General features: G+C 36.3%; 7 protein-coding genes, 1 long non-coding RNA gene and 1 pseudogene across 14 annotated transcripts; 4 read left to right on the forward strand and 5 right to left on the reverse strand.

The window, feature by feature from the left end:
- Positions 1-3,225: 3,225 nt before the first annotated feature.
- On the reverse strand, positions 3,226-5,824 carry LOC130724677 (putative pentatricopeptide repeat-containing protein At1g03510). Its single transcript, XM_057575956.1, has one exon. It carries the CDS (start codon positions 4,621-4,623, stop codon positions 3,841-3,843), a length of 783 nt encoding a protein of 260 aa, XP_057431939.1. The 5' UTR covers positions 4,624-5,824; the 3' UTR covers positions 3,226-3,840.
- A 1,045-nt stretch (positions 5,825-6,869) lies between these two features.
- LOC130724676 (uncharacterized) lies at positions 6,870-9,395 on the reverse strand. The gene is made up of 3 exons (XM_057575955.1): positions 9,202-9,395; positions 7,379-7,486; positions 6,870-7,260 (listed from the first exon to the last, which is right to left on the reverse strand). Exons 1-3 carry the CDS (start codon positions 9,262-9,264, stop codon positions 7,039-7,041), a joined length of 393 nt encoding a protein of 130 aa, XP_057431938.1. The 5' UTR covers positions 9,265-9,395; the 3' UTR covers positions 6,870-7,038.
- Positions 9,396-16,257: 6,862 nt separating this feature from the next.
- On the reverse strand, positions 16,258-24,408 carry LOC130722280 (uncharacterized). Of its 5 annotated transcripts, none has more exons than XR_009013854.1 (7): positions 23,904-24,408; positions 22,635-23,570; positions 22,377-22,422; positions 21,833-21,898; positions 20,108-20,185; positions 17,522-17,645; positions 16,258-16,767 (listed from the first exon to the last, which is right to left on the reverse strand). It is a non-coding gene; the product is annotated as an uncharacterized LOC130722280 (long non-coding RNA). The 5 variants fall into 5 exon arrangements; XR_009013852.1 differs by lacking the exon at positions 20,108-20,185 and having other exon boundaries at positions 21,715-21,898; positions 23,904-23,967; positions 24,126-24,407; XR_009013851.1 differs by lacking the exon at positions 20,108-20,185 and having other exon boundaries at positions 21,715-21,898; positions 22,635-22,766; positions 23,471-23,570; positions 23,904-24,402.
- Positions 24,409-25,468: 1,060 nt separating this feature from the next.
- LOC130722278 (callose synthase 2-like) lies at positions 25,469-42,162 on the forward strand (annotated as a pseudogene).
- LOC130725518 (callose synthase 1-like) lies at positions 42,041-42,853 on the forward strand. The gene is made up of 5 exons (XM_057576737.1): positions 42,041-42,183; positions 42,276-42,399; positions 42,482-42,579; positions 42,659-42,788; positions 42,839-42,853. The coding sequence occupies exons 1-5, from the start codon at positions 42,041-42,043 to the stop codon at positions 42,851-42,853; spliced, it is 510 nt and encodes a 169-aa protein (XP_057432720.1).
- Positions 42,659-57,361, forward strand: LOC130722279 (protein EMSY-LIKE 3-like). 2 transcript variants are annotated; one of them, XM_057572965.1, is made up of 10 exons: positions 42,659-42,788; positions 48,265-48,416; positions 52,920-53,128; positions 53,222-53,331; positions 53,451-53,700; positions 54,106-54,327; positions 54,419-54,487; positions 56,427-56,669; positions 56,760-56,828; positions 56,933-57,361. In XM_057572965.1, exons 2-10 carry the CDS (start codon positions 48,311-48,313, stop codon positions 57,050-57,052), a joined length of 1,398 nt encoding a protein of 465 aa, XP_057428948.1. In that variant the 5' UTR covers positions 42,659-42,788; positions 48,265-48,310; the 3' UTR covers positions 57,053-57,361. The 2 variants fall into 2 exon arrangements, with proteins under 2 accessions (XP_057428948.1, XP_057428949.1); XM_057572966.1 differs by lacking the exon at positions 48,265-48,416 and having other exon boundaries at positions 42,662-42,788.
- Positions 57,362-64,629: 7,268 nt separating this feature from the next.
- Positions 64,630-71,833, forward strand: LOC130723288 (lysine-specific demethylase JMJ18-like). Of its 2 annotated transcripts, XM_057574278.1 has the most exons (12): positions 64,630-64,937; positions 65,187-65,276; positions 66,094-66,165; positions 66,451-66,528; positions 66,629-67,141; positions 67,236-67,457; positions 67,852-68,013; positions 68,709-69,068; positions 69,223-70,246; positions 70,346-70,449; positions 70,609-70,806; positions 71,079-71,833. In XM_057574278.1, exons 2-12 carry the CDS (start codon positions 65,235-65,237, stop codon positions 71,424-71,426), a joined length of 3,123 nt encoding a protein of 1,040 aa, XP_057430261.1. In that variant the 5' UTR covers positions 64,630-64,937; positions 65,187-65,234; the 3' UTR covers positions 71,427-71,833. The 2 variants fall into 2 exon arrangements, with proteins under 2 accessions (XP_057430261.1, XP_057430262.1); XM_057574279.1 differs by lacking the exon at positions 64,630-64,937 and having other exon boundaries at positions 64,986-65,276.
- Positions 71,834-73,158: 1,325 nt separating this feature from the next.
- On the reverse strand, positions 73,159-74,894 carry LOC130724120 (FAS1 domain-containing protein SELMODRAFT_448915-like). The gene has a single exon (XM_057575291.1). The coding sequence runs from the start codon at positions 74,053-74,055 to the stop codon at positions 73,399-73,401; it is 657 nt and encodes a 218-aa protein (XP_057431274.1). The 5' UTR covers positions 74,056-74,894; the 3' UTR covers positions 73,159-73,398.
- A 169-nt stretch (positions 74,895-75,063) lies between these two features.
- LOC130723347 (gamma-soluble NSF attachment protein) lies at positions 75,064-81,139 on the reverse strand. The gene is made up of 9 exons (XM_057574352.1): positions 80,976-81,139; positions 80,335-80,402; positions 80,129-80,213; positions 79,837-79,995; positions 78,968-79,105; positions 77,222-77,300; positions 76,144-76,223; positions 75,721-75,850; positions 75,064-75,385 (listed from the first exon to the last, which is right to left on the reverse strand). Exons 1-9 carry the CDS (start codon positions 81,020-81,022, stop codon positions 75,284-75,286), a joined length of 888 nt encoding a protein of 295 aa, XP_057430335.1. The 5' UTR covers positions 81,023-81,139; the 3' UTR covers positions 75,064-75,283.
- Between the last annotated feature and the right edge of the window lie 38,692 nt (positions 81,140-119,831).

Consider the following 119,831-nt stretch of genomic DNA (forward strand, 5'->3'; position numbering starts at 1 on the left):
CTATGTGATAAGGGATTTGACACCTATGTAATTGCTTCCCTACGTATTCTACCTCTATTATTCTTCATTTCCCATATGTCGGATGACTAATCTTGTGTCACTGCACATGCCTATGACTGAATTGATGTTTGTGAGTAGCATAATTGACATTCCTACTTTTAGGTGCAAACAATGTTTTGGCATCGAGTGCATCATTTTGAAATTGATTTTGTAAATTTGAATATGTGCTATCGACAACGTTTTTAAGTAACCCACTTGTAGGCTTAAATTCTTGTCTATGTTGAACTATATTTGTCTTCTCTACTAATTGTTTGTATATTCCCATCACCAATTTTCAAAATCCATTTGTTAAATTCATGTTCCAATTAATGAATTAACTTGAGAAGAGGATGAAGAGTCACTAACTTATGCTTTTGGATAGCATAGTGCTTTGGCTGGATGCTTATAACCAACAATGTCCTTTCGTGACCGATCTACAACATCAAATGCTAATTTTGTTGTCATTGAGACTTCATCTCAAATAATCAATTTTGTTTGAATTATAAATTGAGCAATTTGAGTATTTTGCTTGATTGAGCATGTATAATAAAACTAATTGTAATTGAAATATACTATGAGTTATTCTACCATTCATGCATATTGATATCCAATGTTTGTTGAACCAGTATGGTCTTTAAAACAATAGAGGTACCGGTTTGAGGTTTAATCTACTGGTGGTAGTTAAACAATATTTTTAATTTTTTTTGCATAGTATTAAAAATTATTTATAACAAATTTCATATTTATAAATTTTAAAAATAAAAAAATGCATTATGATGATAAAACTTTGATTCATTATTTCATTTGACGTTATTTTTTTTAAATTCATATAAAAGAATTAAAGAAATGAAATAGAAGTTTTATAGCAATATTATGCAAAATGAAAAATTCATTTAACCATCACGTAAAAAATATTGGTCCACCAAATGCTTATTTACCCAAGTTAGTGAAAAAAAGGAAAAAAAACATAGGACCATAATTAAACCCTAAAACACTCATACTAAATGCAAACTCAAAATACCTTGTGCAGCCAGCCACCAAGCAACATGTTCCTTACAACACCTTCCTTCTCTCTTTCGCAGCTTCTTCTTTTTTGAGCAGCTACCAGAAAATATGAGCACCCTTCTCCTACCTCGCGATCATTCAAGCTATGAGCAGAGGATGGATACCGATTAAATCGTATAGAAGAATTTATTTTCTATACTAATTAATTAATAGCAGGGTATTTAATTCTTCTAGGTGTTTCCAATAGTTATCAAAATTTGTCTTACTATTGTTATTAAGATAAAGTTCAAGAGCATTTTATAATTATTTTCTACATTAACATGAAACAATATTAAAGTTGATATTAAACAACATACATAATAATTTAAGATATTTAAAATAATTTCTAAACTACATATTTACAAATTGCATTTAACCATTGACTAATTTCATGTTTTCCAATATTAAAGATATTACTTTATATAAATTTTTATCTTTTATTTTTCTCTCAACTTTTGATCAATAATTGAAAAATAATAAAATTGATATTTTAACTACTTCTTAAATTTTATATTTTAGTTATATTCATAAGAAGATTTAAATTTTTTATATAAATTAAAATTAAAATAACATTAATAATTACCTAATTAATCTTGTCACTAATTAAACTCAAGTCCATTATATATATATATATATATATAATATTCTTAACTTATTAACATGAAACTTAACTTTAATATACGTTAAAAAAAATTAATACTTAGCGTATTAGTTATAAGTAAAAAATAGTAATAAGTTTTATTTATTATTTTTTAAAAAATCCTCATGGAATTGATTGGAGCTTGCTTGTTGTACGTGGTCTGCCTTGCTTAAAGTATTGTCTTTGGTAGCTTTAGGCTTTAGATATTTGTCGTAGTCTCTCATTTGGTTTGCTTTTGCTTTTCCTAGTCTTTGTTTCTAGATTATGAACTGACAACAAATCGTAAGATAATCATGATTCTATAAACTATGATTACTTTTTACTAATTGATAAAAAGTAATCATAATTTATAAAACGATCGTTATCTTACAATTATGAACTAACAAAATTGACTCATACATAACTCTCACTAGATTTTGTGAAGGAGTAAGTTAGCACTTAACATATTTTGTTTTAGACCAAAAACTTCAACTTTTTTTTCATAAAAATAGTGTAAATTATGAGTGCTTTTGTAATTTTATTTTTAAATTTAGGTTTTTCTCTCTCCTCATTTATCATATTTGGGTCATAGCTTTTCTGATTCCCCGTTTGGAAACACAGCTTAATTAAGCGCTTATGGTCATAAGCACTTATAACATAAGCACTTATACATAAGCTATTTTAAAAATTTTATTGAAATAAATAAAAAATAAGCAATATATAAGCATAAGCTATTTTTCATAAGCTATCCTGAGTAGCTTATGAAAATAAGCCCAAAACAGCTTATGGTAGGCCATAAGCTGTTTGCATAAGCTCTCCCAAACACTGGCATAAAAGCTTATGCTATCAGATAAGCTCAAATAAGCTCTTCCAAACGGGACCAGGTATATGGAATAACTTAGGGCTTGTTTGTTTCCTGTTTTCAAAACAGTTTTCAGTTTTTTAAAACTGAAAACTTGTTTGGTATGACCTGTTTTTGAAAACAATTCCCATTTTCAGTTTTTAAAACTAAAAACTCAAAACAGCTAAAAGATGTTTCAGTTTCAGTTTTTAGTTTTCAGATATCAGTTTTCTAAATATTCGAAAACATGTCATTCAACCTGTTTTCTTCTTCTGAAAACTGTTTATAAAAATTGTTTCTGAAAATTGTTTTAAAAACTGAAAAACAAAATTGCAACCAAACAGGCCCTTACTATCTTTGATATGCAAATTGCGATCTCAATCTTCATTCAAAACCTTATGAATAAGCACATATGCAATAGTCTATTTTTAATTTATTTTAATAAGTTTCTCACAGCAGCTTATGAATAAGCGCTTATGCATTAAGCCACTAACCGCTTAATTTATTTTAATAAGTTTCTCACAGCAGCTTATGAATAAGCGCTTATGCATTAAGCCATTAACCGTTTAATTAAGTTGTTTACTCAAACACACCCTTAGTTTATAATTTTATCTACATTAAGTTTGTTAGAAATTTGCTTGAGCATGGTGATCTGGCATAAAGAACAAGGTAAGAAAAGAGATTAAATAATTGCCCAACCAATATCTTCAACCATAAAATCAGCTTATAACGAATTTACAAGATCACGATCTAGTATCTGTGGATCATCAGCGCGGAGTTGAACTCTCACTCATTGCAAGAATGGGGGACCATGTTCTCGCGAGGCCTCTTGTATAGGGGGTGTTAATCTCCATCTTCAAACAACAAAGTCATGTCAGGCTCTCAGAAAGGTTTTCAAATTGCAGTCTGAAATCACAAGTGCTGTCACAACTTTCTGATTTTAGAGGTATATGGAATTAACTAATAGCTTTTATATGCAAATTGAGCTCCCAGTCTCCATTCAAAACCTTGGAGCCAAAATCAGAGGATTCATGTCCATAAAAGCACCTTGACAACAAGTGTTGGAGCCTATTCATACCCTGCCTATGTGAACTTCATCCTTCCTGTTTCCAAGAACATTATTTTTGGTATGCTAACATGAGGTGAATGGTATCGTTAGCTCCACAATGAAATGCCAAAGAATCATTTCTACAGAATCACTTCTAAGTGAAAGCTTATCTCGTAGCTTTTCAGTCACAGCTTCTGAGAAAATGCACCTTAGACCCTGAAGTTAGTAAATCCAAACGCCCATTACACTTCATGACTCTGAATACACAACCCAGCTACTACCAGTTGTTGACTTCACTCCCCGCTCTCTCATTTCCCTCCTCAATCTCTCTGCCTCCTCCTGTCTCCCAACACTAGCATACATCTTTGCCAACAGAACATAATTTGCAGCATTCTCAGGCTCAACCTCGGCCAAAGCTTTCCCTGCAATCTCAGCCAATCCCAACTCCCCAAAATTCCTACAAGCCCCAAGAAGCGCGCCCCACGCCTTGGCGGTCACTTTCACCGGCATCCCTCTTATCACCTCGTACGCCTCATGCAACCTCCCAGCCCTACTCAACACATCCACCAAGCACGAGTAATGATCGCTACTCGCCTCCACACCATAATCCCTCTGCATTCTCGTAAAATAACACAATGCATCATCCGCAAACCCGGCATGGCTGCAAGCCTTCAACACCCCGAGGAAAGTGATCCCATCAGGCTTCACTCCCGCCATTTCCATTTCCTTGAACGTCTCCAACGCGGCTTTAGCCTCCCCGTGAAGCGCATACGCAGATATCAGACTACTCCACGCAACCACATCCTTATCCATATCCCTCATTTTCGAAAACACGTTACACGAATTCACAAGGCAACCACATCTTCCATAAGCCTCAATTAGTCCACTACCCAATTGGGGATGCGGGTCGATATCATTCCTTATTCCATACCCATGAATCTCCTTAATCAAATTCAGCGCCGCGACGTTAACACAAGCAGGGAGCAAAGCAAGCAGCGTTATCAAACGCGGCCTGAGTTCTAGCTCAAGCATCTTCCGGTACTAAGCAATGGCTTTAAACGACCCGTCGTTCTGGGCTGCCAACGCGGCTATGATTGGGTTGAATGTGGACTCGTTCGGCGGGACGTCCATGAGGTGGAAGAGCTCTAACGCAGTTGGGAGGTTATCAGGGGAGTGGGCATAAAGCGAGATCATGGCGTTCCAGACGACGTCATTTCGGTGGGGAATTTCATCAAACAGGTGGCGTGCGGAGGTGAGGGAGAGACAATGGCCGTAGAGGTTGATGAGAGCGGAGGCAATGAAGGGGTTGGAGAGGAAGGAGGATTTGGCGGCGTGGGCGTGGATGGCGGCGCCGAGGAGGGGGCGGCGGAGGGCGGTGCATGATTTGAGGACGAGGGAGAAGACGTGAGGGTCGAGGGGGAGAGTGAGGGTGGAATGTATGTGGTGGAAGACGGTGAGGGCTTGGTCGTGACGGGATTGGTTGACGTGGGAGGTTATGAGCTTTGTGAAATAAAGCAACCGTGAATGGGTTGCTGAAGGGAATTGAGTTTGGTGCCCCACCCCTTAGGCTTTGCACCCCACTTTATTAAATACGGAATTTAAAGTTCCGTATCAATACGGAAAATAAAATTCCGTATCTGTTTTAGTATATAATGAGTGGTTGAAAATGTGACACGCATGCTTAAATACAGTACGGAATTTTAAGTTCCGTATTCAATAGGGAGAATACGGAATTTTAAATTCCGTATTTGATAAAGTGGGGTGCCAAGCCCCATAGGTGGGGTGCCAAACCCAACTCCCGTTGCTGAATAGTATGAAGATGAAGCCATGCAAATTACAATACAATACAAACGTTTGCTTCTGTTTTGTTTTCTTCACTCACTACTTGTGTTAGAAATTGGAGTGAGTAGCTCTATGGTGAAGTGACCCTGTGGAGTGGCCTTGTTGACTTGAAGTCCCTTTTCCATGTGTTTGACTGTTGTGATTGGGACACAACAATTCTAGCTTCTTAAAGGAAGCTAAAAAAAATTAGGTTTTTGAGCTGATTTTTTAACTGGTGGTTAATGTCTTTCACAATAACACATGTTTAGTTTAGCAAAGAAGATAGAAGATGATTAGAGAGAAAGATTAATGTTGTTTGGTAAAAAAAGGGAGTGAGAATGAGGTGGAAAAGAAAGTGAATTGTGCATGAATCAAAACTCTACCAAAATTTATCGGATTTACAACCCCATCATAAAACTTTCTTCAACACTGCTTTGGCGTACCATGATCAAATACCCTTCCATCAAAAAAATAAAAGAAGAAAGAGGAGAGAAATCAGAGATATAATATGTGATGTGATAAGAAAATAAGAGAAATATAGGAAGAGAAAGTTAGTGAAAATGAAATGAAAAAAATAAGAGTGTGAATGAATCGAAACACTACTGAAAAAGAATGAAAATAAACTTGAAAATTAGTGTCAAGCGAAATAGTGAAATACCCCTTCAGCTTGAGAATCACTTTTATGATAGATAATACAAAATACATTTTCACGTCAAGATTGCTATGAAAACTAAGTGTAAGGATTATGCTTGATACTTTTTAGTATATTATGGCTTTGGTCATGTAAACGTCCATCATAACACATTGGGGGCGTTTGTTACAAGTTATCAAAAATCATGCCCGGGTAAGTGGATTCCCAGAGATATTATGATATGAATGTTATTCCCGAGCATCTTTTAAAAAAGTGTTTGGTTGATAAATTCAATTCCCAGGTATGTTTTTAAAATTTATTTAATTAAAATATTTAAAAATATAAAATTTGAAGTAAAAATAAAAGTTAGTCCCATGGAAATACAAGATACCCATCCTTGAACATGGGAATGAAGTTGGGAGAAAATCAATATAAATTGCATGCCTGGGAATCCACAATACCTGAGAATATTTTTTCTGAAACTTGTACCAAACATGGGAATGTAACATTCCCAACCTAACTTACCCGGGAATCTTTAAAGATCCCTTCTACGAAACGCCCCCATTAACTTGAATATGTGGTGCGAGCCAAAGCAGCATCAATAGACGTACTTGGTAAATCAAAACCTCCTAAGAATGCCAACTCCAACAAATAAAAACAAAAACAAAAACTTTTCTCACTAAGGGTTCAGCTAGATGAATCAAAAGAGACCATAATATCTTATAATGAATCAACTCAAAAAAGATAAACAAAACAAAACAAAACTAAACTAAAAAACAAAAACAAAAACGAAAAAGGTCTTCTGCTAAGTTTGAATGCCTCAAAATTTCAAAGAACGGTCTTTCCACTATCATCTTTTGCTATTAACAATATTACCAATCTCTTATTTAATGGAAATACAAAGAAACACTTTCTAGATGTATGTCAGTTTATTATAAAAACATATATAAAACCCTATAAATATATCCTTTATTTAATGACTCGAAAACAGGTAACTATTTAGAGGGTTCCCCATCTGTTTCGGTGGTGGTGTCTCCAGTAGAGGCTGCAAATTTACGTCTTTCCTCAGAGGTAGCAGTGATGACCGGCATCCACAAATCAGCAGTACCACTCAAGAGTGACTGCACCTGTGGATCTGAAGCCATGGTTGTCGATATCATCTCATCCACATCATCCAATTTTGCTGATAATCTATCCAGTTCCTTGGCTATTTCCAACTATTTAGACAACAAATTTAAGGGGGGAAAAAAAGGAGAGAATGTTAATTTGATTTCATTTCAACATGGGAAATGCAGAGAAATGGTCATCAATTAATGGCTAAAAAGTGAAAAATACCTCATTAAGCTGCTTGGTTGACTGTTGAGGAACTTTTGTAACCTCTAATCCAAGGGTTTCAATTTTAGAACGCAGTTCAACTTCTTCTTGATTTGTCAATGCTTCAACCTATACAGTTTACCAACAGACATGCACATAAGCAGTGGCCAGTAAGAGATAATGCAGTGGAAGTTAAACTACCGGTAGAATCCAGTGCAAGCATATGTAACATTCTTGGATACTTTATAAATTAGAATGCCTAAAATCACACTGATCAAGGGAAGAAAAGTAGTCTAATCTTTTTTTCTGTTTAAAATGGAGGACAGTGGACACAAGTTAATTAAATGAAAGCAGGCAATTTAGGATCATAGTGAAATGAAACGAAGATCATAGAATGCTAGGTAGGTATTCTCCACCAGAAAACACTGATCTCGCTCTAGCTTTGGCCTATAACGCAGAACTCATTTCATTATACTGTAAATGATTATGTACAATTCAGAGTACAGATTATAAATGGAGAAGTCCACAACTACGTAGTTTCAACAAAGAGCTTTAGATTTTTTCCCCCTTTTGGTACAGGAGACACGTGGGAACAAGGCTGATATCGATTTCAGTTGGAAGAGATTTTGTTTTTGACAGAAGACAATGTTATTGTTGGATCCACTGTGACTAACCCCACCAGAAAGGAAAGAAAAGGTTTTGGTTGTTGTTGCACCATATCCTCATTTATGCTCATTCATCTCCAAACTTTTCAAACCAGAGGTGACGATATTAATCAATACCTCAATCCAAACACTTACTGTCTTTGTAAGATTAGTAAGAATGCAAGATGAATATTTGAACAATCAATGGCGAATTGCTTTTGGTGACATTTTGAAAGGTGGCAAAACCTTTCACGTGTATTGATTGAGTTTAGAGCTAAGTTGCATGAAGATGCGATCAAAGAAGAATACAAATTCATGATTAGATAGCTTAAACTCACATGACACATGTTGAAGGTTTGAACGTCTTTCAACATGTCACCAAGAGACAATTAGCCACAATCTTTATAAATATTCATATCACATTCTCACTACATGAATCCAACAAATTCAAATCACAGCATCCTGAACAACATGATATATTGGTCTTACCTCCTAACTAAATTTAAAAAAAAAAATTAAGCACAAGGAAAAGCTAAAGAAGCATAAGTTCTTGATTAGTTTTAACTCTATAACCATTATGTCCCATGATCTTTAACCAACAGATAAAGAAGAGTTGCCTACCCTCAGTACATGTATTTTCCATTCCCAGCAGAAATAACAAATCCCCTTCCGTCACTCTAGAAGTAGCAGAAAGCAATTACAGAAAAACATCCACGTGATACAATACCGCAACACGTATGTTTTTCTATATTTGCTTAGTGCTATTTCAAGTGACAGATGTGAATTTGTTGTTTCTCATCTGGAATGAAAAGTATAGGTACTGAGGAGTAAGTATATGTGTTATCGATCGCCACATAAGGGTTATAGAGCCCAAAACAATCATCAACTTATATGCTTCTTTGACCATTGTGCTTAAAAAAGATTTAGGAGATAAGATCAATATATCCTGTTGTTCAGGCTGTGATCTGAACTAGTAGAATAAATTCATACAGTAAGAATGTGCCAAATGCAATTCACTAGGCAATTCATGCAATTCACAAATCTAGGTCTAATAATTATACAGATGGAAATAAGAAATTAGATGCTCAAATCATCAAATTCCACAAAGAAAAGTGGAAACACTAAATTCAGAACAGAATAAGCAAATAAATGATGAATCAGAACACGAAGCGTAAAATTGATGAACGGAGTGAAACGAACCTCGTGGAGGAGACTTGAGAGAAGGTGGAAAAGCTGTGCATCTGGTTTCCCTTCCTCTGCCATGGGATTTCTCTGTCTGTCTGTGCAACCGGTTTGATCACTCCAACTTCCTGTAAGGCTTCCTTCTGGGACGACTCACGAGTTCTGAGTGCTATAAGTTTTAGGTGTGTTTGGAAGTTTAGTAGGCAAGTTTTAGGGATCCGGTCAAATTTTAACTATTATTAGTGTGTCCGGATAAATGTTAGAAGTCACCCAAAAGTCCTTCAATTTTTAATATCATGAAAGTAGAAATAAAAATGGTTATGTTGGGTCAAAAGAATAATTATATCTTCACACCTCAAAAATGAGGTGTGGAGAGGGGAGGAAGAGAGAAATATGAAGAAAAGAGAAAGAAAGTAAAGATGTAATATGTGATTTGATTGATAGAGAAAAGAGAAATAATATAAAATTGAGGTGGAAAATGAGTGAAGATATGTGTATATATCATAACTTTAGTCAAAACTCAAAAGCTATTTTAAATTAGTTTTTTAATTTTTTTAATTAAACAAGCAATATATGATAGGCTTAAATATACACTTTTGTCATATGACCCTCCCTTAGCTCACATTCTCTTTGTTTTTCTTTTTTGAAAAGCCAAGTGCACTCAGATTCACATGGTATCTACGCTTTTGGTGTTCTCTAAGCCTAACTCAAGTGGTAAGAGTTAGGGACATACGAGTTGGGTGGGATGAAGGGTGAATGATGAATGTCTAGGGTTCGAACTCTAAGGAGAACTAATTTACTAACATTACTAACAACTAACATATGCCTATAAAAAAAGGATGAAATCCGCTGAGAGCAGAGATTTAAGCGCTTAAATTTGGTCTTCAAATGCTTTTGAGTCTAAATTTAAGGCAGATTATTTGTGAAGCAAATTGTTTAGAGATTGTTGAATTCTTAAAGGATGATCATTTTCAATTTCATGAATTGGCTAGAGAGTTCGTTGATCTTCAACGCCTCTTATCTTGTGATTGGGAGGTGCATCTTCATAATATTCATAGAGATGCTAAAGAACTTGTTGACTACTTAGCTGGTATGGGAGCCCGCCTTCAGTTAATGTTTACACAAAGCTCAAAGATCCTCTAGATAGGCTGGAGTTAATGTTCTATAGAGATGTTTAAGGCCTTTCGTTTGGTTGTTTTAGCTTTCCTGCTCACAAAAAAAACACTTTTGACAAAACCCCTCCTTCGAGCAGGTAGGGAAACCTTGATTGAATTTGTGGCTCAAGCAATTTCGACTTAAACTATATGTTGCTTTTCTTTGTCGGCTGACTTAAGTAATCACATTGAGAGTATGATCAATAAGTTTTGGTAGGGAAGGAAGCAAGGGAAGTGAAGATCCACTAGGTTAATTGGAATGCAATAGCTGCCCTAAGAAGCAGTGGTGGAGCCAACAGTTTAATCTCATAAGGGTTAAGACCGAAAATAGAAGTGTTGCAGCATGAAAATTTTCAAACATAATTCAAAATGATTAAAAAGTTTGACGGCTAGTTTGGAATAATTTGGTATGATTTCTCAAAATATTAAATATAATAATACACAAGTCAAATATATTTCAATTCTAAATATGATATATATTGTTTAAAATTATATTTTTTTGCTTGGGCTTGTTATTTTGTTGACCAGTGGAAGAGAAACCTTTTGGTTTGGTTAGGATAACACATAAAAAGGAGAGATTAGACAGAAAAATGTGGTTGAAATGAAGTTGCTGAATCAGATCGTAGAATCCTTGCCATTGCTCACAAATTCCTCACTAGTGTCTCTCTCTTTCTCTTTGTATCCTGTCATTCATCCTCAAGAAAGATCAATCTTTAATATAATATCACCATGAAGCTAACCCGTTCTAATGTTTCCAAGCAGAACAAACCCACAAAGTTGAAATCGTTTTTTTTTTTTCAACGTGCAAAGTCTAGTTAGGATACACCGTCACAACTCCTTCTTGCTTCAATCACGGCTACACTAGTGAATACAGTGTCTCCAACTGCAAATTTAGCGCCAAAGATAAGAAGAAATGGTTATGGTTTTTAAATAATACAACAAATCATTTTTCCCAAAGATTTACAAAATCTTGGGGGTAACTAAGGCCCATGAAGGTAAGACCATCATTAAATTTGATTGTAAGGTTGTCGTTTGGAAGACATGTTCTAATCATCACACGTTCAGCATGTCAAATATGCACAAGGTTGATCAAAATATGTTGTTTTTCTCTAAATAATATTTCATACGATAAGCTTGATGTTGGAAGATGTTCTTCTTCTAGATAAACAACAGGTTGAACTGGATGGTTGATCTTCATTGCGATTCCTTCTTCAACATTCATTCTGATACTTTTTCTGATTACTTCTAAAGATTTTCCTTATCTTATAATTCAACCTTGATCATCAGGGCAATTCTTCTTCAACTTCTTTGGATTATTATTGAAAGCTTTGAATTCCGAAGAGTTCTTTTTGTTGGGAAACAACACAGCTGAAGAAGTAAAATAAACCAGAAGCGCAATCAACAACACAAGAATATGACGTGGAAACTCCAAAACCGGATAAAAAACCACGGCCGTTGTCAAAACCGACAACCATAGAATAAACACTATGTGAAAATTGTTACAACACATAGACTTCACTCTCAACCACCCCATGACCCCAGTACACCCACACTCTACAAAATAAATATTTGAACTACATCTCACAATACTCTAAAACAAAAGCATAAGAGAAAAAGAAAACACAAATATAAACTTAAAGTGTTTTCAGGTGCTACATCTTTCGTGTTTTGGTGTGTTGAAACAAGGAGCCTAAGATCCCTATATATAGTCTTGGACCTTCCCACCCCTCACTAATCTAAGCAATGTGGGACTTCTCCAGGATGCATAACTTGATCTTTTTTCTCCTTCATTAGCAATGTGGGACTTACATTGCAATCAACCCCAACAATTTTCCCGCAAGCTCTTGGTGGGAATATCTCTTTAGTAGATGAATACTCAATGTCCTACTCAGTTGATCTATGACTTCAACATTATATGTATTTGACATTCTTTGGAGACATACCAACTTGGTCATGATCTTTATGCTTGAATCATCTTCCTTTTGATTGTCGTGGTTGCTCATAAATATGTTCAACATAAGATTGCCTTGATATAGGTTGAGGCAATCTAAAACAAGACATCTTCTTCTAAACTTGATCCTTTAACATAAGAGTTCATGTGATCTTCAGGAATATGCAACTCTTTATCATGAGGATCTCAAGTCAACTTATCAAGGTGAAATTATATTTGATCAGTTTAGAATACACTTGCTTGACTTAACCATCTTCAACACGAGACATATGATCTTGACGTTGAGGTGCAGTGTGCGTCCTTAGTTAGTTTCTTCTTTCATTGGTTGCTTGCATTAGAAACATCTCTTATGTGCAACAACAACTCCTTCTTCTTAATGACTATTTTATCTTTAGGTTGGCGTAGTCGTTACATAACTTCTCTCAACAGATTGATTGATAATAGGAAGCTTGGATCCATGATCTTGATTGCTTCGTTATGTTATTTTTCAACTCTAATCCGCCTAAAGTCTTCTTCAACTTGTTCTAAACTAAGCTTCTTCTGAAAGTTCTCTCAATGAATCTTCATATTAGCATGGGCAACTTTCTTTGGTGGGAGCGAGTTCTAGACTTCAGGATGAATCTTTGTAGTTGAAGTCTACGACTAGGTTTGTCCAACAACTTGAAAGCTAAGTGGAGATTGTTCATCATTAAGCATATGCACATAATTGGATTTTAGCATTTACTTCTTTAGAGCCTTTTTGTTGAATTATATCTTCCATTTGATTTCTAACTCTGAAGGTCTTCATTAAGATTCTTTCAACATGACCTTGTAGATTTCCTTCATTAAGCGGCCTGTCTGGATCCAAGAATAGTCTAGAACCTCAGATGTGGCATGGAAAAAAACACTTTATCAGCAAGGGCAATTGATCCCCACTGTCCAGCAAGGCGATGCAAAAGATGTGTACTTCTATAGTCCAACGACCCCCACATCATGTGCTAAGTCCATCAAGGAATGTTATCGCTATACGACGGTTGTAGACATGCGACATGCTACTATAAATAAGGCTTGACACTATTCTCGAGGTACACTTAATTTACCCTAAGGTCACCCTGCCCAAATTAATCATCATTGGGATGTCAGATTGCCTTGGAAATTATTCCCCATGTACCACAAACTCTACGACGGAGGACAAGATATGACCATTAACTCAATGTGAGAGAGGACAACGAGTGGACCACCCAACTCTACGACGGTGTTAAGCTGAGACGACATCAACACTAGCCTTTCATTGTTTGGGCCAGTATCTTTGATATCAATCCAAACTCCAAACCGTATATGGCAGAGCCAACATGATTTAAGAAAAAGATATAAAAGTAAAAAAGATTTAATGAAGTTAAAAAGGTATAAATATATGATTAAATAAGAAAACAATAATTTTGGGGTTGCAAAAAATAAATCTCAAAATTGAACTGAAAATAATTAATTTGATTCAAATTTAATGCTATTATGTTACTTGCTGCAATTTGGGGACTCTGGCGATAGAGGAATGAGATGGTCTTGGAGGAGAAGACATGGATTGTCGAGTACATTGGTGAGTGGATCAGACAAGAGGCGCGTGACTATACTGCTTGGCTTGGAAAGCAAGGACTGTGTGAGAGGACAATGCTTGATCCTGTGCGGTGGAAGCTTCCCCTAGATGGTTATATTTTGCTGATGGTGGATGGGGCGTTTAAAAGTGTGTAGAGCTACCTGTATGAGGATGGGAAGGGTGTTGCGTGACTCTTCTAGTTCGTGGTTAGGTGGGTTCTTTGCTGTTGCTAGTGGCGGGGATCCTTTTTTTTGCGGAGCTACAGGCTCTAAGGATTGGGCTTCCACTGCTCTGGGATATGGGGTACAAGAGGGTGCGCAGTGTGGTTCTGATTGTTTGGAGTTAGTTAAACCCCTTTAGAAGGATGTGTTCAGGTTTCATGTGTATGCTCCTGCCCTTATGGATCTACATCTTCTTCTCTCGCAAGACTGGGATGTGCGTATCACCATATGGGTCTGGAGGCCAATGGTCCTGCGGATTGCTTGCAGACATGGGTGACAGTTTGCAATTATGTGTTACCTTTCTGGACTCTCCTCCGGATAATGTGTTGCTCTTATTGGCTTGAGTTGTCTTAGCGTTGTAGTGTCGTTGTTATTTTTCCAATGCAAAAAAAAAATGTATATATATAGTAACTAAATAAATACAAATCAATTAAAATTGATTTAGTTTTACTTGTTGGATTGATCCTAAGTCCTAACCCATGATCTCCTACCCGGCACCATATGTGGTGAAACATAAAATAATAGCCATTGAATATGTCTTGTGCTGGGGATCCATGCCTGAATTAATTTGCTAGAACTTTTGTTAGTTTCGACAATATATAGTGCAAAAATAATGGCGAAGTCAAAGTCTTATTTGTCAGCTTGGCGTTATTAATATTATAAGCATTATAGAACGACTACAAATGACCTTGCATGTGGCCAACACAAATTTATACACAGCCCATAATATTATCAATCTTGGCCTTTGGGTTAATTTTGGGCTCGACTTGGATATAAACTGATTTTTGTTGGTGGCGGTGTCGGGTTCAGAGTGGGTGGTGGAAGTGAAGTCTTCAACACCGGAAGATGGTGGTGGAGGAGGTAAAGCTGCTAGGGATTATGTTTAGGTAACGGAGATGAAGGGGAAGAGAAGATATCATGTATGATTCAGGTGAGTTTTTTTTTAAAAAATAATTAAAAAATTAAATAAAATTAATTTGAGTAACATATATTTTATTAAAAAATATTAACATGACACTTATGTGTAATGTAGCCAACAATTTCTGTTAACAATCACATAAAACTCTGACGAATGGACTAAATTTTTACAAATTAAAATTCAAAAATAAATCTTTTAAATATTAGAGAGTCAAGTTACATAATTACAATACATAAAAGATCGAATGCAATTAAACCTTTTTTTTTGAAATGAATTAAACCTATTAATTTACTACACCAACATTCTTCGGTCACCAGACAAACATTACATCAAAGTTTATAATAATATCTTTGTCTTCTTTCTTTACCATTTAACATATCCGATATGCAGATTGTCATGATTTAACTTCTGATGCAAGTATGTTATTCCATGACCACTTATATTTAAAAGGAGCAAGTATGTTGGGAAAAAGTTTCATTCACCCTCCATTTTGTATCATTTTTTTTCTTAAATGAAGTCTTTACCTTTAAATAAAAAATTTGAACTAAATTTTATGGAAAGTTTATTTTTCCAAATAATTTAATATTAAGTCACTTACTTTTTTTTATAAGCATTTGAGTTCATTATTACTAATTAGAATCAATTAATATAAATTTCATACAAATTAAAATTCAAAAATAAATCTTTTAAATATTAGAGAGTCAAATTACATAATTACAATACATAAAAGATCGAATGCAATTAAACCTTTTTTTTTTAAATGAATTAAGCCTATTAATTTACTACACCAACATTCTTCAGTCACCAGATAAACATTACATCAAAGTTTATAATAATATCTTGGTCTTCTTTTTTGAACGTATCTTGGTCTTCTTTCTTTACCATTTAACCTTCTTTCTTTACCATTTAAAAAAAACATTCTTTTTTTTTTAAAAAAAAAACCCTTCTTTCTTTACCATTTAACATATATGGTATGCACATGTCAAGATTTAACTTCTGATGCAAGTATGTTATTCCATGACCACTTATATTTAAAAGGAGCAAGTATGTTGGGAAAAAGTTTCATTCACCCTCCATTTTGTATCATTTTTTTTCTTAAATGAAGTCTTTACCTTTAAATAAAAACTAGGATTAAGACTCGTGCGATGCACGGGCCCTTAATATGTAATTTTATCTGGTTTTATAACTACTTGAATTTTATATGAGGAACCGACTAAGTATACATTGTTAAATGTCTAAAATAAAGAGCTATACCAGAATAAGAATAATGCCAAAAATGATATTAAAATATGCATCAAATAGAAATAGATGCAAAAACATAAGGGGTGTGATAACTGAACGTTTAAAGAACTGCAGCTGATCTGTCAGATGAAAGTGTTTGGCTCTGTAAAATTGATACCATCCAACGACAATCATGCATTGACATACCCTCTTGCAATCCCAAATCAAATGTCATTCTTGTGTAAGGCCATTTGTTAAGATAATGTCAATTGAAGGAGGCCGGTGAGATAGATGTTCACTCACAACGGAGATAGATGTTTTAGAACTTGTTCTACTTCTACACTCGGGTAGCTATTCTAAATATTTTTCAACAGACTATAGGAAACCCAGAAATTCAAAGGTGACTTATCAAAAGACAATACATAGACCAAACCATCAAGTCAAGATAGACCAATCATCAAGTTTAAATTCAAACACTTAATATTATGGCAGAGATGCATCATATGCATCATACCGGGAGGCACTTGTGGACCTTTGAAGCCTCATACCTGAAGGGAAAAATAAACAAACAATCTCAGAAATGGGAAACAAAAGCTCTATTAATTAAATTCAATTATTTGCTCTTAAAACTCATTATATGTACCCAAAAAAATATAAACTTCTTGTTCTGGCATAAGGTAGTTGTTATTCAGGATGTAAATGACTAAAGTAACATGAAAATCTTTGTCACTTGTGAGAGATGACATGATCATCTTATTGCTATACGACATACCAGAATACCTGAGACCAACACATAATAAACAAACATATGGCAGAAACATATTGATTCCATAATTCAATGGAGAAGTGAGTGAATGAAATTAGAACCACCCCTTACCCCTTCAAAAGTCAACCAATAAGTGACATCTCATCAGTTTAGGTATTTTAAACTATCTGTATTAAGAAATTACTTCAGTAAGTCATTTAATTACTGCAATAGTGAAGGCATTCCCACTTAACCTGCTTAAAGCAATGCAATGTTTATCTAAAAAGGTTCTGTACTGGTTGGACTTTAGTGGAATTTGCATTATAGTATCTGCACTAAATAGAAACTGTTTCTTATGAGCAAATAAGGAGAAAACATGAGTTGAAGTGTTTTTGACTTAAAACACAAAAGAAACTAATAGATACCAACACAATAAATAGAGAAAAAGAAAAACCTGGAACAATCAATAAAGAACAACTGATATCTTTATTTTGCATAACACAAATGCATATTGAAAGTAATGAAAAAATGAAAAGATAAAGGAAATAAAGAATTACCCTTGCAGTGCTCTAATTTTCTGTAGGCTCTCTCTGATGGAGTAGGGATTGTTCTTTCACCTTTCATAGCTTCTTTAATCTTATAAGTTGATTGGATATGGAAGCTTCATTCGTATTTAGTTCACTGTCAGAAAATTTACTAATAGTCAGCATTATAAATGGAACAATTTATAATAAAAGCAACAGAATGACACCAGCATTAAACATATTGGATAGTATTAGATGACATATAGACATGCCTACATGAAAGCACATTCAAAAGAATAAGAGTGTAACACCCCGATTTCGGTGGCGTCACTTTAGTAACTAAAATAAACTTAATGCGGAAAAAAAACGTGAATATATTTTTTTTTTAATAACTAAGACAAGACTGAATTAAATAAAACCCAAATGCGAAAAGTAATAAAACTAATATACAATATATAAACAGCCCCCGCTGTAAGTAGCAACCTCGTCACGAGTAACCTCCAGTGACGGAAAGAAAACTGTAACGCCCGTAGGCAATATGTACAAACCAAATAAAAAGGTGAAGTGTCCGCAACACCATCCCTCAAAACTGAGAATAAGTCAGCCCAGATGGCCTAAAACAAGACCTCCTAAGTCCAACCAACTCTCTGTGATTCCCGTAAAGAAACCACACAAAAAGCTATAGGTGGGAAACTACCATGTTCCCAAAGGAACAAATGATGTTCAGAGCTAGGACTCTACTCCTACACTAATCTCATCTCGAGGAGCTCACACTAACACTCAATCCTACATGCTAGCATGATCGTCGTCCGAATTCGAAATCCAGAACGACCTAGTCTACATACACCATCCGTCCTCCTCTCGCAACCGCGATACGCTCCAGTTCCCGCATCTCAACCCTAGTTCCTCCCGAAGGATGAACCATCATGAATCAGCCCGCCAAAGACATCTGACAAAGGGCGTTTGTTCGCCAAAGCACACACAGAAGACGCGAGGGTCAACTCCAAAGAATTATATAAATAATACCACCAATAGATACCATTAAAAGATTAGCCACTTAGGCTTATAACTAGGGATAACATCCTAGGGTTGCATTATTCCACAAAGAATATAACGACAGTAAAACACAGTTAACATGCCTCAAGTAGAACTAACAAGTATCAACACACTCATCAACTAAGTCAGTATGCATGTCGCATGAAATGATATGCAGGTTAACCCAGTCAACCAATATGCAATCCGGAACGTGATGGACATCAAACAGATCAGCCCTAACACCAGCCACGGTGGGACCATTTCGGCCCGCGTGCCTCTTACACCACAAGGTAGTCAGATCAACTACTAAGAGTCACCTAACAGCGCTCTTACGCGGAAATCCGGGTCTTATGACCATTTTGGAATCCACCGAGGTCCGGTAATCACGCCGTGTATTAACCTCCTATGTGTGCATGAATGCAATGTGATTAGCCAAACAACGTCTCCGACCTCACTCGACACGTCGCCACGTGTTCTAGGTAAATTAATGTCTCTAAAAGCTTACCCTAAGGTAAAAGTCGATTCTGCGACAAAATACAATAATCATAAAATGAGTGCAACCACTCACGATAACTCTTCGAGTCATCAATGCTCTCACGAAGTCTCACGCTTCAGTGGAGTCTCACACATTCACAAAGTCTCACGCTTCAGTGAAGTTTTATGCTTTCACAAGGTCTCACGCCTCAGTGAATTTACACACTTGCACGAAGTCTCACGCTTCAGTGAAGTTTCATGCTCATCACAAGGTCTCACGCCTCAGTGAAGCTCCATGCTGTTCACGAGGTCTCACGCCTCAGTGAAGATCCATGCTTTCCACAAGGTCTCACGCCTCAGTGGAGTATCCCGCATTCACAAGGTCTCACGCCTCAGTGAAGCTTCTCGGCTCATCCCTTAGATGGCTAAACCAACTGCTCCCAGAGCACAGGAGTATCAACATACTCACAACTTCTTAACATTCTCATCACTTGGGATCCGACGACACTTCTCGCTTTCCACAACTAAGATTTGCATCCAAAGCTTCCTTTCGAGGTTAACGCCATTACTTAAAGATTTAGAGGTTGTTTAATGTCTTATGAGTTTTCTTTTCAAAATAATATCCTTTTAGTCTTATCGCAAATCCTATAAGTTCTCGAGATCTCCAAATCCCCAAATGACTCCAGAGAATGTCTCGATCCATAAACATCATAACAAGGCCCGAATCTCATTCGTCCTATCAAGCTTCCTCCAAAACTCTCAAAATAAAATCGGCATGACCTGCCCGCTATCCTCACCATTCAGAATCTCAGATTCCAGTGCAAAGCATATTTAAATCATCACAATCAACAACATGTCATATATCAATAAATCTCATTATAAACACTTAGCACTTAGCATATAAAGCATGCACCACACATCCTAGATTACCCACATAGCACATAGCATGTAAGTCAATCTCAAAAACATTCAGTAGATGAATCATCTACATTGTCAGCCGAAGCCTCAGAAAACATTTTCCAATCACACACATTCCAGTGCATAAACAGTAAACAATGTCGAAAACATCGACCCTAAGCATTAACTAGAGATTCAGTGAGAAGCCCTCACCTGCAGATTCTCCAGGACGATCTCCTAACACTTGTTCACAATCAAAGGCTTGCTCCTCTGGGAATTCCTCAAAATCACCTTTAGAGCAAAACCACAGAAATACTATCAGAATCTATCGGAAATTCAGCAAACAATAGACACTAGGGTTACTCGAAGTAGTACATACTCCGAGGTACGATAATCTAGCGCGAAAGGACAAGTTTTCGAAAAAGGAATTTTCCTCCTCCTCCCCTATAGGGCTCGGCCACTTTTCACAATTATGGGGCTCGATTTTTCTTCGATCAAACTTGGTTCCTATGCTATCATTAGCCGTAACTAAGGGTATTCTGAACTCGGAAAAAATTATCGGATCAAAAACTATCGCAGGGGTATTTTGGTCATGATTTTTAACTTAGGATTTTCAAAACTGAAATCCCAAAAATAAAATTTGACAGGGACGTCACCAACGACGTTTATGACAACTAATCCTACTAGCACTAAGCTAAGGCGATAGTTTTCAGCCTAAAGGTTGAAGCTTTACTTCAAAAACTCCAAAAATGGGTATTTTAGGCTCAAATTGATTCCGGCGGAATTCCGGCGACATAACGGAAAATCTAACCCGGCAGAAGTGATCTTGGACGCATAAGGAAGAGGTTTAGAATCAGAAATGAAATTTTCAGGATAGTTTTGCAAAAACCCATAAACTATCAGCTCAGAAAACTCTACAGAAAAGCTATGGAAAAAGCGATCGGAGGTAAGGATTAGCGACTATACCTCGAAGCCTTGAAGTAGCAACTGATTGATCGACGATCAAGCAAACGATGAAGAAAAACTCTTCTTCCTTCTTCCTTGTTCTTGGCCGCGGTTTTGGGAGAGAAAATGGAGGAAAATTTGTGTTTTTCTTCCTTTCTTTGCTATATATAAAGGTTGGAAATTCGCGGGAAAATGAAAGTTTCGCGAATCTGATTTTTCCGGCGTCGTTCTCCATGAATTAATAGATATGTTTTGGCAAAAGAATTCCAAAACTATAAAGATGTCTCCTTGTATTTTTGGCAACTAAAGCATAGTCGGTATAAAACTATTTTACCCGATAAGTTGCTTTTTGCATCGAATGTCGGAATAGAAAACTTCCTTCTGAAGAAAGATTGAAATCATCAAGAGAAATGGGTGTACGCGTGTAGAATATTCATTTGAAGCTCTGAATAGATAAAATCCCCATAGTCGGGTGATTCTAGGGTTTTGAAATACCAGGGATTCGGTTTCGGCAAACTTCCGATGATTGGAATCGGACGTTCGTAGATCCTAGAGTTTCGCCTCGAAACGATTGAAATATATGGAAAAAGAGAAGTTCTAACATTTCTCTGAAGATTTTTGGAATTAACTTCCATCGTGCCTAAAAGTGAAAATTAGCTATATACTAGGGTTTCTGACCTAGGTTAAGCGTATAACGATCGTGCTATAACTTTTATCGATCATAATGCAATCCTTGAACTTTTCCTGAACTTTCTCCTTCATAAATATATTTCATTTAATGAACTTTTGTTCAGGTTTCCCTTCACATTACATCAACCCTAATCGTGAATAAGAAATTTATTCACTTAGCATAAGCTTAAAAACTTGGGCCTTACAAAGAGTGATGAAGCAAAAAACATATCTCAACGCATTCTCAGTTAATAAGGCAGTAGGTTTGCAATAGTTAGAAGTATGAATCTTCAGTTGCTTTAAATAGCTTGATGAGAGGAGTACCCCAATGACAGTTCCCTCATAATTCAGAACAGATGGAATATTGGCATCTTCAGAATCAGTATATATCTGGAATTAAATGAATCAAGATTCAGAGTTTAATAACATAAAAAGGTCACAACTCACAAGTAATCAAATTGCAAGTATACCAAAGGAGCATGAGCAGGCATTGCACTAAACTATTTAAGCTCTTCAAGTTCTCAGAAACAGTAATAATTATTCAAACTATATTTTTTCACACACTTATCAGGTATGAAAAAAACTGAATTTCATTAACTTATTTGAAAAACTTCTAGGATCATGAAAAAAAAAAAGTCATAGCACAGATAAAGAACACATATGCTTCAGCTTATGAAGTGAAAAAGTTATAGAAAGTTTCATTTCAGTAATTACAATATGAAAATAAATAACAGAAACAGACCAAAATCTTCAGAATCAACATGAAGGGCTCAACCTCAAGTTCATACAACAATGTGTTAATCATCCACTAAAAGAGTGACAATGTGTTAAAGCATTTTTCTAGACCCAAGTTGAGTTAGACTTATACCCCAATGCTCTCTTCCCAAGCATTTGAATCACCCACTTGATCATCACTGCATTAACATACCAAAATACAAATAGCAAATTAAGGTAATATGGTACTTTTTATCTCTTTGAAAGAGAGAAAAGAAGAATGGGATAGAGCACTGGATGAAGAACCAAGGAGAAACTCAAAACATGAGAAAGCAAAACTGCTAATGGAACTGAATGAAGAACCCAAGGATGAGAAACCACACAGTCAAAGGGGCAATTTATAAGCACATACCTGCATAAGGATGAAGATACCAGAAAAAGCAAATAACCATAGGGAATCGAGCAAGATCTTGAAGCTTATCAAACAACTGGAAAGCACCTTCAGTAGCTGGAATTTTTTTAATCTAGTAGTAGATCAAACAGCCTGTAAAGCAGATGTTAAAGCTTGCGTTCCAGTTTAGGGTATAGCTCCTAGAGCACCCAAACCAGATTGATGGTTAGGATGGAGCTTCTCCGTGCAGCTTTACCCCAGAAAATGGATATGAAAAGGATGATTCGTAAATGAAACTCGTGCTTGTACATGGGTTAGAATATTCATATTTATTCAACATTCAAGCACTAACTACATGGAGATACATACTATAAATAATAAGTACAGAAGTTCCCAGTCCCAATCAAGATATCCCATATATTTTGATTAACTTGTAACTAAGGGATACTCAGAAGAAAGGTACAGCAATTTTCAGTCCCTATAAATCAAAAAATTGCTACACTTTAAACTACTAATACAAGGAATGATGTCAAGCTAATGCATCAAAGTTCAATACATAGATAATTGAAATAAACTAATAAATTTGTGATTGGTATACAGAAAATAAACAGGTTCAAACATTAGACGAAGAAAGGGGTGACTATAACATATTAAAACAAAGGACTAAGATCAGATGATGGACAAAAGGACAGCAATATAAAAGAAGTACACAAACAGAAGTTACTGGAGATTCAATTCAGAATTTTGTGCAAGAAAAGATAACACCGGATTGAAGTAAAAGGATGAAAACAGGGCACCTAAACAAATCATCACAGTAATAGACCAATTGAATAAATCACAGCAAGGAGATATCATACCAGCTTGCAATTGAAATTTGGAATAAGAATATCTACAACGAAATTCTAGAGTTAGAACAATCCAGAAGCTGTGGACACAGAGGTTTAGGGTTCTTGTTTCCTGCAAACGCGAAGAAGAGAAACGGTGAAGCCATAAAAGGAATATAAAGTGGGGTAAAATTAAAATAATTTAAAGCCATAAGTAACAACAACCAACAATTATCTAGACGAAAGAGGAGATAAGCAAAGAAAAATTGCTCTGTGCAAGAACACCAAAATGAACACAAGCTAGCACTGAACAAATCAACAAATTAACCCTCAATAGATCAACAAAACTGGTTGAAAGAAACACTATAACCAAAAACAGATACAGAGATGAAAGAACAGAAGCAAGCACACGAAAAGAAAATAAACTTGGTGGATGGTGAATTTATAGGAGAAAATTATTGCTTACAGGATAGTAGGAGTCTGCCTTCAAAATAAGTTGAATTGAACTTAAAATTGGAGTCCGAATCCATCTGTAAAGCAAACTAAACAGCTGTTAATGGCAGCATGAGGGAAGATGACAAGAGCCTTGGGGAGTATCAACCAACGCAATTGCTGATTGCATATACAGACCAAACCCTTTCTTCACGAATCCTTGCTAGCATCTGTCGGAAAAAACGTCACAATCTACCTGGCCAGAGAAGGAATCCATAGGCCAGCAATCGAGGAGAATATGCAATTGTGGAGGAAGAAAGCCAAAGCCAGCGGCGGCGTGATGACGGAAGTATTGCCAATGTGTAAGCACAAAACCTTTGATGATGCCAAGGAAACGACGTCACACCTATGCCATCTGTAGGAAACCATGATGCCAGTGACGCAACAATCTGAGCGAAGCTATGAGAGTAGGATGAGGAAAATGAACAGCAGCAGTGGGAACTGGGAAGCAATAGCAAAGCCAAAAGGACGACGTCAAGCTCAGGCTGATGATATGTGAGGGTTTGGGCCAAATATTGATTCAGGTCCAAGCCCAATCTATGTAAAAGTAAAGATTAGTTACTCCAAAAAAAAATTGTCCCATGAACAGTAACCGGGATTTTGTAATTAAGGGTAGAAGATTTTGAACTAAATTTTATGGAAAGTTTATTTTTCCAAATAATTTAATATTAAGTCACTTACTTTTTTTATAAGCATTTGAGTTCATTATTAATTAGAATCAATTAATATAAATTTCTTATAACTTAAAAATAATTTTGTAAATACTAACCTAAAAAGCTAAAATACAATAAAGTTTAGAAGGGAGGACAAATATACTAAGAAAAGCTGCTGCTGCTGAAAAAAAAAATGAAAAAGTAAGAAAACAAAAAAATAGAATCCTTGTTGCATATTTGTAGAAGATAAGAGAGCCAACCAAAAAGGACATAAATCCGACGCAATCTTGACGGCTATGAGTGATCACCGTCCTAAATAAGATTAAATTCAGAAAATTTGACAATGATTCTGATAAATAATCTATGCTTTCAATAGGAAAGTGATCAAGTGGGTAAATATTTCTCAATGAACAACTACAACCACTATCAATCTTGTCGTCTTCATAAAATCATAACATGATAAACTTGAAAAAGACCTTCCTTAATATGCAATTCATTACCTTGCAATTTGCAACTCATTATTTTATTTTTATTTTTCTATCATCGACAATTCTATTCGAGTTGAGAATATCCACCGATGATGAAACTAACTCTTCCAATAGTGATTTTTTCATTCACAAAACTCAATCTGTGACATTGCTTAAGGGAAATTAAGAATGTACCGCTTGAACCAACCAGTTATTAGTTGTAACTGATTTTTTGTTTCCTTTTTAAATCCAAAAAATTGAGATAAGTATCAAAGTATCCTTTCTCCTACTTTCTCTGCCCTTTATATCCACAGTTCTCTTTCTTTTTCTAAAATGTTTCTTTACTGACTAGAAACCACACAGAACCTCATGTTCATGACGTGGCCTTCTCTAATTGGTGCAACTTTACCCGCTAAAAGGGCATTGACTTGAAACAACGCATCTCAGTTTACTTACACTGCTCTCTCTCTTCACTGCTTTGCAACACAACACTCACCATCCATCAGCTATTGCTCTTCCATTTCACTCTCTCTCTGTCTCTCACACTTTCTAATACCCATGTGAGTTTCTTTCTTCGATTTGTACTTCGTTTCTCTTTCTATCTTGTTTCAATTTTTTATCCTTCACTGAGCTTTATCTTTTCCCCCTTTTTTTTAACCTATTATTAATAATTGAGTGGTAAACTTGATCTTCCATATGCTTAGATGCCCATCACTTGATTCATGTAAAAATTGAATCTTTTTACTTTTTTGCATGATGGGTTGGTCTCAGGTTGAGGGAAACTGAAGAAATTTTATTGCTTGATTGGTTTTTCTTTCAGATTTGGAACAGAGTTTCATCCATTGGCCATAGCTTTCTGATTGAGCTGCATAACCAAGTTTGATTTCTGTTTCTTTTGGTTCATGGTAATGGAAATAGATTGATATAACAAAAGTTGTGGAAGGTCAGTTTTCAGATTTGCTTTAATTTTTCCTATGGTTGTTATCTTTTTTCTTTTTTTTCTGAATTTATTTGCTTTTTGATGCTTCAATTTGATATAGATTGATAAATAGAGGTGGCAAGATGTCTTATAGAAGGGGGTCTGATCAGCCGCCGCGGAGGCAGATACTGCGGACACAGACTGCTGGGCATTTAGGATCAGACCCGGTCTTGGACAGTGAAGTGGTGCCTTCCTCACTAGTTGAGATAGCTCCCATTCTCCGTGTTGCTAATGAAGTTGAAGCTAGCAATAAAAGAGTTGCTTATCTATGTAAGTAACTATTGTGTGTGTATAAAAGGTGTATGTTTTTTGACAAGTTTTTATCATTTTTGGTCAAATCACAGTTGGATATATTCTTGTTCATTATCAATAATATCCCTTCTAATCTGGTTTTTGATTGAGCTCAATGGCGTAGTGTGATCCATATAGCCGACCTCACTGAGTGGGATAAGACTTTGTTGTTGTTGTTGTTGTTGTTGTTGTTGTTGTTGTTGTTGTACTGTTGGATATATTTTTGTTCCTTTAGGATGCACAGAAGCTAAAAAATTCCGATATTGTTTAGAAGCTTATGCTTTTAGAAGAGATGACAAGGCGTTGCTATTAATCATTGAGAAAGCAAAACATGTGGTTTTAAGCTCTCATTGATCAAATGACTAGATTTCTGGTCTTTTTGGAAATATTGCTGAGGAGTTGTATTGAAAAATGGTCTTGCACATTTATGTCATTGAAAAATGGTCTTACTAGGTGGGAAGTTTTTGGAATGTTGTCGTAAACCAATCTTTGCATGAATGCTTAATTTTTTTCCTATAGGTGCTCAATAGTTATGAGTGCATTATGCTTTTCTTAATTCGCTAATAAATTTATTCCTTTTATAAATGTTAATGATTGGTAGTTTCTGGTTCTTTAAAACTCACACATGAAATTAAACTATTTGCTATGTGAGCATCATTGTTCCTTTAATTGGCTAAATCTTCAGTTAACTGCTCTTTATAGACCCCATAAATTTTCGATTCTACGAAATCTTTGTATGTTAACTTCATTTCTATCCGAAACCACCTTGTTGCAATTCATTCTTTTTGATATGTTACTTAGTTACTCCTTTTCTTTTTATCCTATTTAAAAATTAAATTAGTCTCACAGTATGAATTATGAAACGGCAATGAAATGCTTTCTGACCTTTGATGTGTATATTATGTCTAATGCACCTTTCTTTTCTATCACTAGGTCGGTTTTATGCCTTTGAAAAAGCTCACAGACTAGATCCAACATCTAGTGGGCGTGGTGTACGTCAATTCAAAACTGCTCTTCTTCAACGTCTAGAAAGGGTAAACATTGTTGTTTGTTAGGAATTTCTGCAGTTATTTCTTTCACTTGGATCATTCCCATCCTTGACTGAAAGTTAGTCAATTAAGAGCATTGAAAAGGCTTCCTCACTGGTCTCTAATTTGAATATATTAATGAACCAGCAAAGACCAAAGAACAAATGCTTTCCATGTTATTGTAGCAAGCACTGGAAAGTCTCTCTTTGGAAAGTTTTAAGACATTGATGTCCTTTTCCATTATTTTCAGGAAAATGACACAACATTGGAGGGAAGAGCAAAGAGTGATGCTCGTGAAATGCAGAGTTTTTATCGGCACTACTACCAAAAGTATATTGAAGCGCTAAGCAGTGCTGCTGATAAGGATCGGTGAGTTTACACTCGAAGTCAATCTGTACTTTGGTTGACTTGATTATAGCGCTCTTATATTTCACATTTATCTTTGAATTCTCTTAATTTTTGTTAATATAACTTCTTCCTTTTATAAAAAAAATGAAAAAATTCTGACAATTAACTTCATATGTTCCCCAGTGCCCAGCTCACAAAAGCATATCAAACTGCTGCTGTTTTATTTGAGGTTTTGAAGGCAGTCAATCAAACAGAGGCTGTTGACTTAACTGCAGAGGTAAAATTACTGTCATGCTTCTTCAGACACTGAATGAAGATTATAATTATATAAACTCTTCCTTCTTTACTGTTATTTTGATTATTATGTTCTGTTTTGATATTCTATTGTAGATTGAAGCTCATACCAAGGTTGAGGAAAAAAAGCAATTATATGCCCCTTATAATATTTTGCCCCTCGATCCTGAGAGTGGGAAAGAGGCTATTATGAGATATCCTGAGGTTGGTTCTCTTTTACTATGTCTTGATCCCTTTCATTTAAGTTAATGTTTAATTTTTCAGGTTCCAAGTAGCACCATGAAGTAGAACTAGGAAACTCCTTTTTAAGCAAAGGAAAGCAGAAAAAGACTAACTAAAAATGCTCTAGAATTACTGAAGCCGAAACTGAGTTTCTAAAAACATCAAGTGTTTTAGGAGGTTATGTATTTCTTGTATTGCTCACTGTTATGGTTCTGATCACTCAGAGTTGGTTGCTAAAGTAATTATTTTTTGTTGTAATATCGTGATAATATTATGAGATATTTTTTTTCTTTCCTTTTTCATGTGATTTGTTGAATTGTAATTAGGAGATTCGTATTGTTTTTATTCTTTGCAATAATTTCCTTAATTAGGAGCGCCTTAGTCCGTATAATGTAACCACCTATAGTAGTTTGTGATATAAAATTACATTTAGTCTCCTTTCAACTTAGTATCAGAGCCTATAATAAATCTACTTATTGAGTCACCCATAAATGGGTCACGCGCAGATATTCAGTTCTGCAAACACGCTCCAGATGTCCAGCAGTAGGCGTGAGGGGTGTGTGTGTTAATTCTGCCAGCATCCTGCATTTATTTACAGCTGTAATTCTGTAATTCTATCATTATTGTAGAGCTGTAATTATGTAATTCTGTAACCAGAGATATGACTAAATAAGTCCTTTTAAATGGGAGGGTAATCCCTACCTCTGAGCTAGCTTTTGGGGTAGTTAGGTGTAGTCCGATCTCTTATATTTTTCTTAAGGTGTATATATGTAAAGAAAAGAATTGAAGATAATAGTTATACATTTTATTTTAGTTGAATAATTCTGCAACTGCTATTTCTTAGGATGGAAAGTTTAGGGCAGTTATTTGTGTATGTATATTAACGTTTTTGATGAAGAAACTTTTATGCTGAATTTATCACAAAAGTTCTTGAGTACTGTCGCGAACCACTGATCCTAAAAGTTTAAGCTGTTGGATGAAGACACATGAATGTTTTATATTATAAGTATAACTCTGACACGCCCCTCATGCAAGAGCCCATTGGGTGAAGCATGGTCAGTGCACCGGACCGCCATCCTTGTGCTGAAATTTAACTTTTTATAAAATGTCAGGGGAAACAAGGATCGAACTTTAGAACACTTGGTCATAGAGACTTTGATACCGTGTCATGAACCAGCTATCCCAAAAGATTAAGCTGTTGAGTGGACAGTTGAATGGTTTAAAATTATATTTTCAACAAGCACTTTTACTCCTGGAGATCATTGGCTTCTCCCTAACGAGTCCAAATTTCATTGCGAAAATAAGACAGAAAGAAGTTAGAAATATTGTGAACTACAACTACATTTTTTTGTTCAACACCCTATAACTATATCTAATATAAAGTAATGCATGGTTAAAAGTTCACTCATTTTACAAATCCAGCACCAACTTATCTGTACCACTTGGCTGATGAATAACTTTTGTTAGAATGGCTTTCAGAGTGTTGACTAAATTTCTTGTATTCATTTATTCTTTTACAGATTCAATCTGCTGCCTCTGCACTCCGTACAACCAGGGGTTTGCCTTGGCCAAAGGATCATGGTAACCAAGTAAATGAAGACATTCTAGATTGGCTTCAGCTGATGTTTGGTTTCCAGGTAACAACTGAATTGATATGTGACCATAAGTTGGTTTTTGTACGTCACTCTAAGATTGTCTTACTCGTACTCATCTGCAGAAGGGCAACGTGGAAAATCAAAGGGAGCACTTGATTCTTTTGCTTGCAAATGTACATATACGACAAGTTCCGAAACTTGATCAGCAACCCAAGGTTTGTGTTTATCCAATGCATAGCTTGGACCTTTATTTTCTGATTTAGACAGACTGAATTTCTTGTTTCTTACATCCTGCATTTTCGCTATTTAGTTGGATGATCGTGCTTTAAATGAAGTGATGAAGAAACTCTTTAGAAACTACAAAAAGTGGTGCAAGTATTTGGGTCGCAAAAGTAGCCTTTGGTGAGACTTTTATCTCTTTATATTCTTAATTTCTTATTACTTCAAATCAAATGATGGTTTATTAAGTATCAAGTTGAAAATTATGGTCTTATATGTACCTTGGTGAGATGTGGCTAGAAGTCAACCCGCATTTGAGCCAAACTAATCTTGGCTCAGCTAAATGCCTAAATGAGCTGAGTGGCCGATATGAGTGCAAGCTTAATTCTGTATCTTGTAGTCAGGTTGTATACATGTGTATATGCAAAATTTGCATTAAGTTCTGGATGCATGCTAGTATTTTAAATTTGCATTTGTTATAATTGTAAAATTTTACCTATATAAGCCAGTGAAACTGAGATTAGCTTGACTCTAGCTTTATGTACAGTCTCACATTTATTCTGTTTTTTGTCACTTAAATTAGCTTACTTTTGAGGTCAAGCAGATTGTATTTTTTTTTCTTCATGATTTCAATTCCTTGATGTACTCATCCATAACAGAAAGTTTGTTTGTATTTCATGATCCTGGAATATTATTCGTACAATGATGCATATAGCTGTGGTTTCAGTTACAAGAGTAATTGCCACTCGAACTGACTCTATCAGATCTAAGAGGTCTGAACTAACTCTAACTGCATTGGCTCTATAGCTAGGACTGGGATACTATGCTTACATGAGTATACTCTTACGACATGCAAGATCCATATACTTTTTTTTTTATAAGCGCAAGATCTACATACTAATAATAAGTGCTACATTAGGATTTTGTAATATACTATTTAAAGTAATTTTTTTTAAATTGTTAGGTTGCCTACTATTCAGCAGGAAATGCAACAACGCAAACTATTGTACATGGGCTTATATCTTCTTATATGGGGAGAAGCTGCAAATTTGAGATTTATGCCAGAATGCCTCTGTTATATCTACCATCATGTAAGTTTTATTTAAAATGGAATATGTTGTAGTATTACTCAATATCCTTTATTTGTACAGTTCTTTTTTTCTTTTATTTGTACAGCTATATTTCCCTCTTTTCTCTTATTGGGACATGGTGAGACTTAAGAGTTATTATTATTCATCACTCTTATTTGTACAACTTCTTTTTATTAGGACCGAGTTGTTGTTCTACTATAGAAAAGTCGCAGTAAGGATTAATATATATACATTTTGTTGATCCCAATTGCCCGGTGAACCTCTCTTTCATTTGGTGTTATTATTACTGTTCCCATGTTGCTGTTTTCCTCTCCATCTCTGGGCACTATGAAGCCCTAGTGGACCTCTTTTTTTGGCACCATTATTGTTCCTGTGTTGCTATTTTATTTTACTTTCTGTGGTTGGGACCAACCCTTGAATTTATTAACACGTTAGTAGCCAACATGAAGACCCATACAGACTCTCTCAGTAAGCCTTTTGACATTAGTTCTCTGTCCATGACTGGTATGAAGTGAACTTTAATTTGCAATTCTTAACTGCTTCTAGAACTGCTCTGAGGGACTCTTGGGTGATCTGTTCCTATTAATGACATGACATGACTTTTAGTCTTAACATCTTTTTTCTTATAAACCCAAGAATACTGTAGTTGTAGCCCATGACGCTTATACATCTATTACTGGATGTGGAAATCTTCAGATTCAACCTTTCCTTCACTTAAAGAATATGATGTATATTCCTAAACTTTCAAATAACCTCATTTCCTTTCCTATACTTACAAAAGAGTTAAATTGTGCAGTAACTTTCTTTCCTTCCCATATTGTCCTTTGGATCCTTCCATGGGGAGAATAATTGGAAATGGTAAGGAACACGGAAAGTTGTTTATCGCTTGGCAAAGGGTTGCGAAGGTTATCTTTGTCAGAAGATGCAAAGTTCCTACCACCATTCGAACTCAAAATCTCCTGCTCAAATTTGGCTTGAACGCAAACTTCTTGGTTCTCCTCCAATTTTTATGTTAAAGTCCATCTTTCCATCTATTTTCATTTGTCCCGTGGAGTCTTTGTAATGTAGTGTTTTTGAGTTTCAAAACATCGTCGTGCATCCTTTTCTCCTAGTTTTAATAAAACGTTGAACATGTTGAGAAAGGGGAAGAACGTATGAGTGAATTTGCCTGTTTGAAATACAAATTGGATAATGTTATATATAATAGGTGTCATAAATACATGGATCATTAGTTCCAACTTTTAATGTAGTGTTTATTGTCCGGTGTAAAATCCTACTTTTCTGATGTTATTTGATTTGAATGTGAAAGTAGTTGCTTCCAGAACCTAAGAATTGTTTTATCGTTGATCTACCTAGATGGCATTTGAGTTGTATGGGATGTTAGCTGGGAATGTCAGTCCATTGACGGGTGAACCTGTAAAGCCTGCCTATGGTGGTGAAACTGAGGCTTTTCTGATGAAAGTAGTAAAACCAATATATGATACAATAGCAAAGGTGCGTTTCTGGTTTTTATGAGCTGATAATTGCTTGAGTTTACTTTATACATTTGAAAGGTTTTATGTGTTCTATTGTATTTTTTGGTATGTAGGAAGCTAAGAGGAGTAAATCAGGAAAAGCAAAGCACTCTCAGTGGAGAAACTATGATGATTTGAATGAATATTTTTGGTATTTTGTTTCTTCTTGATCTGATCTTTTTTCCTTTATAACAATTCTATCGTTGAAGTTATTGTCAATCTTAAATTGTAGGTCAGTTGATTGTTTCCGGCTAGGTTGGCCTATGCGTATGGACTCCGGGTTCTTTTCTGTACCTCTGCCTCATGAGCAACGTTCAGGTGACAAAGATGAGGTATAATATATTTCATGGCTTACTTGCTGTCTTCTTAAGTAACAAATTGTGGAACAAAAAAATAAACGAAAACAGATAGAAATAAAGATAATATCTTATAGAGATAGTGATAAGATTTGTTTACCTATTTCAGATTAGTATCTATTAAGATCGAGATAGATTTAGTTCTTTTTTATCTCTTTGTTATATCTATAAATTGTACTAGTCTATTCATGAAATATACAGAGAAATATTTTCATCAGATTCAAGTGTCTTCATGCTCCAGATGTCTAGTCTTAGGCATGAGGGTGCGGGTGTTGAGATCCCATACTGACAAGAGATACCATAGATGAGCTTGTAAAGACTTGGACAATCCAAACCACTTGAGCTAGCTTGGGAATTGAATTATGGCCCAAATTCCTATGTTTGGTTTTCATGTGCACATTTTAGTTTCATTAATAGTTTCAGTTTGGTACTTGTGTTTAGGACTTGAACTGAATATATATGAAATTGTATTTATTGGAAATGTTTTACATATTTTACTTTTCATTAAAAGGTCTGATCACAGCTCATTTACTCAGTGTCACATTTATTACATGTCTTATTGAACAATCCAAATGATGCCTTATATGAATGAAGCAATCTCTCTCAATGTTCTTATCCTAGCAATTGTTCTTGACTTTGGTAAATAGGAAAACAGAGCTAATGATGAAGATCGGTGGCCTGGAAAAGTTAATTTTGTTGAGATACGCACATTTTGGCACATATTTAGAAGTTTTGATAGAATGTGGAACTTTTATATACTAAGTTTACAGGTAAGTTATAGATTTGATTTTTCATTCCAACCTATATTCACTTCATTCTGCAACCATTTAATCTTATGAGAAGTGCTGATCATGCTCTTTAATCAAGGCAATGATAATAATAGCTTGGAATGGCTCTGGCAATTTAAGCTCCATATTTGATGGCGAGGTTTTTAAGAAAGTTCTCAGCATCTTCATAACTGCTGCAATATTGAAGCTTGCCCAAGGTAGATCATAAAACCACCACTTGTCTATCTGGCTGTGTGATCGTATTTCCTTGTTTGCTAATGGGAAAAATATTGATATTGATATTTTCCCTCTTCCCCAATATATATTTAGTTTTCTTCAGTTTTCATGATTTTGGAGACTCTTAACTCCATTTCCTTGTTCTTTCTAAACCACTATAAAAACAGGGAGTAAGTACTATATAACTCAGTTTTGTAGTACCAAACTGGCCGAATGCTGTTGATTATTTAATTTGAATCCTCTGATCCCTGGAAATCATTTCATAACAGGAAAACTCAAAAGTTTCTAATATCAATGCTTGGCTGCTATTCATGTTAGAAAGGATGTTAATTAGGTAAGTGTACGTTGTATAGTGTCATGTAATTATAGTAAATAAGGTAACTACAAATCTTTGTATTTATCATTTTCAGTCTATATTATACATTTCCATTGTATAATTTGGACACACGGGCTCCGTAATATGTATCTTGCTTTCCTCTTCATTTAACATTCTAAGAACCTAACAGAGGCAGTTTTAATCCTTGCTTACCACTTGTGAATATTATTCTTTGAAATTATGTTTCATATCCTGTTTCCCGTCTCCCCTGTCAATCATCACTCTATCATGATCTGAATCAGTTTTTAAGCCACCACTCTCACCAGAAAACTTTTCCTGCAACTTTTTCATCTATTCCCCTGCCTTCCTGTTGATCTTTGTCCGACCCACAACCTCCCAAATTCTCAAGTCCTTTGACTATGGAGGTGCTTCGTGTGTTCTTCCTCTTCCGCATGGGTGCTTCAACCGCTAGTAACAGTAGCCACACATGGTAGTGTGTGTGCCACTATTTGCTGAGACTAAGTGTCCATCCAGCCTTCTTCACGAATCCACTCTTCTTTGACACTCCTGAATGAATGGTGCACCTTCTTTATCTTCCATCCATTTTTTGAAGTCTTTTCTCTTATCTCTCTACTTTTAGAACCTCTTGTTAACCTTGAAAGGTGGAGCCTCTGGTTTTTACCTTCTAAATCAGTGTGCACTCTTTACTCGCCAGTTGGATGTGAAGAACTGCAACACTTACGTGTTCAATATGAAACTTTGCTTACTGCACAAAACTATGCAGACCACCTCACCACGAAGGCTTACTCAATGGTTGCCACCAAGTCGCTCTAGGTGGAGTACGGTCAATGGCCAACTCTGTAGTTTCATTAAATCCACTGTTCATCCTTTTTGGAAGCAGATCTTTTGTGCCTAATATCTCTTGTGAGTCCGTTTGGGAGTAGAACAAGGCTTCCGACCAATTACACCCAGCACCTTTGTGGGATCTGTCAAAACCTCATAAGCGTCATTGCAACCTGTTAATTCGATGGCTTTAAGTGTGCCCATTTGGGAAAGCTTCACAGGTTTTTACATGACTTCAATGAAATTTTACCCTTTACTGAGACCGCTACCCAGGCCTTGCATGGCTTACCTGTAGAAAAAACCAATTACCTATATGAGATTTTGGGTTCATCCATTCTTCGTTGTTTGAGCACTGCGCAGTCAACTTTGCTCCAGGTACCTACCATCCATTTGGCATTGACGTTCCTCCTACTAGTGGATTCCATTACTTGGCAACTCACAGTGGCAATCGCGTTCAATCTCGCAAGCCCGGCAAACCTCGCATGGCTATCCTCCTTGGACTACCAACATTGCATAAACTAGTATCCACCTACTTTGTCTAAGTTGGCTGAACCATATCAAACTCTACAACACCTTCAGCTACTTACGCAATCCAGACTTGCTCTAGTGGTTTGAGCAGCATCAATCCCTAACTTTCATTGCCCCTATTGTGCTCCCAAGTAATTCGTTTTCTTGTTTCTTTCAGGTTAACATCCCTTGGTCCTTAGATTCTTTGTATTTCTCATCTTCATCTTATTTCTTGTCTCTTTCAACTTCTAAATTAGGGATTGGGCCCAAAAAATCAGTTAGGGGGCGAAAATTTAATACATATTAAGTAAAATCAATAAGAACTAATTAAAGGAGGTGGTGTGAGAATTTGTACGGGGGAAATACAGGATTTCAATACTTCTATTAAGGAATTTTTTTTCCTATTATGTGGAAACTGCCACATTTTACCTGAAATGGGTTCCATTCCTAGGACTGGTCGATTTGTTCAATAAAATCCCTGTTGTTTCTATCAATTCTGATCCAATTCAATTGTACGCTTGATAATATAAATGTCAATTGTAAGTATATTTGCGAATACACCGGATAATAAAGAAGTAATTGATTGGGGGAGTGAGGAACAATATCCTTTGATTGCAATTAAAATTTTTACCAACTAGACAGAGATTTGCATTTAAACAGAATTGAGAAAATCACTAGAGGTTTAGAAGCAAGATCCCATAAGATCTATTAAGAATCTAAGAGAATAGAGTGTTGGGAAGGGCTTGAATCTGAACTGACATTTGTATTCTTCAATCAGTGATAACTGATAAGTCAACTATATATATAGCCTGTGAAGGCTTGCTGCACTAGCAGCTTTAGATCTGACAACTCTAACAGAACTTCAACTTCTTTTTACTAGTTTCAGTTGCTAAGCATACAATTGATACTAAGCATACAATTGACTGATATATACTCTAACAAGATCAAATGAACACTTATTGACAAGATTTTGGAGCTTCTTATTTTCCTTAGTTGATGTTTACTTTACCAAAACTATAGCATCTTATTCAAAAAGTTACCAATTATTTATTTTTGTGAGTCTAGAATACTGTACCTTATAAAAAAATCCCATCTTTTTTACCCAGGATGTTCAATGGTCAATACAATTGTGTTTTACTTTGTTTTACTTTATGAAGTTGTAACTTGATTATTTATTATGTCTTTTATACTTTTCCAGCCATTCTTGACATAGTCCTGAATTGGAAAGCAAGAAAAGTCATGTCATTTCATGTGAAGCTGCGATATATATTTAAAGCCATTTCAGCTGCAGCATGGGTCATAGTTTTACCAGTCACTTATGCTTTTAGTTTGAAAAATCCATCTGGTTTTGGACAAACCATAAAGAATTGGTTTGGCAACGGCACTCGTTCTCCTTCTATGTTCATTTTGGCTGTCATCATCTATTTATCTCCAAATATTCTCTCTGGATTGTTATTTGTGTTCCCATTCATGCGACGGTATCTTGAGAGGTCCAACAATGGCATTGTGAAATTCATGATGTGGTGGTCCCAGGTATACATGTTAGATTTGTGTATTTATGTTTGTGTATATTATAATTGTTGATTGTATTTGATCCCTTTTGTTTTTTATTTCCTGTTAGCCATTGATATTGTTAGAAAAATAATACAAAATAATTCATGTATCAATTACCCAACAACTTTAGCTTTTGGTTCATGACATGGTATTAGAACCTCTATGACTGAGTGGTCTAGAGTTTGATCATCGTTTCCCCCAATTGTTCTAATAAAAAGTTGAATTTCAGCACATGGTAGGTAGGCCTGAGCATTATCCACGGTGCATGCCCAAGTGGGATCTTGCCTGAGGGGCCGTGTTAGAAATATAATATAAAGTCATTCATTTCTCATTTACCCAACAGCATAAGCTTTTGGGATAATCGGTTCATGACAGATATGTTTTATTTTTCACATATAAACATACCTGTTGAGGTATTGGAGGAATTAAGAGAGAAAACATACAATGACTCACAAAGTTGATCAACAAGATTACGAGGTCAAAGTATATGCGAAAGGAATGCTTATCAAAAAATAAAAAAGCGAAAGGAATAGCGAAGAAATACCTTAATCCCCTTCTTTAAGATTAAAAGGATATAGAAAACTATGTAAATATAGAAGGATTAAACTCTTGAGTCATATTATAAAGCTTTGGAATGGAGTGGTTAAGCAAAATTTAAGAAAAGAGACCCACATTATATAAATTTAATTTTGTTTTATTCCAGGGAGGTCAACTATGTTAGTTATATACTTTCTACTAAAATTGCTGAAGAGATATTTAAGAAATCAAAAGGTACTGCAGATGGTTGTCACATACGATAGAGTACCTAGAGAGGTTCACTGAAAGCCTCTAAAGAAGAAATGAGTTCGGAATACTTAGATTCAGCAATCAAGAATATGTATGAAGGGGACACAACTAATGTGAGAAAACAAGGGGGAGGGGGCATATACTTGAAGAACACATAATATCACAAGTTTCATATTTTAGGCACTTTGGATCTATCATACAAAATAATGGGGAGATAAAGGGAGACGTCAACCATAGGATTCAAGCAATATTTTGAAATGGAGGAGTGCTTTAAAGTGATTTGCCATAGAAAAAGTGCCTCTCAAGCTAAAGTAAAATTTTAGCATACAGCCCTAAAACATAGGATGTTGTATGAGACTAAATTTGGGCGGTAAAGGGGCAGCAAGAAAGAATAGAGATGAGAATGTTAAGATAGATGAGGGGTTACACAAGGAAAGATAGGATTATAAATACAATCATTAGATAGAGAGTTGGGTTAGCTCCTATGCTTAGAAAGATGGTCGAGTCCTATTGTAGGTCGTTTTGGCATGTGTGGAGAAAACTAGACGAAGTACTGGTAAGGAAGGTTGGCCAGATTAAATAGATGGATAATAGTAAGATAGTTTAAGGTAGAGAGAGACCAAGGAAAACTATGAGGCAAACATTTCAAAGATGTTCGGAGATAATTGGTTTGTCTTTGTTCTTAACACATTATACTATTATAGGCCATTATGGTGTCATGTGATCCATGTAGCTGACACCAATTAATGGTAAAAGTCTTAGTAGTAGTTGTTGAGTATATTCACAACTTTGATCACTCTCAATTCCTACGTTTTGGAGATTCCTTTTTCTAGACAGCATGCATATATTTGTATCATTGAATAGTATGAGATGAGAAATTTTTTACTTTTAAGTATAATGATATGATTTCTTTCTTATTAACCAATAGCATCATCGTTAGGAAGTACTTCTAAGAAGTATTATTTATCCTTTTCAGTTTTCCTTCAAGTTGATAAGAATGTATTGGTTTATGAGAAAGAGCTTAGATTTAGTACTTTTGTTCCTTTAATTTTTTTATCATCTCATTTATTTCTTTTTATTATTTCTTGCTTAAAAAATTTGTAGCCTCGGCTCTTTGTTGGTAGAGGAATGCAAGAGGGCCCAATTTCACTGTTGATGTAAGACAATGAAGTTAATTTCCTCAATCATTTATGATCATATGCACTGGTCAGCTCTGACTGATTAAACTGTAACTCTTAATTTTCTAGGTACACTTCTTACTGGGTTTTACTAATTCTATCTAAATTAGCATTCAGTTACTTCTTGGAGGTAAGGATTTGATCAGCAAATTTATCATTTTTTGGCACTTAGATGATTATAATGTATGTGTCTGTCGAATGCTAAGTGCTAACTAATGGGTAGCGGAACTTGAACATTGATGTACGAGGTAGCAGATGGTTTTCAATAGTCCTGCTTGGAGGAGGCTTATTGACTGAATTTTGGAAAATACATTTCTTATCCTTTCATATTTCCTTTCCAGTCATATTTTCTTGTTCTTCCTCTTCACACACTTCTTTTTTCCAATTATGTTCCATGAACTTATGGGTTCATTCCCTGCTAATTTTAGTATGTATATCTGTATTGGTATATGCATATGAATCAGGAACAAATTTTAATCCTTGTTCTGTGAGCCTCTAAATGGTATATGGAGTAATAAGTTTAAAACTGTACTTCTACATTGACAAAGATGCAGAGCTTCTATATGTAATCTTGTACTCATGTATTTGTTAAAGACATATGATTCATTTACACTGCAGATTAAGCCTCTTGTGGGTCCAACAAAAGCCATCATGCAAACTCATATATCAGTTTACCGGTGGCATGAATTCTTCCCGCGTGGTAACAATTATGAAAATTAATGAACATGAATTTAATTCATATAATGAGAGTTTTTTAATATCATCTTCTACAATGTGCAGCCAAAAAAAATATCGGGGTAGTGATTTCTATATGGGCTCCTATCATACTTGTAAGTCTATCTGTCTGTGACATGTCTTGCCAATTGTTTTGAAGCTATGTTCTACTTGTTTTAATAATCAAAGTTTCCCTTTACAGGTGTACTTTATGGATACACAGATTTGGTATGCTATTTTCTCTACAATTGTAGGAGGCATATATGGTGCATTCCGTCGTCTGGGAGAGGTTTGTCCACTGTGTGTTTGCCAGAGGAAAGGCATATAGGTTTATTTTTGTATTGGCTGCTGATCTATTGATCTTTTAAATTGTAATACATGGTCATATTTTTTGTTCTAATTTCAGATTCGAACATTGGATTTATTAAGGTCCGTCTCGCTTTGATTCGATTCCTGGTGCTTTTAATGCTTGCTTAATTCCCATGGATCAGAGCAAGGAGAAAAAGAGAAAGGGACTAAAGGCCACTTTCTCTCGTAAATTTGATCAGGTTTTGAAACTTCTCTCTATAATCAGAATCAAGTATTATTATAACTGTCATCCCATCAGCCATCATCAACCTGCATGCTTGGATGATTAAAATATCAATCTGAGCACTGCTGCCAAACAAGCAAGCTGTTTAGGATGTTTGGAGAACATTTTGTAGGACTGCCTTATTAAATATCTCCATTATAGAAGTTCGGAGTGAAACAATGGTAGGATAGTCGTGAATTGATTGGATTCCTCGAGAGAAACCCTTTTAGGACTCAAGTTTGTAATAATATGCAAGTCAGAATTTAAATAGAACTCAAATGCCCTAATCCTTAAGTTTAGGGATATATAATCTTTTAATGAAAGAATAATACTATTTCTATTTTCATGGGATATTAGATAAATCATATCAACCCTCCCCCCACCTTTCAAGTTGATGCATACATGTCATATGCATCAAACTTGTTAAATATATGTCACCATATGACCCCAAAGAGACTTAATGAAATACTCTAATAATTATATACTTGATTTTTTGAGAACCGTTGTTTCAGGTCTCTTTTAATAAAGAGAAGGAAGCTGCAAGGTTTGCGCAGTTATGGAACAAAATAATTGTTAGAAATCCTTAGTTAGAACCACACAACACCACAAAACCTTAGGCTTAAGGCAATGGGTGTGTGCGTTCTTTATTATATATGCACTTGTGCACTTGCTAATCTTGGCAATGTGGGACTTCTTTGAGTTACCACTTCATTATCTCTATTACTCCCCCTCAATTGGGACTCCATTTTTTTTTTTTTTTTTTTTTTTTTGCCTGTGCCTTGCACTCCAGCGGGAACATCAGTGGTCGTCGGACTTGTGCTCCTTCGTCTGAGTCTGCCTTTCGACTTTCTTTGTCTGGGCTAGTACTCTAGCGGGAGCATCGGAGTTCCTTGGACTTGTGCTCCTTCGTCTGAGTCTGAGGCCTTGGCTTGCGCAAATGGGACTGCCATTTTTGCTTTTTTTTTTCTCGGATTTTTACTTTTTTTTTTTCGGTTTTTTTTTTTTTTTTTTTTTTTTTTGGAAGCGGAAGTCATGGCTTGGATCAGACCAGCTCTGATACCATGTTAGAAATCCTTAGTTAGAACCACACAACACCACAAAACCTTAGGCTTAAGGCAATGGGTGTGTGCGTTCTTTATTATATATGCACTTGTGCACTTGCTAATCTTGGCAATGTGGGACTTCTTTGAGTTACCACTTCATTATCTCTATTAATAATTACTAGTTTGAGGGAGGAGGACCTAATTGATAACAGGTAGTACTATGACTTGACATTTCTTAACATCTCCTAATTCTTTGTCCATGGTGAACCTTGAATACTTACAATACTGAGATCTGTATGTTTCCAGTAAGATCTTTTTAAGTCTGACTATAAAAAATATTTAGGGAAATGGACCTCATGCTTGTACCATATTGGGCTGACCGTTCCTTGAACCTCATCCAGTGGCCTCCTTTCTTACTTGCCAGCAAGGTTCATCTTTTTGTGTTTAACTGTTCTGTATTTTTGACTTTGAATAATCAAATATTCTGCTTAAATTCAGTTTTAATGCATCTGTTGCACAGATCCCAATAGCAGTGTCTATGGCCAAAGACAGCCTTGGAAAAGGACAGGAACTGGAAAAAAGGTTGTCAAGGGACAAGTACATGAAATCTGCTATTCTTGAATGCTATGCTTCTTTCAGAAATATTATTAACTTCTTGGTTCTAGGAGAACGTGAGAACACGTAAGTTCGTGTTGACTGAAATATACATCAAAAGAGGAGGTCCACATAGGTTCATATACTGACATTGTTACGTTATGGTTTTATTAATGCAGGGTTATACAGAACATTTTTCAACGAGTTGATGAGCATATAGAAAAAGAAGATCTGCTTACTGAATTGAATCTGAGTGCTCTCCCTAATCTATATGACCGTTTTGTTAAACTGATTGAATGTTTGGTAATTTTTTGTAGACTTAAGTGTTACATTTTTCTTCTCGGTGAAATGTGAACTTTAAACAAAATTGGCTTTATCTTCTCAGATGGATAACAAAAAGGAGGTCAAGGATCAAATTGTCATTCTCTTGCTCGACATGCTAGAGATTGTGACCAGAGATATAATGGAAGGAGATGTTGAGGGGTAAGTCCTTTGGGATTTCTTCATCCCTAAGCATCTGATTAGCTGTGATCATTTTGGACTCATCATCATTCAATTTTAGTTTGCTAGATTCAAGCCATGGTGGATCTTATGGAAAAGATGAAAGGATGACACCACTTGATCAACATGATCAGATTTTTGGTAGACTTCAGTTTCCTGTCACAACAGATACTGAGGCTTGGTCAGAGAAAGTAAGTTTTACACTAATACGTGTTGTGATGTCTCTGTAATTATGATACAGCGGAAGTCGTACTAGGATTGCAAGCGCAAATCCTAAGGAAAAGGTTTCTGGAATCCACCAGAAAGGAAATTAGCAAGCGCTAAAACCCTAGAAAATACACTGGAATCCACCAGAGAAGAAGAGAAAACTCTTAAATTTTATTATCAAAAAACTGAATAGGCTATGCCTTACAATTGCTTAAATAGGAAAAGAAAGAAAATCCTAACCAAAAAGAAATAAGATCTTGAAAGATCCTAATTGAAAATAAAAGATCCTAATTGAAATAAATAAGTTTCTAACAAAAAATAAATAATATCCTAAAAGATCTTAATTGAAAATTAAAGATCCTAATAAAATACTTAGATTTTGTTTTGCGGGCCCGAGACTGATTAGATGGGCTAAAATCCGATCGGGCTCATTCGACGAGCGACATCATCGTCGAAGCGCGCAGCCAGCCGCGCTACATCAGTCTCCTCCACCCCTGAGGAACTCGACCCCGAGTTCTCATCGTGATAAAGGGCCGCATCTTCCTGATACTCATAGATGTCAGCTACGTTGAAAGTATTTGAGATATTCATGTCATCTGGGAGAGCCACCACATAAGCATTGTCATTGACCTTTCGAATCACCTTGAATGGACCATACTTGCGTGGCTTCAACTTGTTGTAAGTACCAACTGGGAACCTCTCCTTCCGTAAGAACACCATCACATCGTCTCCCACATTGAAAACTTTAGCTCTCCTGCGTTTGTCGACGGCAGCCTTGTTCTTCATTCCAGTAGCCTCCAACCGGGCCTTTACAGCTTCTTTAACAGTCACAATCTCCTTAGCCATTGTCTCAGCCGCTGCACTAACCTCAGGTGCTTTAGGCAATTGTAACAAATCCACCACATGTCTGGGCACAGAAGTGTAAACGAGAGAAAAAGGTGACTTTCCGGTAGCTGAGTGCACAGCACTGTTATAAGCAAATTCCACCTGTGGAAGAGCTAGATCCCACTGCTTCGGTTTATCCCTGCAAATACTCCGAATCATATTTCCCAAAGTCCTATTGGTTACCTCAGTTTGTCCATCAGTCTGTGGATGTGCCGTAGAACTTCGGTTCAGCGCTGTTCCAAATAACCTCCAAAGAGTAACCCAGAAATGACTGAGAAATTTGGTGTCCCTGTCTGAAGTAATCGACGTAGGAACCCCGTGAAGGCGCACCACCTCCCTGAAGAACAGTTTGGCTATGTTGGACGCATCAGCAGTCTTCTTACAGGCAATGAAGTGCGTCATCTTGGAGAATCTGTCTACAACAACAAACACAGAATCCACACCTCGTTGTGTACGAGGCAAGCCCAACACGAAATCCATAGCCAAATCTTGCCAGATATCATCAGGAATAGGCAAAGGCATATAAAGACCAGTGTTTTGTGACTGACCTTTAGAAACCTGACAAGTGTAACACCTCTTGACTATAGTACCAACGTCCCTCCTTAAGTGTGGCCAATAATACCTCTCTTCCAGGCTAGCAATGGTCTTGTCTCTGCCCAAGTGACCGCTGAGTCCGCCACCATGTAAATCTCGGATCAACTTTTCCCTTAAAGAGGAGCAAGGGATGCACAGCTGATCCCCTTTAAAAAGATAGCCATCACGGATATGATAATCTGCCGAAGGATGCTTACCACTACACTTGGCCCATAATTCCTTGAAGTCAACATCACCTTCATACAGCTCTTTAAGGCACTCAAAGCCTACGATCTCCTGCGCTAAAGTAATTAGCAAGGAAGCTCTCCTACTCAACGCATCTGCTACCTTGTTAAGAGCTCCCGATTTATGCTGAATAATAAAAGGAAACTTCTGTAAGAAACTCACCCACCGAGCATGCATCTTGTTTATCACTTTCTGGCTGTGAAGAAACTTCAAAGCTTGGTGGTCAGTAAACAGAATGAACTCTCTCTGAATTAGGTAATGTTCCCACTGGCGTAGAGCTCTAAAGACTGCATAGAACTCCTGGTCATAAGTGCTCCACTTCTGGCGAGCATCACTCAACTTCTCGCTGAAAAAGGCCACCGGTCTCTTCTCTTGAGACAACACCGCTCCTATGCCAACTCCACTAGCATCACATTCAACTTGGAACACTTTATCAAAATCAGGGAGTGCTAGCACCGGTGCAGAGCATAATTTCTCCTTAATCAGGCCAAAACTTTGCTCCTGTTCAAATCCCCATTTGAACTTTCCTTTCTTTAGACATTCAGTGATAGGTGCAGTGATAGTGCTGAAATCTCTGATAAACCTCCTATAAAAAGTAGCCAAACCATGAGAACTGCGTACTTCAGTTACCGACTTTGGTGTGGGCCAATCCCGGATTGCACTCACCTTCTCTTCGTCAACATGAATCCCTTCTTCTCCAACAATAAAACCTAGGAAGAGTAATTTGTTGGTGCTAAATGTACACTTTTTCATATTAATGTATAACTGGTTCTCCTGTAAAACTTGCAACACCTGCTTCACATGCTCCAGGTGTTCTTTCTTGTTCTTACTATAAATCAGAATATCATCAAAGTAAACAACCACAAAAGAACCAATAAATGGACGCAGAACCTGATTCATCAACCTCATGAAGGTGCTGGGGGCATTTGATAACCCGAAAGGCATCACCAACCACTCATACAATCCATCCTTGCTCTTGAAAGCTGTCTTCCACTCATCTCCAGGCCTGATTCTGATCTGGTGATAGCCACTACGCAAGTCTATCTTTGAAAACACCTTAGAACCAGCTAATTCATCAAGCATATCTTCCAAACGGGGAATTGGGAATCGATACTTGATAGTTATCTTATTGATGGCTCTACTATCAACACACATTCGCCACTGACCTCCTTTCTTAGGGACAAGGAGGACTGGTACAGCACATGGGCTCATGCTCTCACGAATGAATCCTTTCTTCAGCAAGTCTTCAATCTGCTCCCTTAAGATTTCATTCTCTTTCGGGCTCATCCTGTAGTGAGGAAGATTTGGCAAGCTAGACCCCGGAATCAGATCAATGTGGTGCTGAATATCTCGCATCGGAGGCAACTCGTTGGGTAGCTCATTTGCAGTCAGCTCTTTAAAGTCCTCTAGAATCTCTAGGACCTCTTCTGGAATTATCGGTTCCTCTTTGACAACGCTCATCAATCCTTTAATTACCACTGGACAGAAGCATTTAGTTTCTTTTACATCCTCATCAAACTCCTTTTCATTCTGTGTCATCACCAAGAAACTGGACTTCTTTTCTACTGGACCCTTGTCAAAGTGCAAAACAGGAGCCATAGCAATTTTGTGTGTTCCCCATGTAAACAACATCACATTATCCCTTCCTTTGTATGTAGTATCAGTATCATACATCCAAGGCCGCCCAAGTAAAATATGACAAACATCCATACTCAAAACGTCACACAATACCTCCTCTCTGTAGTGCTTCCCAATGGAAATAGGTACCTTGCAAGTCTGTGAAACTTTCACATGTGGCCCTTTACTCACCCACCCCAAGGTGTACGGTTTCTCATGAGGCTCTGTTGTCAGCTTCAAGTACTCTACCAGCTTTTGGGAAACCAAATTCTCAGTGCTGCCGTTGTCCACGATCAAGTTACACACCTTGTTCTTAACAGAACAGTGTGATCGAAACAAATTCTTCCTTTGACTTTCTTCTTTGGATGATAGCAGGATCCTCAAGAGCACAAAGTTTACTCTTTCCTCAGACTCCTCTTCAGCAAACTCAACCCCTTCATAGTCATTGTTCTCCTCTTCCTCCTCAGTCTCCTCATTCAGAATGGCGGCGGTTCTCCTAGAAGGACAAACATTGGATCGATGACCTTGCCCACCACAACGAAAACACTTATCAATTGCCGGTCTCGCATAAGGATTAGTTGGTTTCTGGTTGGGTGTCTTGCTCTGTTGCACACCGCTAGAACTGTTGGCTCCTTTGTTTCCTGAATTGGGATCCTTGGTTGTTGGGCTCTTTTCCTTATCGCATGCTGACTCGATGTTGTTTTGGGGAGAGTATCTTCGGAAAGATGGGAAATTTCGAGGGGACTTCTCTATCAATTCAGCCTTCAAAGCTAGACTGGATGCTTCAGCCACAGTCCACACAGTTTGCAAACCCATCTTCTCCTGCAAAGAACCCTTTAAGCCACTGATGTATCGAGCCACCTTCTGATTTTCAGATTCTCCCAGTTCGTTACGCTCAGAAAGACGTAAGAACTCAGTTGTATACTCCGTCACAGACTTCTTTCCTTGCTCACAATCGATATACATCTTATAAAGAATCTGCTCGTAATCTTCTGGTAGAAATCGCTCCATCATCAATTGTTTCATTCTTCGCCAAGTTCTGACTGGCCCTTTTCTCTGTCTCTGCCTCTGGATAACAAGCTTATCCCACCACACAGCAGCAGTACTCTTCAGCCTGATTGCCACCATCTTGACTTGCTTATTCTCGGGGACGCCCATGACGTCGAAAAATCTGTCAACATCAATCTGCCAGTCTAGAAACTCCTCCACTCCCATAGTTCCGTAGAACAATGGAATATCAGCTTTCACTCGGTAGTCCCGGTTATGATTCTGATTCCCTTGGTCAACTATTTCTTCTTCATCTCCTTCAGAACTTGAATTTTCCGTAATAATGGCATGACCGTTGTTGCCACCGTGCGGAACCCTACGCGGTACTCTTCCCCCGTCTCTTCGCTGGTTCATGTTGTTGATGCTGTCAGTTAAAGGCGTCATTAACGTCGCCATCTGTTGTGTCATCTGTTCTGTCATCTGTTGTGTCATAGCAGTTAGGGCCGCGGTAAGAGCCGCGGTAACATCCTTCAGGTCTGCTTTGGTCAATGGTTGATCTTCCATGGTTGATCAAGCAAAGAAAGGAGACAGGAGAAAGCCTGCTCTGATGCCACTTGATGCAGCGGAAGTCGTACTAGGATTGCAAGCGCAAATTCTAAGGAAAAGGTTTCTGGAATCCACCATAAAGGAAATTAGCAAGCGCTAAAACCCTAGAAAATACACTGGAATCCACCAGAGAAGAAGAGAAAACTCTTAAATTTTATTATCAAAAAACTGAATAGGCTATGCCTTACAATTGCTTAAATAGGAAAAGAAAGAAAATCCTAACCAAAAAGAAATAAGATCTTGAAAGATCCTAATTGAAAATAAAAGATCCTAATTGAAATAAATAAGTTTCTAACAAAAAATAAATAATATCCTAAAAGATCTTAATTGAAAATTAAAGATCCTAATAAATAAAATCCTAATAAAATACTTAGATTTTGTTTTGCGGGCCCGAGACTGATTAGATGGGCTAAAATCCGATCGGGCTCATTCGACGAGCGACATCATCGTCGAAGCGCGCAGCCAGCCGCGCTACATCAAATTATATTACTTGTTTCTTACATATGTTATAATTTATTCACTTCATTGCTCTTTTGTTCTTCACAGATAAAAAGGCTTCATTTACTGTTAACTGTCAAGGAGTCTGCTATGGATGTACCATCCAACTTGGATGCTAGGAGGCGTATATCTTTCTTCTCCAATTCTTTATTTATGGATATGCCACCTCCTCCAAAAGTTCGCAATATGCTGTCCTTCTCGTAAGCTCGATTCATCTTTAACTGGCTTCACATATTCAAACGTCACTTTGTGATGAGAAATGCTAGGAAGCCACACTCTTCTCAATATATCCTCTAACATGTGGTCCTACCCAATAATCATTAGTAACAATATTTTATGATAAATTAGACCTTGTATAGACAAAAAGTTGAAATATTTGGTAATATTATTGATATGAAAAACTGTACAGTGATTCCTCTTCTTATAGAGGGAATTACATAATGTGATTGATCAAAGTCAAAGAAGGAAATCCTTGACTAAAGAGAGAATTAAGGAGAATAAATGAAAATAAGAAACTACCTAAAATAAACTAAGTACAAACAGGAAACAACATAATTATATACAGACAAAAATATAACTACTAATTAAGAGCATTAAATGCTCTATTTCACAGTCTGTTGACACTCCCCCTCAAGCTGGCCTAAAGATATCCTCCATAGACAGCTTGCTAGTTATGTTGTCAAAGGATGTCTGCCGATTGCTCTGCAGTGGGAACATATGTAATACAAATCTGCCCACTTTCTATCTTCTCTCTGATGAAATGTTTATCAACTTCGACATGCTTGGTTCTATCATGTAGGACCGGGTTGTGTGCAATAGATATTGCAGACTTGTTGTCACAATAAAGCTTTATTGGAGGAGAATTGAAAACCTTTAATTCTTGTAGAAGTTTTTCCACCCATAATGCCTCACAAATTCCATGAGCAACTGCTCTAAATTCAGCTTCTGCACTACTCCTTGCTACAACGGTTTGTTTTTTACTTCTCCAACTAACCAAGTTTCCTCCAACAAAGGTGCAATAGCCTGATGTTGATCTTCGGTCTGTCACACTCCCTGCCCAGTCTGCATCAGTGTAGGCTTCTACCTGAAGGTGCCCACGGTTTTTATAAAGAAGCCCCTTCCCAGGTGATCCCTTCAAGTATCTTAAGATTATGAAAACTGCCTCCAAGTGTTCATGACCTGGTGCATGCATAAACTGGCTTACCATGCTTACAGCAAAGGCAATGTCTGGATGGGTGTGAGATAGGTATATTAGCCTTCCCACTAGTCGCTGATACCTTCCTTTGTCCACCATATTTTCTGTTTCAGCTGGTTGCAGCTTTAAGTTGGGCTCCATGGGTGTTTCTACAGCTTTGCATCCAAGTAATCCTATTTCTTTTAAAAGATCCAGAATATACTTTCGCTGGTTCATAAAGATACCTTCCTTTGATCTTGCAAACTCAATTCCAAGGAAGTATTTCAATGGGCCAAGTTCCTTGATTTCAAAAACTTTAGCAAGTTTCTCCCTCAGATTTTTGAGTTCCAAGCTATCATCACCTGTAAGAATTATATCATCAACATATACAATCAAGATAGCAACCTTAGTATCTGCTGAATGTTTATAGAACAATGTGTGATCAGCTTGGCTTTGGATATATCCAAGCCCTTTTACCACTGTTCCAAACCTCTCAAACCATGCTCTTGGAGATTGCTTCAGCCCATATAATGACTTCTTTAGTCTACACACCTTATTTCTTCCAAGTTCTTCAAATCCGGGGGGAAGACTCATAAACACTTCTTCCTCTAACTCCCCATTAAGGAAAGCATTCTTTACATCCAATTGATGTAAAGGCCAGTTGTAACTTGCAGCAAGGGATATAAGAATCCGAACAGAGTTAAGTTTAGCAACTGGAGCAAACGTCTCTTGATAGTCTACTCCATAAGTTTGAGTGAACCCTTTTGCCACCAATCTCGCCTTGTACCTCTCTACACTTCCATCGGCCTTGCACTTAATGGTAAATACCCACTTACAACCCACCTGTTTTTTGTCACGTGGCAGGTCTGTTATTTCCCAAGTTTCATTCTTTTTCAGTGCACTCAACTCTTCTAAGACTGCTAAATTCCAATTGGGATCATCTAGTGCTTCCCCAATGTTTCTAGGCACAAACAGATCTGTTATTTTAGAGGTAAAAGCTTTGTGATTCGGGGAAAGATTTTGGTAGGAAACGTATTGGGAAATGGGATGATTTGTGCTAGATTTTTCTGTTTTTTGGGTGCAGGTTCTGGTTCCTTTCCTAATAGCTATGGGTAGTTCAATAGTAGAAGTGAAAATGTCAGTGTTACCTCGAATTTCTTGTGGTATTCCTACTTGGCCTTCTTCCGGGATTTCTGGTTGGCTTGGTGCAGAGATGATGGATTGGTCTTTGGTCCTTTTAGGATACTTTCGAGTATAAACATTGATCTCCTTTTTTGACTGTGGTATTTCTTTCTCTGTTTGGGCTCCACCTAAGTATGGCATAAGATTTCCTTTAGAAATTTCAGGACTTGTTTCCACATGTTCTTCCTTGTTGCATTCATCAATAAAATTTGTATTCTCCGTGTGTACAATAGGAATGGGCAGCGGTTCATGCAAAAAATTGTCTTCACTCACATTATTATTCTCCCCCTGAAGGGAATTTTTTTGAAAAAAAGGTTGATGTTCAAGAAAGGTAACATCCATGCTAACACAAAGCTTCTTTGTGATAGGATTAAAGACTCTATACCCTTTTTGGTTTGGAGAATAGCCAACAAAAATGCATTTTTCTGCCCTTGGGTCTAGTTTGGACCGAGATGTGGAAGGTTTATGCATAAAAACTGTACAACCAAACACCTTTAAAGGCATATCAGTATGTAATCGACATGCTGGAAAAATGGTTTTGAAATTTTCCAAAGGTGTGCGATAATTCAACACACGAGTGGGCATTCTATTTATAAGATAGGCTGCTGTTAGGACAACATCTCCCCACAAATACTTTGGAACATTACTCTCAAACATAATGGCACGAGCTACTTCAAGGAGATGTTTATTTTTTCTTTCAGCGGTGCCATTTTGTTGAGGAGTATTTGGACATGTCGATTGATGCTGAATGCCTTTATTTTTCAGAAACTCATTGAGATTTTGATTGAAGTACTCAGTTCCATTATCACTCCTCAAAATGGAGATCTTTGTGTCAAATTGAGTTTCTACCATTTGTGAAAAACTTTTAAATATATTAGGAACTTCAGATTTTTCATGCATAAGGTAGACCCAACACAACCGGGTGTGATCATCTATGAAGGTTACAAACCACCTTTTTCCAAATTGAGTTGTAATTTTCAAAGGCCCCCAAACATCACTATGGATTAAGTAAAAAGGTCTAGATGCATGATAAGGTTGAGAATAATAAGGAGCTCTTTGATTTTTTGCAAGAACACAACTTTCACATTCAAGAGAAGAACAATTAACATTTTTGAATAAATCTGGAAACAAATGCCTAAGATATTGAAAATTCGGGTGCCCTAGTCTGTTATGCCAGAGCATTATTTGGTCCCTAACAGAGGTGCAACTCATACCTCAAAGACCCTGAGCTGCTTTATTTCCGAAAGTATCCTCAAAGTAGTAAAGTCCATCCTTCATCTTAGCACTGCCAATCATCTTCCCCGAAATCCGGTCCTGAAAAACACAATGAGTGTCAAAGAATGTCACACTGCAATTGGAATCTTTGCAGATTTTGCTAATAGAAAGAAGGTTGCAAGATAGTTTGGGCACATGTAAAACTTTTCCTAAGTCAATGTTATTGGATAAGGTAATCTTCCCCTTCCCTGCAATTGCGGAAAAAGAACCATCTGCAATTCTAATTTTTCCATTTCCAGAACAAGGAGAATAGGTTTTAAATAAAGGAGAAAGGCTAGTCATATGATCTGAAGCACCTGAATCAATGATCCATGGTGCATGAATATTTGAGGTGCAATTAAGGGAGCTAGGGGTAGAAAAATTACCTATTTGTGCCACAGAACCACTAGGAGTGCCAGATAAAAAATTAGAATTTAACAACCTTATGAGTTCTTCAACTTGTTCCTTTTTCAAGGAAGTCTTTTCTGCCTCATGAGCTGTAGGGAAAGATTTTTGATTTTTAGGACCTGACTTGCCACCCTTTAGATGTGCTGGCCTCCCAATAATTTTCCAGCAACTTTCCCGAGTATGACCTGGTCTGTTGCAGTGATCACACCAGCGGTTTGAGAAGTTCTTCTGGTTAGTAAGTCTTGACTGAGAAGTAGTTTATTGAAACTTTCAGACTCAGAAAGAAGAAACGTGCTGAAGTGTTTATCCTGCTGTTAGCAAGGATTGAGTTTTTCTAAATCAAATGTTAACGCACTCAAGATTCTTTCATGTCTATATCTTTTACGCCCCTTTTTTTAGACACAAAACTGTCTAAGTGATTCCCTGTGCCATTCAGTGTAACACTGACATGTGGCAGACTGATTGCATTGTCCAATGGTGAAAATTTGTTGCATTGACAATATTTTTTCCCCTAACTGCAATATCTCTTACCTAGTGAAATGTTGTCCTCAGTTTCCATTTTTGAATGCTACGCTAGTATACAATTCCTTATGGCCTTAGTAAGATATCGTTATGCATATTTTAGGATCTATGGTCCTGTCTGGCTGCTATTCTCATATCCGTTCACTTGATCCGATGATTGCAGGAACTGATGATGACCTTCCACCAACACATCAAAATAGAATTCCCAGAGGGGCACGTCTTACTGGGAATGGAAGATCTGCTGTAGGTTCAATTTCATACCCCAGGATGTATGGTGAAATTGATATGGAAACTCAAATTCACCAACTTGAGCAGGAAGCTTACAGTTCAGTTCTGCGAGCCTTTAAGGCTCAAGCTGATGCCATTACTTGGGTACATTTTATTATTTTGTTTTCACATATCTAATATTTTTTAATTTGTTTCATCTGGTTTAAATGACTGCTAAGTGGCATGCATTTTCTTCAGGAGAAGGAAATTTTGATTACAGACCTAAGAAAAGAATTAAGATTATCAAATGAAGAACACAGGGAACTTCTAGGCCGTGTTAATGCTGATGATGTCATACATAGAATAAGGTCTGATAAATTCTCAAAACATGGTTTCTTTTGGTCAATTGTTTAGAAGTCAGACTTTTACTTTTTCCGTATACACATTCTATCTTTTTTATCAGTATTTCATTTCGTGTTGATTTTAGGGAGTGGAGACAGACAGGAGGCCATCAGCCTGGTGTGCTGAGTACTGGACAGGCTATTCATGATTCAATTCCGAGTCCCACAGTCTCTGCATCCCGTAAGAAGCCGAAGATAACACCCTCTGTACCATCACAATCTTTTGGTGGGCCTTCTCCTCCATTTCACTCGCAACCCTCTGCTGCATCCCCCCAGCCATCTTCTGTTGCAAAACGTGGATCTGTCCCTGGATCTAAGGGAAAGAAGCAAAAACCTGTTAGTAAATGTTATAATATTTATTTTTTGAAAGCTCAAAGATATATATAATATATAGTAGAAAGTGTTGAGAAACAACCCCTCTCAACATGGGTACAGTAACCTAACAGCAAAAAGCTGATAAAACTCTGCCACTATAGCAAAACCCACGAGAAACAACCAAGGAGCACGAAAAAGCGCTTAACACCGATCCAAAACCTAAAGTGTTTACCCCCATTGAAATCGAAAAGCGAGAAAACCCGCTCGATACCCACCTTAAACATTAAATTCCTCTACATTGCTCTTTATTTATCTACACCGAGCTTGGTCTTATCCCAATCTGAGCTGTTGAAAAAATTATTTGTCACTAACAAAAAATACATACATCAGCAACATTAAGTTTCTTATTTTGGCTTTTATTTGTAGGGCCAAGTCTTGACAGGTGTATCTTCAAAAAAACAATATCCTTTATTAGGATCAGGTGGAAGGAATCAAGTGCCAGATAGAGTTACTTCTGGTACTGTTATGGCTGAGCTTGCCGAGGGAGTTGCATCATTTGATTCAGTGATCGGTAGGAGAGTACGAACAAGATGGCCTGATGACAATAACTTCTATGAAGCTGTTATCTCTGACTACAATCCAATTGATGTACTTGCAGCCCCCCAATTATTTGAAAATTAGTTTGTCAATGTCAATTAGTTTATAGCTGACATGTTTACTTTTATTTTTAACTTTTCAGGGTCGACACAATCTGGTCTATGACATGGGGAGGGCAAATGAAACATGGGAATGGGTTAATCTGTCCGAGGTATATCTGCTACCGATAACTGTGGTGTAATTCTTGTGTGCTTTGTTACGATTAATCCCCTAGCAATAATTTATCATTGCAAAGCTATGGTTCTAGAAAACTTAGGGACTTCTTAAGAAAACTTAAGTGGCATTTAAGCAGTATGAGGACAAAGAGAAGTTCATGTTCTTTTGACTTTCCTCTTTCACCCCGATGGTCCCACCAGGGCCACCGCTCAAGAAAAAAAATTGCTGAGTTCTGATAATGTTCCATGTCACTTTAAAATGAGTTTGTTGTCTTTTTTCTATGATCTGGTTTCTAGTCTTCTCATGAGCCCTAAAAGTGATTTACCATGAATGTTGCAGAAGAAAGTTCATTTTATCAATTAAATAATATTTAATTATGAATATTTCATATTTTTAGAACAAAGTTCTTTAACATTGCTAAAGTAGTCTATTAGGAATTTAAATAAATTCATGCTTGTGTGATGGTTTACATTTTCAGATTTTGGGTATATGATATATCTAAAATGATTGAGAACGCTTTGTTATTTAACATCTTTGGCTAGAGTTCTGTAGAGGTTTTAATGCCTTTGGCTGTGCGTTAGTACAAAGAACAAATGGTCTTTATTGTTTATTATTATCATAAAAAGATTCTGAAGCCTCTGAATTAATTTATTATCAATTTGTCAATATCAGCTCTAAGGGCTGATGATAAGAATACAAAAGTTGAGAGCTTTTATTAGGAAAGGAAAAGTTTGTTTCACTGGATGTGCAAAATTGCAATCAATGCTTCATTTCCCAATAAAAACTTTTTACTTTTGGATTCTAATCATCAGGCTAAGGACTGATGTTAACAATACCAATTTATGAATTGGTATCTAACCTAAAATCGTTAAACCTCAATGTCTAACAATTTAATTTGCGCCTAACCATACATGGGAGATTAGTCTCTTAGTCTTACCTAATAGGTAAGGAGATACTAAGATTCTAGGGAATAAAAATGAGAGTTAGGGTGTGTTGGATAAAACTAAACTTTTAGGCTTTAGCACTGTGTCCTGATTTAATAATCGTGAAAAACTAGGCACTAAATTAGTAATGTCTATACTGACACTGGTATGACACCTGTCACCGTACATAAATAATAGCATGTCCCAGTGCTATATCCTTCTAAGGTGCTGCTTAATATGGTAATTGTTTTTGGAGGGGATCTACTAAATGGACCAATGAAGCACTATCCTGTCAACAGCTCTTTATCTTAGATTTCTTTTAGTTGGTTTGAAGCACAACATCTTTAGGACTTAGTCTTAGGTACTCCACATATACCTTAAAATATCATATATGCACTGCTTTTGATCCTTTGTCTCTTTCTCAGTTCTAAACCAATCTTCAACTGAGCACTGTGGGAACAGGGAGAATGGAAATGCATGATTTAAAATGCTAAAATTGTTTTAAAGGATACTAGCAGGCATTTAATATAATGAAATTGACTATACTGATGAAATATATTTTCACTTAAAATGTCAAGTAAGGAAATGACTGCTCTAAAATATTGTTAATGACCTTGTGTTGAATATTGTCAGTTTTTGTTTACTTAATATCACTTTTGGCACGTAGTACAACCTTTTCATTTTCAGCACCAAATTGAGATTTCAAACTGGGCTAATCTAGGAATCAGTATATAATGTGGTATCATGTCTACATTAATGGCTGCAGCTACTGGTACCATATGAAAAGAAACATATACTCAGATAAACAGAATTTTGACTTTTTAAAGCTTTCCCTATATACCCTGAATTCTGGTGCTTGTTTGATTTTCATGGGATTGAAGCATTGCTCCTTATTTATCTTGAATGCTCAAATAATATTTAGAATGTGGATTTGCCATCTGCTTGATATGCTTAGCACTTCTTGGCACTATATTATTCTAGCTCCTTATATACATTGTTTTGTAAATGCAGATCTCTCCTGAAGATTTTCAGTGGGTAGGTGAGGATCCCGGTATCAATAATCATGGGGGTTTTGGTGCATCTGGTCGTGGGATGAATGGGTCTACAGGACGTGATAGTGTTCCAGGAGCTGGAAGGGGTAGAGGAGCCACGAAGGGCCAATCCAGAAAAAACTTTTTGCCATCACAGAATGGAATAGGAAAGAAGGCCCCAGATGATATACAAATACTTCACACTGAGACACTGGTCAAAGAGGTGACTGAATAGTTCAATCAAAATACTCTTTGATCTGAGATTGTTTGATCTTTTTATGGCACATATTTAAATTCCCAGTGAACTTGCTAGGTGGAAAGGGTATTCAGTGCAAATCATCCTGATGCACTTGAAATTGAGAAAGCCAAGAAAGTATTGAAGGTAAGGGTGTATTTTGAATTCAGTCTGCCATTTCTTACACTTCCAGCTACTGATTGTTTTTATTGTCTAGCAAATGGTAATAATAAATAATGATTTAAATGCAGGATCATGAGCAGTCTCTTATTGATGCACTTGAAAGAATTGCAGATCTTTCTGATGGTGAAAGTGGTACTTCTCAATATTCATACCAGATTGCAGTACTATCTGACATTTCTTTCGTCTAAAATATTAGAATATTGTGGACGTTATTTACGTGCTGAGTATAGGAATTTGCATCGGTTCAGTTCTAGATTTTTGTATATGCGATTTGAATTGAATTACATGTTATAGGAATTTCGGTGTCTATAAGGAATTTTGTTCAGCACTAGATTAGTTTGGTCGATTTGTAAAGTTCACTTCTGAAAGCTAGCATTTCACCATATGCCTGGTAATCTGCAAATTTGAGTGTAAATAGGAGAGAAGTACAATGTTTTGGGATGAAAGGATTTGATCCACTGATTATTAGTGTTGCATGTGTGAAGTTGTTTCGATTCCATATTTTTCACTTCCCTTTTTAAGCTCCTTAATTTCAAACAATCACTGCCTAAGTGTCTAGTGATGCTAATCACTCTATTTTTAGAAGCATGTCGTCATCAAAGCATGAAATGATAAAAATACATTTCCCGTAATTACAATGTGAGTATTAATAAATATGTTCTGAAATTAGGTCAAATAGTAATCTTTTATTTATAAATTAAATAAGGGTAAAGGGAATTGCAATGAACTCCCGAACTCCTCTGATATTTATCATTAGGTTTAACTGCACTTGTAATTGTGCGATTTCAGTCTCTCGTTCTTAAAATGAGCAATGTTTTGGCCTTGAATTTATTGATGTGTGACTATTTGATCCTTATGGTAGAGGGACGTCCAAAATCTAACGGAATGAGCTTATGGAGGGTTCATTAATTGATGTGGATACTATAGTGAGTGCCATGTAAACATCATTACTATTCAAATGTCTTTTTCTGACCACTCTAAACTCACCCCTAGTCGTTAAGCCTCAAATTCTACAATATCTATCTGAGGTACTTCTAGCTACTATGATGACTTTGGTCGCTAGAGAAGGACCTATGTTGGTTGCGTCAACGTCTGGAATCTTCATTTTTCTTCTTCTTGTATTCGCCTAATCAATTGTCCGCTATGATTCGGAGGGAGCGATAAGCATGAGGTTCGAAAAAAAAATTCTATTAGTATTGTCTTTGCTTCGCTCCTAGTCAAATGTTTCTAGGAGCCTTAGCTTTTGCTGCCTAGAAGGTGGATGTTTCCACCAACGAAATGTTTGTCATTTTCCCTTTACCCTTACTGAAACTTTTCGAAGAGTTTTCCCCTTCTCCATCTTTCTATTCTTGCATGTCTTCCAACTATCGTTGCATCTACCTGTTTTTTTTTTCTAGGATTTCCTTCCTTATTCTTCTGTCTGACGTTTTTGTCCTCCTGTTGTATTTCCTCCATCTTCATCATCAAATCGCTGATGATTCTAGCTTCAACGTTATGTACTCCTTGTCATCATTGTATCTCCCTTTCTTTGCTTGGGATTTGGGAGAATTTCACCAGGACCTCATGGTAGGTGTTAGATGTTTTCACAAAGGTTATAAAGTATAATGTTAGTACAAGTGTGTGGAAACCTTGATCACTATTATAATGAAGCTAAGTGGCTACAAGTGAATATGTGTTTTCCTTTCTTCCTCCTCCTCATCTTTATCTTATATTTGTTCACTCTTATCATGTGGGTTCTTACTTATATATGTCCTTGACTCCTATATTTTTGAGATTGATTACCTCTTTGTTGTTACTTGTGGTCCTTGGTCAAATGAGAGGGTTCATACTTTTTTGTATGGACCTTGTATTTGTAACCGAATTTAAAGAGGGATGAATCACCACTTTTACTTGGGATAAATCACCCTAATCCGATTCATCAAAGATGGCTTGTAATTGTGAAGACTCGTGCCCTGCTTGGGGTGGAATGCCCTAATCCGATTGTGTGGGTACAATTAGTATATAATATTATGCAATATATAAAAAATAATTTTGCCATATCCACGTTGTGTAGTTTGCAGTTGTAATTCTCTTCCCAACCTAAGGATGAGAAAGGCAACAAGACCATGTCAGAAAAATCAAATGTGATATTTCTTTGTGGATACGCGTGGGACTTGGAAAAACCAACGTGAGGAAGCAAAAGCAATCTTGTATCATGAGTTCAAACATATTCTTGGGCAGTAAGGAAGGAAAAGGACAAAAAAAAAAGGAAAGGAAAAATATTATTAAAAAGGAAAATAAAAGAAAAGGAACATGAGACAAGAAAAGAGAGTTGGAGATCTTGAGAACCTTCTACACAACTTAAGACAAGATAAGCAGCAGAATAACTCGTTTTCTTTTTGTTACATTTGGAAGACAAAATAACTCGTTTTCTATTAATTAATCCCTTTAATGCAGAACTCAAGGAAAGCAATAACAATATATATATATATATATATATAATTCTTTTTCTGCTTCATTTAAAAAATAAACTTAATAAAGTCAAATATTATATGAAATTCTAAAAAAACTTTCACTTTAAATAAAATTAAAATGAAAAAAAATCGAAAATGTAAATATGATATGAACAAAGTAAATTTTAAATATGATGTGTATCCTGGAAGCAACCTCCTTCATTTGTTTTTGCATTGTTGTACCTTGATGCTTTAGGCTAGCTGTCGATTTTTGTTAGTGTTCTTCTTGTAACAAAAAAAGTAAATTTTCAAAATATGTATAAAAAATGTGTAATTAAATTTAAATAAATAAAATTTAGATTTTGTATAAAATTCTAGAATGATATATTCTTATTCTTATACTTGTAAAGAAAAAATAGGTTCAATTAATCTGTGCGTCCTTATAGTTGAATTCAATGATATAATACGAACATTGTTAAATTTTTCATTAGGTATTATTTTTTAATACTTCTTGACAATTTTTTGTTTTTATTTTCACCATTTTTTTTATTTTCAAATCCTAATTCTTGATATTCGGATTTATATACTTGTTTTTACATCAGAAAGCATTTAAATTCTCCTTTCAAGAATTGATCACCGAACCTTCCCATCTCCAACTCATATGACACAAACCCTTACCCCTTGATATTTCATTTGGGGACTCGGATTTTATATACTAAACATGAAGAGTTTTTTTTTTTATTTTTCTGTTGTAGTTGGTTTGATTTTTTCTCTTTGTTGTGACTGTAAAATTATGTGTATGATTTTTTCCTATTGTTTCTTTTTTGTGTTCAATTTTACCGGTGAGACTAAAGTAATTTTTTTTTATTGGACCTTCCTCACCCAACTCACATATCTTCTATCTCTTATCATTTAAGTTATCATTCCGGAACAGACTGGAGCCAATTTACTTTCATTAACGTAACTTTTTATTTTATTTTTTTGACAAAATATAAAATTAAAAAAATCAGATCCATTGCTACGGTCCTCTTTGTTATTTGTGTGATAGATCAAATATAGTAACTGTCGTTCGAGAAGTAGGCCAATGGCTATGCCTGTCAAAAAGCTCATCTTGTGAACTATTTGATCATAATTATATGATAGCAGAGGGGCTACCGGCCAGCAGATCATATTGTCAGTTAAAAAAAAATCGCATTGGCACCTCAATAATCGCGGAGATTAATTTTTATGCACTGACAATGTAAATAAGTTTACATAATCATTCAATCACATCCCTTCATTTTTCTAGTTCATAATTAATATTAAATTTAATAATATTTAAAATATGAAATAGAAAGATGTGATTAAATGATAGTGTAAAACTTTTTACATGTTAGTGCATATAAATTAATCTCATAATTGCGCGGGACAATAAAATTTAAAGGAATTATTGGGTGAAACTTACAATGGATCAACATTTAAAAAACCAATATATCACACTTTGAGGGAGGAAAATGCGTGTGCTGATTTTTTGGCAAAGCTTGGAGCACAACAGGATAAAGGTTTGTGGCTATTGTGCACCCAGTGGATGGGATGGGATGAGCTTGCTGTTGTTGGCGGATGCCATAAGTACGTCTCTTTATGAGGTTTTAATTTTCTATTCTTTTTTACGAAATGTGAAAAAAAACATATTAGAAACCAGTACGTAAGTAGCTCGTGCAATGCACGAGATTGCACAATTTTTTCTATTTAATTTGAATATGTTTATATTATTTTTTAAAATATTGAATTATGATAATATTTGATTACATATGAATAAATTGTTTTTACATCAAAGCTTCAACTTTCATTAATTAACATCAGCATGAGTACAAGAATCCAAAGACAAGATAAGATTTCGGCTATAGGAGATTCATCCTCAATCCAAACACTATTGGGCATGCTATAAAAAAAGTTGACATAAAATCAACCATTTGATTACATTGACGATTTAAATGATTCAAGTTCATATAGGAGAATCCTCGGGCCAGCAACCTGCAATCCTCGACAATGAAACTAATGTAGGAATTTGACGGAGACGTGGTAAACCAAGTTTGGAAAAGGAGTCTGCAATCCGTTTCAAAAACGAAAGGATGGAAGCCCAGCGACATGGACCAAATCGAAAACATGACGCTTTCGCCACAATAGCATCCATTACAAGGCCTACATGTAGCATTCTAGCAACAAGAAGGATACCCTCGTGATCACGTGCCACCATAATTTTAAATCTTATCAATACAATTCTTTTTTATAACAAAAATATTTATTGAATAAAAGCAATAATTTAAATCCATAAATCGCAAGGATTATCATGACAACACTAACAAACAAAATGAAAGATCAGGACACAGATTTTTTTTAAAGGCCAACATAAATATTGTATATAAGATAGCACAAGGGTACCAGCAAGACACAATAAAAAAGTTCCAAAACGAACTAAAACCCAAAATGTCTCAAACCAAACCAATTCGCAAACAACAATTATGTGATATTAAATAAAAATAATTATCACTTTAAATATTTTAATTTATTTCCAATTGTTCTTTATAAATATACAAAAATAATTAATTTTCCTTTTTCATATTTTTATAATTTATTTTGTTGCATGGAAAATAAAGACAAAACTACAAAGCTAAAGAATCCCTAGACAACAGCGGAACAACTACCTTGGGGGATCATCAAGGCTGGTAAGCTCCAATTGCTTGCTAGCACCCAACCCTGCAAGACAATATGCAAGACCATTGGCCTCACAAGGAATATAGCGAAGTCGGATATCTCAATTACGCACAATAAGAAGATAAATGTCCATTAAAATACTGATACATGCGTGGAATATGAACCTCTCATGGATAAGAGAAATAAGATTATGGAGTATTTAGTGAATAAAAAATTTGTATTTTCTAAATTAATAAATTATTTAAGGTGAATGCAATGACAACTTCACACTGTTTTTGAAATTGATTCTCTGCAACTGTACCAGTGGTGGAGACGTCGGAGCAGAGACCATTCTTATTTGGATTTAATTATTTTTGATTGTCGTTCACTTTTGGATGTATATATATCTTTTGTTTGTCGTTTCGACAATTTTGCTGCTGCCTTTTTGGCTTGAGGTACTTCCTCTTTTTTTGTTTGGAATTTGGATATACAGAGGAGGGATTGCCGGGGCTTGATGTTTTTGTTCGCTCTGACATTTTGGCCTATGTGCCCGTTTAGTTTTAATATATTTGACTAAATTTAGAGAAAAAAAATTGACAACTTCACTTGTGATAGGTAAATATCATAATTATTATTTAGTATTTTTTAAAAGAAATACACCTCTAAAAAAATGAGTAGTAGCCCGTATTGGCAGTGTTAGTAAGATCTAAAATTCTAATTCAATCAACCATGAATACAATACAATAATATTTCATATGTAATACTAGTATTGTTTATTTGTTTTACAGGAACAACAAGTACATCTTCCACTTGGGAGTTTGGGACTGATTCATGTTCATGATTAGATTTAGAGCAGAGAACAAGTACATTACTTACTGGTGACAGGACCCACAGAAGAAGCAGAGAGAAAAAGTTTATACGTTTCTTTCTGATTTTATCATATTTTTCTTTCTTTATTGTGTTTGTTTGTTTTCTACTTTCTCTCTGCGTGGTTCAGAGGAATCGATTTGTTGCTTGTTTCACCGCTTTCCGTTAATACTGCGTGCGTTATAGGCTTATAGCGGCTTCACCTTTGACTCTTTCTCTCTCATCCAACTTCTTTATTTCTTTTTTATATTTTATATTATTTTAATATTTTATGTATTATATATTTATTTTATTATTTTCGTTCGAGTTGTCTCTTTCATTTTATCTTATATTTTTTTAGTATTTATCTCTTTCTTTCTCATCCAATTTCATATTTTTTTTACGTAATTTGTTTAATTAAAAGATAAATAAGAATAACAAAATAACTACAAGCCTAGAATGTCCCTCTATTTGGAGGAGAATCCACAAAAATAATGACATACAGTAGAATTGCACCAATTTCAACTAGATAATTTGCTAGAACATTAACTTGACGAAAAATTGTTAAAGATGAACATCTAATTACTATTCAAGTAAAAAAAGATGCATTTATATATAAGCTAATTTTGATTTTATTTTAATTAAAAATAAAAATTTATTTAATATTTTGTACGAATTGACTCTTTGATTTTAATTTATATTTTTTAATCTTTAATTTATATATACTTACAAGACAATTTTTTACACAAGATATGCAAGAATATTTTATCATATTTTTTGTTTGATAGTTTTTCATAATATATTTATAATTTATAATAATGTAATAAAATAAAAGTTTAAGTCATGTGTATTGGAATTGGAAGTATAAAAAGTTTTACAAATTTATCAAACTATCACATTTTTTCATTTTTCATTTTAAATATTTTAAAATTTAAATTTAATTATTATTTTTGTTGATAACAATAGATATAATAAAAAGGTGCATACACCCCTCAAAGGAGAAGAGAAAACACCAAAACCCGCCAGATCAACCTCCCCGCCAAAAGCTAACAAAGAAAAGAAACACAACAATTGAATCTTGTACGAAACTGAAATATGCCTCGAAAACCTCGCGTAGATAAAACGAGAAACAGAAAATCGCAAGAACTTTAAAGCCAGGTAGGTCACATATGACATCCTCATCGCGGTGGACAGATTTTCAGTCCACTGCTTTACCCATCAGCCACACCTTCTTTTCCCGCGTCAAATAACTACTAGAGAAGGGGGAGGATACGTAAGCGACAAGACATCCAGAATTAGATATGAAACTAATAAAATAATGCATCCTAATTAGATGTGATTCTTAATAAACATTTTTTATATCTATTTGATTTGATTTGATCCATCTCTAATTCGAATGCCCAACAAATTATATATTTAAAATTCTAAAATATTTACTTTAGGAATTCTTTACTTTTTTGCTTTGTTGTTGTTATTTTCTTAACCTACCAAATAAAAAGAGATTTGAAGAAGAGTTCAAAGTTCAAGAAGCAAGTACACCCTACACTACGCGTCTATCAAACTAGTATCTTAGCCTCCCACAGGTTGCACTTTCTATATCTCGTGCCCTTTATATATTTTTGGCAAAGATAATAACATTCATTAATTTTCTTTATGATATATATAAAATAAATTAAAATCTTTTGAAATGTATTGATAGGTTTTATCTTTTACATGGAACTATATCCTCCACATTCATATCTATTTATTAACTATGTTTCCTAGTCCACCTGTCAAATTAAAACTATTGTATTTTACCCAGTCAATTCTTTCTTCTTTCTATATTTCTTTTAATTAAATTTATTTCTTCTTTTTCAATTCTCCAACTGCTTGATTTTTCTATAGCATTAGATTCCAAGATTCATAGGATTTATTTTTACCTTTTTTTTTTTTGCAAAATTTGGGTAAAAATTGTTGTCAGGTGGGTTTCACAGAATTTTGTAGCCTCATGCAAATTGAATTTGCATTTAGGTTTTCTTCACTCTCTTGATTTCTACAAGAATTGTCTCTTGTTTCATTCATTTGTACGCAATCATCACAACGTGAGAGCAAACCGAACTCTCTTTTGCTTTTGCTGCATTGGGTGGGTATTTTCATGTTCTGCATTTGCATCCTTTTTTTTTTATCCTAATTAAGTAATAAAAATCCTTATTTTTTCTCTCTTGATTTGTGATTTTGTTGTGTATTTTTATCTGTTTTTTAAGGTTTTGTGTTTTGGCAGTTAGTTTTGGTAATTGAGAAGTAGAAAGCTGTTTCTGGGTTGTTGTGTTCTTGATCATGATGAACTCTTATGATGATGTTAGTTAAAGGGGTCTCTGTTTTTTTGTTGCAGGTATAACAATTCAATTCAATTAGCTATTTTATCATAATCTTCAATTGAATGGAACAGTTGAAATTGGTTGAACATCCTGATGCCAAAGAGGTTAGATTTTCAAACCCTAGCAATGTGTGATGTCTTTGATTCAGAAGTGTGGATTTTATACATGCATGGAATATGTATATGTCTCTGATCGAATCTTGTATCCTCTGTTTCTGTGGATCACAATTGCTGATGATCATATTATTCTTGTTTATTGAATTTGCAAAATTGTTGCTACTCCTATGTTAGTTTACCCTTTGTTTGATTATTTTTCTTTTCGTTCTGCCCATGATTCTTCTTCTTTTTTGTTTTTTTTGTTTTTTGTTTTTTGTTTTTTGTTTTTTGTTTTTTGTTTTTTGTTTTTTGTTTTCTTTTTCTTGTTTAATACTTTTGGTTTGGTTGGTGTTAAATTGTTAGTTCACTCATTTAGTGGCTCTTGATCTTTTTCTGATGTATGTGCTATGCTATATGGGTTCTTTCTTTTGTGGGGTTTGGAAAGATTAGAATTTTTTCATGTATTGCCTTTGTTTTAAGCTTTTGGGATGAATCATTTGGTCATCTCTTTCAAATTCAAGTTCACTTGTTGGTTTCATGTTTTTCTCATTGTTTCGTCTTACTTAAAACTTTATTGACTAATGAAACCCTGTTTTTGTAATATGAATGCATGACTCTATCTCTCATTTAACAACTTTGATTTTCAATTTCAATATATATAATTTTCTGTTTGGTGTTTATATTTTCAATCATTTACTGCTGGATTTCTTTTAGACGTGGATTGTAAAATTATTAGTTGTGATCTGCTTCAATTCACTGTTTATTCCATGACTACTTACTGAGGCTACTAATTTTAACAAACTTTGCATTCTTACATATTTTTCAGGATAATCCTCTTGGGCACGATCCAAAAAATGATAGTACACTTGAGTCTTCTGACAGTCTGAGAAATAGAAAGGTATGCAGTAATGTCTAATGTGTTCATGCTTTGTTGGTCAATGAAAAGTACTTTGAATTTTTTCCTGCTTGTCTCTGGAAAAAATAGGAATATGAAATTTGAATGGAATTAAAACCCTGTGCTTGATATTTTTTTCTTAGTTATTTTTTACCCCCCCCCCCCCTCCCCCTCCTGTTTCTTGAATTTGATAAACTTGTTTCTAGTATGGTTCAAAATTATGAGTAATACTTTTCTTGATAATCGTGAGGAGAGTCTAACTTGTTGGACTTTGTTGTCATGCTGCAGATATCAGCTAGATGGGATCCGGCTGAACCGTGTCGGCCTATAATTGACGAAGCACCTGTGTTTTATCCAACTATCGAAGTACTTGTTATTTTTATAACCATCTCCATTTGGTTACTTTTATGGCAGTAATGTTGTATTTTGAGTAATATTTATTTCTTATTTTACTGTTTTTAATTAGGAGTTTGAAGACACACTCAGTTACATAGCAAAGATTCGCCCCCAAGCTGAACCTCATGGCATATGTAGGATCGTCCCTCCAGCTTGCTGGGTTCCACCCTGCCCTCTTAAGGAGAAAGATGTATGGGAAAATGCTAAGTTTCCCACCCGTATTCAGCAAATTGATTTACTTCAAAATAGGGAACCTATGAGGAAAAAGACTAGGGGAAGGAAACGAAAACGCCGAAAGAACTCCAAAACAGGCACTTGTAGGAAACTTGCCAATTCAGCTTCTGAAGTTGACAGTGCTCCTGAATCTGAAGAGAAATTTGGCTTTCAATCAGGGTCAGACTTCACGCTTAAAGACTTTCAGCAATATGCTAAGTTTTTTAAGGAATGCTACTTCGGGTTGAATGATGCCAATGAAGATGGAAAAAATAGTGAAAGTAACCACCAGAAGAGATGGGAGCCCTCTGAGGAGGAAATTGAAGGTGAATACTGGCGAATAATTGAACAACCAACTGACGAGGTTGAGGTAATGGTTATTGTCCATTGACAACTATATTGGTCTTTACTGTCACATAATTGTGCAACACAGTATATATGTTACTTACTCGGTTATATTCTAGGTGTATTATGGAGCTGACTTGGAAACTGGAGCACTTGGAAGTGGTTTTCCTAAGGCATCGTCCTTGAATAAGAGTGATTTGGATCAATATGCATTGTCTGGATGGAATCTAAATAACTTCCCCCGACTGCCAGGTTCTGTACTAAGTTTTGAGGGAAGTGACATCTCAGGAGTTCTAGTGCCATGGCTGTATGTTGGCATGTGCTTTTCATCATTTTGCTGGGTAAGTGGTGAAAATTAATTTTTTTTCCTTGTCTAAATTTATGGTTAAGGAAAAGTTTGAAACTTGAAACTTTTGACATCTGTTGTTTATTTTAGAGAACTTCTATTTCTTCAAAGGTTTACTTGACAACATAAATAAATATCTTGCGGCAATTGAGATTCTAGAGGGACTGTTATGTACATCTTCATCATTAAATCATTTCTAATTCTGCTGCAATAGAATCCCCAGGATGTAGCACTGTCAATATTCTGGGTTGCACTTATTTATATTGACATTTGAAATGTTGAGCTATAAAATTAATGGCATATGTCTTGAATTTTGCATTTCGTTCATTACAAATCCTAACAGTTTCCTAGAAATATAACACATTGTCATCATTTCCTCCTTGGAACAGCATGTGGAGGATCATCACCTCTATTCGCTTAATTATCTGCACTGGGGTGACCCAAAAGTTTGGTACGGAGTCCCTGGAAGCCATGCTTCTGCTTTTGAACATTCAATGAGGAAGCACATGCCTGATCTATTTGAGGAAAACGCAAATCTACTCAATGAGCTGGTATAATACGACCACTTGCACTTCCCTTAATGTTTCAGTTTTTCTCTAGTATCTATAATTATTGATTGCTTTATTATTTCAAATTCTATGTTGAGATTTCAGGAATGCAATTATATTTTCGTTTATGCACATGTATATTTTATGCGTGCAGTTGCCAGGAATGTTCAATGCACTAATGGAAGCTATGAAAACTGGTTTTATGACTTTTAGATTGACATGTGCTGATCACTTTATAAGTATAAAGTGGAAGCTGCAGGAATTAGGTATTAAATTATGCGGAAGAGTGAGAAATTATCAGTTATGATCCCTAAGAACTGAAGTTCACTTTAGATTCTACCCAACCACCCTGCTAGTGTGTATAGGAAAAATTGGTGATTGAGAATTATGACAAATATCCTTCATTAGTATTCTGAATGACACGCAAACATTCAGATCTTGTCGTTGTTGGAGTGAAGCTCATTCATATCAATTTGTTTATATTCTTTCCCTCCTTATATAGTTGGCTCAACCTTTACAGTCATATTCCTACTAATATACAATAATGATAATAGTAGTTTTTCTCCAGAACTGCCAAGTGCATCAGTTCAAGTTCTCATAGAAGTGCTAAATGTTTTAGTATTTATGTACGGTACATATCTTCAAAGTTTGGGAATTGAATAATGATTCTAATGGTTATGGTTTTCTTCTTTGACTAGGTCACTCAGTTATCTCCTTCAATTCTTAAATCTGAGGGAGTGCCCGTATATCGCACTGTTCAGCATGCTGGGGAGTTTGTCATTACCTTTCCAAGGGCATACCACTCTGGCTTCAATTGTGGCTTCAACTGTGCCGAGGCAGTGAATGTTGCTCCTGTTGATTGGTTAATGCATGGCCAGAATGCAGTCGACCTTTACAGTGTACAACGCCGTAAGACATCATTGTCACATGACAAGCTGTTATTTGGGTCAGCACTGGAAGCTGTACAAGCCCTTGCAGAGCCAACTCTTCAAACTGCAAAAAATTTGAAATGGAGAAGTGTCTGTGGGAAAGATGGAGTTCTTACGAGGGCAGTTAAGGTAATGATCTCCCACCCTCTCCTCTTCGGTCATACCCACTTCCACTAGTTTTGAAAGTTCCACAAGTTTTGACTCTCATTTATTATATAATTTTAGATACTATGAAAATATCTGATTCTTTACTTATATTTCTTGTTTCCCTTATTTGTGTCAGACAAGGATAAAGATTGAAGAAGAGAGGTTAGACCGTCTTCCAAGTCATTTCACGTCGCGCAAGATGGACAGTGACTTTGATTTGTACAAGGAAAGAGAATGCTTCTCTTGCTTCTATGACTTGCACCTATCTGCTGTAGGTTGTGAGTGCTCTCCTGACAGATATTCTTGTCTTAAGCATGCTAAGTTGTTCTGCTCCTGTGAAATGGACAAAAAATTTGTTCTGCTTCGATATACTGTTAATGAGCTAAATAAACTGGTTGAAGTATTAGAAGGAGAATCATCTGCTGTTGAGTTGTGGAAAAATAAAAGCTTCGGAATGGTTTCTGCTGATGCCAATCAGGTTTGCATTGATAAACCAGATGTGGAGAGAGACATGTACCGAACCAAGGATATTAAAGAAGGGGAAAGCTTAGCTGGTTGTGAAGGTGCCAAGGTTAAGTCAAATTTAAGTGCCCCTAGCAGTCCTTATAGTCATGTTACTTCAGAGATGATGCAGTCTGAGTGTCACCTTGTAACTTTTAGCACATTACGTGGTGGCAGTATTGATAGTCATAACGGCAACATTAATGATAATAAAATGGTCTTAGACAATGATGAGAAGGTGGATCAAGGAGGTTTTCTGGACTTGAATCTTGATGTTTCTGGTGAAAGTGAAAATGATAATAAGCGGATTAAAATAGAGGAAAAAGTACACTGTTCAGAGGCCAGAGAGGGTGACCTGTCTCTCTCACTCTCATCTTCTATTGTGAAGACAGATTTTTCATCATGTTCAAGGGATGTTTGCCGTTCTTCTACATTTGATGGTGTAAAATATAAGGTGGACCTGCAAATGGATTCAGATTCAAGAAAGCAACCCAACAGTATATTAAAAAATGAAGTCATAGACATTACGAGCACAAGCATATCTTTGGCACGTGAAAGCTGCCTAATGCAAATGTTTGGTGCTTCTGTCAAGCTTATAAGTTTGGGTTCTGTTGTTTGTGGAAAGCTGTGGTGCAGTAAGCACACGATATATCCCAAAGGTATGCCACAGTGTAGGATCTTTTCCCAGCCTAGATTTTACTTTTGATTTTTTTCTTTTCCGAATTCTAACCTCTGTATATTTTGATAAAATTTTAAAGGATTCACAAGTCGAGTTGACTTCTTAAACATTCTTGATCCAACAAGAATTTCTAGCTATATTTGTCAAGTCATTGATGCTGGATTACTTGGCCCTCTTTTCAAGGTATCATTCCCGACCTTTTATCTGTTTTAGGTTTTAAAATGAATTCATAGTGATAAGTCACTGTTTCTAGATCTCTATTATGAAAACTTGCTGGTTTTAATTGCATTGACATGTCTAACTGAAGTATATTTCTTTCTCCTCTCGTAAAATATATTTCAGGTTACCATGGAGGAAAATCCAACTGAGGCTTTCACAGATATCTCAGCGGATAAGTGTTGGGAATCAGTTCTCAAGAGACTAAATTATGAAATCATGAGGCGGAAGAATCTTGGTGAGCTGGAACTTCCTCCCTTAGAGCTTCTGAAAAGGATTAATGGTCTTCGAATGTTTGGCTTCCTTTCACCATCCTTTATTCAGGTAACTTAACACATCAATCTCACATATATTTTTCCACAACTTTAGTTAACACTAATATCACCTGTTAAATTGTTGAATAAAGTCACATTGTTCAAATCTCTACCAAATTGTGTGAACAAGATTAACACAGCTTATTTTGGTCAAGCATGTTAATCAACTTCTGAATTAATTTTGATTAATTTAGTAAACTCTTAAATAACTCTTTTAGAATCTTTCCCTGGAAAATCATTCTCGCTCCTGATGTTCGATTACATTCTGACCAACATTTTCAGGCTATTGAAGCTCAAGATCCCAGTCATCAGTGTGTAGAGTACTGGAATCACAAAGTTCTCCTTGCATCTTCAGGCAGTTTCATTGATAACATAAAGCTCACATATGGTTCTAGCAGCTCTATAGATAATGTCAATACCAAAGTTTTTGGTATCAAATTGATTGTGCTGCCAAAAGATAACATAGATGGAAGTTGCCATTCCCTTGAAGAGATGAAACAAATACTACAAAGGGCAAGTCCTGATGAGTTAAGCACAATGCATAAGTTACTCAGCTCTGATGCACAGTGCTCTCAGTGGAGAATGGCATTGATAGATCTGATTGATGAGATCCAGAAAGCCTGTAGATAAACAGGAAAAGTGATCACAATTCTTTCTGATCCTGGATAGTCTTATTTCAATTTAGTCATTAGTTAGGGCCATTCTTTCAGGGATAAATTAAACTGAAGTTGCTGGGTGAAGCCAAGACAAAATTTTGCTACTTGCCCACAATCAATGACCTAATTTCAAACTTTCCTTTGCATTTTTCCTTTTACAGTCTAGCCTTTAGGTGTTGCTGGATTTAGGGTTATATTTATTTCTATTCTCTTTTCAATCTGTATATACACAGAAAATCACATGCAGTTGTTGCAATAAGTGATAAAAGTAGGGGAAATACATGGTGAATGCATTTTCTTCTGCTCAGAATTTTGAATGTATGATCATCGACTCAACTCTCAAGCAAACAGCCATGCACGAATCGCCACATCCTGCATTAATTTCTTTTATACTTTTTTTTGGAGGTAGGAGGAAAAATAGGAGGAACGTGTATGAGTGGTAAAAATGTAAGAGGAGAGAGTATGAGAGGAAAATGAGGTGATTTTTAAGTTGTTTGGTTTGGATTGAGAGAAAAAAATGGAGAATTGATGGAAAAGTGGTAAGAAATATAAGGAGGGTCATTGGATATTGCTAATTTTTTTTTCGAAAGCATAAATTGTATTGATATCAACGTGAGGAGATAAACAGGATATACACTTATTCCTCTCTTATTCCTCTTCCCCTCACACCAACTGCCACACCTAATGGTACACTCACCCCCACCCCCTCCGGCACTTAAACTTTTTCTTCTTGCTAAAAACCATAGCCACCCTCCGTCGTCTTACCTTGTCTTTGCCCCCACCTTCGGTAACCTCTACCCTCCCCCTCTGCATTCACCGCAACTTCCACCCCTTCCTCCATCCACCTATGTCAACCCCCGTTAGCAACCCTCACATTTGATGAACCTGGAGCCTAAATCTAATCATATTGTAGTTGAACAATAGTAAAATTGCACACATGAAACTTTATGTAAGAACGACACGTGACCTTAATGTTTTTTAATGTGATAATTTTCTCAACTCAAATTTTCAGTCCACATGTCGTATTGTAGTTGGGCAATAGTAAAACAAACATGGAATTGTATGTAAGTTTTACTCTTCTTCAAAGGAAAAACTTATGTACACAGCTTTGGATATTATTTGTGTTGTTGTGGAATAAAATCTCACTTGCCCACCATCTTAATAATTTTTTAATGTGATAATATCCTTAACTCATTATAGTTGCACAACTCTAAAAACCGCACAGATGGACTTATATGTAAATATTGTCATTTTGAAAATAATGGTTGTTTACAAAAGTTTGTTGAGTATTCTATTTAAGGATAATTTGATAATTGACTAAAATAAAGCTCAAACCCTCGTATCAGTTTTTCAAAAATATTGGTGAACCACTCAAATACCTCAGTCATCTTTATTTGTGATGGTTTTAAACCTCCTCAAAACACATTCATTTTTTTTCTTCATGTTTTCCATTTTGTGGCGGTATGTAACCGTCACAAAAGTGAATGTCCAAGACACTGAGATTTATGAGAGTAATGTGAGAAGCTATTAAGAAACCAAATACTCAACAGAATTATAAGCAAAAATATGATGCCAATCTAAAATTGGAAGAGTTAAATACATTTTACCTTAATTTGTAATTCTTTTTTCTATAATAAATTTTCATACTTAACAATTTAGTCATTTACCTTCTAGAAAAGAGGATCAAGAGGGAAAAGAAATTCACAGAAAGAAAAATAATACTCCATTCAACTTTTTACATGCTGCACAACAAAAAAATTCAATGAATGCACTATGCACATCATTACAAACTAAACAACAGGTAATCAAAACCAAATCATACAAATCCAGTTTGGATAATGATTTATTGGAGCTTTATCTACTTAAAAAATGTACAAAAGAAGCTCTAATAATTGCTTTTTGGTTTTCATCCAAACAGGTACTAACCCTGTTAAAACATTATTACACTACCAAGCAAGCATCAAGAAGAGTTGCAGAACAGCGAAACAGGGGAAGAAGAAAGCGACGCCGTGGAGGGGTGCTGCGGCGGCGGAGCTCCATGGCGTGCCGATGGGCAAGAAGGGAGTGGTGGGAGGAAGCCCGTCGCTGAACAGTGAGTAATCAAGAAGCGACTTGACGCCGTGGACGGCGAGGGAAGGGGTGTTGTAGAGATCCGGGTGGGTGATTAGCGTTCCGTCGACGGAGTAGTTCGCGGCGGAGTTTCCGGTGACGGCGATGGATTTCCCGGGGAGGAGTGTGGGGAGGCGGGAGTGGAGGGGGAAGAGGAGGAGGTCGGAGAAGGTGAGTCGTTGAGGGACGACGTGGTAGGGGAAGAGAGTGGGGTCGAGGATGGCGGTGGCGGCGGCGTCTTGCGGCACGAAGAGCGTGAGACTGAGCGATGGGTTGGACATTGAGAGGATGCTTGCCCACTGGTTGGCGCTGGTGTCGCCGGCTCCGATGAGTGCGTTGATGATGTTGTTGATTTCTTGCGTTGAGAGTTGTGGAATCTGAGACGGTGGAAGTGGTGGCGGTGCTGTTGTTGGGTTTGTGGCGGTGAACAATGTCAGGAAGAGAAGGAGGAGAAGGAGGAGATGAGGAGAAAGGTTGATTTCCATGATGTGCATTGTGTGTTCTTGGGTTTCTTGCTCATGAAGGAATGAGGAGAAGGGGTTGGAGATTAGAGGGGTTTCTTTGGGGTTTTGTATTGAATGAGGGGAAAGAGGTGCTTACAAAGAAGCACACAAAGAAGAGTTTTCTTTTTAATCTCTTTCAACCTTCCATACTACTTAAAATTTTGTCAAATATTTAGTCATCACCCAAAAATAAGAAGGTTATCAATAAGTGAACAATAAGTATTCACATCTAATAAGCTTGTTTATATGTTGCACTAAAATGTGGAAGCACATTCATTCTAATCCAAATTAGAATGGAGTCAATGTTACTTTGCAATGTTGCAAACATTAACACCAAGGGTTATTTGGTTTGTCAGTGCACCCATGGATATTTTGGACAATCTAAGGCGATGTTCTCGGACACTTTCCGCTCCCTCCTTGCCCCTTCCCACACCATTCTTGATTCTGTCACAAGAGACTCTGATTCCAACGGCAACGCATTCTTGCTCTTCATGCTTGACTTCAATTGCGGGCAGCTTTACCATTCAGCACTTGCTCACTGCTCAAAATTGAAGCTTTAAGCAACAACGCATTCTTCTCATGCTCGAAAGTGGTTATGGTCTCATCGCCAATGGCGATGTCACCAGAGTGTTTGGAGATGGAGGTGGGTTCATAGGAAAAGGCAATGTTGCTCTTGTGGGGGTTTGTGGCAACGGCCTAGAGGTCAAATTTGGAGCTGAGGGTGGAAGAGGAGGAGGTGAGGTTGAGATGTGAGAGCTTGAGGGACACGACAATGAAGGAAGGGTGGTGGGGGCGGTAGAGATGAGCCTTCTTGACCAGAAAAGTTGGGTTGATGCCACCGTTGGGGGGGGGGGGGGGGGGGGCTTCTGCAGGCTGCGGCGACGCATGATGTTTAGGAGAAGGGTTTGTCTTGTGTTCACATTTTTACCATTTCATCATTCATTCAAGAATATTCCAAGAATCTCAGATCCAATGATGTTTAATCAATGCTCCACCATATACATACCTTAGAACAAACATGCTCTAAGACATACATTTCATATGGATCAAAAAAATAACACTCCTCTCGTTTGCCTGCATTACACATGTATACATATATCCGGAAATGTTTTTACACAAAAGCCAATATATACTGATCAATCAATTCACTCGTCAAGTTGATATGGGTTCTTTATCACTGCTATGAATAAACAAATTGATAGAAAAACACTATTAGAAGTTAAGTCAGGTCATCTTCGTCCAGCTGCTCATCATCTTCAGCAGTGGCAGTCTTAAATCCACTCACATCACCTGTCGGAAGTTTCCTTGCAAGCTTAATGATCTGCACAAAATTTACTCCAAAGTGTCACAAATTTGAGTCCACATCAATAAAAGTAATAGTGTCAGTAATAACTGATTGAAGAATGCTTTTGTGTAAGCAAACTTGGTATATGATAAGAGAAGTAGAGAACTGGGACTCAGGGCTTTTACTAGAATCCAATAGACAATTAATTGTAACAGACAGGTAAAAATCTTGAGTTAAATATCAGATCTATTTAATTCATGGGCTCAGAGAAAAAGAAGACATGTTACTGTGACAAACAGCGAGATTGTATTCATTACATTTAGTTGTCTCACATTCCAAAAGAAAACCTCCATATAAACTTAATTACTTACTACATGGTCAAGATGGGACACAGCGCTTGACTGAGCAATGCGCTTGATTTCTTCAACGTCTCCGTCAGTGTAGGCAGCAAGAAACTTGCTAGCACAACGACTCTGATCACTGCTGAGAAAAGCATCAATCCTAGAGACAAGACAAGCATTCATGCCCACTTATTCATTAGTTCAAAGATGAATTCAATGGAGCATGAGAATGATTACAGATAATAGCTAATGTTATAAATGACAGATATTTTATTTATAGGATTTATGCAATGAATATGATGTTATGATGCTTTTGGAGGAAGAGAATACTTGAGGGGGAAATATAAGAAGCAAAGCCACCAGGATAAAAGAAACAGCAACCATAATTATAATGAGTTCAGTTAAATTTTGTTTACAGTATGGCAGCATAGCAAGGAGTTGGCATAAACTTACTGAGAGCAATCATTATAGCATTTCTGTGCTTGCTTAAAGTCATGAGCATAAAGGTAGATAATAATCGCACCAAGGTATGCCTGCGTATAAGATAAGGTATACGGGAGAAAGTTTATCACAAAATAATAATAAGTAAATTTCAGCACATTTACACAATGCTTATAAAGAATTTAGTAGGTAAAGTATAATTGTGTCGGGAATAGGGAGGACAAAAAATACACACACAAACATGCCTGCACAATTAATATCTGAAGTTCCACTCCACTGACGAACCAAAACCAACTTGCTATTTAACTTAGTCCATAAGTACTTCCATCAGGTTATATTTATTTTAGGGACAAATTTGTTGAAAAGCTAGACTTCAAGGGAGAGAGAATAGAAAATCAGAGGAAATGTGCGACAGAAAACACATTTCAACTATCATCCATGATGGTTCAATACACAAGTTGACAACTACCACCACATTGAGACAAATACAATTTATCTTGGGTTGACTTCTGAAACCCACATCTGTTCCCCAATTATTATGTAGTTCATACTACCTTTTTTGGATAAAAACATAATTTCTTAGAAGGGTAGTGAATAATACAAGAAAGGATCCTCCAAAAGAAAAGAAAAAAGCCAAAAGAAACCAAAAGGAAATAGTTACACAAGCTTAACACTATACTATTATTTTCCTTAATAAAATTAAACAATTACATCAATCTACCTTCATATATTTTTTGAAACACAGTTTTAACAAACCAGTTCAAACAATTCCTAATACTTTTGTGACCAAATGCATTACTCCAAACCTCCAACAATGACCAAAAAAATATCAAGAAAGCAATAAGCATTAGTTGTCACAGACCTAAGCTAGTTCTCCATAAAAGTAAAAGCATAATAAAGCAAATATTCACTTAGCACACCAAACATACAGATGCCACAGTATTTGACACTTACCACCAGTCTTACAAAGCACTAACATATTTAATCAGAAAGCAGACCTCAAAAAGTTTTTTTTCCACTTTTTGAAGTTAGTAGTTAGAAGATGACTTAAAATTTAAATTAAAGAACGCAAAATCAAAATATTAGAAACCTTGCACTGACTGTTGGTAGCATTACACTTGTCAGCTGCCAAGCCCAAATTCAACATGACAGATGCGGCGTCTGTATATCTGTGTAATGAGAACAAGAATTCATTAAGAGAGAACAAAAAGTTGGGATGTTATGAGATCCGCTTGAGAAGAAGAAACAATAAACATGAGGAAAAGAGCATCTGTTTCCTAAACCCTCATTGTAACTATAAGGGAAACTTTTAAATACCAAGAGAAATATTCATTCAGAGATATATCATTAAATGGTGCATGACTTATGCTTCAGGCAAAGGCATCAAAGTGTTGCATAAATCGTAAATTGCCAAAAAAAAAATTGACTTCTTTACTTGTACCAAAATTTGAAAAGCTTGTTAACAAAAAACTGGTTCAAGGACATAGAGCAAACCCAACACTCACAAAATTCCAAACAAAGAATTACCCAAAAACAACAATAGATCAAGGTAAAAACAAGATGCATGAGGATAAAGAAAATATAAGCTTTGAGGATGAAGAAAAGAGGGCAGGGGTCTAGTTTTGATGGGAAATAACTAATCAACTATGATTCCCTAGTTTCAGTTCCCATTAGTTTGATCTTAGGTAGCGTTTGACAATCAAACAGGACAGAAAGGAGCAAACTGTTTTGTTCTATTCTGTTTAGCTCACTGTTTTAGTGGAACTTAAATGTACCATTTTAAGTCTGGTGTATAGAATAGAACACATTTATTTTGTTCTGTCTGTTCTAGCCTACCTATCAGATGTTACCTGTGTGTCAAATGTGCCTGTTCAGTTGAAACTACCAAGGGTCTATCTCGTGAAAAAAATGTATTTTTAATTAATGCTCATATAATTAAGAATACAGTTCAAAAAACTCTTCTTTGAAGAAGCAATCTGTGCAATGAAGAGTTTTAGAAGCTCCCCCGTTCTGTTTGAACCATGCTATACAATTTCTGAGGTATCACCCTAGGGCCTGGGCAACTGCCAGTAAGACTCCAGACTTATCTTTTCCCTTCTATTGAGTTTAAAATCATTGGTGTCTATTGTTATTGCAAAGAAATGCTTTCAGGGCAATATATTACTAAAAAAAATTCGTTCAAAACTATTGATCTTTCCTGCAACAGCCATAAAGCTCTTCAAGCCTCCTATTATAAATTTGGAAGGGCTATTCATAGAACCCAAGCAATCACCGACACGGCCCTTTATCATCAGATCATTTCCTGAAAATCACTGGAAGCCTAACATGCTATGTACCTCCAACTGATCTGATTTTCATACCCAAACTTCAGGGCGTTAAATAATTTAATTCATTTGCCATCCTATTTCAATTTGGCTATCATAGATAAACAGTGTCTACACTACATAGCATGCACCAAGTTGAACATCTGCATATGTTATTGACAGAGTGAGAAAAAAAATCTGTATGATAACGCCATATACAGACACAGTGGAAAAAACAGACATGCAGGACCTTGTGTTTATGAATCTTGAGAAACATAACCCATTTAGAGGAATATAAATTATGTCCATCTTATATTACACTTTTCAAGACTCAGCTATGCTTTTTGACTAATTCTGCATCAGATGTGTCAACATACAAAAATAAACACGATGGAGAATCATGACATAGAATCCAATTACACAGCACAAGGAAAAAAACTACATTCAATTTATTGTATAATAGTATAATATAGGGTTTGCTTCATACTCTTTGTACCATCAAAATGTAATTTCTTAATTTTTACAGAACTTACTTCTCAAGTTTTATATAAACACTACTGGCAGCGCGATATAGATCAAAGGTCATCTGTTCCTTTCCATCCTCTTCAAGAATTGTACAAGCATCTGCATATAGCTGAACAGCTTCTTCAGGCATGGCATCTTCCAAAGCACTACACAGGGGAAAAGGTATAATAAATAGAGACAAATAAATTCCAACCAGACAATAAATAATGCACTACTTTACATCCAGATACTATATATACTTATTGTTGGTAAAATGCCGCATCTGCAGTACTACATTGTGGAGCTGGTAGAACTAGTGCCATCATGATATAAAAAATTTAGCAGACCTATATGGATGACTTGTAATTATTTATTATTGACTCAAGCTATTATTTCCTCCATAGTAATCATTGACTTAACAATTATAGAAAGAAATCTCATGAGAGAAGAGGAGAAACAAGAATGCGGCAACCCTACCCATATCTGAAATGGCAACCTTTTGAAAAAGTCACGAGCAGCAGACTGCAAACCTAATAGTTTACTATATGTTAATGGTTAGTTGGTCGCTTCAACAACAACCGCCAAGGGTTGGCTACATGGATCATATGACGCTATAGTATCTTATCACGAACCAGTCTAAAGATAGACCATTTAAATCCAAATATTTCTTAATGATTGGACCTATAATTGTTATTGGCCTACCTGTACCTCCAAATTTTGGCCTATCCTCTATAACTATTTGATCTACTCTCCTAAATCCTAACCTTGCTTTTACGGGTTTTCTCCACAAATACTCAAACCAGCTAGGACAAGACTGCCATATTCTCTACAGAAATGCAAATAATACAATATAATACGTAATTCAGCTGCAACGTAATAGAGTAAACAATCTATTTACCGGGCTCCCTTTCCAAGAGCATCAGATGCAGGTTGTGGTCTGTCACATTCCATGTACAACTCAGATGCCTTTCTATAGAAGTCCGCAGCTTCTCTCCAGTTGCTCAGTTCCTTGGCCAGGGCAGCGGCAGATTCCATGTGCTTAGCTGCATCCCAAGGTCTGGCTTACTTGTCAGGAAAGACAGACAGACAGTTTAACACAGTGAATCCAATAACATTAAATAGACCCGGATCCTTTTTTATCCTCAATGGCAGAAGATGAAAAGGACTATAATCAAATAATAAAAGGATACGAAGAAAGCATCTCTTGTCCTTTTGAAGCTTTCTCAAATGCAATTTTGGCTTTCTCATAGTCCTTGGCAAGTCTAAATCCATTCGCTACAGGAGAATAAGAGTTTAGTAAATTTACAAGCCCACCTTTAACTTTCCTCCAAAATTTCATTTTGCTAAAATTATTTGCACAAACAATCAAATATTTAGAAATGCTTGAATACTTTACCAGCCTGCTCATAAAGAACAGTAGCATTTCTCCAATCTGCATTCCACCTCGTGAGACTGAGTCTTGTTCTGAAACAAAAATTGAAATAGAAGGTAAAAAAGACAAGCAGCACAACTAATCTGTTTTTATATCAAATGGATCAGCCACAATTTAATCATATTGAGAATAAGATGCAAGTTCCCTGATCCACTCACACTACTTATTTCTATTAAAAAATGATACAAAAGTATTTTAGTCCTCAAGCACTTGTAAGTACTTGCAATTGATCATATCACATCCCACATGAAGCTAAATACATGATCAACACCAATTACATAGAAGGGTCTCCACTCTCCACAACCCATGAACAATATGGTACCAAAAGTACTTGGATCATATCAAACTAAGCAACAAAATTGTATCTAGCATCATTTTCATTCCATTTTATTGTTAAAACACAAAAAGCATATGCTATATGTTTCAAAGCGAGCAAACAAGGAAAACCCACATGGCAAAATGAAAAAAGAAACCAACTTGCAGCAAAATCGACGCTAACAATAGAGATAGAATAGATGGGTCGAATCACAGATCGTGGCATTGAAAACAAAAAATGGATGATGATGATGAATAGAGAAATGAGAGGGGTATAAGAGAGAACAGACAGCTTATCAGCTTTGGCGATCAACTTGTTGGGATCAGAGGCCGCCATGGTTGGCTGCGTGCGTGCGTGCGTGCGTGCGTCTGGGAAATCCTTTCCGAGATTCTAGTGCTGTCGTCGGGAATCACCTCCTCCAGACATGCTCATCTGGGTCCAGTAACAACTTACCACGTCGCACCAATGTTGTTTATTCCTAAGACCATCCACAATGGTTAAACAAAAAATGTTTTGTTTAACCCTTTTCTACCCCACTTTTTCTCTTCCCAACACTCCACATCATCTTCTCTCTCCAATTCAACAAACTTTCAACAATTACCCACTCCAATGGTTTTGTTTAACTCTCAACACCCTACCCCACCACTCACCACTCACCCTACCCCACCACTTTTTTATTTCACATTTTTATTTAATTTTATATTTTTGTTTTTATAATTACATAAAATTACAATTATCGATTTAAATTAAATTAAAACAATAAACACTTAACGATTTTATTTTTTTTAAATATAGACTTTTTTTTTAAAATATAGACTATAATTTTTTTTTTCTTAACTTAAAACGCAAGACAACAAACTAAGCATACAAGAATTTATTTTATTTTCTTAAAATAAAATGCAAGACAACAAACTAAGCACACAATATCTTAAAATGCAAGACAAGGAAAAACTAAGCACACAACACACAAATAACGTAAATAGTACGATACAAATCATCTTCAATCCTGAGACATTCCAAACTTTGCCCAGATGTGCTTCACTAGATCTGCTTGCAGTTCATGATGAACATTTGAATCACGCAACTCGGATCTAGCACGCACATGATTTGCAAAAGCGGGTAAAACCTCGGTCGAGTATGGTTGCTGTGTACTAGATCCACCTTCCCCAGATTGCTCAAAATCGGTCCAACGTTGAGCATATGTATCTCGTTCATCCTCGACAATCATATTATGTAATATGATGCATGACCTCATAATGATACTCAAGTCATCTATGTCCCACAAGCGAGCTGGTTCACGGATGATTTGAAAACGAGCTTGAAGAACTCCAAATGCACGTTCGATGTCCTTCCGACATCCCTCCTGAACTTTTGCAAATAACTTATCGGGTTCACTTTGAGGAAGTCTAATCGTTTTGATGAAAGTTGGATAAGAAGGATAGATACCATCGGCTAGATAGTATGCCATATTATAGGGACGTTGATTCACAACGAAATTCACAGCTGGAGTCTTTCCCTGTTCCACGTCATCAAACACTGGTGACCGATCTAGAACGTTTATGTCGTTCAACGTTCCAGGACATCCAAAAAAGGCATGCCAGATCCATAGGTCATAAGTTGCAACTGCTTCAAGAATAACTGTTGTGGTTCCCTTATCCCCTCTAGTAAATTGACCTTCCCATGCTTTAGGACAATTTTTCCACTCCCAGTGCATGCAGTCAATACTCCCGATCATGCCTGGGAACCCCCGCATGTCATTAGCATGTAATATCCTTTGCAGGTCTTCTTGGGTTGGTGCTCTCAGGTACTGTTGCTCATACAATCGTATGATTCCTTTACAGAATCTACGTAAACACTCCAATGCTGTAGTACCTCCAATTTTGATGTACTCATCGACCGCATCTGCTGCCACACCATATGCTAACATTCGCATTGCTGTGGTACATTTTCCTAAGGGTGATATACCTTGTTTATTGGCTGCATCAACGCGTTGGGTGAAGTAGTTATCACTACTTGAAAGGTCATCAACGATTCGAAGGAAAAGATGCTTTTGCATCCGGTACCGACGACGAAACATTGCATCGTCATATGTAGGCTCATTGGCAAAGTAGTCGCCAATTAGCATCTGGTTTGCCGCTGTATGATCTCTACCGAGATATTTTCTACTACGAGGTGCAGCATCTTCTCGAATTTTTCTTCGACGCTCTCTAAATCGGTTGAGTACATAAGCTTCTTCAATTTGACTATTTTGAATGTATGCTGCAAGATCAAAAGGACACTCAGATGGATCCATTTTTTGTGAAATTTGAAGTAGATTGGAAGAGATTTGGGATATTGGTACATCAATGGAGCTATGAGTCCATATAAGTAGGTACATTGAATGGTGGTTGAGTGCCGGATTTGAAATAAGTTATCAACCAGAGTTAATTATCGGAAAAGGACAAGATTCGAATTGAGTGGCACATATTCAAACACAGTTACCCGAGAATCATAAAAGCCAAACACTACTGACCTAACACCACGGGCAAATTATTAAAGCAAACACTACAGACTTGACACCACTGGTGGATTTGAAATAAGTTATCAACCAGAGTTAATTATCGGAAAAGGACAAGATTCGAATTGAGTGGCACATATTCAAACACAGTTACCCGAGAATCATAAAAGCCAAACACTACTGACCTAACACCACGGGCAAATTATTAAAGCAAACACTACAGACTTGACACCACTGGTGGATTTGAAATAAGTTATCAACCAGAGTTAATTATCGGAAAAGGACAAGATTCGAATTGAGTGGCACATATTCAAACACAGTTACCCATACATTAAAGCAAACATTACATAGCTGTCACCACTTGAAAATTATTAAAGCAAACATTAAAGCAAACATTAAAGCAAACACTACAGACTTCACACCACTGACAAGTTTGACCGATTACAGACAAAGACTCGCTTGAAATTAATTTCCAAATAGCTCTTTGGACAACTGCTCTAACAACTCTTTCTTACGGTCACTGAGATGCTCTTCCGAAGTTAGCTTTAGATACATACTAACTTTCTTAGCATTAGTCTTCTCTTTCATCGCATTAGTCTTCTCTTTCATCAATTCGTTAGTCTCTGCTTGCACCAATGCTATCTTTTCCAATTTTTCAAGCTCTTTCTCCTTGAAATGGATATAAGAATCCCACTCTTTGTCCACCACCTCGTCAGCATCTTCTCTAATTTTCTTTTTACTCTTTTTTTTAGCTGCCTCCCTACCCATTGGACGAGGAATTGATCCTATAGAGTTTGAGCCACTTGCATCACTGTCGTGTGATCTCTTAGATCCACTACTTCTCGAGCCACTATTTCCTCCTACCTGACTACAAAAACGTGGTTGATCACGGAGAACGCGCCATTCTTCCATCAAAGTAAATTGACCAATCTTCCCACTTGCGTATAATTCCTGCGCTCTTGCGATAACATCATCCTCCGACCAACCGCTTCGATGCTCACGCTTAGCGCTATCATAAGCGCCAATCCATTTACCCAGTCTTGTGTTCATATAATTCCAACGGTTTCGGCAGGCAACCCAATCGCGCGGAGGATCGAATGAGCAATGCTCATTACAATACTCAGCGATATCTCTCCAAAATGTTTCTCCTTTCTGGTTTCTTCCGACAACACTGTTTGTTCCGCAATTAATCCACCCACTAATTAGCACTAGATTTTATGGAGTGTTCCATGCGGGTAAATGGGCTTTTTTGCTCTTAGGAGTGATTTCATTGACTTCATTATCAGCTGACCCGCCACCAAGATTGACTTGTGTTGAAAATTCCGGAAATTCCGCTACATCAACACTCGGAACATTTTCAGGAACCACTGGCATATAACCACTAGACTGAGGTGTTTGAGATGAATATCTCACAGATCCATAAGATGGATGAGAGTTTGGAACAATTGATGACTGGTTAAAATTTTGTATGTTTTGAGGAGGTTGGTACGAATATTGATTCGGATCTGGATAATAGTTTGGATTTCGAGGACGTTGGTTGGAGAATTGATGGGGGACTTGATAATAGTTTGGATTTTGAGGACGTTGGTTGAACAATTGATGTGGGACTTGATAATTGGTGGGATTTTGAGGATGTTGGTAAGAAATTTGATTTGGATCTTCATAGTTGTTGTGGTTTTGGTTGTAAAATGGGTTGTTTGAAGAATTCTGGGTGTTGAAATGGGGATTGTTGGGATCCATTTCAATACAAATGCTAATAGATAGATAAATAAGATGGTGAGAGAGATAATAAGAGAGTGAAAAAACTTGGTTTTTTTTTCTGTGTCCAAATCAAACGAACCAAGTCTCTATTTATAGAGAAAAAAAAATCATGAATTTTGGCATAATTTTTTTTTTCAGAAAATATTTTTTTTGATGAAATAATTGAGTTCAAAAGATAAGGAAAAACGAAATCCGGACTGACCAACCACAGGCTGCCACGTGGCAGGGGCAGAAAAAGCCGTCTTCTCTCTCCTACAGACAAGGCGCGTCACGCGCCTTGTCTGCGCGTGCTGTACACGCGCCTGCGGTGGCCACTGGCCTTGCGCCACGTGGCACACCGCAGGCTCCTTTTTTTTGTTGAAAATCTTCAACATTTTCTCCCTCTCTCTCCTCTTTCAACTAAATCCAACCAACCATTGCATGGGTTCAACAACTTTCAACATGTTTCAACATGGCATTAAACATGCCATTGTACATGGTCTAATAATAATAATAATAATAATAATAATAATAATTCACAATAGTTAGTTAGAACAATTATCAACAAAGTAAAGAGTAAATTAAGTTTTTACTTTTTGTAGGTTTCAGTTTTAAAAAACTTGTTGTCAACTTTATAAATCTACAATAATCTGAATAATGAATTCACGATAACGGGCGATAGCAACAACATATGACATTGGAGGGAATCAACGGTGGTAGAGTTTCGATGTTACCTAGTGGCAGTGATAGTGACAGGTGTGGTGGTGGAGGTGGCGGCAACGACCGCGATGAGGGTGGTAGGTGCCAACGCCGACGACGGTGGTGGTGACAGTGGGGGTGGTTGAGGTGAAGTGTGGTGGTGTGGAGGGGTTGTTACCTGGTGGTTTGATGATGATGGTGGTGGCAGCAACTTAATTAGTGGTTGTGGCAATGGTTGGTTACATTGTAGTGGAGTTGACGGTGGTGGTGGACGTGGAAGTGGTGGTGTTGGAGGGTGGTGGTGACAGCGGTGGTATAGTGGGAGCGATGGTGGAGGAGGTGGTGACACTTGTGACAGTGGTGAAGGGTGGTGAAGGCGGTGGTAGTGGCGGTGAAGGGTGGTGGTAGCGGTTGTAGCACGGATGGAGGATGCAAGTGGAGGTGGCGGCGGTGGTGACGACAACAGTAGTAAAGGTGGTTGTGGTGGTGATGTTGACAGTGGTGGCGACGATGGTGATGGCGGTGGGAGGAGATGGTGATGAAGTTACATGTTATTGAAACTAAAAACCATAATCCATCATATATTGTGGTTTTGAAAAACAGGCTAAAACGATTTTTAAATTCAAAAAAACTCACTTCAGTTCAATTTTTGCCGAACACGCACTTTTTGTTTTCAAATTTACATTTAATTTAAAAACTAAAATCTAAAAACTGGCAACCACACCGAACGATCCCTTACTTTTTTTTCTCTTTTCAATAGGAACTCATTGAGATTGATACCTAACCCACAATCTATGTGGACTTGATACTTTTTTATTACTATAACGATCCGTGCACTTGTCAAAATGTTATTGATTGTCCGCGTAAAACTCTTTTACATTGCTCAATAGTCATTTACAATAAAATAATATATTATGTAACAATTTACATTGATGTGATATAATACAATTAGATAGATGTTTGTGTCAAATTTTATAGAAGTATCTTTTACTTTCCAAAAAAAAATTAAACATTAGAACTATACCACAAACTAGGTATAAAGCAAATTACAAGGATTTATATAATACACATGCTGAAAAGAAAAGTGGGCAAACAACTATATATGATAGTACACAAACTAAAACAAACTTGCAACCTGAACACACGACTTTATCATCTAAGTTTTTCACTTAGATAGCATCATCGATCGTTCATCATTATTTTTTATCACTACATGACTAACTGCTTTATTTATGTATATGAGGGGGTAACAGAAGCATGGCATGCATGCATACACTTAGAAATTAACTCCTAATTAATAAGGTGGAACACCAGTAGGGATATTCTTATTATTATGATTGTTACTGCTGTGAGCAGGAGCTGGCATGTTATTGCTTGTTGGGAATGTGAATGGGCGCCAAGGCGTGAGGAATGGGACTGGCATTGGTATCCCTGGAAGAGTATAGCGTGGGAATGGCAATGGAAGGGGAATTGGAAGGGGAATGGTAAATGGAGGTAACTGGTTCTTATCTAGTTTCTTATTATTGCTTGGATCTGCAGCAGCAGTTTCAGCAACAACATTAACATTCACTCCTTTCTCGCGAGCAGTGCTCATGGTAACAACATTGTTCATCATCACCGCAACCAAACAGAACACGAACACAAGATTCATGGTCACTGTATGAGATCCTTGAAAAACCATTTGGAATATTAAGTGAGAAAAGTGATAGAATTTAGTGATGCATCGGTAGTGGGAATGATAGAGGCATATATAGAAGGAAAAGAATAATGTGGAAACGAATCGGTAGAAATGTAAGGAAGAAACTTTTGTATGTTCTCCAACGGTGATTTAATAGGCGGCAAGTAAAATCGAAGAGGTTGTCTATGCAAGTATGCAAGTAAATATCGGATAAAATCATTGTAGTCCACACATGTCAACACATTGCTAGGCTAGAGTGATTTTTAACTCATATTTTCTACACATGATTTTTAGAAACTAATCCAAATTGTTGAGAAGTCTCACATTGACTAAAAATATAACCAATAAGTATCAATAAGAGGCGGAACAACTCCTATCTAGCTAGCTTAAAACTAGTTTTTGAGGTAGAGTTAAGTATAACTCAAATTTAATATGTTATCGATCAGAATTGAGAGCTTACCTTAAATCTCTTTATTTATAAATCACTGATGGACCACACAATCCTGCAAATTCACATGCTACCTATGTACACTTCATATGTTGAATGATTTGGCTTAGAGCAACTCTCATGCTACATATGTACACTTCATAACATTAATAGTCATTACCTACTCTTATTAGCTAATAAATAGTTATGATACCTATTTATCAAACGAAGTCTATGTCGAGCCCTATGCGTGAGAATGTGTTAAAAAGTTTCATGTTGTCTAAATATCACTAAATAAGTGATGATAAAGAGTAGAATAACCGCTACCCAAAAAGCTAGTTTTAATTTTGGAATTAAATCAAATTTAATAGAAATGGTGGTAAAATTGCATACTTTGATATTGGAGTACTGATTGATGAGAGAAATTAATGACTGTGCCGGTTATTTATTGGAGTACTGATTGATGAGAGAAATTAATCTAGACATAATAGATGAGAGAAATTAATCTAGAGTCTAGACACAGTCTCAGGTTTTGAAGGAAGCAAAGTTGAAAACAGTGCCACCGCTTTATGATGTCCAGTGTATTAGTTATGAAATAGAAATAACACACGTACGTTGCACGGATTTCTTTACACTATTTTTTTAATATCTATATCTATATATATTATAAAAGAACAATTTCTAGCATAACGTGTCGCTCTCACAGGCCAAGTTAGTGACGTGTCGCTCCCAGATTAATTCTCACATAATATTTTACATGTAAGCTCTTTCTCCTTGGCCCCACTTGCCACATGTGCCCTGATTTTTCTTACCTTATTTCTCCTTAATAAAAAAATACATTTTTAAATTTTAGATTTGATTAGGATTTAGGTTTTTTTATTTCTTGATTTTATCTTAATTTATTTTTGATTTATTTTTAGAGTATTAATTAATTTTTATGGTATTTTTATTGAATTTTCGGATTTTTAATTAATTCCGGATTTTATGAGTTTTTATTGTGATTTTCTAGATTTTGATAGTTTTTATCTATTTTTATTTAGTACATTTTTAAATTTTAGATTTGATTAGGATTTATGTTGTTTATTTCTGTATTTTATCTTAATTTATATTATTATTTATTTTTAGAGTATTAATCATTTTTTATGGTATTTTTATTGAATTTTCGGATTTTTAATTAATTTCGGATTTTATGAGTTTTTATTGTGATTTGCTAGATTTTGATAGTTTTTATCTATATTTATTTAGTACATTTTTAAATTTTATATCAATATATATATATAAGAAAAGAAGAACTTCTATTAGGCAGATTTAGTGACGTGTCATTTTCACGTTAATTCTCAGGAAAAAAAATTCCACGTGTCATTTTCAGGTTAATTTGCATAAAGAAATACATTTATAAATTTTAGATTTGATTAGAATTTAGGTTGTTTATTTCTTGATTTTATCTTAATTTATTTTTGATTTATTTTTAGAGTATTAATTAATTTTTATGGTATTTATGTCATTTTCACGTTAATTCTCAGAAAAAAAATTCCACGTGTCATTTTCAGGTTAATTTGCATAAACAAATACATTTATAAAATTTAGATTTGATTAGAATTTAGGTTGTTTATTTCTTGATTTTATCTTAATTTATTTTTGATTTATTTTTAGAGTATTAATTAATTTTTATGGTATTTTTATTGAATTTTCAGATTTTTAATTAATTCAAGATTTTATGAGTTTTTATTGTGATTTGCTACATTTTGATAGTTTTTATCTATATTTATTTAGTACCTTTTTAAATTTTAGATTTGATTAGGATTTAGGTTGTTTATTTCAGGATTTTATCTTAATTTATCTTATTATTTAATTTTAGAGTATTAGTTAATTTTTATGGTATTTTTATTGAATTTTCGGATTTTTAATTAATTCAAGATTTTATGAGTTTTTATTGTGATTTCTAGATTTTTGTAGTTTTTACCTATCTTTATTTAGTAGCTTTTTAAATTTTAGATTTGATTTAAAAGATTTGTCCTATTTTGTGTGTTTTTTTAAAGGGTTTTCAGCGTTTTGGAAGGGAGCGCCGCCGTTAGTACTGATTTTCCGTCGCCGATGGCTGCGATGGAAGTTGAGGGCGAGAAAACGCCGCCGCCGGATGACGAACCAAAGCACCGCATGTCCTTTCGCGATAAGCTACTTGGTGGGATCAAGGCTCCTGCGCCTAAGGAGTACAGGGATCTTATTGATCAAGGAAAGATGAAGGTATCACTCGTGGAAGGCAATAGGCTTTTACCGCAGATAACCACTGATACAGAGGTTCTTGAGGATATGTGTGCTCCATGGAAGGAATCTCTAGTTGTTTGCTTGTTGGGTAAAAAACTGGGATACCGTATCATGAAGCAGAAATTGACTGCGACATGGAAGCTTGCTGGAGACTTTGATATGCTTGATGTAGACAATGGGTTTTTTATGGTGAAGTTCGACATGCAGGAAGATAGGGAGAAGGTGATAAATGGGGGACCATGGATGATTTTCGACCACTATCTAGCGGTTTCGACGTGGAGTCGAGAGTTCATATCTCCTGCGACGCGTGTTAATTCGACTCTTGCTTGGATACGCATCCCGGGTCGTAATGTGGTATTCTATGATGAAAGCTACCTGCTCTCGCTGGCCAGAGTAATTGGTAGGCCAGTGAATATTGATAGGAACACGCTCCAAGCGGAAAGAGGTCGTTTTGCGAGAATTTGTGTGGAGCTTGATCTCACACAGGCTGTGGTTGGGAAGGTATGCTTGGAGGGTCACTGGTACAAGGTAGAATATGAGGGGTTGCATGTCATATGCACAAAATGTGGGTGCTATGGTCATAGGAGTCGTGAGTGCAAAGCCCTTATTCCAGCGAGGACGGCGCTAGCACAAGAAATTGCTCCGAGCACTGCAAACCTTCCAAGCCCTCATGAGGTGGCGACTCCAACCATGGGGGATCCGGGTCAGCAGGAACCAATGGTTCAGGAAGGTAACCCGGGCCCAACTAATGATGCAATGATGGTGCAAGATTCCGCAGGCGCACCGGAAAAGGAAACTAATAATGTGAAAGCTACAATCCCGGAAACAAAGCTTGCAGAGGATTTTGAATTATTAGGTGATTGGATGACAGTTACTAAACGCAAGAAAAAACCTCCCAGCAATCAAGGCCGTAAAAGTGTGCCTGGAAGTAAGGGAGCCAGTTATGGAAAACCGGTGCACAATAAAGAGGTGAACAAATCCAAGGAATCAGATGTTGTGAATTCCATGCGGAAGGTGGACCCAGTCTTTGTGATGGGGATTACCAAGCCTATTACCCAAGTGGCCCCACAGGAGAATAAAAAGAGAAGATTTCGAACTAGTGAGGCTGACAAGGCAGGTGGGACACAAGTGATGGCCAGCTCCTCTAAAGATCCTCCTAACGACTCGACGTGGGAAGCATCTCAGCTAGAAAGTATGGTCTTTGGCCAAACTATGCAAGCAGGAGAGATTGAAGACAATTACAACAAGAGAATTGGTGCAAATGGGCTCCATGACTCTCTTCATATCCAAACTTAGCATGCATGTGAACAAGGGGCAAGCCCCCTTACAAACTCAAATCCTCTTAATGATAGGGTTTGAAGATTGCAGAATTATTGCTTGGAATGTGCGTGGTGCCATGCACGAGTCTGGTAAACTCTTCATCAAGGAATTGATTAGGAGTAAAAAACCAGAGTTCATTTTCCTTTTTGAAACTAGATGTCAATATGCCCAAGCCAGTTTCTTCTGGAACTATTTGGGTTTTACCTCATCCTTTGTGGCGGAAGCTAACGGCTTCAGTGGAGGGATTTGGGTCATGAAGCGATCGAATTCTAGCCTCTCAGTTCGTCTTCTCCATCATCATCCTCAAGCGGTAACGTTTGAAATTTGGCAGGATAACATGTCTTGGGCCTGCAGTGCTGTCTATGCTTCCCCTGCGTCATCCCAGCGTGACATCTTGTGGCAACACCTCTCTACCATTCGTGCTTCTATCTCTATTCCTTGGCTTCTAATTGGGGACATGAATGAAATTTTGTTTCCTTCAGAAGTTAAGGGAGGTGAGTTCCACCCTAATCGAGCCCAACGCTTTGCAACTGTCCTGGATGATTGTAATTTAATTGACCTTGGCATGGTAGGTGGCAAGTTTACTTGGTTCCGCAAAAGAAACAACAGGTTGATCCTCTCTAAACGACTTGATAGGGCTCTGAGTGATATCGACTGGAGAACAGCGTTTCCAGATGCAACCGTTGAAGTAATTACCCGTGTGCATTCAGATCACAGCCCGTTATTAGTGCAATGTGGTGGACCTGAACTTAGAGTAGTTTCCAACCATCCTTTTCGGTTTGTTGCCGCCTGGGCTGAGCACCGGAATTACAAAAGAGTGGTGGAACAGGCATGGCAGCGTGGTGACGATGTCATCACTACAAAGCTTGATTGTGTGAGGAAGGATTCTGAAATTTTCAATAAAGAGGTCTTTGGGGACATCTTGCGGAGGAAGCGTTGGGTTGAAGGGAGATTAAGAGGGGTCCAGCGGGAGCTAAACTTTAGAGTTACTTCTGACATGACTCAACTTGATGCTGCACTTCAACTAGAATATAATCAAATTCTGAAACAAGAGGAGTTATTGTGGTTTCAGCGTGCTAGAGGGAATAATGTGAGGTTTGGAGATCGCAACACCGCTTACTTTCACACTCATGCTGTAACTCGCAAGCGTCGGAATCGCATCCATCGTTTGAAGCTTGCGGATGGAGATTGGTGTTCAGATCAAGGGATGCTAGCCGCGGAGGTCCTCAACCATTTTCAATCTCTCTTTGCTGCTGGTTCTCCTCGGGTGGCAGATGCTTTCAACCATGAGCGATTTCCATCCTTAAAGGCTGCCGAGAAAATGATTCTTAGTTTCCCGGTGATCACAGAAGAAGTTAAACAAGCTCTTATGTCTATGAGATCTTTCTCATCCCCTGGACCAGATGGGTTCCATCCGGTATTTTTTAAAAAATATTGGGACCTGGTAGGCGAGGATCTGTGGAAGGTGGTTAAGGATGCTTTTGATACAGCTAGTGTGAATAATCATTTATTGGATACTCTTGTAGTTCTCATTCCAAAAATTGATAATCCTTCGTCAGTCAAGGAGCTCCGACCAATTAGTTTATGCAACGTGACCTATAAGCTCATCACTAAGGTAATTGTGAATCGCATGCGTCCTATTCTTTCCCACTTGATTGGCCCCATGCAAAACAGTTTCCTCCCTGGCCGTGGCACTATGGACAATGCTATCTTAGCTCAAGAAATCGTCCACTACATGAATAACTCTCATGCAAGGAAAGGGAGTTTGGCATTCAAAATTGACCTGGAAAAAGCTTATGACAGTGTATCTTGGGATTTCTTGGAAGAGACCTTAGACTTGTTTGAGTTCCCTAGGCCGCTAATCGATCTTATTATGAGTTGTGTTCGTGGTTCCAACTTGACAATCCTTTGGAATGGATCTCGTCTGCCTACTTTTAAGCCGAGACGTGGGCTCCGTCAGGGTGACCCTCTATCTCCGTACTTGTTCGTGTTATGCATGGAGAGATTGTCCATACAGATCCACCACTTAGTGGACTCAGGTGAGTGGAAACCAATCAGGATTGCTTCTAAGGGCCCTCCTATCTCTCACCTATTTTTTGCAGATGATGTTTTGTTGTTCTGTCAGGCTACAACGAGACAAGTCCAGTTAGTGGCTGACACTCTGAAGGCCTTTTGTGATAGCTCGGGTCTAAAGATTAACATAAGCAAATCCAAAGCGATATCTTCTCGAGGTGTTTGCTCCACGGTTCGGGATGAAATCCGGCAAATTGCTCCGATTCCTTTTGTTCGTGACCTCGGAAAGTACTTGGGATTCCCTCTTTCAGGGGGGAGGATGTCCAGGGGAAAATTTAACTATCTTCTTGAGAACATCACAAGAAAGTTAGCCTCTTGGAAAACTAATCTTCTTAATCTCGCAGGGAGAGTTTGTCTCACAAAGTCAGTAATGGCTTCAATACCTACCTACACAATGCAAGTGTTTTGGCTTCCTAGGAGCATCACTAATAGCATCAATCAGGCCATGCGTCGGTTCATTTGGTCCAAAGGGAATGGCAATCGAGGTTGGCATCTAGTGAAGTGGAAAACTATCACCAAGAATAAGGAAAATGGTGGACTGGGTGTGAAAGATATGGGTGACCAAAACACAGCCCTCCTTGGTAAGTCAATTTGGCATCTCTTGACTGATTCTAACAAGTTGTGGGTTCAAGCTCTTAGCCATAAGTACCTTCAAGGGAACTCTATCATTTCTGTCCCTTGCCGGAACAATGCCTCCCCCGTTTGGAAGAGCATCATCAAAGCCCGTGACCAGCTTAAAGCGGGATTTCATTTCAGATTGGGATCGGGGGACACCTCGATTTGGTACAGCAACTGGTCTGGTGAAGGGAATTTGGGAGAGCTGCTTCCATTTGTTCATATTACGGATACCAAGTTATGCTTGCGTGATGTGGTCGTTAACAACCAGTGGAACTTTGACAAGTTGTATACGTGGTTGCCCGATGAGCTAAAAGCCTATTTCTCTAGGGTGACTCCTCATCTGAACCCTGCTGCAGCTGATAACTGGACTTGGAACCATACTAATGATGGAAGGTACACCGTAAGGGAGGGGTATCGTAGGCTTCGGGATCGCACACCATTGCCAGCAACTGTCCAGAACTGGTCGTGGGTTTGGAAGCTTGTTGTCCCGGAAAAGATTCGTGTCTTTGTCTGGCTTTGCTTGCACGACGCTCTGCCTGTCAACACTAATCGCTTTCGCTGCAATTTGGCCTCCTCTGAAGCTTGCACTCGTTGTTCTGGTCCTCGTGAAGATGGGCTTCATGGTTTGCGTGACTGCCCTCACTCGAAGGAGCTTTGGGGAAAGCTTGGCGCTTGGGCTTGGAAATATTTTTGGAATTTGGAACTCTCATCCTGGATCCAATCCCAGGCTCGTGGCAGCCATGCTACTCGTTTTCTGGTTGGTTTGTGGAACGTCTGGAAATGGCGGTGTAACATGATATTGGATCCTCACCCTTGGTCGTTGGATTGTGCTTGGCGGAGGTTATGCCATGAGCATGATGATGTAACTCGCATTTTGGAACCTGATCTGATTCATAGTGATAATCACCTTCTCATTGATAGGTGGCAACCTCCTTCTCCAGAGTTCTTGAAGCTTAATAGTGACGGGAGCTATAGAGAAGATGCGATTGTCATGGGAGGTGGTGGCGTGCTTCGAGACTCTTCGGGGAAGTGGGTTAATGGCTTCATATCTCAATATTTGGAAGCTGCTAGCTGCTCCTTCCTTGCTGAGGCGCTCGCGTTGAGGGATGGTCTCCGGTTAACTTGGGACAACGGTACTCGTAAGCTGGTTTGCAACTCTGACTGCAAAGAATTGATTGATGCGATAGCTGACCCTAGCCGTGCAAGCTTTCATGCCCATGGGTGGGTGCTGCGTGAAATCCATGCTTTGATGACAAGGAACTGGCGAGTGGAGCTTTTTTGGTGCTGTCGAGACGTGAACATGGTAGCAGATTGTCTGGCGAAGAGAGGGTCTCTTCTCCCCGTTGCTGGCTACAGTGCGTTGGCTACCCCCTCCCCGGAGCTTGAAGTCCTTCTGTTGAAGGACATTATTGGGTTTAGTTAGTTCGTTTTATTTACTTGTTAATCTTCCGATGTATCAAAAAAAAAGATTTGTCCTAATTATCTAAGATTTACCTAGATTACTCCTTACTAAATTTATTTCATCATGATTTAAATAGATTATTAATATCTGAAATTTTTTTTCATAAAATTTTAAAATTTTAAAAGATTAAAAAACTAAAAATTCAATAAAAATACCTTAAAAATGAATTAATAAAAACTAACAAATCACAATAAAAACTCATAAAATCCTTAATTAAATAAAAATCCGAAAATTCAATAAAAATAAAATAAAATTTAATTAATACTCTAAAAATAAACTTTTTTTTACGTAAAATTTATTTCCATAACAAATCTTGAAACCAAGTTTTCAAATTTAATTTTAAATTTGAGAAACTTTTTCATAAAATATTAAAATCTTAAAAGATTTGCCTTAATTATCTAAGATTTACCTAAATTGCTCCTTACTAATACTGCATCAGTCATCTCCTCCCCTACATGTCTCTACTGTGAACCGATTGACATGGAGGAAAAATGAAGAAGATTACTCGAGTATGCAACTTGCTTAATGTGGTGTTGATAATTGTGTAAATTGATAATTGTGTAAGTGTTTGACATAAATGTTTATGCTTCGCTTCCTAAAGGTTTTTTTGTTGCTGAATTTGATTGACCTAATTAGTGAGCACTATATTTGGTAGTGTTGATTCAATTCCTAAAAGCCATGCCCTTTAATTTTCTCTTAATTTGTTCATTGTTCCCTATTTTGTGATTGTTTTGTTTAATTTCATATATGCTTTAGTATTTGTTGGTGGTCTCTGTGATGCTTCCATATCTCTTAAATAAACTAATGTTGTGATGTTTTCTCTTATGCAACCCTTATTCTGAATGTTCTTAATCGGCCAATTGATAGCAGACTTACATGCTTTTATCCTTCCCATTGCAAGTTTATTTAATTGCATCATTGTCTTCCAGTTTTGGCTGTCAAAACTTCATCTACAATGTCAGCATCATGAAGGCAGAGAAACTCTTTCAGAAGAAGGGACATCCAACAAATTTGACCCAGGATCCCAATTAAAGAAATGAGATTTAAGTAAGATACTTATTCATATGATTGCTTTCAATTCCAGATTTTGCTATTTTTCTTATTAATTAATAGCTTTTTTTTGTTGTCAATTGTAAATCGCTTTTAGACATAGCTATAGTCTCTTTTATTTTGCTTTACTATCTCAATACTGGAAGCTTTTTTTCAATTAGTACATGGGTTAAAATTCTAAATTTGCTTAACTAAAGGTCTGATTCTATTTGATTTTCAGGCAGTTTCCTATTTGGCTCAAGAATGTTTGGGGTTATGGTCCGGGAACTGCATCTTTATACCTGTCACATCCATGGGTATTAGTTGTACTCATAGCTGCATTTTTACAACTCATAAGTTACATTTAGTTTGGCTTCATAACTTATACTTAAACTTTTGCTTAGTGGGAAGCAAGCCTTAACACAGTTAATGAGCTGAATGGAAAGGGAATGTGGATAAGGAGAATGAATCATATAAAATTTTCTTATTTTCATTCACCAATTTATGGCCTTTGTTCTTGCTATCTCATTTCTTGCTGATAAATTTATAACTACTGATTTGTGTTGATTTTAGATCTTAGAATTATTAATCTGATCAAATAAGTAACTTTTCCAGCATGTGGTTCATTATACTTTTCGTCTCCATTTTTTTACTGCAATTCTTGATCTGATGTGGAATGGGGTTAGGATATAAGATTGGTGGCAGAATGAACAGTTCTTGGTTCATATAATGAGGATAGAGACTTTGCTGAGCTCTATGTGAAGGTATGAAAAACGGTAGAAAGGGGGGGTTTGAATAACGTTTTCAGTATAAAACTTCCACCTTAAAGATTTTGACAAATCTTTCGAGAACTTAAGTGCTAAAGATAAGAGATAGAAAAGCACACAAGGATTTTATCCTGGTTCACTTGATAAATCACTCAAGCTACTCCAGTCCACCCGTTAAGGTGATTTCTTCCTTCTTAGAATGAAGGCAATCCACTAATCAGGTAAGAGTTACAACTGCACTTGAAACCTACAAGTGACTAACAATTACACTGACTTAGCTCACACTAAGATTCACTCTCTTAGTCTTCTCTAGGATCCGATCAGCCTTGATCTCCTAAAGGAACTAAACAAACTGTTTATCAAAGAATTGTTTACAAGAAATTTGCTTCTAAAAAGCTAATAGTAAACTCAATGAATTTCAGATGAAAGAAAGCTTAGAAGAATTTAAGATTGTCTTGCGCGTATGTGAATGCTTCTAGCCGTTTCTTTCAGTCTTCAGCCTCTTTATATACTCCAAGGATTAGGGTTGAGCGTTGCATGGGAAATGCTACCGTTGGAGGGCAGTTCTGGAAAATCCAGCTTCTGCTGTGTCTGAGACTGTTAGGTAGGTCGTCAGGAAGGTACAATTGCTTTTGTACTTGGATAGCGACGCGACCTTTAAACCTAAGAGACTTCTGATCAGGGGAATGCTTCATGTTGGAACTTGTGAAGCCGGTTGATCAGAGTCAGAGGGAAAGCACAGATCCTCTGACCATTGTTTCTTCTGATTCTGAACTCAGAGGGAAGAACATGGTCTTCAGAGTATCTTGCTTCTGGACATCAGAACTTCACTAATCAGCTTCTGGATCTTCAGAGTCTTCTACACCATCAGAACATCTGAGCCTTCAGTGTTTCTTGGTTATCAGACTTTCTGGATCTTCAGAACTTCTAGTGACTGAGTCCACATCAGAGTTTGTATAACTTCAGAACTTCTGAAGCTTTTCCACTGTTCATACTGAACATGGTGAATGCGAAAGCGTTGCTTGGGTTGCTCTTTATACACAGTGCTTCTGATTTGTGTGAGATTGAGTTGAGGTTAGAGCCTGTAAATAGCACACTCAGAAAAACACGTTAGAGTACCACAATTGTTCATATCAAAAGGTTAACTTGTAATCATCAAAACATAGAGTTGTACTACTAGATCAAAACTTGATCTTACAATCTCCCCCTTTTTGATGATGACAAAACTAAGATTTTTGATGAACAATTCTTAAACATTAAACTGAATTCACTCAGAGTTTAGAGATATAGAATAAGACTTATCCTGATGTGAATAGTTTATCTTGCTCATTCTGAATTCAAGTCACTGCTTGATTCTGAGCTTAGCTCCCCCTGAATCTAATACTTGATGAAAACGTTAGTAAAGTCTAGATTCTGAGCTAAATGATATAAGAGTTCAGAGTGAAAAACTTATGACATAGATGAAAATCGAGTAATCAGAGCGCATAAGTAATCAGAGTCATGGACAAGGTATCAGAGTCTTGGGTATCAGAGTCAACTTGGAATCACTTCAGAAGAAGTGAAATGTATTCCTTGTATTTGCCCAGTGACACATCTATGGTCATGAAGGTGGAACTCTTAAATTCTCCAAAATAAATCACACTAACACATCTTACACATCAAAAACTGGGTTTACTCCCCCTTTTTGTCATAAGCAAAAAGCTTGGGGTGTGAAAAACTTAGCTTGAAGTACAAGGTACTCCCCCTTAGAGAAGGTCTAAGTTTAAAGGAAATGAAAACGATGCAAGAATCAGAGTTAGGCGAAATAAATAGAAGAGTTAATGCAAGAGAAGAACGTTTACCACCGGTCAAGGGAGTAAAGAGAAGGGTCAGTTACCAAGAACTTAACCTCGAGAAACCGTAGGAGCATTAACTTTCAGAGAGGAAGTGAAGCCTATATAAAGCGTTGGAGAGAAAGGTAAGCTTCACACCTCGAACAATTTTTAGTAAAAAAAATGGCATCATACATCGTAGCACTTGAAGAGCTGAGGAAGAAGGCATTTGAGGAGGACTTGTTCCTGAACATCAGGCATCCAGAGGGTACAACGACCATCGCGGAGCTGACACGGACACTGCTGGAAGAGGACCTGCGTCCAGAGGTGAAGAGAGACCTGAGGGAATTTCTTGCCTTCGTGGAGGAGGTGCAAGAACTCAGCCGGCTTGAACTCAAGCTGCTGGAAGAAAAAGAGAGTTGGGAAGAGAAGCTCAAGACCGCAGAAGAGATTATGGAGAGGGATGAGCTAAAGGACAGGCTCAACAACATCCAGCATGCACTGGAGCGTCTGGAGAAGGATAGGTCAGAGCAGCGCCAGGAGTGCAGAAGAATGAGAAGGGATCCTCCATTCTAGACTTTAGGGAAAGAATGTATGATGTAAACATAAAGATATGATGAATAAAAAGATTTTTTGCAAACATATGTGACACAAATATATATAGATATGCATAGATAATCACAAACGAACAAAGTAGAATAAGTAAATAAAAAGAAACAGAGTTTAACAAAAATAAAACAACGTTAAAGAAAAAGAAAAACGAAGAGATCCTAAAACTAAGGTTTATCAGTTCGTCGCAGAAGTTCCATCATCATGTGCTTCATTTCGATTAGCATGGATTCATGAGTGTCAAGACGCTGTTCCATGATGTCGAGTCTGGATGAGCTTGACTGAGCAGAACCGGAAGGAACATTCTGAGCAGCTTGAGGATCTGGAATGGAAGCAGAAGCAGCAGGAGTAAACACTACTGGTGCAAGTGCTTGGCATCTAAGAGCCTGAGCCTGAGCCTCAAGTCGTTCTGCCTCTAATCGGGCTTGTTCAGCTTGAGCTGCTGCTTGACGTGCAGCTTCTTCTGCTTGAGCTTTCTTTCTCTTGGCTTCTTCAATAGCTTCAAGAAGCTTATGTCTCTGTTCTTGTTCATGAAGAGCCACCCTTCGAGCAAACCTTTGCTTTGCAGCCTCAATACTCTGACTTCCCTCTGCATGCAGGAGCTGCATCATAATTGGAACTTGAGCCACTAGCCAAGTGCCCAGATTGTTCCACTCATCAGCCACACGTTCAGCATTCTCACTGAGGTCAGTCTGACCGTGCACATTGCGTAGCATCAAAGAAGCTTCATGATAGAAAGTATTGATGCACTCAGAGAGAGATGTGGGTCGGAGGTGAGTGTAAGGAATTATGGAGAGGTTGGTTTCAGGAGAGGCTGGGTGATTGCTGCTGTGAGCTTCAGAGGCACCTTGTGGAGAGCCAATGTTAAACGTTTGAGCATTGGGTTCAGAGGTTCCAAGGTGAGGTTCTGAAGTTTCAACCAGAGGATGATGTGATCTAACCGAGGATTGGTTAGACACAGATTGTTCTTGTTCAGGTTCTGGTTGAATAGGCTCTTGTTGATCAGGGGCAGGGTGAGCTTGTTGAGCCAAAGGGTCTGCCTCATGTAAAGGATTGACCAAGATAGGTTCATTTGGGTCAACTAGACGTTCAGGTCTAGGGCCAGGATATCTCCTAGGGCTTGGACAAGTGAGGTAATACTCTTCTAAGGTAGACACCTTTTCGTTTCTGAACTCCATGAATTTTCTAATGGATTCAGAGTTATTGGAGGGAGAAGAATCAGCAACATTGGTTGGGAAGGATACAGGTGTAAAGGCTGTGGAAGAGTCTGTATCCGTGGGTTTGAGAGCCAGACGTTCTGATGCTCTTGGGACAGAGTGATCAGAGGTTCTGGGTTCAGGTTCTGTGTGGGTAGGCTCTGGTTGTGCATGAATGATGGGTTCAGAAGATAATGGGTTGTACTGAATGGTAATGGGAGAGGTAGGTTCTTCTGACCTAGAGGGTTGGTTCTGAAGCAAATTCCAGAGAGGTGCTTCAGTAGGGGAAGGTTGAAAGAATGAAGATCTTGGGGAATGTGGTGGAGAGGTGGTTTGTGCAGCTGGTTGGGATTCAGGAATAGGAGTGAGGGGATTTGAGGAGTGTTTGAGCATGGCAGATATAGGGAGTGCATCAAATAAATTCAAATCATCATCAGAAGCAAGTGCAGACTTACTTGAATGTGCTGATGATCTAGTCACTCTGGCAGGAGGTTCAGTCCTTCGGAGCACTTCAACAGCTGGTTCCACCCGAGTAGGCTTCACCACGATTCTGACCTGCTTCTTCTTCTTCTTAGGAGGACCATCCTCATTATCACTATCATCACCATCATCATGCTTTCTCTTCTTCTTTTTGACCAGAGGGACATCTGATTCCTCAGAAGATTCTTCTAGGATCATCTTCCTCTGAGCTTTCTTCTTGGGAGGAGAAGGAAACTCTGGAGCTGGCGGCAGTCTGCTGAAGAAATCATCGAGATCAATTTCGAATCCTTGAGCCCTTAGGTCTTCAACATAGCACCTAATGGCGTTAGGATTGTCTGCCTGTGTCCACAGAGGGTAGTCATTCAGAGGCATCCTTCTACTTCTGATTTCAGAAGATGTGTCTTCATGGGCAGGAGCAATCTTCTTCTTGATTAGGCCCATCTTCTTTAGAGAGTTTGCCGTGAAGACATCACTAACAATGGTGCTCAGATCCTCTGTGCATCCAGCATTTATCAGATCTTGAACGAGGCCACTCTCAATGAAGAGATCAGACAAAAGTCTTCCGAAGGGAATATACTTGATCGCTGACTTGATGGAGGCAGTGGTACGAGACTTCCGGATACATTCCTTCAAGTAGGAGAACAGGAAGTAGGGAAGGCAGATCTTCTTCTGGTCTTGGATGAAGAACAACATCACCTTCTGGTTGAAGTTGATGTAGTCTGGGGAACTGCCCTTTGGTCTCTGGTTTATGCAGTGGAGCAAAATTTTGTGCCAGATCCTAAGCTTGGGATGAAGGTCCATCACCTTGTAATTCGTCTTGCCCGGTTTGTAATTGGTGTACAGGGCCTGGTTGATTGTATCCTTGGTGCTGGGTTTCAGCTTCGATTCCGTGAGTTGGAAACGATACCCAAAAGCAGTGTCTGCACCCAGCAAATTCACGAAAGACTTCTCTGTGATGATGATCTTTCTTCCAAGAATGTGAGATACCACCTGAGTATCATCGCAGTCGGCGTGCTTCCAGAATTCCTTAACCAGTTTATCATACACCGGTCCTCGAAGTCTGTTGAAGTAATTTCCCCAACCTTGAACTTGGACTTCAGGACGAAGATCATACCCATTTGTAGCCAGGTTGTCGAGGTCGAATCTCCATTCTGCCAGGACTTGAAGTTCCTCAGGAGCATATACGCAGTAAACGGCACAGCCCCGTTCTGCAATTGGAACAATCTGCTCTTGAGCTTGACCTTGATCTTGTGTCGGATTCTCAGGGCCCCTTTGACCCGTTGCTAGACCAACTACCATGTGAGGAAACTGGGTTGCATCTGCAGTAGCTCTTCTGGTTTGACTCACCATTTTTGAAGCGGTTGAAGGTTTGAGGTAGAAGATGAAGGTTGAAAGATGAAGAGAGATCGAGAGAGAAAACGAAGATAAGCGGTTTCGAAATAGCAGAGAGAGAGAGTAAAAACCGGAAGTGAAAGAGATCGTGTGTGTATAGTGGGTTTTGACAAATAACCGTTGTTGATTCAAAAAGCAATTTAAGATCAACGGTTGAAAATTAAAGATAGATAGTAACAGTAAATACACAAATCACACACAGGAGAGAAGCACATCTACACGCAATCATAACAGACTGTCACACGGGCACAAGGAACTATGCATCAGAAATACTGACACACGTGTTGCTGTCTCAGCTTCAGAGTCAGTACCAGTGGGTACACACACTCTGATTGAGTTACCTTCTGGACTAGACATCTTCTGATCAAGAAGTATCATAGTCAGAGGTTCTGATCCATCTTTACTCTGGACAAAAGTCCATGTTTAGATTTTTCAGAATAAAATTAAATCTATCCTCTGCTAAGGGCTTTGTAAAGATATCTGCCCATTGATGGTCAGTATCAACAAACTTCAGAAGAAGTACGCCCTTCTGTACATAATCTCTAATAAAGTGATACTTTACCTCAATGTGCTTTGCCCTTGAATGCAAGATAGGATTCTTACTCAATGAGATTGCAGCAGTGTTATCACAATAGATTGGGATATTGCTCTCAAGGATCTGATAATCCTCCAGCTGATGTTTCATCCAGAGCATCTGAGTGCTGCATATTGCTGCTGAGATATATTCTGCCTCTACAGTTGATAGTGCAATGGTTGATTGCCTCTTGCTTGCCCATGAGACTAGATTGCTTCCTAGAAATTGACAATTTTCAGAAGTACTTTTTCTCTCTGTTCTATCTCCAGCATAATCAGCATCACAGTAACCTGAAAGCTTATACTCTGATGTTTTCTTATACATCAAGCCAAGGTTAGTGGTGCCTTTCAGATACCTTAGGATCCTCTTAACAGCAGTTAAGTGGGTTTCCCTTGGATCTGATTGGAAACGAGCACATAAATGAACACTAAATAGTATGTCTGGCCTAGATGCAGTTAAGTATAGAAGTGAACCTATCATGCCACGATAGAGCTTCTGACATACTTTACCACTTTTATCTTCTTTCTCCAGAATGCATGTAGGATGCATTGGAGTCTTGACCACTGTAGATTCCAGCATATTGAACTTCTTCAGAAGTTCTTTAGTGTACTTGCTCTGATGGATATATGTTCCTTCTGGTGTTTGATCAACTTGTATTCCCAGAAAGTACTTTAATTCTCCCATCATACTCATCTCAAATTCAGCCTGCATCATCTCAGAAAATTCTTTGCATAGGGATTGATTAGCAGAACCAAATATAATATCATCAACATAAATTTGCACAATTAAGATATCATCTTTATAAGTCTTGCAAAAAAGAGTTGTATCTACTTTACCCCTTACAAACTCATTCTCCAGAAGGAATGAGCTAAGTCTCTCATACCATGCCCTGGGAGCTTGCTTCAGACCGTAGAGTGATTTCTTCAATTTGAACACATGGTCTGGTTTCTTCTCATTTTCAAAACCTGGGGGTTGATGAACATAGACTTCCTCTGAAATATAACCATTTAGGAAGGCACTCTTCACGTCCATCTGATGTAGAACTATGTTGTGATTTACTGAAAAAGAAATCAACAGTCTGATTGCCTCCAGTCTTGCTACTGGAGCAAATGTTTCAGTGTAGTCTATTCCTTCCTGCTGGCTGTAGCCTTGAGCAACTAGCCTTGCCTTGTTTCTGACTACATCTCCTTTCTCATTCAGCTTTTTTCTGAATACCCATTTCGTTCCAATAACATGGACACTCTCAGGCTTCTTCACTAAGCTCCAAATATCGTTCTTGGAGAATTGATTCAATTCTTCTTCCATGGCCAGAATCCAATCCTTGTCCTGAAGAGCCTCATCTATGGACTTGGGTTCAATTAAGGACACCAATCCTTTCAGACTGAGCAAGGTCTCTTCAGAGGGTCTGAAGGCAGATCTGGTTCTGACTGGTTCGTCTTTGTTGCCCAAAATCAATTCCTTAGGGTGAGCTGCAGTGATTCTGCTCTTCTTCAGAGTTTGTGAGTTAGAGGGACCAGCTTCTTCCTCTGGTTCATCTTCCTCTGGCTCAACTTCCTCTGGAGCTTTGCCTTTGTCAGAAACATTAATGCTTAAATCTGCAAACTTTTCAACTAGCTTTGACAGGTCAGAGTCAAGCTTATCGTCAAATCTAACATGAATAGATTCTTCAATAGTCTTAGCATCAGTATTATAAAATCTAAAACCTTTAGATCTCTCAGAATAACCAAGTAATAGACATTTAGAAGACTTAGCATCAAATTTATGCAATCTATCCTTAGTATTGAGAACATAACAAACACAGCCAAAAGGATGAAAGTAAGAAATGTTGGGTTTTATGTTCTTCCACAATTCATAAGGAGTCTTATTCAGAATTGGTCTCACAGAGATTCTGTTCTGAATGTAACATGTTGTATTTACTGCCTCTGCCCAAAAGTGCTTAGCCATGCCAGTTTCTTGGAGCATGGTTCTAGCCATCTCCTGAAGAGTTCTGTTCTTCCTCTCAACAACACCATTTTGTTGAGGAGTTCTGGGACAAGAGAAATCATGTGCAATTCCATAGGAATCAAACAGACTCTCAAACTTGTCATTCTCAAACTCTCCACCATGGTCACTTCTGACACGCACAATCCTACAAGCCTTCTCGTTTTGCACTTGAGCAATGAAGGTAGAGAACATAGCATGAGACTCATCCTTGCGGGTTAGAAACTTTACCCATGTCCAGCGGCTATAGTCATCAACGATAACCATCCCATATCTCTTGCCACCTATAGACTCAGTTTTCACTGGTCCAAAAAGGTCGATATGCAGAAGTTCTAACGGCCTTGAGGTTGAGACAACATTCTTTGCCTTGAAAGGGACTTTTGTGAATTTTCCTTTCTGACATGCTTCACAAAGAGCGTCTGAAGCGAACTTCAAATTGGGTAAGCCCCTGACAAGGTTTAGCTTGATCAGCTGAGAAATCTTTCTCATACTGGCATGCCCTAACCGTCTATGCCATACCCACTGCTCTTCATTAACAGACAGAAGGCACTTCACATTCTGAGCCTCCAACTCAGATAATCTGATCTTATAAATGTTGTTCTTCCTCTTGCTGTAAAACAGAACAGAGCCATCGATTTGACTTACAGCCCGGCAGGACTTTTGATTGAATATAACATCATAACCCTTGTCAGCTAATTGACTTATAGACAATAAGTTATGTGTTAAGCCGTCTACCAATAACACATTATCAATGCATGGACTACTATCTACACAAATAGTACCAGTACCAACAATTTTACCCTTTTCATTCCCTCCAAAGCCAACTTCGCCTCCAGGCTTAAGTTTCAGCTCTCGGAACATACGCCTTTCTCCCGTCATGTGACGCGAGCATCCACTGTCCAGATACCATGGTTGGTGTTTCAGTGGAGCTATCAAGGATATCTCATTTTCATCGTCTGAGTTAGGATTTCCTTCTGATTCTGAGTCAGAGTCAACAACTCTCTTTGACTCTGCTTCCTTGTCTTTGACAATAGCCATGAGTCCTTGGACTTCACCATCAGAGTCAACATCCTCTGACTCTGATTCATCAAATGTCACCATCAGACTCTTCTTCGTCTTGAAGTGCTTCTTTGGCTTCTTGTCCTTCTTCAATCTTGGACAGTCACTTTTGTAGTGCCCTGATTCTTTGCACTCAAAGCATGTGACTTCCTTAAGCGAGGACTTCTTATGACCTGAGGATTCAGACTTTCCTTTTTCCTTTCCAGAGCCTTTGTATTTGCTCTGCCTGTGCTTCCAGATGCGATTGAGTCTCTTGGAGATCAGAGTCAGCTCATCTTCATCAGAATCTTCTGATGCTTCTTCAGATTCCTCTTCTTCAGCTTGAAGATCTTTTGACTTCTCAACCTTAGCCTTTTCAGATTTGGATTTCAAGGCTATGGACTTTTTCCTCAGATCTTGCATCTCTGAGCGCTTCAGCTCATGGCATTTCAAAATGCTGATGAGTTCTTCTAAACTCATATTCTCAATGTCTCTCGTGAGCTCTATTGAAGTCACTAAAGGCATCCAACTTTCAGGAAGACACCTGATGACCCTTATGACATGATCTTTTGTTGTGTAGCTCTTGTTGAGAGGTCGTATGCCAGCTACAAGCAACTGAAATCTGGAGAACATTTCTTCAATGGACTCATTTGGCTCCATGATGAAGGATTCATACTTTTGGATCAAAGACAATGCCTTTGATTCTTTGACTTTCTTGTTTCCTTCATGAGACATCTTCAGAGATTCGAAAATGCCTTTCGCAAACTCACGATCTGTAATCTTCTGGTACTCTTCATAGGAAATAGCACTTAGAAGAATTGCTCTTGCTTTGTGATGTTGTGAGTACAGCTTCTTTTGATCTGCAGTCATCTCTGACCTTGGGATCTTCTTGCCATCTGCATCAACTGGACGCTCGTAGCCATCCACAATAATATCCCAGAGATCTGCATCGAAACCCAGAAAGAAACTTTCCAGTCTATCTTTCCAATATTCGAACCTTTGACCGTCGAACATAGGAGGCTTTGCATTGTAACCATCTCTTTGAGTTTCACTGGTGGTGGCAGCCATTGTTTTTCACACCGGCCCGGATCACTGAACACTGTTAGGTGTGGTAATCAGAACTTGCGCTCTGATACCAATTGAAGGTATGAAAAACGGTAGAAAGGGGGGGTTTGAATAACGTTTTCAGTATAAAACTTCCACCTTAAAGATTTTGACAAATCTTTCGAGAACTTAAGTGCTAAAGATAAGAGATAGAAAAGCACACAAGGATTTTATCCTGGTTCACTTGATAAATCACTCAAGCTACTCCAGTCCACCCGTTAAGGTGATTTCTTCCTTCTTAGAATGAAGGCAATCCACTAATCAGGTAAGAGTTACAACTGCACTTGAAACCTACAAGTGACTAACAATTACACTGACTTAGCTCACACTAAGATTCACTCTCTTAGTCTTCTCTAGGATCCGATCAGCCTTGATCTCCTAAAGGAACTAAACAAACTGTTTATCAAAGAATTGTTTACAAGAAATTTGCTTCTAAAAAGCTAATAGTAAACTCAATGAATTTCAGATGAAAGAAAGCTTAGAAGAATTTAAGATTGTCTTGCGCGTATGTGAATGCTTCTAGCCGTTTCTTTCAGTCTTCAGCCTCTTTATATACTCCAAGGATTAGGGTTGAGCGTTGCATGGGAAATGCTACCGTTGGAGGGCAGTTCTGGAAAATCCAGCTTCTGCTGTGTCTGAGACTGTTAGGTAGGTCGTCAGGAAGGTACAGTTGCTTTTGTACTTGGATAGCGACGCGACCTTTAAACCTAAGAGACTTCTGATCAGGGGAATGCTTCATGTTGGAACTTGTGAAGCCGGTTGATCAGAGTCAGAGGGAAAGCACAGATCCTCTGACCATTGTTTCTTCTGATTCTGAACTCAGAGGGAAGAACATGGTCTTCAGAGTATCTTGCTTCTGGACATCAGAACTTCACTAATCAGCTTCTGGATCTTCAGAGTCTTCTACACCATCAGAACATCTGAGCCTTCAGTGTTTCTTAGTTATCAGACTTTCTGGATCTTCAGAACTTCTAGTGACTGAGTCCACATCAGAGTTTGTATAACTTCAGAACTTCTGAAGCTTTTCCACTGTTCATACTGAACATGGTGAATGCGAAAGCGTTGCTTGGGTTGCTCTTTATACACAGTGCTTCTGATTTGTGTGAGATTGAGTTGAGGTCAGAGCCTGTAAATAGCACACTCAGAAAAACACGTTAGAGTACCACAATTGTTCATATCAAAAGGTTAACTTGTAATCATCAAAACATAGAGTTGTACTACTAGATCAAAACTTGATCTTACACTATGGACATCACTTCTCATCCCAATTTTAGGTAAGGGAAGAAATTAATTATAGTCTTCACACATTCTGATTGCTTAGTATAAAAAGATTAGGCTTAATTGCAACTTTGGTCCCTGACATTTATAAAAGCCACGATTTTGGTCCCTCACCTAATTTAATTACAAAAATCGTCCCTCACCTAACACTCTGTGAACAAAGTTGGTCCGACCGTCAATTTTTTAACGGAAGAAGCTTATGCGGTGTTTGAAAACTTAGGTGGAAGTGCCACTGGAGAGAGGGAGGCACATGCCTCTACATCTCAGAGGAAAAAACAAAAAAACTCAGAGGAATAGCACACAACCTCAATCCCAGCGTTCCAACAACTAGGCCTCCCAACAGCAAAGCTTCACTATGAGATAAAAAAAACAGCCGAGAGGAGAGGAAAAATTGATTCTGACGCCAGTGGCACTTCCACATAAGCTTTCAGACGCCACGTAAGCTTCTTCCGTTAAAAAATTGACGGTTGGACCAACGTTGTTCACGAAGTGTTAGGTGAGGGACGATTTTTGTAATTAAATTAGGTGAGGGACCAAAATCGTGGCTTTTGTAAATGTCAGGGACCAAAGTTGCAATTAAGCCAAAAGATTATTAACTCTTATCCGGGTTTTATGGACTTGCATGTCTGCTGCTGACATTTTTTTTTTGGTAATTCAATTGTTTTCCACTACCTAAACATTATTTCATTGTTCCTCTCAATCTGTTTTGTCCATCTCACATGTGCAATGTAAGCTCTTGCTTGGTTTGCAATTTGGTTTTGTATTTTTTTCTATAACAGATGCATCATCTTGCACAATTTAAGATCATTCCCAATGTTGTAGAGTAAAAGAAAGACATTGATGCTCACAACTACCAAAGAAGCATGACGATGATTGATGATATGTGATGAATTTGCAAGAAATGGAGCATGAGTTCTACACCAAGAATAGTATAAAGTGTGTTATTCTAAATACAGTTGGTGACTATTATACAGCTCTAAAGGACCACACTTCTTGATAAATGGTGGCAAAAAAGAGCATGTAAAGATCAAAGTTTGTTGTAATGATGTTTCAAAGTGTTGCCACCTATGTATAAGTAAATCCTTCTCCTATTTTGACATGTGTTACACTGAAAATTTTAAAATCTTCTTTTTAACTTTAGAGATTTTTTTATGCATATGTAACGTGACATATTGTTTTATATAAAAAGTATCATTATATTTTTTTTAAACAATCATATACTCTAAACTAATTGATTGATATTGTGTTAAATTACAAATAAAATCAAATGAGATACCAACCGAATGCATTCAGTTATAAATGGAGAGGAGAAATTTCTGCACCAAAATTTTATTACCAAAACAAATCTATGTTGGCTAATTTAAAAATTTTAAATATGAGAAACTTTTTCATAAAATATTAAAATCTTCTTTTCAACTTTAGAGATTTCTTTATGTATATGTAACGTGAGATTTTATTTTATATAAAAAGTATCACTATATTTTTTTTAAACAATCATTATATTCTAAACCAATTGATTGATATTATGTTAAATTTCAAATAAAATCAAATGGGATACCAACTGAATGCATTCAGTTATAAATGGAGAGGAGAAATTTCTGCACATAAAATTTATTGCCAAAACAAATCTATGTTGGCTAATTTGAAATCTATGCAAAATTATTTTTGTCGGTTTAAGGTTCGTAAATTTTGTACAAAATCTGATATATTGTTATTTTATGACTTCAAATAAACAAAATGATGTCATATTTTATAATTTATCTTTCACAACCCTAATTCGTGCTACTATCACATTATTTTTTTCCCATGATTAATATGTGTTTATCATCTGCTTTATTATAATTGTTCTTACATTCTTAGTATGTTAAATTTTTTATAATTTAAAATATGATCGATGTATCAAATACAATAGACACATTCTTTTTTTTTCATGATTAATATGTGTTTATCATCTGCTTCATTAAGATTTTTATTACATTTTTAGTATCTAATTTTTTTTTTATAATTTAAAATATGATCGATGTATCAAATACAATAAACATATTCCCCGTGCAACGCACGGGTAAAAAGAACACTAGTAGTATAAAAATTATCATAGTGTAATTAAATTTCTTTTGTATTAGTTTTGAGTTAATTTTAAAAACTTTGGTTGTAACATATTCTATTGATTTGGGTTTTCTGTTTTTGGCAGGCTGATTTATCATATATCCGGTTAGAAACATTGATACTCAATTAGGGGAAATATTGCCCCCAGATATTGTTCTATTTTTCAATCATAACTTATCCTTATAAACCAATTTAATAATTTGAAAAATCCTTAAGTGAATTTAAAATATTTTAAATCAAGTAATGAGGTTTTAATATAAGTTATAATAACATATTTTTTTATCAACTATATATGAAATAATTTTAACTTTAAAAATTATAATAATTTATAATTTTAATATCGTAAAATATTATTTAGTAAACTTAAATTTATTCAACTTTTGGTATAATTATTTTTCTCTGTTATGCTTTCTCAAGTTATTTTTACTTCTATATAATAGATCAAAACTCACATTTTAAGAATCTTTTTCAAATAATACATACATTCAATATAGTAATAATAAATATCTTATAGAGACATTTTTTTTAATTTTCAACTATTTTTTCGACATTATTTGTTAATAAGTATTTTTTATAAGTTAAAAATAGTTAATCAGTTTTATTTGTGATTTTCTTTTCAATTTCTCAAATTAATAACTAATAATATTTATAATTATTATTAACAAATATTATTAACAATCTATTATTGTCATTAGTGTAAAGGTAGTCAATTTCAATTATTATTAATTTTGAAAAATTCACCTCAAGCTGTAATGAATAATTAAAAATAAATTAATTTTCATATTTAATTTTAAATAAGAGAAATTGAAAAGTTTTAAATAAGAGAAATTGAAAAGGTTAACAATTAATAATTAATATAATGAATAAAAAAGTGGATGTAGTATTTATTTTAGTTTTCAATTTTTTATTTAATTTTTTTAATAGAAAATAAATTTATTATTTATTTATGTGTTTAATGATATTTTTCAAGTCTTTTTTACACATGTATATATAATAGTTATATATATATAGATATAAATTTTTTATTTTAAAAGTATTTTATCTAAATTATTTATTAATAAATATATTTTATTATTAATTTTAATTTTTTATATTTGTCAAATGAAAAGCTCAAGTCAATTTTAAGTCTATAAGTACTTGAATAGTTTTTTATAATACAAAAATTTTCAGTTTTTAATTTATTGAATATTTTATTTTTATTTTTTAATGTATTTAATATAAAGGTATGTGAGCTTTTATGGTTTAATGCATGGAAAAACTCACGTCTCCTTTACTTATATACTAGAAATTAAACCCGTGCGTTGCACGGGTTCGTTTTTAAGTTATATTTCTTTTTAAAAGAATTTAAGTTATATTTTTTAGTTGTGATATTTAAATTTATATGAAGGTAAGATAGCTATAAGAAAATAATTTTAAAATAATAAATATTAAAGGAAGGTAATAACTTTAAAATATGCACTAATGATAATAGCAGGACTGAAATTTTAAAAGTTATTATAATCGTAGCTTTAAAAAGTAAAGCACAAATAATATTTTTTAAAAGTTAGATTATAAATATTCATGATATTTGTTTTCATGATTTGGGTTAAATATATTTGTAGTCTCTATGGTGAATCAGATTTGATTTTCCTAAAGATTTCATAATAAATAAAAAATTATTACATAATTTAATTCAAATAAAAGTTAGTAGTTTCCGCCAATTAAAAACCCAAATAGTAATTTATCAGAGCAAGTTTGGATGCAAGATATGAAAATAAATGACCAAAAGAATACAGGTAGCACCCATATCTCATGATTTGCTGGGGTTGAATGAAAGTTGCATAAAACACAAATAGGTGAGGTGCATTTATATTTGAAGATTAAGCATTGAAGAATATGGAAGATATCACTAATTTTAAAAGAGAGTATGAATGAGTAATGCACTCATAATAAATCAGACTGATCCATATTAGTAACCGATAATATTAAGTGAATTTGAGAAAAGGAAATGAAAATGACAAATTTCTCATTAGTTTAAGGGAATTTTCACTTTCCAATAACAATGAGAGGTGTTATCATTTACAACTTTATAAAATTATTATTCATCATATTATACTACATGCAGTTAAGATTGCTCTCAAAGTCATATGATGCAAATTGGCATGTGTAATGTCAAAAAACAAAAAGATTGCATGTAGTTATTTTTTTTATTTATTTTTTCAATTATAGAGGCTATATGTATTTTTCAAAAAGTTATATTGGCATGTGTAAAGTCAAAAACAAAAAGATTGACATGTTTCAAAAGTTACATTATATTAAAAGTTGAAAAGAAATTAATTTGTTTAACTTGATTGTTTAATGCATTTAATACTAATAGCTCAAGTGAGCTTTACATATATATATATATATATATATATATATATATATATATATATATAGATACTAGATATTATACCTGTGCATTGCACGGGTTTATTTACGACATTTTTTAATATTATATGAAAAATACTATAGTTTAATTATATAAATAATAAATACTCAAATATTTCTTCAGCATAGATATAATAGAAAAAATTATTGTGTTTAGACATCTAAATATATAGTATTAGAGTTCCTTTGATGCATTAAATTACTTGTATTGGAGTTCCTTTATGTAAATAAAGGATATTACAGAAATTTAATAAAAAAATTTGAAAAGGAAAATATCATTAATAACATAAGAAAACTTTAGAAAATATTTTTACTACTATATAATAGATCAAAAAAACATATTTGAAATTATTTTTCAAATAATACACACATACAGTATATTTAATAGTAAATATCTTATAGAGACATGCATTTATTTAATTTTGAAACTATTTTTCTAGATTGTTCATTAATAAATTTTATCTTTACTATTATTTAATTTAAATTATTAATATTGTCTATATATAATATATTTCTTAATTTTTTTCTCTGAATTTATGATTGATAGTTAATATTCTAACTATTTTTAAGTACTACGTAATAAATTATTCTTTTCTATAAGAAAATCAAAATGAAAAATTAATAGTTAACAAAAAAATTAATAACATAAAATATTCATCAATAATATATTACTATCATTATTAAGAAAAATCACAAGGAAATTTAAAATTATTTTTTAAATAATACAAAACTTCGTTATAGTTAATTTAAACAACATGCATAATCATTTCATATTTTAAAAGTAATTTCCAAAATATATACTTACATAAAGAATTCAACCATTAACTAATTTCAATATTTAACATGTTTATTTTATTTAAGAGATATTAATTTGTGCTATTTTTGTATCTTTTCATTTTTTTCAACCTTATGTCAATAATTAATTGAAATGGAAATAAAAATTTAATCAATCGTGCAAGTAATGTTGATCTCAAGTCCATAATTTATTAAGATGATATCTAACTTTTGTACTTAATTTTTATTTATATTTAAAATGTAGTAATAAGTTTTATTGGTTAATTTTTAAAATTCACCAACTTATGATTAATAATTAAAATTAAAATAATAATTTTAATCTTAATATATAAGAATTTGAAATTTTTTACAATTAGTTATAAATGTAAAATTTATTTTACTATATATTTTTATTAATGTAAAAGTAGTCAATTTAAATTATTATCATTATTATTCAAAATTTGTTCTCAAGTTATAATTAATAGTTAAAACTTATTAAATATTAAAAATTATTTTAAAATATGGGAAATTGAAAAGTTTTTATTTTAAATTAGGAAATTGAAAAGTTTAAAAATTATTAATTAATATAATGAATAATAAAGTAGATGTAGTTAATATTTTAGTTTTGTATTTTATTATCTAATGTATATAATACAAATGTAAGGTAATCAATGCAAAAAAGTTCAAGTCTCCTTTACATATATATATAGAATATAGATATAGATAGATTGACCAATTATCTTAAAAATTTAAGTTGTTGGGTAAATGTTAAATGATTAGTTTTATATTATATTATAACACGTCTTGCTCACATAAGAACTCAGTTGGGCTTGAAGCGTGAATAATGCACAGACTTACTTACTATGTTTTTAAATTCAACTTTTTTAATTAGAAAGTAAGAGATGAATAATCGAACTCATCTAAACCACTTGATCACAAAGGCTCTAATAAATGTCAAGTAACAAATTATCTCAAAAGCTTAAGTTTTTTGGTAAGAGACATATGAATGGTTTTATATTATATATTCTAACTGGCCGACAATAATTCATAAACTACCAAATAGTGCAGACATTTTCAGACACCTTTTGTTTTCTTTTTATCTCTTTCTTTCAGCCACATCATATTAAAAATCACACTTATCATTTATCTCTCTTCTTCTTATCTCTCCAATGGGATATATACACCCTTTTGGTGTACACCAATTTTTATTCTATTCAAACATGTTGTTATCGACATTAACTTGATATATTAAATTATAAATGATCCACGTACCTATATGGATTTTATATGTTATGTACTGTAGTAATATTGTTATCCACGACCATTTCCTGGAGAAACGGATGAAAATTGCTTGCAAATGCAATAGGTACGTATGGCGTCTTAATGTTCAGATGCAGATTTTTTGTGGTTCTTTTCCATAGATTTGGTTTTAACATGTTGAGTCTTGTTTTGTTTGCATCCTACTCGTATTACAATCTTTGAAGTCAAAACAAACAAACAAGGTAGTGGACTGGTGGGAATGTTAGAGACATATATATAGAGGGGAGAAAAAGAGTTTTAGGCCGAACCAACACTGAATGAGGCATAAAACCAACTTTAAAGTGAAATCTTTTTTAGAGTTGACTCAATATTAATGCTTGATTTTTTAGAGCATTTTTTACTTAGTAAAAAAATATTTTTTGAGGCTTTTCTTTTAGAATTTTTTTTTTGCAGGAGGCCTAAACTCCTTGCTTGGGTGGCTTTAACCGTGGATGAGCTTAGAATGTGCAAAGTGATATGGAATAAAATAATCGGATAAATGTTTGTGTAAAGTTTTATAGAAGTATCTTTTACTTTCGAGAAAAAAGCACACTATACCACAAACTAGGTATATAACAAACTGCATGGATTTATATAATGCACATGCTGAAAAGAAAAGAGGGCAAACAATTTACTATATAGTACACAAACTAAAACAAACTTGCAACCTGAACCATACAAGTTTATTATCTGATTTTTGACTTAGCTAGCATCATCATTCATCTTTTTTTTAGAAAGCAAAATTATTATTAGATAAATGGTCGAAAATACAGACAACACTCAACAAAGTGAGCATATAATCCCCTCCAATGATATACAGAAAAACCTAAAAAGAACAACATTATAATTGATCATGACCAACAGCTTTATTTATGTATATTAGGGGCAACAGGACCCTAGCATGGCATGCATGCATGCATACACTTGGGAAGTAACTACTAATAAGGTGGGACACCAGCAGGGATATTATCATTGTTATGATTGTTATTGCTGTGTGCAAGAGCTGGCATGCTTGTTGGGAATGTGAATGGGCGCCAAGGCGTGAGGAATGGGACTGGCATTGGTATCCCTGGAAGATTATAGCGTGGGAATGGCAATGGAAGGGGAATTGGAAGGGGAATGGTAAATGGTGGTAACTGGTTCTTATCAAGTTTCTTATTATTGCGTGGATCTGCAGCAGCAGTTTCAGCAACAACAACATTCACTCCTTTCTCATGATAATTTGATGGATTCTTATTCATTTCCCGAGCACTGCTCATGCTAACAACATTGTTGATCACTGCAGCCAAACAGAACAGAAGCACAAGGTTCATGATCATTTTGTGAGATTCTCGAAAAGCTATTTGGAATATTATATTGAGTGAGAAAAGTGAAAAGATTTTTAGGGATGAATTTGTAGTAGGAATTTTGGAGGCATATATAGAGGGTAATGAAGAGTGTAGAAAGTAGAAACGAATCACTAGAAATGTAAGGAAGAAACTCTTGCATGCTCTCCAACGGTGATCAAGATGTAAATCCTATAAAAAGAAATAGGAATTACTGCTAACAATTTACTCCATGCTAAACTAGTCTTATCAAAACATTTAATAGGCGGCAAGTAAAATCAAAGAGATTGTCTATTCAAGTAAATATCGGACAAACATTGCTAGGTTACCTAAAGTTAGAGTGATTTTTAAGTTATATTTACTTGAGATAACTTCGACAATCTAAATTAAAATTGCTAAGAAACCTCACATTGATTAAGTGTTTTATTTTCAAAAGTAAAAATATAATGATTAATGAGGAAATGACAAGAATGTACAACTCTCCTCAATTGAGATAAAAAAGCAGCAAAATCAACCAACAACAACCCAACCCGCCCAAAGCACCAAAGAAGGAGCAAAGGCCCTAAAACCAGAAGCCCAACACCCGAAGAACTAAGGACAACCCACACGTTGATTAAGTGTTAATAAGGGGTAGAACAACCCTCACCTAACTTAAAGCTAGTTTTTTAGGTAGAGTTAAGGTTAATCAAAATTTAATACGGATCGGAAGTGTGAGCTTACCTTAGATATCTTTATTAGAAATCACTGATATATGGACCACCATAACCAATTCTGCAAATTATCACGCTTCATATCTCGAGTGATTTGACTCCTCTAACTCGGTTTAGAGGGTAAAGTAAACATCATAACCACCACAAATAGTGATTACTTACTTTGAAAAAGTCAATAAAATAACTCAATAAATGGTTATCATACATACTTCACCAACCAGACTCTATATATGTCCAACCCTATGCATGAGAGAATGGGTTGAGAAATTGCACATTGCCTACAAATACAAATATCACTAAGTAAGCGATGATAAAGAGTAGAACAACCACTACCCAAGAGCTAGTTTTAATTTTGGGCTAAAATTAGGATTAAATCAAATTTAATAGAAATGGTGGTAAAATTGCATACTTTGATCATGACTGTGCCGGTTATTTAATGGAGTACTGATTAATGAGAGAAATTAATCTAGAGTCTAGACACAATCTCAGGTTTTGAAGGAAACAGAGTTGAAAACAGTGCCACCGCTTCATGATGTCCAGTGTAGCTAGCCTTCCAAAAAAAAATGATGTCCAGTGTATTAGTACTGTACTATTGTTACGTACCAACCATTAAGTTGATGTATTAAATTATAAATGATCCACGTATTTAGATTTTATATGTCCTGTACTATTGTTATCCATGTCCATTTCCTTGGAGAAATGGATGAAAATTGCTAGTTAATTATTGTCCTGACTTCTACAGCTACTGCTACAATGCTGGATGGTTGCAAATTCAATAGGTACGTTTGGCGTCTCTTTGTGTTCAGATGCAGTTTTTTTGTGGCTCTTTTTTCATAGATTTAATTTGGTTTTCACATATTGAGTTTTGTTTTGATTGTAATTGGGTCACTTACTCAAATATTGCTAATTAACTTTCAACAGCAGCCGCATTATTCACTCCTTTCTCATGATCTGATGGATTCTTATTCAGTTCCCGAGCACTGCTCATGGTAACAGCATTGGTTATCACTGCAACCAAACAGAACACAAGCACAAGATTCATAGTCACTGTGTGAGATCTTTGGAAAGCCATTTGGAATGTGGGAGAAAGTGAAGTGTTTTAGAGAATCTCTCGGATGGTGATGTATAGATAGTAGGAATGCTAGAGGCATATATATAGAAGGGCAGAGAAGAGTGTGGAAAGTGATCGTGCTAGAAATGTAAGGAATAAATTGGGAAATTGATCTTTGGAAAGCCGATTGTGTGTATTAATTGGGGAATTGAAATCTTATTGTATTAATTGGGTTGCTAGTAGTACAAGGGATTGACACTAATAACTCAACTAATAGTTTCATCTAGCTAGATAATGAGTTGGTGAATAACAAACAATGGCACCATCGGTAATTGAAACTAACTCATATATAACTGAAATGGATAAGGATATGGAATTGGATCAGCAAAGTTATTCCCCTAACACGTTTTTCTTGTTGATTTATGTTTCCATAATTTCTCGCAATTTACTTTCTTTCAAACAAGCCTACGATCAATTTTACATTTAGGGATTGTGGATGTGGTAGCTAACCTCATTCTAATAATGGGTTAATAGAATTATTTATAAATTAATAAAAATAAAATTTTATAAGGTTCTTTTTTTCGATACATCGGAAAACTAAGCAAAGATAAAAACTAACTAAAACCGACTAAATCACGCAGGAGCAAAGTCTGCACATTCAGGCAAGCCACCTACATGACCGTTAGCGGCGCCGGCGACAAAAAGTATTTAGCAAGGAAATCAGCTCGCTTGTTACACTGCCTTGGAGTGTATCTGACCTCAACCCTCCAATTCCTTTCCAGCAACATCACAATCTGCTGAAGTTCCTCCACAAACCTTATTGTATCTTGATTATAATGGCTTCCAACAGTTCTTTGCAGTCACACTCACAAATCAGGTTACGTATACCTCTGTTCCAAGCCAAGTTCAATCCATCCCGCATAGCCATGGCCTCTGCTAGGAACGCATTACCGCCACGCATCTGAGAGGAGAAACCACAAACCCACTGACCATGCTCATCACGCAGCACTCCACCGGTTCCCATACTATCCTCCATGTCTCGATAGCTCCCATCCGTGTTGAGCTTCATCATTCCTGGCGGTGGACACTCCCACCTCAAAATCGCAAATTCTCCTACCTCAGAAACTGTTCTGCCCCTCCTGCAAAGTCTAAACTCCTCATAATCATGTTGGACTCTCCTCAGAGCCTCTTGAACCGACCAAGGAGCATCTTCAATAAAACCACTTATTTTGAACATTATTGATCCATCTAGGATAATGTGAAGTAATCAACATGGATAATTTACAACTCCTTACCTTTATTTTGTAAGACGTTACAAAGCTACAAACAATTTTACCTTTTTTTTTCCTTTCAATAATCAATAGGATATTAACGAGATTGATACCTAACCCACAATCTAGAGAGCTGGATTTGCCACCCCAACCATTAGATTTC

The sequence above is a fragment of the Lotus japonicus genome, chromosome 6, assembly GCF_012489685.1.
Source record: "Lotus japonicus ecotype B-129 chromosome 6, LjGifu_v1.2".
Lineage (NCBI taxonomy): Eukaryota > Viridiplantae > Streptophyta > Magnoliopsida > Fabales > Fabaceae > Lotus > Lotus japonicus.

Coding starts and splice junctions, on each gene's coding strand:
- LOC130724677 (XM_057575956.1), bottom strand. CDS start 4,623: ATGCTTGAGCTAGAACTCAGGCCGCGTTTGATAACGCTGCTTGCTTTG.
- LOC130724676 (XM_057575955.1), bottom strand. CDS start 9,264: ATGGCAGAGGAAGGGAAACCAGATGCACAGCTTTTCCACCTTCTCTCA. Junction 7,487..9,201: donor TCTCAAGTCTCCTCCACGAG/GTTCGTTTCACT, acceptor TAAACTGTATAG/GTTGAAGCATTGACAAATCA. Junction 7,261..7,378: donor CAACCAAGCAGCTTAATGAG/GTATTTTTCACT, acceptor TTGTCTAAATAG/TTGGAAATAGCCAAGGAACT.
- LOC130725518 (XM_057576737.1), top strand. CDS start 42,041: ATGGCCAAAGACAGCCTTGGAAAAGGACAGGAACTGGAAAAAAGGTTG. Junction 42,184..42,275: donor CTAGGAGAACGTGAGAACAC/GTAAGTTCGTGT, acceptor TTATTAATGCAG/GGTTATACAGAACATTTTTC. Junction 42,580..42,658: donor ATGGAAGGAGATGTTGAGGG/GTAAGTCCTTTG, acceptor ATTCAATTTTAG/TTTGCTAGATTCAAGCCATG.
- LOC130722279 (XM_057572965.1), top strand. CDS start 48,311: ATGTACCATCCAACTTGGATGCTAGGAGGCGTATATCTTTCTTCTCCA. Junction 53,701..54,105: donor AGGGAAAGAAGCAAAAACCT/GTTAGTAAATGT, acceptor TTTTATTTGTAG/GGCCAAGTCTTGACAGGTGT. Junction 56,829..56,932: donor AAGCCAAGAAAGTATTGAAG/GTAAGGGTGTAT, acceptor ATTTAAATGCAG/GATCATGAGCAGTCTCTTAT.
- LOC130723288 (XM_057574278.1), top strand. CDS start 65,235: ATGGAACAGTTGAAATTGGTTGAACATCCTGATGCCAAAGAG. Junction 66,166..66,450: donor ACAGTCTGAGAAATAGAAAG/GTATGCAGTAAT, acceptor GTCATGCTGCAG/ATATCAGCTAGATGGGATCC. Junction 67,142..67,235: donor AACCAACTGACGAGGTTGAG/GTAATGGTTATT, acceptor GTTATATTCTAG/GTGTATTATGGAGCTGACTT.
- LOC130724120 (XM_057575291.1), bottom strand. CDS start 74,055: ATGCACATCATGGAAATCAACCTTTCTCCTCATCTCCTCCTTCTCCTC.
- LOC130723347 (XM_057574352.1), bottom strand. CDS start 81,022: ATGGCGGCCTCTGATCCCAACAAGTTGATCGCCAAAGCTGATAAGCT. Junction 79,996..80,128: donor GGACAAGAGATGCTTTCTTC/GTATCCTTTTAT, acceptor CAAGTAAGCCAG/ACCTTGGGATGCAGCTAAGC. Junction 79,106..79,836: donor GCTCTTGGAAAGGGAGCCCG/GTAAATAGATTG, acceptor TCCCCTGTGTAG/TGCTTTGGAAGATGCCATGC.